Raw genomic sequence first — 144,179 nt, forward strand, 5'->3', positions numbered from 1 at the left:
AAACTACTAAATACTATAGATATATGACTAATTTTGATCACGTAACTAGTGGTACTTTATTGCTAGACATTTATCTCCCAACCAAATTTATGACTAAACTATTTTAATCATTGATTTAATCATTTATTTGGTCATTTATTGCTGGTAAACAATAGTTTATTTAGTTGTTTATTGTTGTTATGTGGTGGTTTATTTGGCCATTGGTTGTTGATAACTAGTAGTTTATTAAGTCATTTATTTAGTGGTTGATCATTATTAATTGGTTATTTATTTGGTAGTTTATTTGGTAATTTATTTAGTAGTCTATTTGGTAATTTATTTGGTAGTTTAGTTGCTAGTATATTTGGTAGCATATTTGGTAGTTTATTTACTAATTAATTTAATCATATTAGGGCAAGATGGAATCGAACCACCATCTTCCTATTTGTAAAGCAGGTGCTCTTCCACTGAGCTAGTGCCCTTTAAAGAATAGTGATATTAAATGCATAATATAAAGATGAAGATAAAAAAATTGTTGTCAAATTCATTATAGGTGAATTGTTCCCCTTATTATAATAAAGTTGTGGAACAAAAATAGAAAGAACTTTATTGTGTAAATAATGGAGAAAACTAAGTCTAAAAATTTTGGATAATAATTTACTATTGTTCCAAGTTTTTTGTTTTTATTTTAGAGGAATTGGTTTATGTGTAGCTTCATCCAACATATAACATAAATATACTTTACACTAGGAGAGAAAATATATTTATGACTATATAACTATTTATACCATTTATCACTATTAATTTATTTACAATACATTTTTATACTAGTGCACCTAGGAGATAAACAAATCACCAGAAATGTTAATTCCAACAAATCAAACTTGTTACAAACAACCTAGTAAATATCATGATTTAGTTTATTATTTAATTAGCCTATATTTCTTATTTAAAAGTTTGAAAAAAATATAATCTCGATATACTTCATACCTGACAATTATGCCCAACCAATTTCTTTGCCCTTCGAGAAAATAGATTGTACATAATAAGTCCATTGGAACCTAATATGATAATTCAAGAAGGTATTAGCTTGTGTACAAAATGAGATGATAGCTAATAAATTCATTTCAAGGAAAGAATTCTAAATTTCTATATAAAGAAAAATTTACAAGAAACTCTACTTGTGATGAAGATCAACATTCAATTCATGTAGGAGAATTTTTAAAAAAATAAAATTAGTGTATACACATCTATGATCATGTCACAACAAAAATGTCACTCGTGAATTTGCATGTAGACTAAGTGCAACATTGATAAATTAGAATGGTGTCCTAGTGACTAGGAGGGAGCCTCAAGCCTCCTTTAAGCTTCACTCTACATGGCATTAGTCACTAAAAAATGATATTAACCTAATTAGTAATCCATCTCTCATTGTTATTGAAAAAGATGGCATATTTTATCTAATAAGCAAGTTTCAAAGTATATTTTCAAATCTTTATCATGCAAGATCACTATCCTTCACTGTATAATTGGCTTTGAAGATAATGGAGAGTTTATGAATGCATTTGCTGAATTTATTTATACTGAGGAGAACTAAGTTTGTTCTATTCACCAATATGCTATTTTCCAACCATAATTCTCATCAAGTTTCTAAATTGCTACTTTCAAACACTCATTAATGCACATGATAAAATCTAACAAACTTTCCTTGTCCAAACCTTTGATGTCATAAGTTTTATCTCTTCTCCCAAGGCTCTTACTATAAGAGTTTACAAGGTTAGAGATAAAGAGTGCTTTGGTTATGTCACTAATTGTAGAGTCTGGGTCTTGTAGGAGGAGATGGCATTGTACATTGTTATCGTAGGATCTAGAGCCATTACTAAACCCAAGGTTTAACAAAATTCAAATGACAATAGTAACAACCATCTAAAGCAAACCAAAGAAAATGTTAAAGTAATCGAACCACTAAAAGATTACATTCATGTGAGAGCAAGAAAGCACCAAGCTAATGATAGTCATAGTCTTGTGGAATGAGTAAGAACTTTACTGGCCATTCCATCCTAAAGGATTTAGTTTAACCTTTTAATAATTAAATAAGACTCACAGATGAAGAACATCAAGCATTTGACTCTAGTTGTGAAGTAAATTCAGCCAAGGCACACATAACGTAGAAAATTACATGACAAATCAAGAGAGATGCAACATAAATATGTTGTTGATAGTGATGCATAATAAATACCTTGCAACTAACAAAATAATTGAGGCACCAAGATGAGTTATTGTATATAAAATGATCACTAACCCATATTCCAATCCTAACCCACTCACTTGTCTCTTGTACAAGTTCAAAAGAATCCTCTACCCACTGTTCATCAATAGGCTTACTAGCATCCAAGCATGCAGAAGCAACATCAAGCTATAAAAACCAAAGAAAAGTAACATTATTATTCATTCAATCCAAGCATAGTGGAAAAGATTAAGCAATAAAAGCTTCAATTGCAGCTAGTATAGAGTTGTCCCCTTAGAAAATATAGGAAAGAAAGCACACTTTTCAAGATGTTAGCAACTAAATTAATACTAAAAATTAATTGAACAAAAAAAAATGCATCTGAACCTCATATGTTGTATTTCAGAATATAGAATGAATTGTCACTAGAAATTGCAACAAGATCACTACCATCATCCCAGTAAATGTTTTGTACCAAATAATGTAAGAAGCATTGGTTAAAGAAAAGAAACTAAAGGTTAACCATGAATCTATCATTTTCTATATTAAAGTATCTTTCAGCTAATAAGACCCAAGTACAATACTCAATGTAGGATCATATGAGAGTGGAGACTCACTGTCATGCTAACATCAATACGCCAAATTAATGTCAATGATAAAAATGAAGCCTATCATATTATCGTATTTATGTATTCAGCCATGGTTTGGTGGTAGAGAGAAAAAATAATGTGACATTAGAAGGTCATTTAAATATTTTTTGTCCCTGAACCATGAGGAAAGAATAGAGTAGAGCTTACATATAGGAGCATAAACTATGGATTATTCAATCTAGCCAAAAAGGAGATGATTACCTTGCTACATTTTTGTCTTCATTAACATATTATTGTAGGGAGAAAGAATACAAACGATGTTTGATTTCGTGTAGTAGTGATGGATGTTGGTACTCCATAAGGCACTTGTGGGAAATCAATCAATGATTCTGATGATCAAAGGCCAAACCTTTCCTATTTTTATTTCCTAAATTATAGTCTTTCCTTGTATTAACTCTTGCTATGCCTTTTCTACTCTTTCATTCCATCAACTCTGTACTGCCTGGAATCATCTAGATTTAATCTAAAAATAATTAAACACACTCTTGTTCAATATTTCCATTGATAGCCAATTCAAATAAAACTTAACAATCTTCCTTAATGTCTACTAACTAAATTTTAGAATTATTATTAACTCAAAGTGGAGAAATTTGATGCTAAAGCATGCCACATTCATTATTTTTGCTAAAGCCATATTTATTTCAAGCATTTTGTCAAATAGTTCAAAGTGCCTTGTCTAAGCTTCACATGTCACCAATATTTTGTAAATCCTTTCTACCAAAGAAATTACAACTACATCTTAATGATTCCATCATCCTAAATGCTTTGATAGAAATCCAAAGTTTTCATTTTGGCATAGGTAACGATGAGAATCTAATTGTGCATTATTGAACTCATTCTCTCTCCATATAATGCTATAATAGGTTGAGTAACAAATGGTATGTTTCATTCTTGTGAAGATTTAACATATCAATTTTGTGTCTATCCTACAATCACTACATAACTCTTCAGTTATAGTTCAAAGAGTATCCATCCCCTGTTTAAATACTACAATTCTTGGTGCAAGCTAGGGAAAATGCTATCAACGGTGTGGAATTGAGTGTTACACCTACCAATTACATTTACCTAAAAGTTTTTAAAACCTTATCAAAAGTTCCAACCTAGATATATCCTACAATCATGGAATCCCATGAGATCACATTCATTCTTAGTATTTCTTTTATTTTTGTGAGTATGCAAGATTCATATGGATATTTGGACATTTCTTGCATCCACGTATAGAGTAAATATCCATGAAATTCCTTTTTTTATTAGTTCTCTTCTAATATATACTTCTATGGGAGAGAGGTGCTGGAACAAACCCAAGGAAAATTTGCAACTTTTGTCAAGTCCAACAGGTTTCCATAGTCCTATCCTATTAAAGGGATTTTAAGCATATTAAACTCCCCATTTTTTTCATTATCTTCTAGGATTCCAGAGCTTGAGTAGATCATGGATAGGAGAACATTTTGGAATGCAAAGTCTACCCTTATTTTATAAAGAAAATTCTACAATATTTATATGTGAATGTGAATTCTAAACCTGCTTCTCATTTTTGCACTACGTATAAAATGATCACTTTCAAGTTGATCATGTGGAAATTAAAAGAACATGCATTTTATAGTGGGATTTTCTAGAAACCATGTATACTAACTTATTATCATTCAATAAGACTTCATGTAAACCCTTTAAAATATTGTTACAAATGCAAACCAAACATTTTTTCTAACTTCATCTGAATACTTCAAAAACTTTGAGGCAAATGGAAACTAAAATTATGACTCCATATTCTTGCCAAATAGACAATTTAATTAACTGTATAATCAAATTGACAAATTTAATAAAGTTGTGCAATATAATTGATTTCCATCCACTTGAAAATTTCAAAATAATTGTGAATTTTCAATTGTCAAACTATAGTTGCACTCTTATTTAAAATATCAGTACCAATATGTTCAAACCTTGTGGAAGGTCCCTCAGAACCCATTGTGGAATTTTGCAAAATGTTTTGTGAGTTTATGAAGTTAGTTGCTATCATAGAAATAAATATGTTGAAGGGTGTCCTAACATGATATACCTATAACATTGCATTGGACCATTGAAATCATCTAACCATATAATTGGCTTCATATAAATAGTTAAACTGAATTAACAAAAAGTACAGTCAATTCAATGTATCTTGCAATTCTTCCATGACAATGAACTTGGTTGCCAACCACATGCAACTATGACCACAAATAGATAAGTTTGACTTGATACAATTTGACACTTCAAAATGATTATAAATGTTTGCAACCCAGACTAATTAACATAGAAAATGAACTATTTGACTTGAGACGACAAGGAAACCTCAGATACAACTTAAGAAAAATAGCACAACTTTTAAGAAATCAACTTGATGAGACATGTATTTTAATGGGTGAATTTTTTTTAAAAAATCTAGTTGAAGAATGAAGATAACTTACTCAAAAACTAATTACTTAATTTCTTCAGTTCTAGTGTTTTATTATTATGCCTTTGACCTTTTCCACACATTACATTTTTAAGTTCCACAAAAGAATGAATTCAAAGATAAACTTTCAATAGAAAATTGGAGCATAAATTGTAAACTAATAAAAGAAACAATATTCCCTATTTCTTCAGATATTTTGTCATTGTTTAATATGTCTGTATTTTCTTGACCCAATCCTTAGTGAAGAAATCCCCTTGATACTTTAGTTTTCCAAGTTATCCCAAGTTTTAGTAATTCTACTACAGTTGATGTTAAATAACTAGCACTTGCATCCAAAGAAGATGCAAGAGATATGCCAATAGCCACTCATGGTGAAGTCTCATTTTCTTTTATCATACCATAGCCATTATGTCTTGAGGTCAACATATTGTTTGTTACTATTTTCATCTTGAAATCAATGCAACCTTTATATAATGTTAGTCATGAGATTTGACCATTGCATATTAATGTTATTCTATCACTATGCATTATAGTTGATGCTTAATTCATGACATATTTTTACAATGTTTGCATCATTTAATAGCTATCTCGATGATCTAACCTTATCATACATTAAGTATGACCATACATTATCAACTATGTTCCCATTTATTAAACAATACCTTGATAAAATTAATTTATTTCTCACTTTTTCTCTTATTTTCATGATGAGTTGGAGTGACACTATACAACTCTTCATTACATTCCTCTTGAACTTTCATTAAATTTAATAAACTTGTAATTATATATATATATTTTTTTGTTTTCTTTTATTTTTTCAAATTTTAGATTTATTGTTATTTATCATTATCCTATTTCATGATGGGGGGCATTATAGACTTTTTCATGGACCTTGAAATACTTCTCATATGATATTTTAGCTTAAGGAATGTTTCTTGGAGGTGTTACATTACCACATTAGAAATGGAGAACCTTCACATAGTGTCATGAGATATTGATTTGTGGCTAACATGTTGTCCAAGAGAAGCATAGATACCCTTTTGTTTGTCACTTTTAGGAACTCATCATGGACACTGACTTGACTGTGTTTTGGCTCTATTTTGTACCATGTACTCATATTTGGCTTTCATTTGTACCTATATCTAGTGCCCTCCTTGAGATTTGATTTTCTATTTATGCAAACTAGGAGGAATTCACATTCAAATCTCTGCTCTAGCATCAAAATGTGCTTAGTTTTATTAAATTGAGATGAAATAATTCTTATGATACATTATACAATTTTATAATTCCAAAACAACCATTCAAATACTATGTTTTGGGGGTTCAACATGTTGAAATTATAGGAGTAACTAAGAGGGGAGGGGTGAATTAGTTAACACAAAAAAAAATTCATAGATCCCTTAGATGTCTTAAAACTTAATTACTACTGTCACTCGATAGCTACACAAAAAAATATGTTGAAACTCGGTAGATTAACTTGTTACTGATCTTTAAGCATTCACAATTATTAACATGCATGCAAAAGTAAATAACATGAACACAAGAGACACTAGATTTAACGTGGAAACCCAATATGGGAAAAACCACCAAGTAACTAGCTACCAATTTTCACTCTTCTAAAGTGGGCCTTGTTAGGAGCCAACCCTATTAAAGGTTACAAAACACACTGTTAGGTGTGACCTTGTTAGAGGATTTAATCACCCTACTAGGAGTGGCCTTGCTAGAGGACTTTAGAACAATTCAATAGAATTGTCCACCTTGTTAGAGGATTTAACAAATGGTTGTTAAACCAAATCTATTAAGAGATTTAGGAATTACTGCTATAATGGTGAGAAAGTAACAATAACTGACCTGAATGAGATGCAACTAAACTTTGCTTATACAGATCTCTGCTTTGCTTCAATAGATCCTTACTGATTGAATACAACTATGTTTCTCCTCAAGGATATTTGATCCTTCTTCAAAATTTTCTTACACTTCCTCTTCACACAATCAACTCATTTGCATGCTCGTTCATTACAATTAGAATCCACAACTTGACCTTTTATTTATACATTACGAATTGTCAAGTCAGCTCATTTACAAGTTACATTTACCAATAAACCATGCATTAGTTGGCTACAAACATTTCATTATACAAATAAACTTTATTTCCCAAAATAATGAAATCCTTCATTGGCCGACCCTGCTTGGTAAATACTGCACCAAAAATGATTTCTAGTGCTAACCAAGGGAAGCTCGGTAAATACCTCAAACTCTGCAAAATCCTTTGGAGACTGAGTGAACTCGGTAAGAACTAACTTTCCTTTGTTGACCTTGCTAGCTTGGTAGAAACTGATTTCTGCTACAGAAGCCTTCAGCACCCAAGTGAGCTCAGTAGAAATTGTAATCCACTTTTCTAACCTTCTGAGCTTAGTAGACTCTATCATTTGCCTTGTTGACCAATTGAGCTTGATAGACTCTGTCTGATGACTGATATGACATTTGTGTAACATCAAAGACAACACACAATTGAACAATTGTATCCAACATTCTCCCTCTTTGGCATTAATGGCTACACAACATGTCATAGCATAATGAAATTGAAAAGAATTCTTTTTCTGACAGAATGCTTCTCCCTCCTACATTTCATTCCACAATCTCCTTAAATACAGTTTTCTCCCTTTGTGAAGGAATTACATAGCTTCTATACAAACATCAAACTCTTCATAAACATATTCAAATTTCATAAAGATATCATAGAGTATACTCTCCCTCTTTGACAACACATGCCAAAGACAACATCAACCAAATGAATAGCAATGTACCTTATGTACTAATTCATATGCAATATTTCCATGATTATTCTGCATTAACTAAAAAGATCTTCAACTTGATATATGTTGATGCATCAATACAACTTCATTTTAGTGAGCTTCAAATAGGGGAATGACCCCTAATTTACCTCTTAGATACAAAAATGCATCCTTAGGTAAAGGATTTGTGAATATGTCAGCAATTTGTTCCTTTGTATGGACATTCCAATATGATCTCTTTATCCTACACTAATTCTCTAACAAAGTGGTACTTTATTGCAATGTTCTTGGTTTTTGAATGCATCACTGGATTTTTGGATATGTTGATTGCACTTGTATTGTCACAAAACGTAACAATAGGTTCTTTGATTTCTTCCTTCGTACCTTCCAATAATTGTTTGAACCAAACAATATTAGAGCAGTTTACTACTGTTGCAACATACTCTACTTTTTTTGTGGATTGGGATGTACAATTTTGCTTTTTACTTGTCCAAGAAAGAAAGCTCCTCCACTTGTACTCTTTCTGTCATCAACGTTTCCTGCCCAATCTGCATTAGTAAACACTTTTAAATCCAAATTACCTCCAAATTTGTACCATAATCCATAATCTTCAGTGCCTTTTAAATATCTCATGATTCTTTTGATTGTCATCATGTGATTGTCTCTTGGTTTTGCTAAAAATCTTGCTACAATACCAACTACAAGGGCAATATCTGGTCTCGTATGCACTACATACTACAACTTTCCAATCATAGATCTATACAATGTCTGATCTACCTCCTTTGATTCATCATCCTTGGTAAGTTTCAATCTAGTACACATAGGATTCCCAACTAGTTTGCAATCTTCCATACCAAACTTTTTTAGTATCTCCTTGATGTATTTAGATTGAGTGATGTAGATGTCATTCTTACTCTACTGAATTTGAAGACCAACAAAGAATCTGATCTCACCAAACATTGACATTTCAAATTCTTTGTTCATTTGCTCTAAAAAATATTTGCAAAAATCATCATTTCTTGTGAACAAAGTATCATCCACAAATATTTGCCAAAATAATCTTATTATCTGGTCCTTCCATGATATACAAGCTATTGTTATCATTAGTTCTTTGAAAACCAATTTGAATAAGATAGTTATGCAGTATTTCATACCATGCTCTAAGGGCTTATTTTAGACCATACAATGCTTTGTGTAATTTGCAAACCATGTCCTTCTTGTTTGGATCAACAAAACCTTCAGACTACTCAATGTACACCTCCTCATCTAGTATACCATTGAGAAATGTTGACTTGATATCCATCTGATAAACCTTAAATCCTTTGTATGCAGCGTATGCAAGTAGGGTCTGGACACCTTCCAATCTTGCAATAGGAGCAAAAGTCTCTCCATAGTCTATTCCTTCTTCTTGAAAATGCATACCAATCTAGCCTTGTTCCTTGATACCTTACCATCTTCATTCATCTTATTTTTGAATAGCCACTTAGTTCCAATCACATTTTTGTCTAAGGCCTAGGTACAAGAGTCCATGTTTTGTTTTTTTCTATCTGCTCTATCTCTCCATTCATAGCCTCAATCCAACTTTCATTTTCTAATGCATCTTTGACACTTCTAGGTTCAAAATCAGCAAGTAAACAAGTACCTTTTAACTTACTTCTTGTCATAGTACCTTTAGATTTGTCTCCAATGATCTGATCTATTGCATGATGTCTCCTGACATACTTAGCTAATACAGGTTCCTTGCTTTTTGAATGCTTTGCATTTCCATCCTCTTGTATTTCAGGTTCTGATTGTTATGTCTACTGCTCACATCTTTCAGACTCGGTAGGCATTGGCTCGGTAGCATCAAAATGTGACTCAGTTTCCTTCAACTTGGTTTGACTTCCTACAAATCAGTTACTAAAGATTTGGGAGTAGAAGATTCCTGATTGATAGGTGTATCTAGCACTATATCAGGTTCAATGAAAACAAATCTCCTATAGTCTTCTAGTTCCCTTTTGCTTTCTTCTTCAATTCTTTCTGCAAACTCATCAACTTTCACATGTGCACTTTTTATAACTTTGTGAGTAGACAAATTCAAACATCTATATGCTTTACTCTTGCAAGAATATCCCAAAAATATTCCTTCATCACCCTTCACATCAAATTTACCTTTTCTAGATTCTTTCAAAATGTAAAATTTGCTTCCAAATACTTTTAGGTAACTTACATTGGGTTTATATAACTCATAGGGGGTTTTGAATGAGTCCTTTTTCAGCTGTACTCAGTTCAAGGTATGAACTGCAGTGCTGATAGTTTCCTTCTAGTATTTGATAGCAATGCTCTTTTCAATCATTAGGGTTCTTACACAGTCCATGATAGATCTATTCCTTCTTTCAGCTATTCCATTTTGCTCGAGAGTTCCAAGGGCTGACACTTGTCTTTTGATTCCCCTTTCAATGCAAAAGTTATTGAATTCATGGGAGATGAATTTACCACCTTTGTCTAATCTTAAACATTTCAGTCTTTTGCCTATTTCCTTATCAACTCTAGCCAAATACCATTTGAACTTCTCAAATGCTTATGATTTCTCTCTTAGGTACATGAAAATCATCATTCTTGAATAATCATCAACAAAAAGAATGAAGAACTTTTCACCAGTATAGCTTTCAATTCCAATAGGTCCACACAAATTAGTGTGCAAAATTTTTAAAACTTCTTTAGACTGATAGTTCTTACTTTTAAAGCTAGTCTTTCCCATCTTGCCAATTTGACAATTTTTGCATAGACCAACCTCAAGTTTCTTTATGTTAGGAATGCCTCTCACTTTTATGAATTTACTTATTTTCACCAAGTTATCAAAGTTTACATGACACAACCTCCTATAAAATAACCAACTTTCTTTAACTTGAGCAATAAAGCATGAACATTCACCAAGTTCAAGATAAAACAAGTTACCTTTTGTTTGAGTGCCTGATCCAATTAGCTTTCCTTTGTCATCCAGCAGTCTTCCTTTCCCATGCATGAATTCCACTTTGAATCCATTATTGAGTAGTTGTGCCACACTCAATAGATTATATTTTAGTCCTTCTACCCAATATGCATTATCACATACAAGCTCTTTGGTTAGTGAGATTCTTCCTCTTCCTTTTATGTAATAAGGTTCATTATTACCAAACCTCACACTACCACCATCATAGTCCTCAAAATGTTCAAACTTAGTTTTGTCACTAGTCATATGATGAGAGCAACCACTACCTATGATCCATGTATCATTTTTGCTCATATGAGAAATAAGTGCCATTTCCTCATCATTATCAGACTCATCTTTCATAGCAATGTAAACAATTTCATCTTCTTCTTCATCACCAGAATCATTAGAGTCATTTGCCATGAAACATGTTTTCTTACCGTTTTCCTTGAATGATTTGAAGTCTTTCTTGCCATTGCACTTGTGACCTTTCTTCTCATCCTTGTTCTACTTATTTGGGCACCTAGCAGCAATATGTCCAATTTCTTCACAAGAAAAATAGATTAGAGGAACCTTACCTTTGTATTTCCCTTTGCCTCTAGAATATTTCCTTGCTAATAGAGCTTCAACCACCTCAAGATCACTGTCAAAACTCTATTTTGATTCTTCTTCACTTTTTGACTGAGAATCCTTTATCTTCTTGCCTTTCTCCTTGAGTGAAAGTTTGGCTTCAAATGCTAATTCAATGTTCTTGGTAGCTGGAACATAATTGTCATAGTTATCTAGCTCAAATGCAGTCAATCTTCCAACTATGGCCTTTAGATTTATCTTATGATTTGCTTCACATCTTCTTTCTTGAATTGTAGAAACTCTAATTGCATAAATGGGAAGTAATGTTCTAAGAACTTTACTTATAACTATTTCATCCTTGATATCTCCTCCAGAAGCTTTGATTGCACTGACTTTTGCTTTGACTCTTTCAACATATTTTGTAATGTTTTCATCCTCTCTCATCCTCATCTGATCAAATTGTCCTCTTAGACTTTTTGCTTTGGCTCTTCTTACATTATCATCTCCTCCGTAGATATCTTTCAGCTTGTTCCACATTTCAAAGGCAATTTTTCAATCCTTGATATCATCAAATTCTTCATAGCTTAGGGCAAATGCAATGTCTATCATCATGGTGTTATGAGTCTTCTTCTCAGCAATGTCATTTGCAGATAATGTACCAGCAGGAGTTACATATGCTTCATCCAGATATTTCAATCTTGTATCTCCAATGGAAGCTAGATGGAGTCTCATGAGACCTTGCCATGCTAAAAAGTTATCCCTGTTAAGCCTTGGAATTTCCCTCTTGTAAGACATCCTGATCTTTAGCTTGGATCCTTGAAATCCTTCCTACAAGCACTAAAAGCTCTTATACCAATTATTGGAATTATAGATGGAGTAACTGAGAGGGGGGGGTGAATTAGTTTCCAAAAAAAATAATCCATAGGTCCCTTAGATGTCTAAAAACTTAATTATTGTTGTCACTCGGTAGCTACATAGAAAAAAATGTTGAAACTCGGTAGATTAACTTGTTATTAATCTTTAAGCATTCACAATTATTAACATGCATGCAAAAGTAAATAACATGAACACAAGAGACACCAGATTTAACGTGGAAACCCAATATGGGAAAAACCACCAAGTAACTAGCTACCAATTTTCACTCTTCTAAAGTGAGCCCTGTTAGGAGCCAACCCTATTAAATGTTACAAAACACACTATTAGGTGTGACCCTATTAGAGGATTTAATCACCTTTCTAGGAGTGGCCTTGCTAGAGGACTTTAGAAAAAATCAATAAAACTATCGACCTTGTTAGAGGATTTACAAAATGGCTGTTAAACCAACTATGTTAAGAGATTTAGGAATTACTACTACAATGGTTAGAAAGTAACAATAAGTGACCTGAATGAGATGCAACTGAACTTTGTTGATACAGATCTTTGCTCTACTTCAATAGATCCTTACTAATCAAATACAACTCTGCTTCTCCTCATGGATATTTGATCTCTTCACACAATCAACTCATTTGCATGCTTGTTCATTACAATTAGAATCCACAACTTGACCTTTTATTTATACATTACAAATTGTCAAGTCGACTCATTTACAAGTTACATTTACCAATAAACCATACATCAGTCGGTTGCAAAAATTTCATTATACAAATAAACTTTATTTCCAAAAAAAATGAAATCCTTCATTGGTCGACCCTGCTCGGTAAATACTGCACCAAAAATAATTTCCAGTGTTAACCAAGTGAAGCTTGGTAAAAACTGCAAACTCTACAAAATCCTTTGGAGACCGAGTGAACTCGGTAAGAACTAACTTTCCTTCATTGACCTTGCTAGCTCGGTAGAAACTAATTTCTACCACAGAAGCCTTCAACACCCAAGTGAGCACGATAGAAACTGTAATCCACTTTGCTAACTTTCTGAGCTCGGTAGACTCTATCTAATGACTGATATGACATTTGTGTAACATCAAAGACAACACACAATTGAACAATTGCATCCAACACAATAGTCATTCTCTTCAATTTCACATGGGAGACAAAACTTTTAGTTGTCAAAGTAGACAAGCTATCAATCGAGCATGCAATTATGGAAGACTTAAGAAGCACAAGGACTATGAATACTTTTAGTTGTCAAAGAAGAGAAGCACAAGGCCTGTGGATATTTTTTTGTTTTAAACAAAACATGGGAAAGAAGTATAAGTCTACAATATACTCTATGATGAAAAGCTCTAGTAGTTAGGATTTATTTACATTGTATGAAAATGAAGAAACAACACCACAAACAACTGTTGTTTCAATGAAATCAAATTTCTCTTGAGTAGTAAAGGTCTAGGAAACCTTTGCCTTCTAGAAGATGTTTGTCTATTGTAGGATATTGTAGCCTCCTTTGTAACCTGTAATCAAATGAAAAAGCACTTTATAAGGCTTGGGTTGTGTCCAAGCATGGAATCTCTAGGGTTTGTGTCTTAAGAAGTTCGCTCTATAAAGAAACTTGAAGAGAGAAAAATCAAACATAACAAGATAATAATAAATGAACCTTAAACCCCAATCAATCCTTTAACAAAATTCTCTAATTGAAAAACATTTGATCTTCTCCTTATTTTCCTCTTTTGAACTTAAGGATTAAATTTACAACATCTGCCACTTTAATATTTTAATAGTTCATCATGTGGAAAATGTCTAGAAATACTTAATTCATAAGTTGGCTCATTTTATGGCTTATGGTGAATAATCTAGTGCTAAGAATTTAGTTTATTACAAGAAAAGGGGTAAAATTTTATTAAGACAAGAAGAGATACATAAGGGAGAGCTCAATAAGGAGCTCTATCCCGATCAGCAAGGTCATCAAATTCACAAGATAATTCGAGGAGTGATTACCCCCTATCCATAACATTCAAAGAGTTCTACAAAAGAAAATAGTCTAATTAAAAATTGAAGCATGGCCAACTAACATCCTCAAGCGCCTGTGAAGTAAGCAAGTTCACAACCACTTGAGAGTCAGATGCACAGATAATCCTATGCCATCTTCTCAAACAACATTGTTCCACAACATGTAAGATGGTTGACGCCTCTTAGTATGAAAACTCTTATGCATTGAGTAAAGAAATTGGGCATCACAAGAACCATAATGAGTCACTCCCTCAATGCCAACCAAACCTAGGTTCCCCTAGGAAGACCCATCAGTGTTGACTTTAAGAACTCCAGGTGGAGAAACTAAGAATTTAACTTATGCTTTTTGCTCCTTTATTTAATTATTCACACCATTCTCTTATCAACTTAATGCTTTAGTATAAATAATGCTAGCCTTTGATTTTGGGAAGAATAAATGATAGGCTAGTATTATCATTTTTTTTTAATGTGCTACTTCAAAGAGGACATTACAAAACACTGAGAACTAGAACTCTTCCTTTTGCAAAATAAAATAATTGACATAAGAATCATGCAAGGAATTTATAATGTAACACACAAAAACTCATCCATTTAAAGAATCGTGCAAGGATTTATAATGTATCAAACAAAGCTCGTCCATTTAAAAATGGAAACCTCAAATTTGAAAATTTACTACAAATTTCTTCTCTAAAATCATCTATCTAATAGTTCATTCTCTTGAAGATTCTTATACCCCTTTCTTGAGTTCTTTCAGTTCATTTTAAATCCTCTTCAAAAACCTTGTGTCTAATTTTTCCCATCTCCTTCCAAATTACTTTTCATTCCACCTCTCCCCAAAATTCCATTCCTTCACTCGTAGGTGCACATTGAAATGGTGGAATTTTAAATTCAACTATTTAGTCAAGGTGTGCACATTGAAAGGGTGAAATTTTAAATTTAATTTAGAAAAGGTTTAAATATTTCCAACATTTGCAATTAAATCTTCGTTGCCATCTTCACATGGAAGAGAATTTTAGACATTAAATTGAACTCCAAATATTTCCAACTTTCTGATTCAATATCAATCTTGGATTTTGACTTTTCCACACTTAAGCAGATTTCAAAATATTGCAATTCATTCATTGGTTGCAAATTGGGCATAGATATGGATTTTCAATGCTTAAATAAAAATGATTATTTCCACTGTCTAATTAAATCACACCTTTGGTACACATTGGATAGATGAGAGGATTTTAAGACTTAATTGGATTTACCATTTTGCAATGTCTTTGCTAAATAATACACTTGAGTACTAATTTGTTTTTTCAGGTTATTTCTTAGCATTGAGTAGTCAATGTTGCTAGGTGCACTTCAAGCACAATGTTAGATCTTTTGATGTTTAGAGGGGTTCCTTGGGTACCATGAAATAGTTCCTATTGGTGCACTCAGTAAGAGGATTTTATGCCTTTTCAAAATTTTATGTGGCATTGTTGATCCATGCCTTAGGACATTTTGAGGGGTGTGAGGGATTTTAATATCTAAACGCCATTTCTTGAGGACTACAAATATCACTCATGAGCACATAATAGCATCACAGATGGACTTTAAGCACAAATTGAGATTCCAAGCGCTGGTGTTTGTGTGACAGATGGTTGCTACCTCCACCATCTTAACATCTTTGCCCTTTACCCAAACTCTTGTAGCCTTTGTCCCTAGTAATTAATGGCTCCTACTTCATAGATTAAAACCAAGTCTGAGTTCCCACATGCGAAGGAGTAAATCATCAGACCTTTGGGAAAGGTGGCACTATTGCTCGATCTTTCTTTCATAATTTTCATCTTCATCACTAAGATATTTGATTTTTCAAAGATCATAGGGATATTTTATTTTGCAAAGATCACCGCATATGGGATTCTCATTTATTGCTCAATAGCAATTGTAAAAACTACTAGTTTTTACTAACTGATAGGTTTTGTCTGAAATGCCCACTTGTAATAGCCTATTAGTTAACTAAACCCAAATGGGAAAAATGATAGACACATAGCATAATGAACTAACTAAACATTAGCTTTTAGATCTTTTTCATGAAATATTAAACAAATGATAGATAGAATTAGTACCTGGTAATCAGCTTTTTAAGCTAGAAGTTGCAAGACTTTACCAATTTCCAATAGAACTAGAAGTGTTAGATGTGCATCCAATTTAATAGCTTCAATTTCTTCTTGAATACAAGAAATAAACCTTGATATTTTATCCTGAGATGAAATACTTCCTCTAATAGAAAATGGGAATAGGTTGTGGTTCATAAGATGTGAAAGACTATGCAAACAATGCACTGAATAATATCTGGAAAGATTCTATGGAAACCAACATTTGATCCTTCACTTCTATCTTAGTTGTAAGAATGATGCATTTGGTATTGGTGTCTCACAAATCTCAATTAAATTCTCAACCATGGATAATAGTTTTGGATATCCTTAAACAAATGTCTCTTTGATGAAACTTGATGCTATGAAAGCGGATTTGATCTGACTTGCAAGAGACTTGACAAGTGCATCCCAAACTTGATTTGTCGACATAAGATCTCCTTCCTGTATGCAACAATAATTTAAATATTAATAGATTGACCAAAGAAAATATTTTGGAAGATGCAAAAACTCATAAGAACACCCAAAAGAATAAATCATGAAGCTTAATGTGTCAGAGATATTATATAGATTCTTAAGGTTTGTTTATTTTTTATGTGCAGAACAATGAAGAGATAATGTATCAACCTACAGGATATAGAAGCATCAATGCATGGGATTAATGTAAAAGAGATTAAAATATTTGGAAGTAAGAAGGAATATCTTCTCCCAATAGAAATGAATATTAATATTAAATTAGCACACATTAGGCAAAAAGATAACAAGAGTTGCAAAGAAGCTTAGTTCCTGCCTTGTGCAAAGAGGGATAGAGGGAGATAAGGTTGATAATGTAGCATATTAAAAAACACATTAGTTTTAAAGTATATTATATTCTTGCCAGACAATTGTAGCAGTAATTACTCAAGTAGAATGGTCCAACGCAAATTTTGATTAGACCATCTAACATTTTGTATTGTTATGATCAAACACAACCAAGTAATGCTAAGTAGAAGAGGTAAAAGAATTTAACTATACCTTCTAGATAGTTTATAGCTGGCCTAGCTAGTCCCAATTACCTCACTGGTGTCAGAACACTCAATGAATAGATTGAGTTATTTTGAGTAAATTAAGTTACACTGCATGTTGTCTCTATGGCACCTAATCAACATCCATATTAATTGTTAATATACAAACATTAAGGGCATAAATAATATGACAACGATCAAGTGGAAAAATACTCTTATTGCCCCGTCAAAATTTACAATTTTATAGCAAGAGTAATAACCTCATGTATTTGTAAGAATATTATAACCTCATACATGTAAGAGTTTTATGACAAAAACCAAACATAGCAGCATGTGGTTGCATACATTTCTATCGTGCAAGCACAACATTTGCAGAACTGAATAGCTTGAAATACTTACAATGTAAATAGATAGATAAAAAATGATGATACCAAGAAGTTGAATGAATCAGTAGTTCCCAAAGATAAATAATTGCAATTCTTTTAGAAAAGAATATTTACTCCATCACTTCCGATTCCACTCTTGGGTTGACATATCTTGAATTACCAACTATTTTACTCCAAAGAGCTTGAATGTGGCCTTGTATGAAACAAAAGTTGTTATCATCAATGGTGGAGGAGCCACTGCTTTAGATAGTAAGGGAGATGTTGCCTCAAATGTTACAAGAGTTGTTGATTCTATCTCATCCTTCCCTACGAAAAGAAAAAAACATGAAATTATTTGAGCCCATATTGCCCTTGAATTGAGTAATCCCTATTTTACACCTAGGAATGCTACATGTGGCTAAGTAAAGTTGTTATCAAATCTGGTTTGGTACAAATTTGATGCACCATCCTGATTTTGTAATTTATATAGAAATCTTACCATTTTAAATCTAGATTTATGCATTATTTTGGCCCGTCCTTCTAAACAAATCAAATTTTCTGAACTTGGTAACTATGCTAGATAGTCTTCATTGCTCAAGTAGTATTTCAGCATTAGCCAAGCATAAATTAAATAGTTTCAAAGAAATTATGCACTGCACTAAGTCTAGAATAGTAATGGGCAATCCAAAACCTAAAGAATTTTTTTTTAAAATTCTTCATAAGACATTGTCAAATAATGAGATACTATCCTCTACATTGTATGTGTATTTGAGAACAATCTAGATCTCTATATACAACTTTCTCCTTAAAAGTTTTCTTCTTCCCAAAGCTTCCCCTTAGAATATTCTTGAACTTGAAGGAGAATAAAGCATTGAGTCGCTTTAGGGATAACATTGCACTACAATCCTGAAAGGATGAAATCACTTACAAGAACAAGGAATGATAATCACTTAGTACTAGACTCAAAAAGAGAGAACCACAAACAATAAATTGTGGAAAGAAGAGGCATAGCATAGGATTTCCAAAAGGAGAGCAATACTTGGAAATGCTTAGTACTAAGCCACTGCAACTAATATGAGAGCACAGCTTAGTGTTCACTTGCAAAAATGAGAGTAATGGTGTTGAACAGATGAAATAAGTGCATTGCTAGGCAGTAAACCATAGAAAGAATAGCACAACTTAATACTGTGATAGTGAAAGGAAAGCATCCATTGGTAGTAGACTGTTGAAGAAGAGCACTTAAACTAGGCCTATTGATTGATTACCTACTATAGGGAATGATTATCTATTAGATAAACAAATGAAAAATATAGCCAATTAATAAATGTTGGCTACTACAAAGTGTGTCTTGTAACAATTCATAAGTACAGGCAAGGCATGGGTGAACTCCAATATTCATTGTTGCAATTGCCCTTGTGTCATATCTTTATAGATGTGAAGGTTTAATAGTTGATGAGATTCAAATGACATACCTTCTCATTAGATTTCTTTTTCTAAATTAAAGAACATTCTTAATCACATTTTAAAATCCATCATCAGAATGAATTCTTTTTATATAAAAATTGTTAGATTAATTCATTATGAATCCATATGATGCCAAATGCCGAATGAAATTTTGAAAAATTAATAAATAAACATCATTCCAAACCAAAATAAATATGTACAAATACAAATCAATAACAAAATACAAAACCAAATGTGTATAGAAAGCTCAAACTTGAATCTGCATAGAAAGCTCAGATAGAAAATAACAACAATAAAAAGAAACCCAATATTCCCTTAAAACATTCAAAAAGAAAATTTACAACATAGTGACATCCAAACAATAATTTATGCGCACAAAATTTCAAATTTACCTGCAACTGGTGCAAATTGGTTCACATGATCCACAAATTCTGGCACATCTAAATTATATTGTTCTGTTTTCACCTCTCTTTCCTCCAACCACCACTATTACAGCCCATGTGACAATCTAAATTTCTTTTTCCCACCACCATTTATGAATAGATTTCCAAAAGGAAAAAGATGGTGAGGCTCGAGATTTTTCCTGAGTGACCTCGTAATCCAATTCACGGTCAAGGTGTGTGTAGAGCTACTCAACCTAGCCCTAAAATAATGCAAATGATTACTTGACACACACTCAAATGAGAGAAAAATAGGGAGATTGAACAACTAGTTATTTAAGAAAATTGATTCTTCTTTCGCCATTATCCACAAAACTTTGAGCACCACTGCGGCGCTGAGCAAATGGCCGGTCAAATAGATGTTCTACACACCACAACTCTTTACCATTTCTCTAGTGATGTGCAAAGCCTCCTCGACACGAGAGACCTTCTAAATCTATTGCAAAATCAAATTTAGATCATCTCTAAGATCTAAAATTTTACTGGCTACTGATAGTATTGTCCCTCTCAAGGTTGACTGTAGAGGGACAATTCACTAGGTGGAAGAGTCAAAATTCCTTGAGAGAAGATAATGAAATGTACAAAAAAATTGTCCCAAAAATGGAGCCATCAAAGGGGTTGTAAAGTAGGTTGTAGAGCCTGTAATGGAATGATGTGTGCCAAGAAGAGGCTATGGAGCTATGGTGTTTGAGTGCTTGTTGTCTGTAAATTTTTTGGATGTAGCTTCTTGGAGTAGAAAATAGTAGAAACTTCAGGCAAGCACGAGTAAATGGAAATCAACAAATTAGCAAATCACTTAAAACTGAAACTTGCAAATTCTTAAGATGCAATAAAAAGAAGATTTTGCATACCTCTGGCCATCCTCCAAAATCACTTTAACCCATATACCCTACCAATTTTGTACAAAACAAATTATTTGTAAGTGCTTTCCATGGGATCTCCCTTTTGTAACCATTGTATAATGATCAACAAGCAGAGATAGACAAGCATCATAGTTGCATATGAAGCAAACGATGCCCTAGTCTACTTTTGATGATCTTGTAGTAAGGGGTGGCCCAAGACCTTGGTATATGGAAGTAGTCTGTAAAAACTCAAAACCTAAGGCCTGTGCCTCTTCTCTTGCATTGGAAACTATAAAAGCAATAATCTAGCCCTCTTGCAGGTAACTCTCAATCATCTTCACTATTTTAGAAGAATAGATTATTAGAAATGAGCATATAATAGGGGAGATAATGCTTTTAGATTTGTTGTAGAATGGGAGTTTAATAACTAGTTAAGGAAAACCCTAGGCAATAGTTTCCTGCATAGCAATAACTAATAATATTTTCTCCAACTAAAGAAAGGTGCAATAAGGTGATGCTATCTTTAAAACTAGTGAATGATTCTTCAAACATTGTATTTTAAAGTAGAAATTCTTCTCAATGACACAATATAGATCATGTGCCTCGAGGCAAAATACTAATAAAAAAATAGATGACACAATTAGTAATTATGAGAGCAATTAAAACTATGCCTAACAAAAACCAATTCCAATTATGGATCGATGGATAGGGACGGTTGTGCAGCATAGCTTTTGCGGTTGCCAGATGAATTTGTTTTAAAAACATTGAAGCCTTTTTAGAAAAATCCACTCTTTGTATCTTGAAATCATAACTTTCGTGCGATTGTATCTTTTCGAGGCATTTTGTCAAACAGTTACCCTACATTATGTTTGTTGCTACATTTTCCATACATGTCTATTTAGACACTCGTAACTATAAGATCTGACAAAAACACATAAATGAAAATCTAAACTCTACTTCAAAACTTGTATTTAAGCACACGAAGGAATGATGCTAACTAGTTTGTATTATTAATGTAGTAATTATCTACCTCTAACATCTTGAAATGTTATCCTTTTGAAATAAGAGGCTTCAACTTCTAAGAAGAAGAGCTCTCAACGTGGCTATCAAACTCTAGAAGCACATAATCTCCACTGAAAGTTCGGTTTGCACAGAGTGTCGCGATCAGATTCTCCTGCGTCATAATTACTTGTGCTAGTTTTGTAGACTTGTGGTTTTACAGCATCCGTTTCCTATCAATAAGCTCCATAATTTCTACAAAGTACTGCCCTAACAACTTTAGTAAGTGGCATCGTCACATATTTCACTTTTGCAAGCTGATAGGTGATCTTAGAAAATGAGTTGGAGTTCACTTCATAATGAAAATATCGTTGCTACAGGTTGCATCTATTGGAAGAAACATTCTACCTCACCTGGCAATAAGATTTTGCAATGAAAGGGGTTGAGGGGTCTCTTCTAAAAATGTCAGTCCTTCGGGGCATTTCAATTTCAGGGGCGTATTGAGTTGGGTTTAAGCAATAGGTAATGGGGAAGGGGATATTTAAAGCATAGTGTGCAGAAGTACACATCCCCGCCATGAATCTAGGCACGACATTTCTCCACAGAGAGTTAATTTCTTGTTTCTTTTTGACAATAATTCTAAATCCACCAAAATATTTACCGACATAAGAACCATTGAACCCGATGTCAGATATTGAGTTCCGATGGGTAGCGCTTGACTAATTATAATTGATATAATGTTTTAATTCACTGATAAGATATGGGGGCATACCTAAACCCTATTTTATATGTATTATTACTAGCAGTTGCATGCTTTTGTACATGCAATGAGTGCGCTGATAAGAGATGAAATTTAAAAGAAAAATGTAGAATGAATATTAAATAACATATAAATATAAATTTAAAAAAAATAAAAATACAAAAATTTAAAAGTTGAAGATTAAAACATAGATATAAAATTTACAATATTTAAAAAATTTGAATATTTCTTAAGAAATGTGTTCAATAATTTTAATATTTTACAATTAAATTCAATGTATCAAATATGAAAAAAAATCATTTTAAAAAATCCATCAAAAAATTTATTACGAAAAATTAATAAGAGAAATACAAAAAAAATAATATGTCTAATAAATATTCTATTGACTAAGTAAATTATAGAAACTAAAAATAATATTTAAAGAAAAAATTAAACTAATATAAAAAAATAAATTTAAATCATTTAAAAATTAAAATCAAAATTTAACTACAACATGAGCTAATGTGGAGATGACAACTAATAAATAGAAAAAGAAAAACAATAGTTAAAAGTGGAGATAACAACTAATAAATATCAAAACAAAAGTTAAAAGTTGGTCGATAAATAATTAACGGAAAGGATTTTCAAATTTTTCGGCCAAACTCTTGCAAATTTTTTGTCAAAAATTCAATTTTCGGGAACAAAGTTCCCACAAATAGCCTATCGGCTAAAATATGTGCTAATATATGATAATATATGTCATGTTATCTTGCATGTTAGTTACAAAATTATTATATATTAATATTTCTTATATAGTATTAATATATTAATATATTAAAGTGCAATGCTTGCCATAAGAGAGCCTTAGTTGTATAATTCATTTTATATATAAAGAGAGAAAAATTATAGGTAATTTTTGTATTTATTATATATATAAATATTTATAAATAATTTTTATTTTATCTAATATTAAAAATTACTAATTTATTTTATAATTATTGTTTAAATATAATTGAAAATATTTTATATTTTAATTATATTTTTTAATAATACAATTATCTTATTTAAATTTATTTATACTTTCACTTGATACTAGACCTAGATTTAATTATAGTTAAATTATGATAAATATCTTATTATAATTGTTACAATATAAGTTATTATTTTCACTTAGTGAACCTTTGAGCCTGCACTTAAAACAAGACTTATATTTTTTTTTATATACTTTTTAAGTTGATGTAGAAATATCTCAACTTATCTATGTTAAGCTATAAGATTCAACTTTTCATTTTTTAATTAAATATATTTTTCTACATAATTCAAATATATTTTTCACAATTTTAAAAATAAAGAGTACAAACTTATTTCTTAACATTGATAAATAAGAGATATTTTTACATAAGTTAAAAAGTATTTTGTCAAAAATAAATTACAAGCATTGCTTAAATATACATACTCAAAATTGCACTAAGTGAAAAGAATCAATCATATCATAACAATTATAATTAAATAAGATATATATATATATATATATATATATATATATATATATATATATATATATATATATATATATATATATATATATATATATATATATATATATATATATTGAATAAAAGAGGGGATATAATTTATTGAAGCAAGAAGAAAAATAGAGTACATGCATCAAACAATCTTGTCAAGGTTTACTAACTGGTCTAACTACTAGGGAAAACCCAAAGATAATTGGTCACTATCCACTAACATCTTAAAATTTAAAAATACTTTTAAACACTAACCCCTTCTAATAAGACTAAGGGGCATACAAAGCTATTTTATGCTTTAAAAAAAGAAAAAAAAGTAGCATGTATAATAATGGTTATTTTAGTTGTGAGATGAGAAACCAACTCAAAATAGTAAACAATGACAGATTTTTTATGGTAACTATTCTTTGTGATTCCATTTATAAATGTTGTTTACTCACCAGAAAGCTAGATTTCTAGCATGACACAAGTGTACATGGATTTCTCATGCAAATTCTAATCCTATGATATTATCAAATGTTAGTAGTTATTTTTGTTTGAGTGACTAATTATTTAGTCATTTATTTGGTTATTTTTATTTTTCTAGCATTGTAATTTTACCTAATGACTAAATTGGTCATTTATTTAGTCATTAGGTACTTGTGAATTATAAAATAATAGTAGAATTTGGTTAGTTTTGGTCACGTGACTAAAACTTCTAGTCACATAACTAAATTTTTTAATCGCGTAGTCATTTATTTGTCAAAATTCTAGTAGTGGATGGGCATATGAAAAAGAACTGGGTTAATCTTATTAACCCTCCACTAATATATGAGAAAAAAGATTAGAAAGCTAGGAAGATTGTAAATGGGAAGCTCCACCAATATGATGGATGAAACTAAACTTCGACAGAGCGTCAAGAGGTAATCTAGGGAAAGCAAGAATATGATGTATAATTAGGTCAAAAATATGAGAGTGGATTATCAAAAGATCCAAACCTCTGGGTATTGCCAGAAATAACATAGCAAAATTAGAAGCCCTTTGGAAAGGACTACAATTAAGTTAAAAAATAAGATAACAAGATTAATTATAGAAGGAGACTCCCAAATTATTATTAATGCTATCAGAAAATGTCAAACTTCAAACTGGGTGACGAACTCTAAACTCAAAGATGTTCTCAGATTAATAGATCTATTTGAAAAAATCAGATTTCAACATATATATCAAGAAGACAATACAAAGGTAGATAAGTTAGCAAATAGAGGAGTTGAAGGTGAGGATTTTATCCTCCAAGCAACATTATAAGATCTGAACTTTTTACCAAGGGACTTTATTCCTCTTTTCTTTTTATCAGTAATTTTATCTCTCACAATAAAATATTTATTAGTGCTTTTAATTAGTTAATGAATTATCATTACAAGGAACTCCCTTGCTTCAAAGTACTTGATCATTTATTAGTGACATGGTAATTATGAGTTGCTAAGCTTGTGAGCTCATTAAGTCATCATTATTTGTTGGGTGGCATGCTTCAACCTCTCCCTTCATTTTCGTTTCTAGATCCTTCTATAGCTCTGGTGTCTATTTATATGGGTTTGTTCGACTCTATAGAAGTGTGTGTTGTATCTTGTTTTTAGCCTCCCTTTTGAGTCTCAATGGAGTCATCTATTTCATTATTTCACTCATTGGAGGTTAGAACCATGGCCTTTAGAGGGTTTGTTAAGCCCAAATGATGGAATGGGATTCTCAACCCAATTGTCGATCTATTGAGGTTTGTGATTAGTTGGGCCATAGGTGAGAAGGCTTTCAACTATGATTTCACATGGCACACCAATAGCTTTGTAATTGGTTCCTTCATAAGGTGTCTTGCTAGGGAAAACATAGGTAGTGGGGAGATTATTCAGCTCTGTTAGGATGTTTTCAACTTCACTTGGTTAGAAATCTTGGAGAATGTAGTGCTTAGTATTGATTAGAAGCTCAAAATCTTGCTTCCAAAAGTTTATATGGCTCATCCTTCGGGTAGTCTCAAGTTTGCCATTGTGGCTAGGAGACCTTCTCTGTATATTTGGGATAACGTCCAACTTTTCTCAACTTGACCAAAAATGGAGGCTAGCATTTTTTTCCTGCTTCACTGGAGGGGAATTATAGAAGACTAGGGAAAGGAATGGTTAGTCCATTTCCTTCAGGTGTTTGAGGCCTACACTTAGCCTAGAGTGTCTTTTAATGATCTTGACAAGCTGGAATTCATGTTGCCTAATATGATAAAATCTAGAAAAGAGAAACTGGCATATGTGTTTCCTCCAGGACCTAAGGCAGATGATGTGGACAAAGCAACATACATCATTATGGTTTTCTAGAAGATAGTGGAGGAGGTTTAGCCCTTCCTTCTGTTAGTGGTTTCCTGTTTTGAGGTCTGTGATCAGTTATTTTATTTCTGCTTTAGGTTTTTTATCTATTATAATCTATGATGTTTTTGGTAGCCTTTTGGGCATCTTGTTGGTCCTTCCTTTTTGACCTTGTCTATTCTGTATATAGCAATTTTTTTCTCTTTCATACAAATGCCTATGTACATATATTATCATACATAAAACATCTTACGGTTTTGGTTTCGTTCGCCTCTTTGTTCACATGAGCTTTTAGATTCTTGAAATGGTACTATTTGCAATCTAGATCTCTTCGGTTATCTATTATTTTTTCATCTCTATTTTCCATATTTTATGTTCTGGAAATAATAATAAAAATTTAGTTTGTAGTAATTATATTGCTAAATGGAACTCGTCTCTAACTAAATTGCTTCCACTAAAGGAATAATGGCATTCATAACAACAAAGATTTCAAGTAAAGTTGGTTTGCTAGATTGGGTTTCCATTTAGTCTTTTGAATCCTCTATTTTAGATTAGGTCTTGTATTCAATACTCTCATTAGTCTAATTGTTTATTTTATTTCTTCTTTAAAGGTATGGTAGGATCCATTCTCATTTATAAATTTTAGCTCCAAATTCTTCTACTATCAATTTTATGACTTTCGGTATAGAGGGGTGGTTGTTTTCAACAATTTATCTTTGAGTGCTTTGTCACTAAAAATAGGTTAGGTCATTTTCCCATGATTTTCAACATTTGATCTTCATCTTGCACCCTTGGTCTGATAGGCATGAGATTTTACATTATTAGTAGGTTACTAGATCATAATTAAGTATAGTTACAAGTTGCATTAAGATTTTAAGCGGAATCAAAATATAGACCAATATTTTTTATAATAAGTAGTATTTCAAATTATATCAAACTCAAAGCAGAACAAGATCAAACACACATTACAATAAGGCCTCTTTAAGGAAAATTGAATTCAAAACAAATATAGATTATCGATTAATCAAATAGAAGAGCTTAATTTAATTTCAAACGCCAATTAGGCCTTTTAAATCCCATCTATTAAAAGATCTGTCAAAGTGTTTCTCATCCTTGACAGGAAACTTTTATATTAGTATTTAGCAGAAAGCTAGTTTTTTAGCTTACCTCTATCCTTTTTCTACATTTGTTGTAATCTAGTTAATTTTAATATCTACTAGGAGAATATTAATCTTGAAGTTATATAGTTTCCAAATTTTAACATAAGTTGCACTAACTTCCAAAATAAGAATGTAGTGGATGTGAATGTAGATTTTCAACAATATGAACTTGATTGAAAAACTTAGATTATCTAAAAGATGAGCGGACGATTTGGTCTTCCATCTAAGATCTTATAAACAATAAGGAAAAATGGCTTCCTAGAAACAAATGTATCAAGTTCTAAAGCATAAATATAGATAAAGTAGTTAAAAGTGAAGTAATATTCTAAAAGAACTAGGAAATGCCCCTTTTATATTTGTATTCTGTATAGGATTAAGGTCTCGGGCAAGACTAGAGGTTTTCTTTTTTGTTATTTCCTACCAATGCCTGTTTGAATGGAGGTATTGTAATTGTTCCTATTTATTAATATAATCTAAAGGCTTCGATCGTTTACCAATAAAAAATACAAAAAAATTCTATATCTTCCAATTAAACAAATAAACATATATGTATTATTGTATTATATTGTTTAAACTTCATTTGAATAATATTATATATAAGCTATACAAGTATTATATATTGCATTAAAAATTAAATTTTACTAAATAATATACATTTATCTTATCAAGTATATAAATTAAAAATATATTAAAAAAAGTCTTAGCATATTGCTTTGATCTTATACTACTTTTAAAATAAATACTTTTATATATAAATTAAAATATTAAAATATAAATATATTTAAATATTTTATAAAACTTTAATTGATTTAAAATCATACATCTTTGTATTGATAGAATTACGTACTACATTTATTTAAATATATTATATTACTAGTATAGATATCATAAATAAATATATCTAAAGAAATGTTACAGATGCCCATTATAAAATAAATAATATTTAATATACCACACGTAAAATATATTGTTTTACTGGGTTAAGTTTTTAATTTTAATTTTTGAAAAATAGATCATTTATATTTTGCATGGTGTTTATTGAATTATTCTTAAAAGTATATTCTATTTATAATAAATATTAAAATTTTCACTTATAGATTGTTGGCTGTTGAAATTGCACCAGGTTTACACTACAATTTTACAACCAACATGCCCTAGCTAAAACCTTATGAACTAGTCACATTTAATGATAAGGAGACAACAAAATCAGGGTGAACCAACTAACAATTTTTCTTACAAACTTTCTACACTTCAAACCCTACTAGACCTAGGGGGGACTCCTTGCTTTCATGAATTTTTCATACACTCACCTTTCTCTTGGAATCAATTAAGCAAGAAACAGATTTGGGCTAGGAATCTTTAGATCTTCCTTTTACATGTGGAGGATGGAGCTAGAAATAATTGACAATAAGTTAAACATGAAAGGGAAATGGTCATTTTGATAAAAGATTTCAACAAGAACCATGAACCAAACAAGAAGAAGAATATAGATCCTGCAGCTATGATTAGTGCTATATCCACGAGGGCATGGAGTCATGAGAAACCAAGTCATTGTACATGCACTTACAAAATAACTTCAGATCTATGAGATGAAGCCTTGAAATGCATCACAATAGTCAACCTAATTCAACCAACTTATCAAACCCCTATGTAATACCAAAAAATCCCCAATTTTCATCAAGTAGATTAATAAACCAATTAGATTGAAGTGTGAATGATAAATGTGTATCTCATTACAAAAAAATGGAAGAAAGAAACTTTGCTTCATTTCATTCCCAAAACTCAAGTGGTTTAAACATTGGAGAGAACCAAATCAGAATGTATTTTCAATGAAAATATAACTATTCCTTATTTTAGTGATAAAAAGACTCAAAGATTCAAAACCGACAAAGATACAACAATAGATCTAACATATTATGCTCAACAAGAAACTATACATATGTTGTTCACATACAGGAACATGTTGAAGAATGAAATAAACACAACTTGTGAAACTTGCTCAACAAGCTAGAACCAACCCAAAAGATTAAGAGAAAAGAAGAAGAAACAATAGGATGAAAATCTCGGATCTAATTTGTGGCTGCCAATTGTTCACTTGAATCTTCATTCATTGTTGAAGAAAACCCTTTCTCATCTCCCCCAACTAAAAAATGGATCCAATCTCATCATTTGGTTCTAAAAACTTGAGAATATATCTTCAAAATGATAAGAAAACCCTTCTGGAGAAGAGATCTAACTACTGCTAAAAAATAAGCTAAAATTCCCACCAAAATATTAGAAAATAAAAATAATGATGCTGGAATGATCCTCTCCAAATTTGGCCAATACCCAGATGACGGATTTGCAAAATGATGTCTCTAATTGCCATTGATGAGTCACAAAAGGCCAAGAAGAAAATAGTTGAAAAAACATTTGATTGGAAAAACTTGGGAACAATTTTTGTTTTTTTGATCAGTAAGAGGCTGAAACCAAGATTAATTATTATTGTGTGTTGTAATTTATTATTATTGTTATTATTAAGCTCAAGTAGACTTGAACCCAAGACCTCCTAGATAGGAGGCTCACAATTTACCGTTGCGCTATAGGCTATTGCCTATCGGAATAAATTTTTACTATTAAGACCTAAACTTGTTTTACTAGCAAAAGTAAAATGCTCGTTCCAAGAGCTTTTCAATAGTATGATATATTTGCCCACTAGCTGAAACAGAAACCCCTCTCTAAAAGATGGGTGAAAAAATTGTAGACCTCTTCTCATCTTGAAATTTTAATATATTTTAAAGTTGAAAACTTTATAATAAGAGCACGTTTTATTAAAAATAAAGACTCAAACTCAATGCGAGCCCCACTCATTTTAATCTTCTCTCACCTCTTGAAAAGGGAGCACTCAAATTCTTATGCGGATGTACTTCAAATTAATATTTTGAAATGACCTTTTTTCCCTCCATAATTTGCATTGGTCAAACCTGGTTGAATGAGTATGTGACACATGACACATTGCTATCGGTCCATTGATCCCTATCACTGCTTCATCAACACACCCTCTAGGACCCTGCCACATCATTTCCACATAGCACCTCATGATTCGCCTGAAGATCCAAGTCAACTAGCCACCTCACCGCAAGCCACTCAAGTGTCCCTTCCACGTGTTGCAATGTTGTGTTTTCAGGTGACATAATGTTAGACTCTCAAAAATACAAGATTTTGAGACCCAACACCTCAGGCCTCGTTTGGTTGGGGAAGATAAATTTGTGCCATAACCAGGTTATCTTATAACCAGGTTTTCAAAAACCTGGTTTTGTGGTTTGGAAAGCCAATGGTCCGTTTGGTTGACACGGAAGATGAATATACCGTGGACCCCACAATATTATTAAAAAAACTGTCATAAAATTCAAAACTTGGCTTTAATTTCGAATTCCACCTTTTTGTTGGAAGAAACTTCTTCCAATTTTTGACCAAAATTTGAAGATGAAATTGAAAACCAGGTTATAATTTTAACCAACCAAACACCAAAGTTTTTTTGCAAAACCTGGTTTTACCCTTGATAACCCGATTTTGGCCCTCATCTTCCAGCAACCAAACGAGGCCTCATTGTTGTCATCATCTTCTAACCTCATCTACCATGCGTTGCTCATGGATTTCCTAGTTTTGCCACCTCATCTTAGACTAGGGACCACCATGCTACTTGTCAACCCCCTAACATTTTCATGACACCACCTCTTGCAATGACATGTGATTCATCCATGTGGCACTTTCATTTTATCTTTGTCTATTGTGACCCCTCATACATGTGGCATCATATCATGTTTTCACATTCTCTTTGGCTAACATCATCACATTCTTGTAAATTCATGATTGTGTGATATCTGACATGGGCCCATCTCTGTATGTCATGATGTGTGCTATGTGTCAAATTCTAGTTCGTTGGCTAACATCATCACATTCTTGTAAATTCATGATTGTGTGATATCTGACATGGGCCCATCTCTGTATGTCATGATGTGTGCTATGTGTCAAATTCTAGTTCGTTGTTGGATCATCCACATCATTTCATTGACTATCAAAATTTGTGTCGTTACACTTCTAACAACTATGAGCCCCACCTCAACCTGTAGACCTCGTGTTTCAAAACGAGACACCTTATAGACATTTCGTTGTGTTACACTTGCAGATAAAACGTTATAAATTGTGTACTGCATAAGCAATGTGGGATTAAACAAATAGAAGCGAAAATAGCTTCAAGAGGTGTCTCCACCAAAACTCCATTGGGCACTATGTTTGAAAGTAATTGTTATTTCCCATCTCAACTCCTAATGACTATAGATTTTACCTAGTATATCAACTGTCATGACCATATCTAACCTCCATGAAAACTTGCCCAACATTCCTCGCTTAACAATTTGTTCATGGTGATGCTTTCCTCGGACAAATACACCAGGATGGGAAAAAATGATTCATATTAGCAAATAGGATTCATCCATCTTCAAGTTTTTTTTTTATATCATCTCCACATGTAAGAAGTCAACACAATCATCTTGGCAAAAGGATAAAAAGGTGTCTTGTAAATTTGCTCGGGCTTCTTAACATATATAGTGGAGAATAGTTGCAACATTCCATTTGTCTCTTATGTTGTTTGTGTGAGTAGATGGATGAGAAAATTTAACGCAAGAATCTCCTAATTTTGGCGTAGTTATGAGAAATTTGACTTCAAATTATTAGGCTTGCGTATTTTTCAAAATGGTACCCTGCAATCATAGATGGAAACCGAGTGATCGATGCTATTTGGCATTTTCACTCCATATGTTAGTAGAGACCACTGTTGAAAACACCCTCTCTTTGTGCGTTGAAAATTGCAACCACAGTATCATCCATTTCCTAATTGTGTGGAATAAATCAAAAATTCTAGAAATTCTCCTACTATGGAGCACACCTCATTTGCCATTTCTATTTCACTTCAGTGCCAAGTGCTCAGTCAAATTGGAACTCTATTATTTGAGAGACGATTATTATAATGAATCTGACTTTGAAATGAGTGTTGCCTTTGTCTTAGATGGTGTTTCCTGTCATATTCATATTTATACATACCCAAAATAATGATTCTTAACTTGCACATGCATCTATGTATTGTGGTAGATCAATGTGTAGGCTCGTGTTATCTCTTGCTTGGCTACAGTTTGAAATGTGCTTTAATCAACACAAAATTCACCCCCAGCTGATTTGCTTATACAAGTGTGAGATTCCGCGTTGAACTAGTTGGGATCTCCCTGGTCTTATAGTGAAGGATGGCTAAGACAAACCATTTGTTTTCTGATGCCTTTGTGTGCAATCTGGGAAACAAATTCAACAATCAATTGTTTTCAATGAACCGATCCTTTGTGTTTGCTAAGAATAACATGTTCAATCTGCAAACTATTTGACAAACAATCATCCCAACACATCATTAACATAAAACTTTAGAAGCTCATATAAAAAGAATTTACTGCTCCTTATGTTTGGTTGAATACTATATTATACCCCATGGGTCATCCACATAATGTAGAGTCATCAAGACTTTATACATTTGATTTGATCAAAATCTTGTCGCCTTTCATCATTGAAATGAGAGATCATATATATTATAATATCAACTATATGGTTCAGTTAAAAACTTTTAAGAATCATATAGGGAAATCATAAAGCCTTGTTTCATAACATTGCACCCCTTCCATATAATGCAAAGGTTCATCTTGTAAATTTATAATTATCACCCAAAAGGGAAGTTTTTATGCACAATTGACTAGTCAACAAGATTTAGATGAGGTGTGTCGGGCTCCAAAGCAAGGTTGACTATTTTTTTTTTCATTTTCATGCAACTGATCTTAGAAAAATGCTTCAAATAACCTCCATATAATAATTAAATGCAATTTAGATAATTGATTGATCGTTGAAAACTCATTTTCACCTTCTTTGAGAAGTGTCCATTTTGTGTTGAGAGGCCTCAAAACTGACCTTAAAAACTAACAAAAACACCTGATTTAACCCCAACAATCAACACACTCATTCTCTAGTCCAATTTTTTTTTTTTAACTTATGAATTCTCACCCCATGATGATATTTAGGTCAAAAGATATTGACCACTGAAGTTGCTCTTTTAAAACTGTCCTACATCCAAACATGTTAGAAATAAATATTTGCATTTAGATTTGACTTTAAAGACTAGTCAAATGGTCATCTGGCAAGATAAAATTTGGGGCATAGGTTATCTTTGACATAGAGAGTATGAGTTTACAGTTTGAACTCATGATGATAGTCTAGGTGTAATTGGAAAGCATGCAAATACGACTTCCAAAAACTTGCAGAACTGGGTACATTGATAAAACATAGCTTTTCGCATATGGAATGGACTTAGGAAAGTGTGCAAACAAATTGGTGAAAATTTGCAAATTGACATGTGCTTGGAGTATTTTTAGTGTAGAATACAATGGTGTGATTGGTTTAGGCTTCTATCATAGACTCAAAGTTATAACATTCCGAACAGGGCTGCCAATAATTTTGCATACTTGATCAACATTGAAACTTTACAAGTTGCATTTGGAGTCACATTTGAAAACTAATCAAACGAATTCATCAAGAGCTTAAATTCGAAACATAATAAGTATTTGCCCTCTAGAATGCAGTGGAGAAGGAATTTTTACATTTTGGTCTACTGGACCAAAGTTATTTGAGGTCAAACATGGCTTCCTGGATTAATGTACAAAGTGCAACAATATAACAAAAATTAACAACCAACTTTGTGAAACTCAAAACCCTATCAAAATATGTAGAAATGACTTGAAATTTGAAACATATGTTCTCTAATATGCATACTAGACAATCCCAAAGTGATGGGTCATGAAACTCTACCAAGTGCACGATATTCAAATGCAAACTAGCCCTCTAAACATTGTTTGACTCTTGGGCAAAAAAAATAGTTTTGACGAGTGCCCAAATGACACCGCACGAAAGATGCATGTCTATACTGAGTGCAATGCATGAAACACCTGAAACACATCATAGGCCTCAAAAGGACAACCAAATACATATGCATAAAAATATTTATAAGGGGTATTTTTGCAAAAATTTTCAAATATGGCACTCAAAAATCCTTTTGTATATTCGAGTCCCAAAATAGATGATTGTCAAATTTAATCTAAAATGATGGATTTTAATATTAAAACATTTACACCATGACACTCCACCCCCTTTATGCCATTATAGAATCTCTACATTATTTATAACTTTAATTTTAACATTAAAATTATAATATAATATTTCATAATTTTTTTTAATAAATAATAAATTAAAGCATAAATGATTATTTGTTGAGATTAATTTTTATAATTGTATTTTAAGCTCTTGAGATATTTTTATAATTATTTATAAAAACACATTAATCCTACATTAAAAAATAAATCTAATATGAATTTAATATAATATATAAACTTGCACATAAAATTCATTTTACAGTATCTTCATTTTTTTTTCCGTTTTGAAATGCAAAGTAGGATTTTAGAGGTTGCAACACTTCAAAAAAAAAAAACAAAAAAGATACGCCTTCACCATAATAATAGTAATTATTATTTTTAAATATATATAAATTCCTTAAGCTCCCTCCATAGAACCACAAGCTTAATGATAAAATAAATATATATATCTATCCGTGCGTGTTGGCGGGCGCTTCCCAACGTTATAAACCACAAGCTGCCGAAGGATCACGTTCGAAATTTTAATCAAAGTCCGAGATCAATTCCTGGGCCAGACTATGGCGCTTGCTGCAACAATGACTACCATTCCTACTTGTTTGAAAGTCAAGTGTTCTGTTCCCTCAAAATTACGAATTCCTCGTCTCATACCGACGTATTGGCCTTGGGAAACGGTAACTTCATCTTCTCCATTTTCTACTTACTGAATGGGATAAGGAATTGCAATTCAGATAAGGAACAAGATTACCCTTTCTTTTACCTGCTCAGTTTTTATAATACTCGCATTGTACAGCCCGAGCGAAATTAATTTTAACGGAAGCAACCCAAGGAATGCGGTTACTGGCCCTGAAACAATTTAATTAGGATTAAGAAACTTAAATTCGTTGTGATAGTTTGACATTTTAAGCATTAAGCAATAATTTTTTGTAATATATAAGAAATATCTGACATTATGTGCCTGCCGAATTCTTTACGGGGAGACGAGGTTTAAAAAATGACTTGGAGAATTTTATGTTTGAAAGAGTAATTTTTCTCAAATTAGTTCTAATTTTTTGTTTGATAAGGGTATCTGGGAACAATCTTGCCCAGAACAAGCCTTATGCGACGGTGCTCTTATTGTGATGTGCGGATTCGAACTTGAGTAATGCTCTTTATAAATGCACCACTTACGATTTTACTACAATCCTTCGGATCATTAGAAGCCCAATCAATTCATTTCCGAGACCTGAAAATTCAATGGCTAGACATTATTTATGGCTAGCAAAAAAAATAATGATTACAAGAAAAAATCAGACATCCGTAGGGTAAATTAAGAGCTGGTATGTGAGGGTTAAATATTTGGCTTGGTTTATTAAACTTTCTTGCTCTGTTGTTTAGTTTTTAACATTGCCGGTAAGGTGCCGTTTGCTTTTGTTGTACAGTCTCCACAATTTTCAAATTGTTTATTGCAAATGGTGGTTAAGTGAACCAGGGATGTCAAGTAGTTGCTGATAAGTGGGCAATTTTAAACGTTCATAGTAGCATATGACATATTTGAAGGAGTTGCAGAACTGAAATGTAAATTGCAAATCCCAAACCCCTCAGTCCTTGTCACTAAGCCCAAACAGATTGATTATTAGTGAAGCCGATTGCAATAGATTGTCTTCTCTGGAACAAAAGCAATTCTAATTTTTATTTGATAGAAATTGTAAAGAGAGGAATATATGGAGAAATTCGATGTTCTAAATTTTATAATATTTTTGAAATAATTGCAGAATGGAACTGTAAAGAGTCTAAGAGTATTTAATATTAAAATAAATCTTTATATGTAGAGGTGGATAATTGGATGGTAGAAATACTATGATGTTTTTTTTGGACTTGGTTGCATAGTTTCAAGTCGATTTTATCAATCCATATTTCATAAGTAGTGATGAACAAAAATCCATTTCTTATGAGGATAAACAGTCCACTTAGCACTCATTATATGTAAGTGATGCTCAGAAGAGAAAAGCACTACTTCTGAGAGTGTCATCTATCCTAGTACTGATTTTGACAAAGTGAAGCACTACAACTTCTCAGTATGTTATCCATCTAAATACTTCTTTGGCTCAAGCATGCTTAAACACATGGTTCCTCCAACAACAGGCCCACTTAACTTGATACGCCATATGTGGAACTGTGATAACCACCCTGATTTCAACCTGATTTCTTTTTAAAATTTGTTTTCCAATGAAGTAGTTTGCTAATTGTTTGCTTCAGATTGCATGTGATTACAATTCAACATATAATAAGATATACTCAAAGAACCACTAAATAGAAAGGAGGGGGGGAATTGATGCCAACACCACCCAACACTATCATAACATAAAATAATAGAGAAGATTGCAACAAGACAAAAAATAGACTTCATAGAACATTGCCAAACATTATAAATCAGATCTGCATTCAACAACAAATGAAATCAGACTTGTGTTACAAAACCAGACCTGAAATTGTCTTCAAAAACATGAAAGGGCCACTCAGAATTGTTACCCTTGCCCAACCAACAAGCGCCAAGACAAAGGTGCTTAGTTGGATCAATTGTCAACCTTCCAAACTCAATAAATCTGCTCCTGTACTGTTAAATAATTTCACATACAATTGCTAATGCATTGATGCTTTCGAATCACTAAAGATGCAGCTTTCAGGCCTACTATGAAAACCCCAAGTTAGGAAAAGATGTACAGTCTCCTAGAAAGGTTGATTTTGTCTAGAAAACTCTTCATCAAATGATGGAAATAACCACACAATTTGCAACGCCCAGCTATGAGGAGAGCTCAGGAACAATACCTAAAATGATTGCTCTAAAGTGTAGTATCCCCCTACTCGTAACAAGATTTTTTAATTTAACATTATTCAAATTGATCGTCATTACAGATAAATAAATAAATGAATTCCATTATTTGTCAAATAAATTAAATATATTGAATATTGATTATTAATATCTAAATAATAAATGAACTGGGTTAATTGATGAATAAACAAAACAAATACATTGCTCAATTACTATCAGTATATATTAATAAGTAACCAATAATAATAAAAAGACAATATCTCTAATAATCCGGGCTAAACATTTGACAAAATTAATAATAAAAACTGTGGCAACTTAATTTAGAGTTTAATTCACTGAAGAACGATAAACTAACAATAATTGGGCTTTCTGCCTGCGCAACCTCCAAACGCCATCCTATGAAATGCCACAACTCCACCATCCTGTCTCAAGGTCTAGGAATGACATGTATAAAACTGGGAACAATGGGGGAACATGGATATGTAGAAGAGAATCAATAAAGGATATAATATCAATTGCGACTGTGTAGGCGGCATACATAACCGGTATCAGCAGAAGACTACTCCATAGTAGTGTGGAGGAATTATCTTACACTAAATTATTATTTAATATATTCTGAGAGTATGTTGATCCCATCTGATTGAAGAAAATAATATTTACTGTATCTACTGCAAGGCATACCCAGCCAATAATGTCAGAAGCAGTTTATTGATATAGTATAGAGCAGGGATAATGGAGTAATGGTTCTCACTGCAGAATAATATAATTACTTCCCAGAGTTGAAGAGATTCTAGTTGGCAGTAGGTCTGTAAGTATATATTACAGTTCGAACCATTACATAACAGCACCAGCAGATAGGAATTCCGTATAATCAGTAACTGGCATGATTCATAATACACTCTGTGCTAATAATATCTGAACACTATCTTCAATAAATCTATATGTTCCAACTAGTTATTATTTCTTAGCTAAGAAAGGACAAGCCAGAATGCAACGAGGTAGAGGCCTGTGTAAATCCAGCCAACATGACATTTCCAAGATATGATAAGATCAGTGCACCCGAGCGCCTGGAGAACATGTCCAAGAAAGGCTTAAGGGCTTGGATCTATAAAGCCTTAAGGGAAGCTATTGAGTTTGTTGTCCAAGCAATCTGTTGCACTTCACTGTCCTTCTAGTTTAGCGTAATAATCAGAAGGGTAAACTTTCCTAACTCTATATAGTCAATTTGCTAATACACTTTTAATTGTTCTCTATATGGTACAAATCAAGTATTATTTAAATACTGTGGAAACATAGATTGATTCATAATTAGATAAACTTACTTGGGGACATTAAAAAATGGTATTAGAGCTACGATCTCGCTATCCTGTAGGGTGAAAGGTGAATTGATCAATATGTCTATTCAAAGGAAATGAATATATAAATGAGATTTGGAAGAACATTTAAATTCGAAACGATCATCGTCATTCACCAAAATAGAGCATTGAATTGATTATCAAATATGACAATTATACATTCAAACAAATCATCTCATGAGGATCGATCAGACATTCGTCTTTCAATTATCATTTTAGTGTCTCATTGAAAATCACAAATTGCTCCAACCTAAACATTATAAAATCCATCCATTGACCTACATTTTGTCATTATATATCAATCAATCATCATATATTAAATGGGAATCAATCCTATTTGCATTTAACACATCAAGTTGAATCACTTGTAGCATTTAATACACGTAATTCTTCAACTCTTCTTCAAACTTGGAGATGGAACAAAGTGGTAAGGATTCATTGAGATCTAACAACTCAAGTGAAAATCACAATTGCTTAAAAATAGGCAATTTTGGGAGGGTAGGATTGTAATATCCCCCTACTTCTAACAAGATTTTTTTAATTTAATCATAAATATTAATTAAATTGATCATTATAATGGATAAATAAATAAATAAACAAGTTTCATTATTTGACAAATAAAATAAATATATTGAATTTTTTTTGATCGATAATGATAGATATTATATAGATATCAAAAAAATGATTACAATAGTTGATTGCCACTAAGGTAAGATCAAGTATGAAGCCAAACCCTCACACAACCTAGACACCCCCTAGACACCTATACTATGACAAAGTATTACAACGGGATCACTTGCCAAACAGGCCAAAAAGTGATCAGAATAACAACGAAAAACCACCCACAATGCCAATCGCTTGACATTTTGTAGCTTCATCATGAGAGAAATTGGGAATTGCTCCACCCAGAGAGGATTCGGGCATACCGCTCTGCACAACAAATCTACCTAGAATCCTTACACGATCCACCTGTAACAATACATCAACCCATGTCATGGCTACATTCTCCTCCACAGAAGGAACATCTCGAGCCTTGCTTGACCCACGACCTTGCTTGATTATCAAATATGACAATTATACATTCAAACAAATCACCCCATGAGGATCGATCGTACATTCGTCTTTCAATTATCATTTTAACGATTCATTGAAAATCACAAATTGCTCTAACCTAATCATTATAAAATCCATCCATCGACCTACATTTTGTCATTATATATCAATCAATCATCATATATTAAATGGGAATCAATCCTATTTGCATTTAACACATCAAGTTGAATCACTTGTAGCATTCAATACACATAATGAATTTATCTTCAACTCTTTTTCAAACTTGGAGATGGAACAAAGTGGTAAGGATTCATTGAGATCTAACAACTAAAGTGAAAATCATAATTGCTTGAGGACAAGCAATTTTGGGAAGGTAGGATTGTAATATCCCCCTACTTGTAACAAGATTTTTTTAATTTAATCATAAATATTATTTAAATTGATCATTATAATGGATAAATAAATAAATAAACGAGTTTCATTATTTGACAAGTAAAATAAATATATTGATTTTTTTTTTGATCGATAATGATAGATATTATATAGATATCAAAAAAATGATTACAATAGTTGAATGCCAATAAGGTAAGACCAAGCATGAAGCCACACCCTCACACCAACTAGACACCTATACTGTGACAAAGTATTACAATGGGATCACTTGCCAAATAGGCCAAAAAGTGATCAGAATAACAACAACCAAAAACCAATCAGTATCGAAACCAAAACCACCCACAATGCAAATCACTTGACACTTTGTATCTTCATCACGAGAGAAATTGGGAATTGCTCCACCTAGAGAGGATTCAGGCATACCACTTAGTGCAACAAATCTATCCAGAGTCCTTACATGATGTGCTTGTAATGATACATCAACCCATGTCATGACTACATTCTCCTTCATAGAAGGAACATCTCAAGCCTTGCTCAACCCATGACCTTGCTTGGTTGGAATTTGATGATGCACTAGTGGGCAACTAGAATCATCAAAAGGGACATTCGATTTATATGCAACCACCTTCCTCTTCCTGGGACTCTGTTCAATTGCAAGGGCACGAGCCTACGTGCATGATTGAAGGAAAAGGGTGGCAACCGACATGTGCACTTTTGGAGGAGCAGGTGATGATCATACCAAGAGAGGTTGGAGCTCACCCAAACCTCGACCAATCAAACGCCAAGTACAAGGGCCCATATGCACACCCACCCCATGCTCAACCCGCTTCATTATGCCTTAGTACCGACCCCCCATTTGGGTGCCAAATAATCCCTTGCCACCAGACAAACCTCCATTTTGAACTCTGCCACCATCAACACCAATGCCACAAGCAAAAGAAATATCCAAATTCAATTGAGGCCTCCAATCGTGGTTCAAATACTCCTCGAAAATGAGCTTAATTGCCTTCCAAAACATGTCCTCATTTATTTTGAACACATTGTGCAGTCTTTTTTAGTGTGATGGCCCCTTCAAAGGCTGAGATTTGGCTTGTGGTTTTGATAGAAAAAATTGCCTCCATTGATTTCACTGAAAACTCCGCTTACAATTTCACTTCGAAAACAGAGATTGTTGGATAGAAACGGTAGGCTGAAGGGTTTTCAAAGGCTCATGGAAACCTTTAGAAGGATCGAGCTCCAAAGCTCAAGTCATCATGACTTAGCTTTTCGCACAAATCTTCGTACAACCAAGCTTTTCCCTTTGCCACCCAAGCTATGACAACCTAGCATTCTGCTTCCATTTCAATAAGGAGAGAATCCCAAAACCAAAAAACAAGGATCAAGGATGACTGCTCTCACTTGATCATTATTACCTTGCGTGTTGAACCTTGACACACGTTATCATTGCTGAACTCTATGTTCTCTTATTACCCCCAATTATTCATTGATCAATCACATGTCCAATTTGCGTGGAGGGATATCATTGAATACCTCTGTGATTTCAAAATTATCTTGTAAAGAACCTGCCACCTCGAAATTAGAAAGTTTGTTTGCTAAAGTATTGGCCTCTCTTGGTACATGAGAGATTCTGAACTCGTCAACTTCATTTAGCAAGGTTCTGATTTGTTTGATGTACTTGTCTAGGTACAATCTGAGAGTCTCCCTCAAGGTTTAGTTTCCAAATGCCAAGCTTGATTCCTAGTGTAATTGTGTCAACTGCAACAAGACACTCAGCTTGTTTTTTCGTGCCATCCATCACCTTTCTTGCACTGAATGCCAAAATGCTTTCATCCTCTGATCTGGCCACACCAACCACACCTGAGGGGTCTGAGTTTCCTTTCGAAGCCCCATCAAAATTGATTTTAGTCCAACTTGGATCTGGCAGGCTCCACTCCACACGATTTTGTTTAGACAGAGAATCAACTCTTGAAGGCCCATGAACGAACCACAAATATATTGAATATTGATTATTAATATCTAAGTAATAAATGAACTGTGTTAATTGATGAATAAACAAAACAAATACATTTCTCAATTACTGTCATATTATATTAATAAGTAATTAACGATACTAAAAAGAGAGGATATCTCTAATAATCCATAGCTAAACATTCGATAAAATGAATAATAAAAACAAATGTGACAGGGCAAACGTATTGTGGATTAATATCCACGATGGCAACTTAACTTAAAGTTTGATTCATGAAGGAATGATAAGCTAACAATTATCAGGCTTTCTGCCTGCACGACCTCCAAATGCCTTCCTTTGAAATACGACAACTCCACCATCGTGTCTCAAGGACTAGGAACAACATGTATACGACTGGGAATGATGGGGGAACATGGATATATAGAAGAGAATCAATAAAAGATATAATATCGACAACAACTGTATAGATGGCATAAATAGCCAGTATCTGCAGAAGACTACTCCATAGTAGCGCGGAGGGATAATCATACGCTAAATTACTCTTTAATACATTCTGAGATTATATTGATCCCATCTGATCAAAGAAAATAATATTTACTGCAAGGCATAACCAACCAATAATGTCAGAAGCAGTTTATTGATATAGTATTGAGCAGGGATAACGTTACCACAGGGAGTAACGGTTCTCATTGCAGAGTAATATAATTACTTCCCAGAGATGAAGAGATTTTAGTAGGTAGTATCTGGTCTGTAAGTATACATTACAATTAGAACCAATACATAACAACACCATCAGATAACTCAGTATAATCAGTAACAGGTATGATTTATAATATACTCTGTGATAATAATATCTGACTCTATCCTTAATTAAATTCATATGCTCCAACTGGTTATCATTTCTTAGCTAAGAAATGACAAGCCAGAATGGAATGAGAAAGAGGCCTGTGTAAATCCAGCCAACAGGGCATTGCCAAGATAGGATAGGATCAACATCCCTGAGCGCCTTGAGGATGCATCCAAGAAAGGCTTAAGGGCTTAGATCTATAAAGACTTGAGGGAAGCTGTTGAGTTTGGTGTCCAAGCAACCTGTTGCATTTTACTGTCCTTTAGTTTAGCGTAATACCCAGAAGGACAAACTTCCCTAACTTTATATAGTCAATTTGCTAATCCACTTATAAGTGTTCTCTTTATGGTATGAATTGAGTTTATTTAAACACTATGGAAACATAGATTTATTCATAATTAGATAAACTTACATAATTAGATAAACTTACTTGGGGACATTAAAATTGAGGAGATATGAGTAGATCTTGGATTAGAAAAAGCACTTTTAGAACTCAGTAAAATAACATGAGCACTCAGAAAATGAAACTATACTCACCAAAACTCAATCCAATCTCCAAAAAGCCACACTCCGCATCAAACTTAACAAACCCACATCAAAATACTGAAAATAAGTTGATCCTATAAAGCCATGAGGGAAGCTGTTGAGTTTGGTGTCCAAGTAACCTGTTGCTTTTCACTGTCCTTCTAGTCTAGCGTAATACTCAGAAGGGCAAACTTCCCTAACTTTATATAATCAATTTGTGAATACACTTATAATTGTTCTCTTTATGGCACGAATTGAGTTTATTTAAATACTATGGAAACATGGATTTATTTATAATTAGATAAACTTACTTGGGGACATTAAGATTGAGGAGATATGAGTAGATCTTGGATTAGAAAAAGCACTTTGAGAACTCAGTAAAATAACATCAGCACTCAGAAAATGAAACGATACTCACCAAAACTCAATCCAATCTCCAGAAAGCCACACTCCAGATCAAACTCAACAAATCTGCATCAAAATACTGAAAATAACTTGATCCTATTCAACCCTACAATGACCCAACAAGCTAAAATCACTGTTAAATTTGGAAACTTCAACACCAACCAACTAGGGTGGGTGTCTCACCATCGAAACTAGTTATCTAGTAGAGTTTTTATGTCCTCCAATTCACAAAGATGAACTCTGGAAGCATCTCAACAACATAACTGAGTAAATCTTGGATTAGAGAAATTACTTTTAGAACAAAGTAAAATAACTCCAGCACTCAATAAATGAAATCAAACTCACCAAAACTCAATCCAATCTCCAAAATACCACTCTCCACATCAAAATCAACAAACCCACATCAAAATAATGAAAAAAACCTTGTCATGTTGTTGACATGAGAAACATACAAAGAAACAAAAGAGTGCGCTCATTGCTAAAGCGTAACAGAAGATTGTGAATAACACAAAGGGTGTCCCAAATATAAATAGAAACATTTAATTCCAAATCATGGGTCTATAACAGTGCAATCGGCATGACAAATGAGACTTGAAATGCACACCATGTTTTTGTCTTGTTTATGTGAGTTTTATGCCACTGCAACATGCAAAGCAATACTTAGTATTCAGAATGAAACGCATAATTTCCAATTCTCTTCTGAATAAGGATGCTCATATGCTAAATAATATATATGAATTTTGTGATCAAATGAGACAACCTCAAGGCTCCTTATTCTGGACTTTCACTCTGTTATAATGATTTGGTACGCTAGTTATTACAAAGGGACTTATGCTATTTAATCAATGGATATCTTAGTTGCCAATTTGAGATACAAATCTAATTCGGGCATGCGAATTGGATCCGTGGATTCATGATTTTTTTTTCCTATTATGATTCGTTTGTGTGTGTGTGTATAAACAAGAGAAATATACAATGAGAGAGAAATAGATAGCAAATTTGAGGTGAAATGTATTTGGATGTAGTTGAATAAAAGGATTGTTTTAGGGTTAAAAGTCAAAAAATATATTTAAAAAGTTATTAAAAAAGTTGGACCCACTTAAAATCTTGGCCTCCATATCGATCCTTGAGGATTCACGTGGATTCACATTGGATCCTCTAAGATTCGTGGCAGATTCATATTGATTCGGGCAGGATCCTTGTTTTTTTATAGTGGATTTGTCTGGATTAGCAGGCCTGCAAATCAGGATAAATCCACTATGTAAAGCAAGGATCCTGCCCGAATCAACATGAATCTGAGCACGAATCCGAATCCGTTTCAGATCCGGACCTGAATCTAGCCTTGTGGGCATGAATCCGGTAACTAGGATGGATATCAGCTACTTCAAGCACTTCCAACCAAACAAAATGCTGCAATGTCCCCCCTCAGAAATAGAATTTAATAATATATAATTAAATGATAATAATAAGTTGAATGATTTTATAAAAAAATAAGAATCCTAAAATACTCAAATAATAAATATATATAAGATGGTGTTATTAAGGACTAATAAAATCTAATCATTGTTATGAAGAGGATCAGTTAGCAAGAGTTGTGTCCCATCTATCATGAAGGGTTGCAATCCTTTCTAATAGAAAGATATATGAAGACATTCTCCACTATTCAATTTATCATGGAATAGGAAAGAAAAATAATTATTTATATTTGATATTCATAATGCATATTAATAGTGCCTATAAAAAGACGATTCATCTTATTAAATGGCTGGGAAGTATCATATAACAAAATAGTGATATGCTGTAATTTACCTATAAATCAATGATGAATTGGAAAATATTATGTCTGCATTTTGTGAGGATCAGAAATCCTTATTTATCTTGACATATATTAGATATATATCTATTAATAAGATTATATATGTTCAAGATATATAAATTAAACATTAATAATTGTATATAGAAATCATATTTCAATCCTATTACCATTTGATTAATAGAAGGGAAATTTGTGATGTTGCTGTTAGAAACTAAAGTCCACGAAGATTACTGGGGGGGGGGGGGGTGAATCACTTATGTACTTAAAACAACTCTCAATATCTTTAATCAATTCTGAAACATATAAACAATAGATGCAACAACTATGGAAAGATAACCATGCACAATAACACCAAATATGTTAACTAGAAAAATCCTTGATTAGAGGAAAACTCTATTGGGGATGCTACCCACAAAATGATGTACTAATATTATAGTTCCTTGTTAGAGGATAGACCCTATTAGGAGTCAATGAAATGCAATCAGTACATATGAGTCCCTATTAGGAGACTTTGAGTACCTGTTAGGAGATTCAACCTTGTTAGGAGTTGTGCCAACCTTGTTAGGAGTTGAAAGGAGGACAACTGAACCCATTGTCCAAATAGCCTTAGTATTATTCTTTCCAAATAATACAATGTGAAACAACAATTGTCCAACTAGAAACTTGTCTAGCCAAGTACAGTTCCTTGTAAGCTCACCGTGCCTCAACTGCACCAAACTCTGCTTTGATCTTCACAAATTTGCATTCCAAGCTCCCAAAATACATATTACAAAGATATGACCTCTGTTACATTACATCCAAGGAAAACATCTTTCCTCTAGTCCTAAAACAAGTTATTGAGTTGATCTTGAGGCTTTCCCAATTTACAATAATAATATAGGACCATCTTTATATATTACAATACATATTACATTACACTTTCCCATTTAACCAAGATTACAAACTATTGGCTCATAGTCTTCATAACTTTTGACTCAATGATCTTTAGATTATGCCCTCTTAACCAAGGCATTTCTAACATGTCTTCAACCTTTGTCTCAGTCTGCTTAAGCCAATTCCATCCCTGTGAGGAGTTAGAATCAAAACGACAGTACCCACTTTCCAAAAATTCTGTTTGAATGCTGCTTTCACCAAAATCTTCATAACTTTGTCCAATCTTCATATTTCCATACTTGCTCTTATGTAGCATCAAGACATACTGTAGAACATATCGTCAAGCAGGCATTAGATGACCTTTAATCCACAAACCATGCCAAACACTTCTTCCTGTGTAACTTTGTTAGTCTTCATAGAAGAACCAATATGTTGACATTTGTTGATGCGAGTTTTGTATCACTTACATAACATATTAGGATTTGAATATTCGATATACGATATCAAACATGCAACTCCTCTCTTGAAAAGTTATTACTCATGGGATATGAGAATAACTCCAATGTTCCTTACTCTTGTGGATACTCACTCAGTTTTATCGATGTGATTTGCTGGTAATCACGTAGGTGGCCTTATGCTATTCATTCAAGGATGACTTGGACTTTGGTGGAATGAAGGTGATGGCGGCTCGGTTTGTGAAATGTGCGGAGGTAGATAATGTTGATGGTGGTGATGATGGAAGATGTGTCTGCCAATGGTGATGTTGATGGGAAAGCGATGGTCATGGAAGGTGAATGGATGTGTTCTAATACTCAACCTACTCCTCTAACTTCTTTCCCTAAACTTCGACTACCCAGCTACTCACTATTCTACACCTGCTACTCACTATTCTATTCCTACTCCTATGAATGGAAGGTTAGCAAATGGACGGGGATCGAACCTAATGAGAGCTGACCAACGGCCTCACTTCCATAGGTGCAATGATTCAAAGGAACAATAAACTAGCTTACCATGCAAAGCTTCCCAACAAGGCGCTAGGATGCTAGTGGCCTAGTATTGACCCCTATCAAACATTTACCAATGCTACCATACAACTATCCACCTACTTTACTTTCACTTAAACAACTTGAACAACTTGAAATGAAATCTAACTAAGTGGAAGTAGAAAACATGCAATAACACCTAATGTTCTTAATCAACATGCAAATCACGACAATGAAGAAGAGAGCAATTTTGGTATTATCTTCGCAACAATTTCTCCAACACTTTACAAATGAGAGCAAATGGCCTTTTATAGGGGCCAAAAATACAATGGATGGTGGAGATCAAAACAAAATCAACGATCCAGATTGGATCCTAAAAACCCTAATTAGGGCTGCCACCCCATCGGCCAATGAGAAGCTACCACCTCATCAATGGACCAATGAAAAATGTGCAAAAAGTAGCAACCAATGAGAAGGCACCAAAATGGTGGCCAATCAGAAATAGACACTTGTCCTATTGTAGAAGAAAGGGAAATTGCCACTTGGGCTTACATCAAATGATCTTCTAATATAACTCTTCCCTTTTCTTTCATCTTCTTAGCTAAGGCAATGAACTTAGCTAGCCTTTCGTTAACTTCTTCCATAGGAGGACAAGGCGTGTGCTTCGTCTTGAGTTCCGCTGACTTCGCCACATTGCTTGCTACTTGTAGTATCCTTTCATGATCATTCTCATATTCTTTTGCAAATCAAATAAAAGCATTGAGAGAGGAAAGGATGCCCAAATGCTTCTTCTTGATAGCAACCTTTCCTAACTCATCCAACTTCAATCCAAAATCTGTCTCATTGACATCCTCTTCTCTAATATCCTCAAAATCAAGCGCCACCCCAACATTGCTCATCATGGTTGAAATAGAAGTGTTGACGCTTGGGCTGTGATGTGCAACTGCCTTTTGTATATCCTTTTATTGTACCACCATTGGTATCGGTTATTTGCCTCATTTTCAAGAAGGGTGTTTTGGGCATCATATCCTCTTTGTCTTTCTCAGTGTTTGCCCGCTTGGGATTCTTACTTGCACTGCCATCCTCCATGCTCGTCGCCCTATTACGGGATGTTAGAGTGGTGGACCAGAAGGCAAGAAGAACCAAGAGGAGTAATCCTTACACTAGAGTGAAAGATGGATGTTAGCTTAAGGACCTTGCAACTCTAAATGATGTGAAATTACCTCTACCTATAGTCAACAAGGATTGTCCTTCCTTTAGTCTGTCCTTCATCCGTATCATGTCCACTGTACCGATATTGGTGTCGGTTATTCTCTTCATTTTCGAGAAGAAAGAAGTTTTGGGCATCATATCCTCTTTGTCTTTCTTAGTGTTCGCCCGCTTGGGATTCTTACTTGCACTACCATCCTCCATGCTCGTTGCCCTATTACGGGATGGTAGAGTGGTGTACCAAAAGGCAAGAAGAACCAAGCGGAGCAATCCTTAGACTAGAACTAAAGATGAATGTCAGCTTAAGCACCCCTTGCAACTCTAGATGATGAAAATTCACCTTAACCAATAATCTTACAGCGACTTTTCAGAACCTAGGATATGACTTTAAGAATTTCAAATCCCTTGCAAATCAGAAATTTATCATGCAACTCACCTCCAAATAAAATTACCCAACCTAAGGCAAAAATCGCAGCCTCTTGCAAAAATCAGAATTTTATCTTCCACAAAATTCGGCTCCCACAAATTTCGCCAAGCAAGAAGAGTGCAGATCTGCTCTTGCAAAATCACCAACACCTTGAGAAGGAGAAGTGAGAAGTGAGGAAGAAATGGGAGAGAGGCCTCCTCTTATACCCAACTTTCTTCTTGGACCTTGGGAGAAAGAAAAACAAATAATTAATGCAAAATTATGGCCCACAATTACATACTTAACCAAAATTAATTTTGCCATGATGAAAATTAACTTTTAAAATTGCCAATTAGTTCTAAATTGCAAAAAGAAATTAAATGGTGCTTTGGAGATGTTAAATATTTTCATTTAATGAGGATTTAGTAATTAATACGTCATTAAAATTAGATTTTGGTTAACCAAAAGCCATTTTTCAATATTAAATTACCAATTTCATTAAAGGCAAAAAGTTTTCAAAGCAATTTTAATCTATTAAAGCCAATTTTTTTGCAATTTTTACCCAAATTGATTTTGCTATGCCAATAATTTTTTTTGACAAAAATAAAATAAAATTTCTTCTAGAGCCAAAAAATTGATTTTGCAATTTTATTTCACCATCACAAAAATTAATTTTCTTCACCAAAAAATAATTAAGATTTTCTAAAAGACCAAATTTAACAAAAATTTCATTTTTTGAAAATTATCCAAATTTATACAATTATATCCAAGTTTTCAAAAAAAAATGTCTAAGTACAAAATTTACAATTTTATCACGCCAAGTTGGAATTAACTTTGAAATTTGTTTGGCCTAAGGATAGAATTGGTGGCTTTGGAAAATCAAGTTGAAACTAGGTGAAAATAAATCTAACCTTTCTTCCACTGGCCTGAAAGTGCCAAGGCGTGAAATTTTCAAATTTGAAACCTTTGGACCGAAAAATGCTAAGGCAATCGAAAAAAAAGGGGGTCCCCAAAATTTTGGGGCGATGGTGTGAAAACCTCACAACAACATTAATGACAAATACTGTGATGAATGCAATGCATAAGCTCTAAATCATGTCTCTAGTAATGCTAATATACTCGCCCATAGGAATATCATCAACATTCATGCTAACAATCTCCCCCTTTGGTATTGATGGCAACATAGATGAAAAATATCTAAGTTCCATGAATATCAAATATACTTTTTCCTCATCTGCCTTTGCTCCCCCTTTCATGTTGCTCATGAATGTCATTATACATCTCAGTCTTAGACAGTAATACCTCAAATAACTTATTCTCTGTCATACTCTTATCAAGTAGCCAACTTGCATAAGGAAGGTGTTAATCTCCCCCATACATTCACATCTTTCTTAAATCCTCTTCATTAATCAATAATCTCTCTTCCAGATACACATCTCTACCCAAATGATGTATCAAGTATAATGTTTTTCATGTACTCATCTCTACCCCATTGACATCAATGACAAAGGTATCATTATGTCAAGCTTTAGTTTCCAAAGACATTATTGAAATCAGTTCAAGCTCTAGTCTCCAAAGACACTATTGAATACCAATACCAAGAGTCCTCAATGACTTAGCTCAGACACATATACTCCATCATAGGAGAAGCATCAAGCATACAGTCGAGATAAAGAAATAGTGCTTTGCTGTCAGCGGGACTGATGCAATTTCTGCATCAATTACTCAAAAGTAGGTTGGGGCATAACCCCAAGCATACCTCTCAAATACTCAACTTGTCCTTAGCCAAAGGTATCTGCTTCATTGTGCTAACATATTCTAATCTGATCTCTTTTCCTGCAACTCTCTCAAAAAGTGCTACTTAATAGATGTATGCTTTGTCTTTGAATGTAATACTAGATTCTTTCACATACTCACAGTACTTGTGTTATTACAATGTATGATAATAGGCTTAGTGAACTCTATCCCAATGTCTTTCAACATTTGCTTGATCCAAATAATCTGATTACAATTGTTTGTTGTTGCTACATATTTTGGTTCTGCTGTACTCTGTGAAATGCAATCCTATTTATTGCTCTACTAAGAAACTAATCTTCCTTCCAAGAAGAATGCTCCACTACTTGTGCTCTTTTTGTCATCTACACTTCCTGCCCAATTAACATCAGCGTATGCACATAAAGTGAAATCATGTGATTTGTCATACCATAATCCATAATCAGGTGTGCCTTTCAAATATCTGAAAATTCTTTTTACTGCTTCTCTCCAAAAGATATGTGATACATTGTTTTCTACCATTATTGCTCTTGCTGCTTCAGTCATCGATCTATTTTTTCTTTCTGCTATCCCATTATGCTCAAGTATCTTAAAGGCTGAAAGCTGTCTCTTTATACCATTATCTTCACAAAATTTGTTAAACTCATTTGAAATAAATTCTCCTCTATCAGACCTTAAGCATTTAATCTTGAAAGTAGATTCATTCTCAACTCTACTCTTAAATATCTTGAATTTCTCAAAAACTTCAGATTTTTCACTAAGAAATGCAACCCACATCATTTTAGTGAAATCATCAACAAGAATCATAAAGTACCTTTCACCATAGAATGTTTTAGTCTTTGTAGGACCACTCAAATCTGTGTGTACAATCTTTAGTTTCACTGTAGTAGTAAACTTTTTGCTCGGAAAAGAACTCTATACACATCATGTTAGTAGGTTTCACAATCTTAGGCACATCTCTAACTGCAAATGTAGTTCTAACCTTCACAATGTTATCAAAGTTGATATGATAAAATCTTTTATGCCATAACCAACTATCATCCACCTTAGCAACTAAATATGTCATTCCAATAGGATTCAACTAAAATACATTACCTCTTGTTCTTGTACCTATACCAATCAATGTACCATTCTTCTCTTTGATAATACAAGTCTTCTCTGTGAATTGTAATCGATATCCCTTATCAACAAGCTGTTTAACACTCAAAAGATTATGTTTCAAACCATCCACAAAGTAAATATTGTCAGTGTTAGTCTTTCCATTAGTGCAATAGATTCTTTTTCTTTCATGTGACATGTTGCATTATTTCCAACTCTAACTATTCTACCATCATAACTATTGAATTCAACAAATTTGTTCATGTCTATAATCCAATCAGACTTTTTCTTTTCAACTTGTGATACTAATGCTCTTTCTTCTTTTCCAGGGCTTTTTTTTTATAGCAACAAATCCAATTTCATCATCATCCTTATTGTCACTATCTTTCAAGAAGTCTACCATTTTAAAATCAAACTCATCATCCTCATTAACATAGAAGCAATCCTTAGGTACTCTTGATTTATGGGGCTTTTTAGGCTCAAACTTCTTTTCTCTTTTAGGACATTTGGAAGAATAATGACCAAATTCTTTACATGTCCAACAAATAAGAATTTTCTTACCTTTAGGTTCTCTCTTCATAAGCAAGACAAGTCCTTTAATCTTCTTGTCTTCTTCATCTTTTGTTCAGTTGCTACTATTATAGTCTCCACTTGTACTTGCACTTCTTGTCAACATAGGTTTGTCTCTCTATACGCCGAAAGAAGTCTCCAGTCTAGGAAATTCTCAACTTTGTTTCATCCACATTTCATATGTCTATAATCTCATAAGAAGAGTCTCTCTTGTAAAGTTAGGTGTGCAAGGAATAACATATTCAATCATCTGCGTTGTTTGTTTATAAGCAGGTGTAAAGGTCTTCAATATTTTTTATATAACTTCATCTTCTGACTTTTCTCCTCCACAATTCTTTATTCACAATCTTTGATATTCTAGCAAAATATACTCTTACAGTTTCATCTTCCAACATCTTAGCATCTTGAAATAGACACATGACTCCATAGTCTAGCCTTCTTAGCACGTTTATCACCTCAAATGTACTTTGTAAAGCATTCCAAATCTCATTAGCAAGATTAATTTACCTCTCCATATTCAGTTTCAGGAAGAGCTGATAACAATGCTTCTGTAGCAAGCATATTTTGCATGAATAGATCTTTTTGTGCTTCCTCACATCCTTCAAGCTTGTCTTCTTCAATCACAGTTTTAGGCTTTGTAGTAACCAACCAAAATTCTGGACCCATGCATAGCAGGTGTCTCTTCATCTTTTCTTTCCAACTGTTATAGTTAATTCCATCAAACTTTTGACTATCTTTCCTGAAATATGCCATAGATCTCCTTAAGCCGTTAAGCTTCTCCTTCAAGGACATGATGCTCTGATACCAATTGTTAGAAAGCAAAGTCGACTAAGATAACTAAGAGGGCAAGGGGGTTAATCAGTTATGCACTTAAAACAACTCTCAATATCTTTATTAATTCTGAAACATATAAATAGTAGATGCAACAAACATAGAAGGATAGCCATGCACAATAACATCAAATATGTTAATTAGGGAAACTGTTACATCCCAATTTTTGACCTGACTTAAAATATAGTTGTTGAAGTTCACATGAAGTCAGTTGACAGTTTAATTTGTTATAATCTTGCGAAATGGTAAGATGGTTAGTCATTATAATTTCAAGTGAGTTGATCATTTATCACAAATTCATGGAATTGAGAAGATGGTTAACCGTTATGATTATTTACGATTAAATAATTTATTATGATAATATAATTTAATTATAGAGAATTTCCTCGCAGGAAACATGTTGAAGGGGTGGAAGCATTGTCAGAAAGGAATTAGGTAGAGGAGCATCACCATCATTGGGTAGATGGGTTGATAATTTAGCGACTTGAAACATGATACATCTGTGGGACCCGCCTGAGCTATTTAAATAAATAATTTGAGAAACAGAAAATAATTGGGTTAAAATATAAAGTATATCTCAAAGGATTTTTGATCTTTCATCATATTATTTTAATAAATATTTATATACGTGCATATAAATATAAAAATGGTTTGGCACCATTATAATCTAATAATTTAATAAAGTGATGTTTACATGTACATATAAGATTATAATAATATTCAAAATATAATAACATTTGAATTATAATATTCGAATTATAATCTTCCAACTCTATTCTTTCCACTTTAATATTCTTGCTTTTAATTGATAAACACTTGGCATGATAAATTGGCAATAATCAAATTATAATCTTTCCAAAACTTTCTTCCAACCTTTTTAAATTTCCTTTCTTTTGTAATCGATTTAAAACACTTGGTGTTTTGAATGGGCAAATAATCTTTTAAGTTATGGAAGCCAAGAAGTCACGGCTAGACCTTATAAAATGGAAGTTGTGAGAAGAGTCGGACGCCTTCTTTTTACATTTCCGGATTCTCTCTGTTGTTGTTTTCAATTCTCCTAATATGCACGAGAATATTCTCTAGCATGCGCATAATTAACTAAAGCAACATATGCAAGTGTCTATAAAACAACTAATATATATGTTCTAACATCCTTGGCTAGCTTGACCCAACTTTCACTCACATCCCTGACTCCCCAACGAATAAAAGTTACTCAAACTCATTCGTTAGACTTGGAGATTTGAGAATTGCCACTGAACTAAGACTACTAGGGACAACTACTTAATTGACAAGCAAAAAGAGGTGGTCCCCATTTGCAATGGGGCGATGGTGTCAAAACCTCACAACACGTCTAGTCTAATGGTGAAGTAACTGTGAAAGAAGAGCAAAAGAGCAATTTTAGGTACATGTGTCCTCCTTCCATGCTCTTATCAATTATTGTGAAACAACAATACTCAATTCTTTGCACGCAAAAGTTGGGATGTTAGCGCTCTTGCACTTTGCAAATGCTGTAACGATAAATTTCACCCAATGAAGATCATTGAGTGCAGCAAGATTCCAAACAGAGCATTAAATGACTATGAATAATATTTTCACTGCATAGAATGTGGCTTTTTCTGTGCTAAATGTGAAGGAGGAAGGTATAATGTGGACAGTTCCAGAATATTTCTGTTGAATGCAACTTTCATAGTTATTGTGTGGGCACTTAAATATTGGATGTAAAGGTATTCCCTCGGCCATGTATCTTCATCATAGGTGTTGATAGAATGGCAATGAGTAATGCCATATAGAAATCAACGATCACACAGATCAGTAGTGATGTAATTGTGTCTCAAAGGGTGTAGATTAACAATGCTACCAAAGAGTATGAACTAGGAAAGGCCGTGATTAACAAGGTTAAGGATGGTGCTAAAGGAACATAACCCCTCCCATTTGAAGGGGGGTGCTATATATGTGCTAAATGAGTGTCTCCAAGAGACAGGAGAGGAGGAGGATGACAACAGGTGTTATTCAATAGATTAAAATCAACTAGATATTAACAAACTCTACAAATCATGATCAACAAAAAGACAAATTCAACAAGGCATTGAAACGAAGAGTAAATTAACATTGAATCACAATGGGAAGATATATCCTTCAGCAAATCGAACCCCCAATACCAGGAACAAAATACAAAAATCAGATTAAGTCTAGGTTGTTTATGTTGTTCTATTGTTGGTGATACATAAACAATGATTGGCTGATTTTTATGAATTTAATGTTGCAATAGTTTGTCACAAAGGAGTGGGAAAGAGACTGCAGTCAAGAGAGAATTGCAAAGGGCACCTTGCTGTAGTGATAGTTAAGAGAGGACAACTATGAGGGTACCCTATTGCACTGCAAGAAGGTGGACTGCTAAGGGACCCCTATTGCAAGTACTTTTCGAATGCCGTCAAAGGATTATTGGTGAATCATAGTTAAGCCCAAACATATAAGAATGGAGGACCACATGGAGAGAGAACCATTGTTTAGGGCACCCTACTATGCCTCCTTACTGCACATCTTCTATAATTGGAATTCACACACAATTGAAGTACTGCATGATAATGAAGATAATCTCTCTTTTTCTAGCCTTTGATTATTTATGAATAATGTTTGCATTATAATCTCATCTTTAACATTATATATATGTTGGCACTGTGTTAATGTGGTGGATGCAATATTTAAGATATGGATTACATAATGAGAGATTATTTATTTTGGAAACTCAACCATAATCTGTTGCAATTGTGATTTAGGGCAACTTCTAGGTCAAATTAGGTAGGGGCATTACATAACTTCATCTTATTCAACTCACCCAAGAAGCCAAAATCACTATTAAATCTGGAAACTTGAACACCAACCAACTAGGGTAGGGTCTCACCCAAAACCAACTATTTGGTAGAGGGTTTTTGTCCTCCAACTAGCAAAGATGAACTTTGGAAGCACTCCAACAACATAACCATAAGTCGGGAAATAATGGCCTAATATTTGAAATCCAACCTATTCAAATGCACATCCATGAACAAAGCCTGCTGATGAAGACAAATGACGAGGAAAAAATCTTTGAATATGGAAAAAGGCATAGCAAGTTTTGAAGAGAGAAAATTTCTAGAGAGAGAAGAAGAAGCTTTAAGATTCCAAGAGTTCAAAAATTTATTCCAAGTCTGGAATGGGATGTAAAAATGAATTCTATTTTAATTCCTTGCATGATTCTTATGTCAATCATTTTATTTTGTAGGGAGGGGTTCCAAATCCAATCGTTCAAGGAAGACATTCAATTCCTAGAATTCTAGTTTTAGCGTTGAAGCTGTCTACATCTCAAGCGATTCAGTTCAAGGTTCAACTATCAAAGTTCAAATGCAGACATATAGAAGGAAGAATGTAACATCTTGAATATTCTCCAAAAGTCCAAGACCATAATCAAGCAATTCGGTGTAAAGAAATTCCAAAGTGACTAAATCTCAATTAAGGAGTTTAATCCATTTTTAGAAGATGAATTCTTGAGAAGGTTCATGGAAGGAGGAAAATGATCAAAAGGAAATAATTTCAAAAGAAGTAATTAAAGTTGAAACTAGGTTACAAAATGTCTTAGTCAAAAAATATTGTCCAACACCGCATGTTGACATAGCACCCAGTCATTTCTATTAGCTAATCAAAGATGTCCAAGTCAGCATTTACCACATTTAAGGAAGGAAATCAAGAATAGGCTATTTTGGGAAGACAAAACATTTTATGTGTAGTGAGCATTTATTTTGCTCCACTCTTCCACTGAATGAGTTAGCATAATGGTCATTTATTACTTCACCAAGGAAGTGGTTTTCTCTTGATTGGTCTGTGTGAACCCATGCATTAACTGTAGATTTTCTGTCTTTTTCCTAACCCTGATTAGGGCTGAGGTGGCACAATCTAGGCCATCAATTTTGATTCAATCTTGGCCACTCATTGCAATTGGAGACCTATATAAAGGCCTCACTTCTCATGTGTAAAGGAAGAAATTTTGAGATTGTTGCTATGGGCTATTGAGATAATAAAGTTCTCATTGAAGTTAGCTGATTTCTTGATGTATCTTGGTGCTTGCATGTTCTCATTGTTCCCTCATTTAGTTTAGAATTTTCTTTCAAGTACTTTGATGAATGTGATTGATGATATCATTGTGGTGAAGTCACTTTCCTCATACCTTTTGTTCTTAAGTAACTCTTAAGTGCAGTGTAAGGTTGGTTCTGAGCTCTTATGTGGGTACTTTACTTTCCATCTTTCATGTATATTGTTCATTATGATTCTATTCATAGGGATATGGAAATACTTTGCACAACCCTTGAAGATTGCACCAACTTTGAGTAGTTGTGGAATTTGGTAAAACAAAATTTGCTAAACTTTATTGGAGTAATGTCCATCTTTCAAATTCTTAGGGGTAGAGTAGAATTCCTCAACCCTCCTCTCTTTACTTTTTTTGTATTCATGAAATAACCAAAAAGTACTCTTATTGCAATGTCATTTGAAAGTTCCCATCACCAGTATTGTTTAAAGTCAACTCAAGGAACATAACATAAGGCCTCTTGTGATGCCAGAAGAGAGCAAAAGTTGGTAAGACAACGGGTATCCAAACCTAAGAAAAAATCATGGAGATGGCAATTAAGATCACTGTATTTAGGATTGACACCATTGATGCAAGCAAACATGTTTCATTCTTAGAGTCAATCTGGGGAAAATTGGGTAACTTTGCAGATGAAGTTATGTTGCTGGAATTTGTAGAGACCTTATAGAAGGAAGAACTAGAATGGTACACTAAGAATTATCCTCGACACTCTACCACATAAAATACAATTAAAGAAGAATTTGCAACAAACTTTGTGTAATGTCCCCTTTCTCAGTATGATATTTCATAGTTAATAATTAACTAAAATGTTAATAAATGATCACAATATAAATTATTATAATAACGATAGTATATATAATAAAATATATTAAATAAATGAACCAATAAAATAATATATTAATAACAAGAACTATTAATAAATAGTAAATATTATAAATAAACATCAAATTCCTATTCAAGCCTTTGTGTCCAAAGATACTTAACGTCCACACCAGATAACAATAAGAAGTCTATAACAATTCTAAAAAATCTGTGATTAGTATTGATTGATCATGTTAGTCAATCAACTATAATTAAGATTATAGGTGGAATGATTAATAATAAAAGTGATCTGCAGTATGATGGGAAACTAAATCAAACTAATCTGGGTTTAGAAGTCTATTTGAAATGGTGTGGAGAATTCAATGATGAGACACGTCTCTTATGTATTGTGATTCATCATGCAAGATATAAAGAGGCAATCCTAACACGGAACAGGGGGAAGGGCATTAAAAAATTGTGACTCATGTTGAATAAGAATGGCAGATTGGAAGTATAGAAATCACTACAATGAAAATACAGAGCAGAGAGTTATCATGTTCTTGGAGACAACAAATTGAGTATTACAGATCATATTACAATAAGATAGAGAAATTAAAATACTCTTAAAATCTTATCATGGCTCACATAAGAATGTCAGACATGCATATAAGCAATGATTGTTACCCAGAAATAATATGCAGCATCTCATTCATCATTTGATATACATTGATATTAATAGAGGACGCTCGGATGAGATATGACATATTATAATCTCAGATGAGAAGTGATATTTAGAACAGACAAAACCATTCCCAATCGACACACAGGGATTTCTTGTCATATATTCATTGCAGAAGGGAAATATATCTCTACTATGACTGCCGCAGTTGGAAGGTATCGCAGGAGCTGAGATATAATCACAGGCTAAGGAAACCACAGCCAATCAATAAACTATATCACATAGGGAGGTGAATACATAAATCAAGGAAAGTATTTGGATAGACAGAGGAATCACAATCAACCATATACGTGAACGAAAAATAAACCACCAAAGAGGATGGAATTAGATTGTCGACCTTGCCATGCAGATATAGATTGAGTCAAGACCAATATATATAAGAAATTGAGCATCATTGTAGGAACGTTATCAACATCAAGAAATTAGCATTCTGGATAAGACAGCGAATGATTGAAGAGGGGAATGGCATGTAGGAAGAAGACAAGTCAGATTAAAATAAATATAATGATCATTGGTATCCAGATAGAAGGATTCAATATGGATGCGACTGGAATGAGTGAGTAATGCCAGCAGTGAGCAGATAAGATGGTTTGATTGCGTTCATGGTTACTAGATAGGAAGGAGTTTATTCTTACTTCATACAAGAAAAGGTGAATCTATAATAAAATCGACCATCTGGATTATCAATAGAGAAAATTCATAGGCATACCAGTCAGTAATAAAAAGTCTGAAGGAAGCAACACATAGTTATAACAGATATATAAAGTCTGATGTACATTTATGGACAGAAAGATAACAGAAGAGAACTGATATTTACAGACCGTTAGATTTCCCATTGCACAGACATCAAGTACAGTTACAGAATCTACTCGGGAGAACCAAACCAGTGTAATACAAAATATCAAGGACAGAGAAGTATCTATCCAATTCAGAAGTCATTTATTGTCAGTGTGAGATAGAGGTTGAGTCATCACCAATTACTTCAAAAATCCTTTTGTATCCAAATCCAATTCAGAATTGTGCTCTTTAAAACAATTACTTTCACAGTGATAAGTTGATGATATACAATTTCACATCATAGTAAGGGACAAGATATAATTAAGCCCAAACAAGGCTCACAAGTATTATTATAAGCGATATTGGAAGTACGTGACCTATTCACAAGATATACCATGATTATTATCAGGTGCAATTTTTAGAAACTTTGCAATCCAACAAAAAGTTCAGATTAAACAATTCAGGGATCTTCAGAAGTCCTAAAGTATACAAGTGATTAAAGTCGTAATCAATAACAATAATTAAAGACTTTTGTATATTTCCCTTATAATCTAAAGTAATTAGACAACTATCCCTTTTTCCCAGCACAACTAGGAAAAATGAACATTACAGTGTTATGAGAGCATGATCCTGCCATCCTGGAGGGTTGAAGTTGTTATACAAAAAAAAGTTTCATGATGGAGAGAAAAAAAGGATAACTGAAACATAAAGTGTTCGAACTTTGTACAATTACATTTGAAGTACATAAATTGGATTGAGAGACAAGTCATCAGTCCAAGTCAGAAAAGAACATACGTACACAGAAAGCAAACTGATGAACTCAAGTAAACCTTACCCTGACCAGTTCAAAAATTAGCAAACAGATTACTTAAAGGATTGATATCAAAATATATTATGTATCAAACCTAGCATGAATGAAGACATTTTATCTCAAAGCTAGTAGGAGAGACATTCTTAGACCCAATTAAGTGACCAAGATTTATCATCTATTGTGAATCAAGCAAGGTATAGACAATAGTAGATATTAGATCAGATCAGGACTTGGTTATGAGTAACTAAGTCAAGGACTCCTCATTTGCATCAAATTGGAAATAAAGATTAAAGCAAGGACATTCTAAATTGAATCTTATAATCCCTAGTATGGAATTAAGGCAGGGAGCTAACCTCGCTGAAGGACTCCACAAGATATTCTATATTTGAATATTTGTAAGTGAGGCAGGGAATCGAGTATTCTGTAAAGGACGGTATATATTGTTAAGGAAAAACATATGCATATGTAAGCATGGATACACCCAAAGTGGGTATCCATAAGGCCTAGGATGAGGAAAAACTCCCTTCTAAGAAGGATGGATATATCAAGATTGATTATCCATAAGATCTTAATGGGAGGAAGTAATGTGAGAAGACAATGCTTAGTGGAGAGCTGTTCTATCAATTAGAGCCCCAGGAAGCACTCCCCCAGGAGCTAAGCATTTGATCACAACCTCTTGTTAAGAAAGGGCTTAAATGGGGAACACAGATCTTATATTTTATAGATTTACAAGATTGAATAATATTTTTCTAATATTTTATCATACATGTTTTCTTGTTGGAGTACTAACATATAATGCAGGTCTATCTATCTAGGAGCTAGTCTCCTCCAATTTGGGTTGTAGGGACAACAATCTAAACTTTGATCGTATGGTTTAGAATATCATGAAGAAATATTTTTTTGAAACATCTCCTTGACCTTGACTTACTTCAAATTGTAGGAAGGAATCTACCAAAACTTCTAACATGTGTATGCTCCGTGTCTGCATCGTGTCTTCATGCATTAATGTATATACTTCATGTCTACATCGTATCTTCATGCACTAATGTATATATATTTTGTGCATGCTTTGTATTTTCATACTTCCTAGTATATGTTTCTTAGTGAGTGCCAAGATCATGGATATTCTTAGTGAGTGTCAGAGTCTCACAACATTTATAGTGAGTGCCAAGGATGTTCTTAGTGAACAATGCCATTCTTGGAAAGAGATGTTCCTATTGAGCGTCACCACTCGAGGCAGAGGGCATTCTTATAGAGTGTTGCCATTATTGGCAGAAAGCATTTAAGGAGATTCCATATCTCAGAGGCTTATTTATAAGGGTTGAGCAACACCTATCAGAGGAGAAGAAAGTACTACAATATATCAAGATAAGTTCTAATTTTTCAATTAATTTTAGTGTTTTAAGTGAAGTTTGGTGATTTTCTAAATTGATAAATTGATATATGGACATTCTAACCTTAAAATTGTTGTTTGAGGATCATTAGATGAACAAGCCACCACTCCATTCAAGGTTTGAATTGCTTGAGCACAAGCAATTTTGGGAAGGACGGACTATAATGCCCCATTTCTTAGTACGATATTTAATAGTAACTAATTAATTATTAATAATGAACTAAAATGTTAATAAATGATTACAATATAAATTATTATAACAAGGATAGAATATATAATATAATATAATATATTAAATAAATGGACCAATAAAATAATATATTAATAACAAGAACTACTAATAAATAGTAAATATTATAAATAAACATCAAATTCCTATTCAAGCCTTTGTGTCCAAATATACTTAACGTCAACACCAGATAACAATAAGAAGTCTATAATAATTCTAAAAATCTATGATTAGTATTGATTGATCATATTAGTCAATCAACTATAATTAAGATTATAGGTGGAATGATTAATAATAAAAGTGATCTGTAGTATGATGGGAAACTAATACAAACTAATCTGGATTTAGAAGTCTATTTGAAATGGTGCAGAGAATTCAATGATGAGACATGTCTCTTGTGTATTGTGACTTATCATTCAAGATATAAAGAGGCACTCCTAACATGGAATAGGGGGAAGGGCATTAAAAAATTGTCTCTCATGTTGAATAAGAATGGCAGATTGGAAGTATAGAATCACTTCAATGAAAATACAAAGCTGAGAGTTATTATGTTCTTGGAGATGACAAATTGAGTATTATAGATCATATTACAATAAGATAGAGAAATTAAAATACTCTTAAAATATTATCATGATTCACATAAGAATGTCAGACATGCATGTAAGCAATTACTGTTACCCAGAAATAATAAAGTAGCATCTCATTCATCATTTGATATACATTGATATTAATAGAGGATGCTTGGATGAGAAATGGCATATTAGAATCTCAGATGGGAAGTGATATTTAGAATCGATAAAACCATTCCCAATTGGCACACAAGGATTTCTTGTCATATATTCATTGCAGAAGGGAAATATGTCTCTACTATGATCACCGCAGTTGGAAGGTATCGCAGGAGCTGAGATATAATCATAGGCTAAGGAAACTGCAGCCAATCAATAAACTATATCACATAGGGAGGTGAATACGTAAATCAAGGAAAGTATTTGGAAAAATAAACCACCAAAAAAGGATGGGATTGGATTGTTGACCTTGCCATGCAGATATAGATTGAGTCAAGACCAATAAATTTAAGAAATTGGGCATCATCATAGGAACATTATCAACAACAAGAAATTAGCATTCTGGATAAGACAGCGAACGATTGAAGAGGGGAACGGCATGTAGGAAGAAGACAAGTCAGATCAAAAGAAATATAATAATCATTGGTATCCTGATAGAAGGATTCAATATGGATGTGACTGGAATGAGTGAGCAGATAAGATGGTTTGATTGCATTCATGGTCACTAAATAGGAAGGAATTTATTCTTACTTCATACGAGAAAAGGAGAATCTATAATAAAATTGACCATCTGGATTATCAATAGAGAAAATTCATAGGCATACCAGTCAGTAATAAAAAGTCTGAAGGAAGCAACACATAGTTATAACAGATATATAAAGTCAGATGTACATTTGTGGACAGAAAGATAACTTAAGAGAACTGATATATACAGATCGTTAGATTTTACATTGCACAGACATCAAGTACAGTTACAGAATCTACTTGGGAGAACCAAACCAGTGTAATACACATATCAAGGACAGAGAAGTATGTTTTCCAATTCAGAAGTCATTTACTATCAATGTGAGATAGAGGTTGGGTCATCACCGATTACTTCAAAAATCCTTTTGTATCCAAATCATTCATAATTATACTCTTTAAAAGAATTACTTTCACAGTGACAAGTTGATGATATACAATTTCACATCATAGTAAGAGACAAGATATAATTAAGCCCAAACAAGGCTCACAAGTATTATTATAGGCGATATTGGAAGTACATGACCTATTCATAAGATTAACTATAATCACGTGCAATTCTTAGAAACTTTGCAATCCAACAAAAAGTATAGATTAAATAATTCAGGGATTTTCAGAAGTCCTAAAGTCCCCATCAATAACAATAATTAAAGATTTTTGTACATTTCCCTCACAATCTAAAGTAATTAGATAACTTTTCCTATTGCCCAGCACAACTAGGAAAGGGGACTTTACACTTTGGTATTTGAGAAGTCCCAATAGAAAGTGTGACAAAAATGAGGAATGTGACACATGTGATAACAAATATATAAAAAGCCTTGATGATTAAAAAAAATGTTTGGAGTATGCAAAAAAAGTCCAAGGGATCATTGACTAAGAAATACAAAGATCGAATGGTTTATATCTGAATAAAACAAAGATATAAGAGCAAGACTACATGGCAGAGAATATGAGAAGTATGTTGACCTGATCTCCATGGCCTATTGGATCGAAGTCTAGGCATGGAGCAAGATGAAGAAAGATAGAAATGTTGAAATAGTAGAGGATTTACAAGTATAGAGGTTGGTTGTACATAGAAAATTTGGGCCACTAAGCCTAAGCAACTAGAAAGGATATGATGTACTTACTATAACTAGCAAGGACACATTCAGATTAATGTGACAATGATAAAGCAAAGAAAACCCTAGCAATAGTTAGAACAATTCAACAAAATTCAATGTATTGTGCCATATGTTGAGAATGGGATTTACACTTTATTGAAGACTACCCAAGGGATAAGCTTCCAGTAAAAAATGGGGGAACCCAAGGTTACCAAACAGACTAGTGTTGTCATAATCACAACCATAGTACAAATAAAGGCAACAACTTCATCCATTAGATCTTGTCCTGCGGGGATAACCAAAATGCTTGTATTATGCAAAATAACAAATAAGGCTGTCTAAATGATACAATTTTTTTATAGTAGATGAGATCACAATAGCCCATATCACTATTTGTGTTGACTCGACAATGAAGAAATTGATAATTTCCATCATGAGACTGAGTTTGTGGCTAAAGTCATTTCTTCAAAGAGGAGGAAATCACAGTAGATATTCACTAAGAAGTGATTTATTTTGCAGGAGCCTACTCTGTGTATGAGCAAATTGGAATGAGTTTTCAGTTGACGTTTAAGTATCTTGATCATATTTATTTAGAGGGAGTAGAACATGTCAAGAAGGATTCTCCAATGATTAGATGGATACTTGAATACTATTCATTCAGAGTACATTATTACTCAAGATCTGAAAACTGATATTTTCTCTAAGCCTTCTGCCAAAGTGAAGTTTCCACCTATTATGAAGAAAATTATGAAGAGACCAGTTGGGTATCCAATATACATTATTGACATCGGAGACTTTGAGATTGGGGTTGCAAGACACTTGGAACTAAGTTTAGCCATTCAAGTTTGAGACATCTAGTGTGGGATGTTAGAATGATATCATTGGTAAAATCCTAAACAAGGTGACATATATTCACTCATCAAGAAAATACAAGTGCTGTTAAAAGAGAATCTATACTTTATCACAGGTCCTAGATTTCATTGATAAAGGAAGATGTAATATTGTAAATGAAGCAGCATATAATTATAAATTGATGGCCTCTATGCAATGGCATGAATAAACAAGAAGGAAGTAAAATGAAAAGTAAAATGCCAGTTCATTGGGGGAAAACAATGACAATGGTAGTGCTAAGTTCAAGGATATTGCAATATCCATTATTATGTACTATTGAACAATTTAAGATTAAAAAGGATATTGCAATATCTATTATTACATACTATTCAACACTGAAAGATTAAAATGGGATGAGTGGGAATTTGACGTTGTGAGGGGGAGAGGGGGGAATAATAATAACCATTGTTTCATTTCTACGTGAACCATCTTTAGAGGGGAGATGTTAGAGAAGGGACATCATTAGAGTTTCAAATTTGAATCATGCTTTGATTTGATGCATGTGGACCTTCTTGATGTGCGTATAAGTATTTATTATTTTTGAGTATTATAATTACTTTCTTATTGCAGTCTCTTGCTTATATGAATAATAAGAGTTATTTGCCTTGATGTGCTCTTGTTCCATTCCTTGCTCTATAGGAATATTCTTCTAGGAAAAGAAGAATGATGCATTAGGAATGTTGTTGAGTGATAAAATACAAGACTATGAAATAAAGACAAGACAAGGGGCTCTTCCATTGAGAGGGAGCAAACTGCGATGGAATTTTGTTCTAAGATCAAGATTGGTCGCTCAGATGATCTTCTGACAGTAGTTCAAGAGTGAGTAACTAGAGGAACTACTTCTGTTGACATTGGAGGATCTTGGACATTTTGTTTTAGAGGGAGTCTAACAAGCGACCTTGGACCTAAAAGTCACCACGTTGAGATTTGCCTAACAAGGAAGAAGTTCGAGGTGAAATTTCTTGTAATACATTTTTCTTTGTGAGAGAAGTTTGAGGTGAAAGCTTTTGTTCCACCCTCTTAGAGCAGCTATGATGGATCCACCCTCAAACATGGTTCATGGTGGATATTATTTGAGTTACTATTTTGCATATGTGGATTATGTCATGAAAGGTGACAACCTGTCATTTATGTATTTGAGAGGTTGCTATTGTAAGGTGATGATCTTAACAATGGTTTGACCTGTTATCATGATGGACTACATTAAGTTGCTGTCTTGGACTGTGCCAGAAATCATGATAACAAACGTATCATGATAGACTACATTAAGTTACCGTTCCGGAATGTGTCGGAGTTCATGATACTTGTCATGATGGACTACATTAAGTTGCCGTCCTTGAGATCACAACTGTTATCTGATAGACTACATTTAATTGCTGTCCAAGAGTGTGTTGGAGATTAGATAATACATATCCTTTCTAGGATACTATATTCAATTGTTGTCCTAGAATGAGTTAGAGATCATGATTGTTATTGGATAGACTACATTTAGTTGTTGTCCCAGAATGAGCCGAAGATCAAACAACACATCCTTCTAGGATATAACATATTCTCTTGGTGGGCGTTATGAACTTGATGCCAGTACACACACCAAAAAAATATAAGTATGATGAATATCATATGATTGATATTCCTTGTTGAATCATACTTTAGATGATATTGAAAGATAACATCTAATTTGATAGATGTATGTTGAAATCCTTAAATGTGTCATTCCAAGGTTATCATATTGAGATGATATCTATCTATATGCTTGAGAGAATAAAGTTTTCTATAACAATACTCCCTAACTAAGAGGGAGTGTTAATATTGTAGCTTTAGAGGGATGGAATTGATCTAGATTTAATCCCCTATGGTTATTGGTTAAATATTACTGCATTTGATTAATAATAAATTAGACACACACACACACACACACGTATATAGATATTGTTCTTAACCTAGATACATATTAATTTACAATAACCAATGTTGATTAACATAGAGACATGTCTCTTCTGCTCCTATATATATGCATTTGGATCTGCAATTGGAACACACATACCAAATAGGCAGTGCTTAGTACATTTGCAACGATCCTCAAACCTTAACAAGGCGACTATTGAATTTTTCAAGCATGGCTTCGACATTGAACTCAAATGCAGCTATAACCTGCATTCCCTGCCCTGGAGTGCGCACCTTTATATTTCATATTTGTTATGATAAATGAATGCAATAATTGTTGTTATTTATGATTTTTAGAACTATCATATATATAGGGGTTGGCTATATAATTTGTATGCCAACCAGTAGTAAATCTCTTTGTAAATGTTATGGATGAGAAAATTTAGGACTATATATATATTATGTCATCTATGAAAATGAAGTTCATTTTGTTTCCTTGTCCATTGAAAAAATGTATGTCATGTCACTTTTTATGTCTTACTGCTTTTTTACATCTGTCATGATAAAGATGTCATACGAACCAATATCTCCTATATTTGTCATGCTAAAACGGATATGTAGTGTCAGTTGATTGTTAGTAGTTGAGGTGGTTGTCAACATTTCTTGTTAGTAGTAAAAGGCTTTGTTCATTTTGCAGGTTAAGATTGCCAATATGACTGTATCGCCAATGGGATTTGGTACATGGGCATGGGGCAACCAACTGTTATGGGGATATCAGGAGTCAATGGATGATGAACTGCAGGCTATATTTAATTTGGCTGTTGAGAATGGCATTAATCTTTTCGATACAGCTGATTCCTATGGAACGGGTAAATTGAATGGCCGCAGTGAACAGCTACTTGGTAGATTTATCCAGGAATTACCAGGTGCTTCCTTCTTACAAATTCAGAAATCGGTGCATGATGACGGTTAATGTTCTCTGTGAATATTTTTCTTTTTCTTTTTTCTGTTCTTTTGACATCTTAGTTAATGTGTTATACATGTGGCATCTTGACAAACAAACAAATTTGAATGGCTTCTTCTGTGAAACACGTTTCAGTTAAATACTAATTCTAATCTAACTTTATAGTTTGCCAGTACGATACCTCATTGAGTTATATTGCTTTCATTCCTTCATATTGCTTGAAACACTTCATTATGAAGATTTTATAATAAATATAGAGTTGAATTCATTGATCACATATTGGCTAGATTTGTAAGTTACAGTGAGAAATGGATTGGATAAATGATACATTCTTTGTTTGTTTGGGGATTGATTTTGAAATGATTCTCTTACTCTAAATCTATAGTATGTATTTTCTTTGTACCTCCAGAAAACTTTTGTGAAACAATTTAGCCTAGAACCAGTTTATAACTTCTTAATTTTCTTTGTTTCTTCATTTATGCATAAATTAATATCTGAAAATATGCCTAATTTCCATATGCATTTTTATGAAAACAGGGCATGCCAACTTGCAAATTATGGTGCTTTGGTCAGAATTCTATCGATAGGTCTGAAAAAGCCTATTATGTCTTTAAAAATGTTCCTATTACCTCTTATAAACTAAAAAATGTTTTTGAAATGGCTTGGGTTGTCAATAATAACCTTGAGCAGGAGGGCTTGTGCTTGAAAGTTCAGATGCAAGTTTAGCATGTCCCTACCAAGAATTTTTTACATATAGGTTTTAATCATTTTTTGCTCAAAAGCATTTCATCAAACCGTTTTTGGAATGTGTCGGAGTTCATGATACTTGTCAATCCTTCCCTACAGGAAACCCATCCTTTCCTTTAAATCCATGACTTGATGAAGCAACCATTTGATGGATCTGAAATTATCCAACAAAATGTTTCTGGCATTATTTAGCACATCCATATTCTCCTTCTTGTTGTAGTCACTAAGGATAATCATTGATGGTGTTGGTGTTTTGAAACAATATGGTTTCAAATTACCTCGATGAGAACAAGATACATCTAGGGGCAGTTACTTCCCATTTTCAACATACCCTTTTAGACACCGGGCCAAATATAAGGCTAGACCCTTCTTTTACTTCAGGCTCTGCAAAATCTAGACGGGTGTACCTCAGATTCATTTATATGGTACAGGTGCTAAAAGATACACTTGAATCTTGACAAAGCAGACAAAACCCTTAATCTTCTAACACTTATGCATAGATTTTAGACATGGAATAGCTAATAACATGACCTAAGAAATTGATAAGCTAAGTGAGAGCATCCTTTCAGTTCTTCAACATTAAAGGGAAAAACATTTGATTAGTGATATTGATTTCAGCAAAAACCCCAAATATGTAGCAGTAAGAGCAAACTGATCTTGTAGCTGATCAGTGCCTTATCGATTGGGCAATTCCATGAATCAAACACATACATCTGTGATATCAATGACATATTTCATACACCAAGATATCAGATCTATCTTATTACTTTGTGAATCAAACATTGATGTTCATAAAGACGTCATTCTTATGAAGTATCCTTCTCAAATAACCTGCAACCCTGTCAAGATAAATAAGCATTTACTTGGCCTTTGTTCCAACAACAAAATATATCATACATCCCATGAAATCTGATTTTGTTTTCATCATCGTTTTGTAACAACCTGAAATATTAATGATGAAAAAACTTATGTTGCCAAAATATCTGAAATGCAGATAAAACCTCCATTTAACTGACTTAGATGTGAAAAAACTCGCCCATAACCGCATTCATGCTGCCTTTTATGTTCATTCAGTCCATCATTTCACTGGAAATCAGATCTGAACTACCTCAACTGAATGAAACTGGAAAATAGGTACCTAGGAGAAAACCTTGCATGACCTGTGCGAAAACAAACTCCGGAAACGGAAAGTTCATTTTCTCCCGATTCCGGCGATATATAATACTTATATATTCGCTTATCGAGTACTTCCAGAATCTTGGTTTGAAAAATCAGCTACTGCTATGACTCTGAAATTGCACTTGGGCAAATATTTAACTTTTTTAAAAGTTAAAACTATAGCTTTAAATCACATTTATTTAAAATTTGAGCTTGCACGTTCAAAAGAGGAGAACAAATAAAATAATTTTAAAACCTGCTGATCTTCCCCTTATCTTGCCAATCCATTGGCGCCACTTGTATGCCACGTGGCGAAACAAGATTGGTTCTCTGACTGCTGGCGGGTCCCACGATTCTCGCTGTTTTTCCATTTTCCGAGAGGTCACCATGTCACTATCGACGAGATCCTCCCGTTTTCCAGTGGGGACATGGCAACCACTGGAATCCATCTTTTTTAGCGAATCTTTGGTCAAAATTTTACTCTTCGTTCCTTTGGCCAGCTGGGACCCACGCACACTAGCTTTGCCTTTGAAAAGGCTCGTGTCCTTTCAAACACTTACAGTGTTTGTGCTCCTGTATTTAAACACATCAAAACCGCACAACACGGGCAATGTGGGATAATGCTCTGTACCCATTCTTCTTTGCCAACAAAATTGCCTGGCAGACAAATTCAAGATAATAACTAGGCCACTTCAGCTCCTCAAGACAAAGCTTTGCTCCCCTAGTATCACGAATATTAAAGCACTCCTCCAATAAAGATGATGTCTTTTTTTGAAGAAACTCATTTGCTGGTTTTCAAGCTAATACGGATCTTTCAAACTAGATTAGAAACAATACATGCACATTGCCTTTTCTCTTTCTGCCATCCTCCAATTGACATATTCTTTTTGAATATCATCACTCTATTGTATATCATATTGGAAAAACTTCTGTATTTTGAAGATAGTGGTTTGAAACTTGGTTTGAAACTTTCAATGGAGTAGAATACATGTAGAGTATTTGGGCTTGCATCTAATTATGCTTGATCGTTGCTATCTTTTGACTAGCTACTCATGATGCATCTCTTTTCAACAAGTTGCTCGTGCTATTACCGGTGAAGCTCTTCACTTTCCTTATGTGCCCTTTACTCTGTTCTTCTTAAAGAAATTTGAAGTCGTCTCAACATTTTCCTATTATGCTTCACCAAGCGTGGAATTTTATTCTTATAAGAATTTCTAATATTGCACGATGGTGGCCATGAAAATGTGGCCAACTGTGACTGGAAGCAAGAGAATCCCCCTTGCAATCCATCGTCAACTCTATGCTGGATTCGTCCTTCTCCTGCGGATAACAAAAAGGATCCTAATCGGCTAAGACCTTTTTTGATTGCCACCAACTTCAGGAATCGACACTCTCGAAGTTGTTCAGGAATCGACACTCTCGAAGTTGCCTTTTTTTGTCTCCTCTCAGTCACTCTAGTTGAAGATTGTGCCTTACCCAGGCGTTGCTTTTCCTTTTGCTGCTGCCTGCCACCGTTATGTCTCAATGCATATGAGAGCTTTGTTTTAAATGTGGTTCTTTGGCGTTTCTTGCTCTCGAAAAAGAGGAGTACAAACAACTTGCAATTGGCTTATTTCCCCTTCTTAATTGCTCCTCCACTGGCTGCCGCTTCATCTCAACATGGCTAGGATCCACTCCAAACTGCGGCTCCTTCCATCTGTATACTGTGGATGTTCTTCACCTTTGCCGGGGCTTGAAGCCCTTCACGCCTCTTGTGGAAAGTGTTAAGGTATTGAACCACCAGAAAAAATTGAGGAAAGCTTTCCCTGAAGTGTAATAATAATCATAACTATAATGATATGTTTCTTCTCATTTGTAATTGCTCATATAGACAAGTCAATCTCGATCTACCCGAGAAATGATTGAGACTTTACATGCCACAGACATCATAGGCCGCCAATACGTTTCCAACCTTGGACTTGAAGGAGTACAGAGGATAATAGTTTACAGAGGCGACCCCATCTAATAGAGATTTCTTGGTGCCATTAGATATATAGGGCAGGATATAATTATAGACATAATTGCTGGTATATGCATTTCTCAGAAGGGTGCTAACCAATCTACTCTCCTATTTATCCATCGAAGGAGGGGCTTTTTCAAATGCAGTTAATAATTTCTAAAAATCAACTCCCCACTTAAAATTTGTAATTTACATCTCTTTTATGTGCAATTATAGTAACAATGATGAACTAGAGCCCCCTTTTTGCTATGGGCATTACACATATATCCAATTTTGCTTTGCAATGATATGTGCATATGCCAAGACGTCAACATGAAAAGCATTGTTATAATATCCTTTTGAAACACCTTCATTCCCTGACATCTCATCAGTCTGAAGTAATTAGTCGGGCCCAGAAAGTGGGTCCGGCTAAAAATTTTTTCGTTTTCAAACAATTGAACTGCAAAACTGATTTGTTGAACATTTGTCAACGACTAGAATTAATCTCGAGCACTAATTGATCATTAAAACTCATTTCACATCTTATTTGCAAACTGTGATTTTCTACTAACAAGGCCTGTCGGTTGGCTTTAAAAATTGACCAAAACATCTGACTGGGCTTTGAAATCAACAATATTGATGCTTTGTTCCGCATTCTTACACCATCTCGAATCTTGTCTCATGACGAATTCATAGTCAAAAGATATTGACCGTCGAAGTTGCCCTCTCAGAACTACCTGCAAGAAAAAATGTTAGAAAATAATAAATCGCGTTCCGTTTTGGCTTCAAAAATTGGGTAAACTGACATTTGGGGGCACAAAAGCTGGGGAATGGGTTCACTATCATGAGGAAAATATAAATCTGGGATTCGGGCTGATGACGAATAATAGGACGCATTTGGCGAATGGTCAAAGTGAGCTACTTAGATTTGCAGAGCTAGGAACAATAGCAGAAAAGTGTTTTCTGCAAACGGAATGGACTTGGGAAACTGTGCATACGGATTCGTCAAGATTTGAAAATTGGCACACTTAAAGTATTTTTAGAGTAGAACGCCATGGTACAGTCCATTTGATCTCACCTATCACGGATTCAGAGATATGACATCACGAATAGGGGTACCGACAACTCTGCACTTCTTGACACTAGTAAAACATCATAAATTGCTTTTGGAATCGCATTCGAAAACTGATCAAACGGATTCGTCATAAGCTCAAAATTGAAACATAGCAAGTCTCTGACCTCTGGAATTTAATGCAAAAGGAATTTTCTCATTTCAGTCAACTGGGCCAAAGTTATAACGAGTCAAACAGGGCCTCCTAGAATTCTGAACAATTTGTATCAGCACGGCAACAATAAATGACCAACTTTGAGGGATTCAAAACCTAGTTAAAACATGTTGAAACGACTCAAAATCTTAAACATAGGTTTTCTGGTATGGATACTAAATATTCCCAAAGCGGCGAGTCATGAAACATTACTGGGTGCAAGATATTCAATTGCAAACAAGGCCTTCTTTTGCTGTTTGACACTTGGGCAAAAATGTAGATTTGGACATTGCTCAAAATAGAACTTCACAGAATGGCTTGGAATGGCAATTTATCTTCACGGGGCGAGTGGATATACTGAATGCAAGGTGTTAGAAACATTAAACACCTCTTAGGCTTCAAATGGACAGCTGGGTAAACTTGCACTTATCGGGCTTGATTTTTTAATGGTACTCAAAATCAGGGCTTCAATTTTGAGTCCCAACAGATGGGTCAATAAGTTCCTAGAGATCAACTTTACTTGGCCCAACTTCACCAACCATAAGATCAAATTTCTCTCTGGCTATGTTGACCCACACCAAATTCATACTCATATTCTTCTAGACCATTCTCCTACCCTTGGAAGGAGCAGAGGAAACTTCAGCAAGAGTCTTAACTTGAGTAGCCTGGGTGGCGTTAATTTCCTGGTCAGCCTCCTTGACAGCAGTCATCCCCATACTGGTCTTTAATAAGATTCAGAGGGGAATTTGAGCCCTTGCTAACTCCATCGTCACCTTCCGCAACTTTTTTTCCCCTTAAGGGCTTTATGCTTTTGCTAGTTCCCTCCTCTTTAGTATTTGCTTCCATATCATCACCCTCCTCGTCATAATCATCATACGGAATAACAAATTTGGCTTGTTTCTTGGTCATGGGGGTTCTGAGATTTTTCATAGTTGGGCTATCCTTCTTTTGTAACCCCGTCCCATACTTTTTTTTGCTATAACCCACCTCCTCAACATTAGTCTCCATGTCTTCATCCTCTTCGAGGTAATCATCATTGAAGCCCACGGCCTTCTTTCGCTGCTCTTGCCTGGGGATTTATCCCATATTTTTGAGTGGTAGTCTCATTTGCAATGGTCATTGGATTTAATTTCTCATTTAGAAAATCACCTTGTTTCATTGGATTGATATTTGTGGCTCGTGTATTTATTCCATTGTCGCCCTTGAGTTTTCTTTGGTGCAGATCTGAGCTTTTGGGTACTTGATGATAGAAGTAACAAATCTTTGGTCTGCATGGAGACTTTCACCAGTGATTTCCTTTTTTTTTGGATCAGTGCTCGACTGGTCCAGGGTATCCCTTGGTCTTATATATTAAGGCAATGAGCACAGATGATTAGGTTGTGGATGTGCGTATTTGCATTGCCATGTGAAGCACCTCATGTGTGGAATAGGACCAATGACATACTTGGATGGATTGGGCTCATATATTTGGCAGTTTTCTAAAAACAGCAAAGGAGTATTAATCAATCACAACATCCCTAACGTCATGTTCAACAGTATTGATTTTGAGATGCAAAATGAAGAGGCTGTGGTTGTTAGGTTGGCGGCTTTAATCAGAATACAATCATTTATTCTATTGTTGGACTGATGGCTTTGTGCTATGTATATGAGGCAGCTTCACTAATTAAAGCCTAGCATTTTCATTTGATACAAATTCTTTTGTACTCATTCTTCATGTATTTTTGGTGCAAAAAATAAATAAAAATAAAATCAGAAAATCAACTTGGTATCAGAGCCAGGTTATGTTCTGGGGAAATCAACAATTTGATTTTCCAGAAAATCAGGACGTGTCATTATCTAATTTTATCCTATGTTAGGGTTTTGGTCAAGGTCTCATCATTATGATTATAACAAGGATTTACTGCTGTAAATTTGCTATAATCAATCATTGTTTACTAGCATCTCTAATGAAATATTAATTTTCCAACCAAATCACTTGCTTCTCTCTTGTGTGAAAGGGTGCTTTGATTGCAAGTGATCCTTGGAGTATTATAGGAATTCAATCATCAACCCACCATGGTATCACGGTGGAAAGCTGAGTTATGACTCCATCTTCACAAACTGCTTGGTTCAAGACAGCAACAGTGCACAAACCAAAGTATTTACAAAAAGGAAAAGAAATGGATTCCACAAACTATCTAATCACACACAGACCTAGTAAACAATGTCTAACAACTCTTGAACGAAGTACAGTACGAAATTCAATCCGTCCAATGCCCTCAAGAAGCCAAAAACCCGAACTGTGATAAAATTACACAGAAATATGCTTGCTCATCTAACCAAATTCCTTCACAATGCAATCCAACCCTTGTTACAGGTCGAGGGAGGCCTTATGTAGCTCCATTACGCCTGCTCCAACTGTTTTGAGGTGGTTACACAACCATCTGATGGAAGTTGCACTTTTTGCTATAAAAGTTGTCATGACAACTTTTGCAATTTTGCAAAATTGTCAAGCTACTTTACAATTTTGTCTTAGGTAGACCAAACTTGGTCCAGACCCCCTAAAACTTTACCAAGTGCTTAGATATGTCATTTATGTTTTGAAAACATCCTTCCACCCCTTAGTTGACTAATCTAGCCCTCTAGATGCACAATTGCCATCCTTAGCAACAATGACAACAATTTGAACATCACCTAGCAAATTTAGACAACTAGGTAGTAATGAAGACCCAATTAGGCCTCCTAATGGCTAAGCCCTGCTCTAGGACTCTCTATCCCTCTTTGTTTCACTAGTGGCTTGGCTAAGGCCACTACAAGCCAAAACTTAATTAGGAACCCTAGGTTGTTAGATAGCCTTACCTAGGTGCTTGTGCACCATAATTAGATGATCTTTGAGTGTATGAAAGATGAAGAAAAGACCAAGGACAGGGAACAAGAGATTAAAAGGGAGAATGGAAAAGAAGAAAGAGTACAAGGGCATCAGCAAGAGAAGTATGTTGTATGCAAGGTAAAGGATATGCAATCTGTTGTGTTGACGATGATGACGAGGCTTTGAATGAAATTCTTTAAATAAAGGAAAACATGTAGAGGCTCTTAAATGAAAGGGAGATAAGAAGTACATATAAGGAAAAGAAGAAAGGAGAGAAAAAGAAGATGGAAAAGTTTAAGATAGACACATACAATAGGATGGGGGAGAAAAGAAAGGGAGATAAGAAGGACATATAAGAAAAACAAGAAAGGAGAGAAAAAGCTGATTGAAAAGTTTAAGGTAGACACATACAATAGGATGTGGGAGAGTGCTAGGCAGCCAAAGAGCACAGCAAAAAGTGAGTGTAATGTTCTTGACTTGCTTCGCTCTTGTGTATATCAATTTTATCGTCAATGAGTAGGCGTGTGCTAGCAATCCCAAGGTCTGTTTGGTAGCAAGGATGTCCGCACAATAGGTGGCTGTACGGTGGGTGGGTGACTGGGGGGCTTCAAATATCATACGGTATTTGGTGGCAATGAAGAATGGACCGTATAGTATTTTGGATGGGTTCGTATGGTGCAAAAAGATGAAGTATGGTTGGGAGGGGAAGACTGTATGGTGCAGGGGGTAGGGTCGTATGGTTGAGTACAAAGGCCATATGGTGCAAGAGGCAATTGTACGGAATGCAACAAGGTGGTTATGTGGTGGGCAATGGGGAAAGATGTGCGGTGCAGACAAGGATTATGGGTAGCATACGATGAGCAGAATATGAAGGAATATGTACAAATGGATGTAGAGATTTTTGATAGCCTTCAGCATGCCAAATAAGATACACAATAACGATTGGATACGCACAAAACATCAATTTGGAACCAAGTCTATATTATACTTGCAAATAATGATGGCGCTCCGATTTGCCAGAACTGAGCCAAGCAATACAGACGGAATAGGGTGAGGGTTGAATCCCACCGAAATCGGAAAGCCAAGTAGGGAAGGTCTTCCACTTTCGAAATGGTGAACAATATAGAACTCCACTAGGAAATCACAGTATGAAGAGAATAATCCAAAATGCCTATCTACAACTACCTACATGCCGTGCTTAAATACCCTTAGGAGGAACTCTCGAGGTTTTACAAAGACAACCGACAACAACACCTATGGAAACACTTAAAATAAAAATGGGTCCGAGATATACTAAATCATTTTGCCCATAAACAAAGCTTTGATTATTTATTTATTTTATGACAAGAACATCAGTCCTCTCGTCCCAAAATTTGCTTGTCCTCAAGCAAATGCAATGCCAGATGCTAAAGAATGTATTCACCTTCCCTAGTTGCGTCATTCAACAACAAGTGTTTCCAGCGTACCAAGTATTCCCTTAGGGTGCGGTTCCTCAAAGTCTTCTCCTGTACATCACTGATCTCGATCGGTTCTAACACGAGGTTCTCTTCTTCATTGAGTGGCGGAAGATCTGTGGTTACTACAATGTTCTGTTCCACAGCTTTCTTTAAGCAAGAGACGTGAAAGACGTTATGGATGTGGTTCCCTTCTGAAAGTTTGAGTTCATAGGCAACTTCACTTGTATGACGGGTTACACGATAAGGATTCAATTTTTCTTTCCCTTTTGCCTTCAATGAGGATTACCTATACGGTTGGAGTTTGAAATAGACTAAGTCTCCCAATTCAAAACTTCTCTCGATTCGATGTCTATCGGCATAGATTTTTTCTTGATTCTGCACCCTTTGTAAGTTCTCCTTTGAGAGTGTCAAGATGTCTTGCTCTTCCTGAAGCCAATCCCTTGCCCTTGGTGCACGGATGTCACCCAATACCATGTCAATCAATGAAAAGGGTTCATACATGTATAGTGCTTTGAAGGGTGCCATCCCAATAGACATGTGATAAGTTGTATTGTAATAGTATTCTCCCAGATGCATCAATTTGACCCATGCCTGTTGTTGTGCCGAAACATAGTTCCGGAGGTAGCCTTCTAGGCACTTGTTCACAATCTTCGTTTTCTATTTGAGGGTGGTAGCTAGTACTTGGTGACAATTCTTTTCCTGCCAATCGAAATAATTCTGTCTAGAAAATACTGAGAAACCGACCATCGCTGTCACTAACAATGTTCCGGGGTAACCTGTGTAGATGAAAAACTTCTTTAAAAAACAAGTCAGTAATTATTGTGGGTTTTCACACTATCGCCCCAAAATTTTGGGGAACCCCTTTTTTCGGTTACCTTGGCAAATTTTTCGGAGTTGTCCAAAGTTTTTCAATTTGAAATTTTTACACCTTGGACGCCTTCTGGCCAAGGGTGGATTTGATGTGATTGGTTTTTTCATCCAGTGTTACCTTGATTTTCCAGAGCATGTAATTTTATCCTTGGGCCAAACAAATTTCAAAAACAACAGTTTTCGATGGTTAGAACATGAGAACAATATTCAGCAGGATAAATTTGCAAATTTTTGGAATTAGATGGATTTTTGAAAATTTGAAATAATTGTATAAACTTGAACATTTTCAGAATGAATTTTAGATTTAATTGTTTTGGAAAATCTTGAATTTTTTGGTGAAAAGGGAAATTTTTTGATAGCGAAATTGAACTTGGAAAATCGATTTTGATTGGTAGAGAGATTATTTATTTTGGTTAAAAAATTGAAAATGTATTGCAAAATCAAAATTGAATTAAATTGCAAAATAGCATTAATTTGGTTGAAATATTGCCTAGTAGATTTTAAAAAATGTTAAAGGAAATTGGTAAATTGAAATTGAAAATCGATTTTAGCTTGCTAAATTCAATCTTCTGCAGTCAATTTTGGATTGGGGTTTTATTGTTTGCATGGCAGGGCCTGGGATTTCTTCTCCGTTGGTGAGAACAGATGGTTCTTCTCCAACTATGCATGCAATGCGATTTGAATCGTTTTATTCAGGGGAGAGCTCCAAGCTGAAAAAAGTTAATGGTTGTTTTCCACGTAGCCATGATCGCCTTGTTTTGGTTATTCCTCCAACAGCTGTAATGGAGGACATTGATTATTGGACCAAGCATGCTTTGATATGCAAATTTCTTGGAATCTGGATTTCCCTATCCGCTCTTGAGGCATGGATCCGCCGCTCTTGGCAAGTGGAAGGCGATATGGAGATTATGTTGGCAGGGAATAGTTATTTTTTTGTTGTATTCTCTTGCATGTCTGATCGTGATCGTGTTTTTGAAGGAGGCCCTTATTTCTACAACCATGTGGAGTTATTTGTCAAACCTTGGCATTCGGGTTTTAATTTTGCTAAGGATCTCCCTTCAACAGTGCCAATTTGGATTCGCTTGCCTCGTCTTCCCTTGGAATTTTGGCGTGAAGACATCCTTCGACAAATTGCTGCTTTGTTGGGGAAGCCGGTTGCGATCGCACATCAATCCCTCGATAAAAAGGTTATTTCTTATGCTAGAATTTGTGTTGAAATTAATTTGAATAACCCATTACCATATTCTTTGGAAATTTGTCTGGGGGATTCTTCTTGGGTGCAGCAGTTAGATTATGAATCCCTCCCTTTCCGTTGCTGGATTTGTCATGAGTATGGTCATTTACAGCGTCAGTGCCCCCGTAACTCGAGTTTCAAAGGAGTGGATGGTTCTACAACTGGCAATGCTGGTGGTTTGGCAGATACTACAGGGAAAGGACAATCTCAAATGGTAAATACTACCAAGGGGATGAATCCGCAAGATGCTACAGGTAAGGGTAAGGCTCAAATGCAGGATAAGGATGGATTTACCCCTGTTCGCCCTCGAGCTAAGGGACGTGGTCAAAAGAGGCCTTTGAAAGAAAGATTATCTGATTTAGGTTTTAACCGCTTTGAGGTGCTGGATAGTATGGTTCTAGAGGAGGGTATTCCTCCTCCTATCTCTTTTGATCCAGTTTGCCCAGATGAGAGATCTGTTCCTAATGATGCTTGTGGGGCATCTCAAGTTGTAGTATATCAGAACTGTGAGGTTCCTGTAGCTCCTGTGACAGAGGCTCCGGTGACTCCTGCAGTGTTGGAAGATAATGATGTTGTTTTGGCTGACTTGGTTAAGGATGTGCTACCATCAAGTAAGGGCAAGGGATCTCCTCTCCCCTTGGGGTTGCTGCCTCGACCCTTTAAGCGGGCTTCTTCTACTCCCCCTCTAAGGATTGGGCGCAAAACAAACCAAGAGAAGATTAAACTCACAGGAGATATATTGATTGAGTCTGGTTCAGTGAAACCTTTGGATTCTCATTTTCCCAATTCTACCCAATGATGATTATTCTCTCATGGAATGTAAGGGGGTTGAATAACATCCCTAGACAAAAGGCTATTCATAACTTGGTGGTTGATCATAGTCCTGATGTTTTTTGTATCCAAGAGACTAAGCTCTCTGTGGAGTCTATGGTCCAACATGCCTCTAGTATTTGGTCTCGTGGTCAATGCCAGTGTGTTGGGGCAATAGGCAGTGTTGGTGGTTTAGCTATATTTTGGGATCCTCAAAAAATTTCTCCTCTTGGCTAGATGTCTTCTCGCTCAGCTCTCTCTATGGTAGCTTCTGCTCTAGACTCAGGAGAGGTAATCATGGTTACTAATGTGTATGCACCTGTTGATCTTGTGGGAAAGGAGGAACTTTGGGAACATATTCAATATGTTAGAAATTGTCATCCTTATCATCCTTGGGTGTTAGTAGGGGACTTCAATTCAGTTTTAAGTCTGGAGGAGAAGCATGGTGGTTTGGCTAGATTGGGGCCTTCTTCTGCTCTTCTTCGGCAACACATATCTCTTTTGCATCTCTCTGATGTTAAGCCTTCTAATGGTCTCTATACCTAGAATAATCGCAGGACTGGTGTTGCTGCTATCTTGAACGTCTGGATAGATTTCTTGTTTCTTGCTTCTGGGTTAGTGGCACCCTTACTATCTCTTTAGAAATCCTTGATTGGAGGGGTTCAGATCATTGGCCAATCAAATTTTCCGCTATAGGGGCTTATGTTCCGAAGCATCCTCCTTTTAAGTTCCAGTTGATGTGGCTTCGTGACTCCTCTCTTCATGATTTTGTTTTTTGTTGGTGGAAAGATGGTGCTCCTGCATATGGTACTGCAATGTTCTCATTTTCTAAAAGGCTTCAATATGTTAAAAGGCAACTCAAGATATGGAATAGGGAATGCTTTGGGAACCTTCACTTTATGAAGAGGCTTGCTCAAGAAGATCTTGATGTCATCACAAGGGAGATTAGAGATCGAGGTTTCTCAGAGGATCTTGGCAAGGCTGAATCCCTTGCTTCTAGAGCTCTAGAAGAATGGGAACTTCGAGAGAAAATTTTTTGGAAGCAAAAGGCTAGAGTTGATTGGCTCTAGGAAGGTGATCGAAACACTGCCTTTTTCCATAAAACAGTGCAATCTCGCCGGAATCAGAGCACTATCTCTTCTTTGGTTAATTCTCAAGGTATCCAATTGAATTCCTTGCCACCTTTGTTCCAGGAGGCTATTTCGTACTTCTCTACCCTCTTCTTTGAGGACTCTCCTCCTGCTGATAATGAAGAAAATATTATTTTGTCCTGTATTCCTTCCCTTATCACTCAGGAAATGAATGATTATCTCATGCGTCCTATCTCTTTGGAAGAGCTGGAGGAGGTGGTCTTTGGCATGCCTAAGGGGAAGGCTCCTGGTCCTGATGGCTTTCCAGTTGAATTCTTTCAGGAATTTTGGGACATCATTAATCATGATTTGTTGGAGGTGGTTAAAGAATCCTATGCTAGCAAGCAGATGCTTCGAGCTTTGAACTCTACTTTCTTGACTCTTATTCCTAAGAGAGAGGGTGCTAATCAATTGGAGTTTTTTAGACCAATTGCCTTATGTAATGTGGTTTACAAAGTTATTACTAAGTTGATTGCTGAGAGACTGAAAAGGTGGCTTCCCATTATTATCTCAGAAGAACAAGGTGGTTTTGTTGCTGGCAGACAAATTTTGGATGGGGTGGTGAGGCTATTCACTCTATGGCTACTTCAAGGGAGAGAGCCATGTTTGTTAAGGTGGATATGGCTAAGGCCTACGATAGAGTTAAATGGAGCTTCCTAAGGAGTATTCTTCTTTCTTTTGGATTTAGCTCTGACTGGGTGAGTTGGATTATGAGTTGTGTTACTTCTGCCTCTTTTTCTGTTCTTATTAATGGTCAACCTTCTCAACTATTTGGTGCTTCTAGAGGCCTCCGCCAGGGTGACCCTCTCTCCCCATATCTATTCATCATCATGGCTGAAGGCTTGGGCAGATTCATTAAGCATCAGGGGTCCCAGAATTCTATTCAAGGTTGGCAGTGGGGTAATGGCTTACCTTCTCTTTCCCATCTTCAATTTGTTGATGATTCTGCTCTTGCCGGTCTTGCTAGGATCAAGGAAGTTGAAGCCTTTCGACATGCTTTGGACGTTTATTTGGCAGCTTCAGGCCAGAAAGTTAATGAGCACAAATCTTTCATTTACTTTTTTAACACTCCTGATTCTATTCAGCACAGGATTGTTGGTATCCTACGGTTTCAGATAGGTTCACTTCCTTTGACTTATCTTGGCATTCCTATTGCTGTTTCCAGGAAGCCACGTCTCTTCTGGCAAAATTTGATTACCAAGCTTCAGGATAAGGTAAATCATTGGACTCATAGATGGCTTTCTACTGCTGCCCGGGTTACTCTTCTTCAAGCTGTTATCCAAGCTCTTCCTACTTATAGAAGCATGGTTCACGCTGCACCTATTTACTTTCTCAAGGAGTTTGATGCTCTTTCTCGACAATTCCTTTGGAGTGGTAATTTGCGTAGTACTAAATGGAGCTTGGTTAATTGGGCAACTGTTTGTAGGCCTAAAAAGGAGGGTGGTCTTGGTCTTCGATCTGCTCTATTGAGTAGTCAAGCTTTGGCTGCTAAACTTTATTGGCGATGGTGCTCTGGACAACATCAACTTTGGGCTTGTATTATCACTCATAAATATTTTCATTGTGCTGATCTTTGCTCTGTTTCTGCACTTCCTCTTGAAGGTCGTGGCTCAATGGTTTGGCATACTTTGAAGACAGGTGCGATGTTGGTGAAGAGGGGTTTGTTCTGGATATGTAAAGGAGGTTCTCAGGCTTTGTTTTGGTCTGATGCTTGGGATGGATTGCCTTCCATTTTATCCATATACCCTCATCTTCAGCCTCTTTGTGACTCTTTTTTTGCCGCTGGATGGGATAAAGTGGCTCATTACAAGACTCCTTATCAATTGGGATCTGTTGTTGGTTACAGATGGAAGCATTCTTCTGATTGGCCGCCTGGAGGTACAGACATGGATCGTCAGGAGCTTTCTCAAATTCTGGCCTCTAGAGAGTGTTCTTCTTTGCTTGGTCCAGATGTTTTGGCTTGGGGCGGTACCTTGTCTGGTAAATATCATGTCTCTGCTGGGTATCAGGAGATAACTAGACAATTATTTGGGGATGCTGAGGTCCCTTGGTGGAAGCAAGTTTGGAATAAAGTTTCTTGGTCCAAGTGCAATTTTTTCATGTGGCTAGTGGCTCACAACCGTTGTCTTACCTAGGATAATCTTTGTAAACGTGGATTTCAGGGCCCCTCTTATTGTGTTTTGTGTGGTAATGGAGAGGAGTCTGTCTCCCATCTGTTCTTCCATTGCTCCTATTCTACTCAGATATGGCACCTTTGGTGGAGCACTTGGGGTTGCTCTTGTTGGCATGCTTCCTCTTTGCCTGAGTTCTGGGCTCGCTTGGGTAGTGCTCCCTCCAAGTCTTCTTCTCTCCATGCTGCTTGGATTGCTGGCCCATCTTTCATGCTTTGGCATATCTGGTTGGAGAGGAATCGTCGCATATTCCAAGATGTTCGGCTTGGTGTTTTGCATCTTTGGTGGAAAATATCACATTCTCTTCAGGAAACTATTCTTGTGAAGTGTGAGCTTGATGGGAGTATGGATCCGGTTGATCTTGCTATTTGTAATCGCCTCAATTTTCATCTGCAGGATGGGGTTGCAGCTCATAGGTTTCCTTCTATGTCCACGCAGCTTCACCATCAGAGGAAGGGTCGGGTTAACCGGGATGGGCACTGGACTCCTCCTCCCTGTGGAGTTTTGAAAATTAACACTGATGGTTCTTCCCGTGGGAATCTTGGTCCGGCTGGTATTGGCGGAGTGGCTTGTTGTAGTTCTGGGGATGTTAAATTTTTCTTCTCAGTTCATAAGGGTGATTATACTAACAATCTCATGGAAGCTCAGGCTATTTTATATGCTGTGGAACAGTGTTGCTTGCGGGGATGGAGTAAGATTATTTGTGAGTCTGATTCCCAGGTGGTGGTGAACATGCTTTCTTCGCAAGAGCTTGAGGATGTTAGTTGGCAGCTAGCCACTGTTGTTAAGCAAATTCTTTTCTTCTCTTCCTCTTTTCAGTTCATTAGGTTCATGTATATTCCTCGTGAATGGAATAGAACTGCTGATTGTTTAGCCAAATGGGCTTCTAGTCATGATCCGGGTTGGAATATTAGGGATAGGGGGCAACTGTCCTTTGAGATGGTGCAAGAATTTGATGATCTTGTTGCTCAGGATCGAGCTCCTTGTTGAGCTCTCCTTGTTGTATTCCTTTCTGTCTTAATAAATTTTTACCCCTCTTTTTGCAAATCTTAATGATATTTTAATTGCCAAAATGTTATTAAATGAAAATTTTGACATCTCCTAGGCTTACCTTGTTTTTATTTTGCAATTTTTGATCAAAATTGGCAATTAAATGGGCTAATTTCACTATGGGCTAAGTAATTTTAACATGGCATTTAAATCTGGGCCATTAATAAAGGAGCTAATTTAATTTTGCTTTCCTCTAGGCAAGTCGGCCCACTTGGAGAGGCAAGAAAATTTTATATAAGAGGGGCTTCCCCCCTCTTATTTTCTCATTCCTTCTTCCTCCTCCTTCGGTGATCGATTTTCTTCTAAAGACAATTTCTAGCTTGAGCGATTTCTTCTTGGAGCAGATTTTATCCTTTTTTGGCGGCATTTTTTGTAATGTCCCCATCTTTTTAGCAACTAAGTGGAGTTCTTAGCGTTCACGTTCTCCAAAGGCTAAGTGGAGCATAAGAGGAAATCAAGTCATTAAATAAATTAAAAATTAAAAGGTGACTTTATATTTAATTAATTTAATTAATTATTGTATTACAAGGGAGAAGTTTCTAGAGTGTATTAATTATTGGAAAGGGGGAAGCCTCTAGTAAGTTAATTTTCTAGAAGCACAATTAATTATTGTATTGCAAGGGAGGATTTTTTAGAGAGTGCATTAATTATTGGAAGGGGAAGTTTCTAGTACTTGCAATTAATTAATATTTGATTTCCTTCTAGAAGGGTGTAGGGAAAGTATAAATAGAGGTGGGAGCTTCATTGTTTAGCATCGGATGATGGTGAATTGCATTTGATAGGAACTTGGATGTACAGTTCTATTCTTGGCATTAGAGGATGTTCATCCTCTCTTTTGACATTCTAGACGTCATTCCCTTGGGGTTTGGCCTTTGGAATTCATTGTTATGTACTTGATTTTATCATTTTGAGAACTAATATTATTTCAGCAGCGGTTCAATCTTCAATTTGCATAAATTCCTTCTTGTTCATGTTATGTGGATTGAAATCTATGCAAAGACATTAAAATTGCTTTCAGTAGTTGGTTCAGTTTCTTGGGCATTTCCAGGGTGCCCATTACAGTGGTATCAAAGCTCATCACAAGGGCCCATTACAGTGGTATCACAGTTTGTTCTTGGCATTAGAGGACGTTCATATCCAAATCAAAATGTGATGTTCAGATGGTTACTGGGTATATTAGAGGAGGGGCAACATATGCAACAGGAGCAGAATAGGCGAATGGATATGATGCAATAGGAGTAGCATAGGCGAATGGATATGATGCAACAAGAGCAGAATAGGCAAATGGATATAATGTTGTAGCTTATGGCTAGACAAATGGGCATCAATATTGAAGATTTGTATATGAGATCTCATGGTGATGCTCCAATGCAGAAGGTAGTTGATTCCTCAGGTGGGATCGAGAGCCACCCAGCTATGATGTTGGTGATGTGGGTGTTTCAACGGAGTCCATAGATGTGGGTTTATGCTCTAGTATTATTGACTCGCAATTTAGTGTTGAGTCATGTGTGCAGAGTCAGGAGTCCACATATGAGGTTTTTTCAGGGGATGGCGATGCAACAATAGTGGGATTAGAAAAATGCAAGGAGACTGTCATATCAATAGCCACTTCTGTGTCAGTTGAACCATCCAATGAAGAGTTTAGTAGTATGCATTCAGTGGTTGATGTATGTTCTAATGATGGCGCACATGTTGATTATGAGTTTTCATCAACCATAGACTCGGTTCAGTTTTAATTATTGGAAGGGGGAAGCTTCTAGTACTTGCAATTAATTAATATTTGATTTCCTTCTAGAAGGGTGTAGGGAAAGTATAAATAGAGGTGGGAGCTTCATTGTTTAGCATCGGATGATGGTGAATTGCATTTGATAGGAACTTGGATGTACAATTCTGTTCTTGGCATTAGAGGATGTTCATCCTCTCGTGTGACATTCCAGACGTCATTCCCTTGGGGTTTGGCCTTTGGAATTCATTGTTATGTACTTGATTTTATCATTTTGAGAACTAATATTATTTCAGCAGCGGTTCAATCTTCAACTTGCATAAATTCCTTCTTGTTCATATTATGTGGATTGAAATCTATGCAAAGACATTAAAATCACTTTCAGCAGTTGGTTCAGTTTTTTGGGCATTTCCAGGGTGCTCATTACAGTGGTATTAGAGCTTACTTGCAAAGTGTTTCATTAAGTTATAACCGATAGGTGCCCACCACATTTTCTTTGCCTTGCTTGGGCGAATTTCTGCCCTGGGGTGATTTTTGGAGCAATTCTGATTTTTTCCAGCTAGGGTGATTTTGTTAAGGCAGATTTTTCCATTTTCTTGGGTGCTCATTAAGTTATTAGAGCTTACTTGCAAAGTGTTTCATTAAGTGTTTCATTAGTTGTAAGGGCAGATTTTTCCATTTCCAGGGTTCTCATTACAGTGATATTAGAGCTTACTTGCAAAGTGTTTCATTAAGTTATAACCGGTAGGTGCCCACCACATTTTCTTTGCCTTGCTTGGGCGAATTTCTGCCCTGGGGTGATTTTTGGAGCAATTCTGATTTTTTCCAGCTAGGGTGATTTTGTTAAGGCAGATTTTTCCATTTTCTTGGCAGTGAATTTCAGAATTGGGTGATTTTATTTGGTGAAGAGGCTATATGATTTGAGGTCTGATTTCTTTTTGGCAAATGTGGGAAATTTCAAGGAAGTCAAAATTCTGATTTTTGCTAGGGCATCATTATTTGCAAGGAGGGTTGAAATTTTCGAAATCTGATCCAAATTTGAAGATGATTCGGTTATTGGTAAAGGCAGATTTAAGGCAAAATTCTATTCATTTTTAGAGGTGAAGATTGGTTTAAAGGCGGATTCTATTCCTTGTTCTTGCTTGGTTCGTTTCTCGTATTTTCTTCTTGCACTCATCATTCACCACTTCATCATTCCATTGCTAGGCTGAAGTTGGGAGATATAAGTGTAGATTTCATGATAGGACACTTGGAGAGGCAGAAATAAATTAGACCACCCTAGGATTGAAGTTGGGAGATATAAGTGTAGTCCATCCTAAGGTAACGAAGAGGTAGAAATTATTAAGATAATATCTTATACTTTCTATAATAGTCAACTACTTGTCTGTAGTCTGTCTTCAGTCCAGATAGGAATGTTTCCTATCCTGTCTCAAGTTTTGTTTCTAATTCCGTCTTCAGTCTACGTTGTTTCTTTTAGAAACAACGAACTTGTAATTCTTTATAAGGAACACATTTGTTCCTTTGATAATGAATCATCCGAAAATCCGTTAATTTGCCAACTCTTCTTGAATCTTGTAACATGGTATCAGAGCTATTACTTAAATTTTTTCGAAAAAATTTATAATTTCTTCGTGAAATTATTTGTTTAAATTTTTTCAAAATTATTTCTGTTGAATTTCTCTAAAACCCGCTTAGGGTTTTCGGCCTAGAGAAATTCCCGAACTTGGGTCTGCCTATGTTTGTTCAGCACACTCTAGCCCCATTCGTCCATGCACATCGATCCTTGAAGAAAAATCTGCCATTTTTTATCAAGAAATTTGAAGTTTTTTCAAGCTTTTTTCAGCTAGGGCCTTTTTTTTCGAAACCCTAATTTTTAGGGTCGAAAAAATATTTTGTTTGCAAATTCTTGGTGGGTTTTTCGAGAGCTCAACTGGGTTGTTGTCCGTTTGTTTTTGTGCCTCGATTTTCGAGCCAGCGGATCCAGAAAATGACAACAGATTCCTTCGAGGTTTTCCGAGCTCTCTTCTGGGTCATTCTCTGATTCTTCTAGGTCTTTCGTATTTTTGCCTCGAAGAACGTGCCTTTACAGATTTTCACAGTTTTTCATTGAAAAATGTGCCATGGCATCTTTGACAAATATTCTGCTCGAGCATAATTCCAAATTCAATGGTCACAATTATGGAACCTGGAAGCAGCGCATCATCGCAATCTTCGAATATTGAAACACCGATCAACTTGTTCTGGGTGTTAAGCAGCGTCCGACTTCTCCGGGTCCTGATCAAGGCGAAGCTGCATTTTTTGCCTTTTAAATTTGTTCCTGTTTTTTTGGGTTTGTTGATTTTCTCCTCAAAAATCATTTCAAGTTGTCTGTAATACGCAAGGTTGCGTGAGATTCTGGGTTTGTTGATTTTCTCCTCAAAAATCATTTCAAGTTGTCTATAATACGCAAGGTTGCGTGAGATTCTGGGTTTTACCATTTTTTCACAAAAATTAAGTTTTGTAATTGCAACTTATTTTGAGTCATAGCACTCTTCTGGCAAAGCTTGGTTTCAGCATTTTGTAGATCCAGGGAGGGTCTCAGTTATCACAAAATGTTCCGTCATCCGTACGTTGACCATTAAGGGAGGGTATTAAGATAATATCTTATATTTTCTATAATAGTCAACTACTTGTTTGTAGTCCGTCTTCAGTCCAGATAGGAATGTTTCCTATCCTGTCTCAAGTTTTGTTTCTAATTCCGTCTTCAGTCTACGTTGTTTCTTTTAGAAACAAGGTCCTTGTAATTCTTTATAAGGAACACATTTGTTCCTCTGATAATGAATCATCCGAAAATTCGTTAATCTGCCAACTCTTCTTGAATCTTGTAACAGAAATAAGTGGTAGTCCCACCTCTAGGTTGAAGTTTGGAGATTGATAAGTGTAGAGATAGGACTTGGAGAGGTAGAAATAAGCTAGATTTCATCAATAGAAAGAAGGTTGGAGATTGATAAGTGTAGTGCATATCATTTAGAATGAAGGGGCAGAAATAAGTGTTTAGGATGGTAAATGTTAGTGCACGCAAGAACCCAAAGGGAACAAATACCAAAAAAGACAAGGAAGACATGATGCCTAAAACCACCTTCTTCTCGAAAGTGAGGCGAATAAGTGACACCAATATCGATACAGTGAACATGATATAGTTGAAAGACAGATTGAAGGAACGACAATCCCCCATGGCAAAAAAGATCCACAAGAGCAAAATTGTACATGTGGCTGCTTTTCCTCCTACCTTGCCTTGTCCAGAATTGGTAATGAAGTGTGCATCTTGGTTTGATATTGTTACCAAGTCCATCATTTTTGATGAAGGGAAGAAAGTGTTAGCCAACATCGGCGGACAAGTGGTCGAAGAAGCATTTAATATTCTCTAGTATAAAAGCATGACAGTGGTAATGATGGATTGGGTGACTAAGTTATTTCAGGATAATCAGGAGGCTTACTTCATTCACCAAATGGTGGTGCCTAATTGTAATTGGGTGGACATCTAATATTTGTTGTTATGGTTATGGAAACCCTAATTAGGGCTTATGTGGATTAATTTGTGTCATTGATTCTTATTAAATCTTAGCCACTCATTGTAATTAAGCCCTCATATAAGGCTTGTTCACTTCATTTGTAACAAAGAGTATTGTTGCTATTATACTACCAAATTTTCTCTATTATTCATTGTTGTGTCTTACATGGTGAATAATTTTGATCTATTTGAAAGTATTGCATATAAATCTACATTCCTCACTTAGAATAGATTTGATTTCAAGTTCTTAAGTAGAATTTGCTTTGAGTAATTTAGTTGGATAAGTGTAATTGTGAATGCATCCTTTCTTTACTTGATCCTAGACCAAGCCACTAGTTACTTATTGATTGTAAGTTTGCCTTGCATGGTCTAATGGCGTTTATATGCATGTAACTTCAATTCATACTTGATCTTTGATTTGCATCTATAGATGGGATTAAAGAAATGGTGTGGAGTTTGAAAATCACTTGAACATACCTTAAAATCTTGCACTAGGGGGGTGAAGTTGATACAAGACTACATCTAGTAGACTCCAAGTGTAATGAATCTTTCTTGTATCCTTAGGTAGGAGTAGAAGTAGTTGAATTTGCAAGTTTAAATTTATGTTGCACTCGTAAGCTGGAAACCAAAACTATATTTCTATTGCACGTTGTGAAGCCATATCAATCAAGTTGACAAGATTTAGAGAATAACGTAAGCCCTCTCGTGATAACAACAAATTATATCATTTCAATTGAGGTGAGTATCCACATTAAGAAGGAACCTTGAAGTCACCTTATGATCTTTCATTGCAGTTTCAGCATAAGTGTCTTTATTCAAGAGAGGATTCGATATTTGATGTTTTATCATGAAACTTTGAGTGTTCTATCCTGCATGTTGTAGTGGAATAAAACTCATATCAACACGTACTAGAAGTCTAGAGCTATTCTATAGATATGATCATTTTTTCTTCCATCTATATTTTATGTTAAAGTTATTGGTTTAAATTTGGTTTAGCTATCTTATATAAATAAATAAACCTTCTATAGTGTTGGGACCTATATTCTTGATGACTTCATTTGATTTTGGATGCCACAATTATGGATTGATCAAATGTTAGCCATGTCTCTCAAAGCAATCATGAATATTATTAACATTGCCATATAAAATATAAGATTTTCCTATCATCAAAATCATGTTTGTCTTGACTTCATATGCTATGATTGTTGCTTCCATTCTTCAACTAACTGCTTTCTAATGGCACTTTATTATTCAGGATCCAGTGGATAACACATTAAATGTCTAGAAAGCCAGATGTTTATGATAGAGTATGGTGCTTCCTATTGGATCAATTGAGGACTACTTCCAAAGCACAGCAGAATGATTTTATTAGCACCTTCTGTCATACTGTTCCCTACATCTCAACCTTATTCCAAATAAAGGTATCATTGCAGATACCAGATATAGAAAAAAGTCATTTTTCCTTACAGACAATACCACACATGCTTCGAAGCCAAACCATGTAGATACTGTGGATGATCTTTTGGGGTAGATACTTAAGACCAGTTTAGTTGTATAAATCAAGCAATACATGCTTAAAGAGGTTGTAAAATATAGGAATGCATTGAATACACCATGCATCTTCTGATTGACTGATGGTGGTCGCAAAGCCACACTAGTTGGGATTCTCCCAACCAGCACAAATGCTTCTGCTAGGGCAGAATTGGTTTATTTATGTCTGCTTAAATTTTGTTTTCATTTCTGGGAAATGTAGCAGTTTTATAGCTCTTTATTGATCATCCCACATGGTTATTGTTTGTTGATAACTTGATAGACTTCAATATATTTCAGTATGTCTTGAAAGTTGAAATAGATGGTCTTTTCTCTTCCAGGGCCTAATAGATTGAGGAGTAACATCAATATAGCAACAAAATTTGCAGCATATCCCTGGCGCTTGACATCTTGGCAGTTTGTACAAGCTTGCAAGTATATCTTCTGGATGTTGTATATTTCATATTTAACATCGTGCTCTGCAGCTTTCTGCAATATAGTGTTTAAGGATCTAATTTCTCCTCCTAAGATTGTATGCTTTATAACTTCAGTCATGTAATACTCATTTAGACACAATAGTGAATCCTCTGCAGATCTTCTTTAGGAAGGTTACAAATTGAACAACTTGCAATAGGCCAATTGCACTGGAGCACTGCAAATTATGCTCCTTTACAGGAAAGGGCCCTGTGGAATGGGCTAACAGAAATGTACGAGAAGGTGAAAATTTTCACTGCTTTCCATTCCTTAGAGTTCATGTTAGTTGCAGTGTTTACTGCAAAGGCTTCCTTAATATTATGAGAAGGCCTACTTTTCATAGTGGGACAATGTGATATATGACTGGTGTTTCTAAAATATGTTATGTAAATTGATTGATAAGCTCTTTATAATTGGGGATTAGTTTAGTTTTAGAATCAAGTGATGTCTTCTCAAATTGACTGAAAACTAGCAGGGTTTAGTGCGGGCTGTTGGAGTAAGCAACTATGGGCCACGGCAGCTGATTAAAATTTATGAATATCTTAAATCCAGAGGGGTTCCATTAAGCTCTGCACAGGTGTGGTGTGCTTTGAGGGAACCTTTCTTAAACATCAAGTAATAATGTTCTACTGTCCAATAAGCATTTTGATTTGGCTTCAAGTATTTTCTCTTTGCCAAGCTTTGATAACTGCAGGTGCAATTTTCCTTATTGAGTATGGATAAAGATCAAATGGAACTGAAGAGCTTATGCGATTCTCTTGGGATACGAGTTATATCATACAGTCCTCTTGGGTTGGGTATGCTTACAGGAAAGTATTCAACTTCGAGACTTCCACAAGGACCCCGGTAAATAGGGCTTTGAAGTCTTCATAGCTTCCTTACCATTTTAAATGCAACCAACTTTTTTATTTAAGTTTGAAATTTGTATCAATTGCCATATTCATGATTTGGGAACAATGCAACTTCTAGGGATTCAGGAATGAATTCCAGGTATTGCAAGAAATGTTATTGATTATCTTACTGATTCTGTTTGTAACCACGCTAAATCTCTACAAATAAGATATCCCACCTTTGTTGATGCTACAGCCGTATACTCTTTGGCCAAATTTTGCCCAGACTGGAACCTTTGCTAATGTCCTTACAAACTATTGCGAACAAGAGACAAAAAACAGTTTCACAGGTATTAATTTCCATAAAAATACTTTTTGCAGTCCTCTTCATGGTTATTGTCTCCATATTAGTTAGCTACTGATAATATTCTCTTAATATTCTAAATTTGAAGATCTACACTTATTGGTCATGACACAGACAGTTTTATTTCTCTACGCATTGTGTTCTCATATGAAAATTGTTGTGCATTAAAGAAGTTTCTTGTGTTGGGAACTACCATCCTTCAATTGATAGTATCATAGAATTCAGCTGATACTGCATTTCTTAGCTAGTTAAATTTGGATGTTAAAAAATTTCTAGCCCTATATATTAAATGAATTTCTTTCCTTAGGGTGCGCTTGTATTTTAGAGCACTGAAAATGGCATGCTAATAATCAAAACCTGTAATGGCTAGAAGCTTCCCTTTTCATAGGAACCAAAAATGCTCTCATTTTGAGGTTTTTAGTGACTGTCATGTTAGATGTCAATTTGTCAATTCTGAAATATATATTTACTAGTTCATCCTACCTTTGATGGCATTGACTTCTTGGTTGCACATGTTCAGAGGAATGAATGTGACTGTATTATCTGATCACTGTATTCTAGGTTGCAATAAATTGGTGTATCTGTAAAGGAACAATTCCTATTCCCGGAGTAAAGTCACTGAAGCAAGCACAAGAAAATATGGGCGCACTTGGTTGGCGTCTTACTTCAGAAGAAGTTTTTGAATTGGAAAGTGCAGCACGTGAGTCTCCCGGTAAAATGGTCCAAAATATTTTCCAGACAAGATGACGCAATGAGATACTCTTGTTCATGTGATTTGTAGAACTTTTGGGGAAAATCATATAGCAGTTTCTTACAAATTGCTTATAATAGACCATGAACGTAGTGGTTCTACACTTGTTCTTGCTTTCTTACAACTTATTGATCAGCACTGTAAGTTTTTCTATATGCCATGCTTTTCTGTTAACATGTTTTGGGCCATTTTCTTTGTCAAGCAAGGGTTGATTACAGTTGAAATCAAGTTTTTGTTGTTTCATGATTAGTCCTTGCTTTGTGGGCAACATGTGCATTTATAAGCCACACAGATGTGCAACCTAAGCAGCAAATGTTGATTGATAAAAATATTTTCTTTGTACAGGAGGGTTGTAATTTTTACTTGAAGAATAGAAAAACATATTCCTACCTTCTTATGGTTAGAAGATTTGGAGTCATATCTTCGTCATTGAAAATAAAGGTAAATTGAATTAAGTTTTCACAGGTTCATCACTGTCATTGCTATGCATCTAAGGTACATTAACATAGAAACATGTTGACTAGTTCTAATTTGAATCTCCTTTTAAAAAAAATCGAAGTATAATCTACCTGAAGAAGTTAACCAATGATGCCTGTAATGTTTACAGGAAATTATTTGACTAATGCACCTGTACTGGAGTTACTGCGAGTTTTGTGCGGTTCTTGAAATTTGTCGTCATATAGTACCATAAGAAGATCAATACCATTGAAACATCAATTCAGCATTATGTAAGAAACTGTATGAACATTGGAAAGTTGAAAATTGCTATATATATGAATTAACAAACTTGAAAGTTGCCCTTATTTTTTAATCTAGGTCTTGCTCATGTCAAGTATTCTGTCACATTTAAAGAAGACTACTAAGATACCGAGACCAATTCAATGATAAACATGGTTCCACACAGTTTTATTCATAAATATGTCATCAAATCTGAACCTTTGGCTGTATATATTTATTTATTTGTACTGTGTACTCTTGATTAGAGAACTAGAATGTTTCATTAATGTACTAAAAAATTAGTTAAAAATGAAAGTAAAGAAGACTCGGTTGCTTTTTCTATCATTGATCTTTGGGATGAGAGTTTCTCAAAATCAAAATCTAAAATGTCTCTGTTAATAAGATTTATGCCGTACAATATAGTTGCAATTTCAATAAAATACTGAGCGTGAAAACACTACACAGAAGATCTAATTAGGTGTGGATGAACTGTGAAAGGATAAATGATGCAAGTGCAACATTCAGCAATTTATGTGGGCTGTATTACCTTCTGCTTTTATATAGATATATGTACATTTTCTTCCATTTCCTTGAAAAACAAGTAGATTTAGATATCTATAGGATCCACTTAAGTAGGTGATAACTGTTTCCTGTTTCCTATTTTGTTATCAACCTCAAACAATTTTCATGGAGTATGATATGATATGATATGATAGATTTTAATGACATCCATGAGGCTAAAGTAGCCTATGGGACCTACATGATCACCTCCCCAAGGCAGGAGCGGATTAAGGACTTGATGATCTGCCTTCCAACTAGGCTCAGTTTAGTGGATTAAGGACTTGATCTCAAGCCCTGATGGAGTGCGGGGAAAAGGTTCAAATTACCGACTCAACCAGTACTTTACTGAATTTGTATTCACTGCCTCTGAAAAGTGATCCTTATAGATGCCTTTTTTAATGATTTGTTGGATGCATCATGTTTCTATGTTATACATTAGCAGTTGTATCCATTAACCTAGGTAATTCAAGAGAAAAGAACTTAATTATATATAATTATATTCATGTTTATGTTCTCTTGCAAACTTTAGGGATGCAACAGTAACTTATAAAATGGAATCACTTGCCTTTGTTTGTTTTGTACACGTAGATTAGGCCTAATGTGTTAGTCTACAGATTAGTTGCAACAGCTCCTTAACTACAATAATATTGTCTCCTATATTTTCTAGCAAAGATATCTTAAATACATCTACTAATTATTTTTAGAGAGATATCAACTTTGAAACTATTTAATCATTAAAGAATTATCTTATTTATATTAAAATATTTTATTTACTATATAGATAAACATTGCAATGAATAAATAATTGAATATCTCAAATTAACAAATCATACAACCATCATTCTTTAAAGGCACCCATCTATTAAAAAACTCTACTTTAACAAACTCCAAATGGTCTTGGAAATAAAATATTTCCCCTACTTCGCAATTAAAATACAATGTTGTAATTAAATTTATAGCAAAACATTATTACATATGCAAGCTTTAGTATACATAGAAACTTTAATATTTTGTAAATATGTAACTTTAATATTTTATCTAATAGAGAAGGGACTATTCATCAAAAGATACAAGACTTAAAACTATTGAGCATTAAAAGTTTCAGAGTTTTGATTTAAAAAGCATATAGGTCTATATAGTTCTGGCTATGAGCAACAAAGGAATCGGAGAAGAAGATTGGAGATGCCACTGGATCACTTGTTCAGATGTTGCTAACAAGAATATTTTGAGAAACATGTTCTGCAGAATGGGTGCCACAAACCAAGGCAGGCGTAAAGGGTCGGATTCGGGAAATAAAGGATTTCAAATTCTTCTTCTAAGAAGTGCTTAACATTTATCCGACACAAGAGGAAATGGGAATGATAGGCGAGAAGTTCAAATTCTTAGAAATAGGAGACAACCAGATTCTTGGTTCCTCGAGAGGAAACCCAAAAAAGCGCTGATAATGTTTTCATGCAAAGTAAATTGTAGCATAAAATAATATATTTACTAAATATAAATGATTATTCGATACTTCTAAGATGACTGCAATTTTTTTATTTTTTCAATTGCTCACAATTGACTTTAGGTGTAATTGTTATTATATATAAGATTAATGTGTATATTAATAGTGTAAATAAATTAGAAATCGAAACATTCCATTGAAACAAGTAAAAACATTTTGTTTTGAAAGATAACATTAAAAATATTACGATTAAATGACATTTTTGTTCATAAAATGGAACTTAAATCACATTATGTTTGTATATCAAGTTAGAATCTTAAATTTCTAACTTAACATCAAAGATCATAGATACATCAATTTCAATTTTTCACACCAACAATTTCATTTTTTAGTTCTTGGAATTGATTTACTATTCAAGAATCTAGTGCATTTCATTTGTTGCATCAATTTAAAAGTATTTTAAGGTTGTACAATATCAATTTCAACTACAATGACATCTATTTAATATGATGATAGTTATATTTTGCCAATTTATTTGAATTATATTGAATTGATTGAAATGCCTTGGCTACAGTCAAAGATGTATCAAGTTTTTCATATAATATAACAAGTTCAGAATAATGCTTAGTATCATCAATAATTTTGATTTATAGGTACAATATAAGATAATACATTTCAAAGGATAATAAACAACAAGATGGTTAGAAGTTTCACGATAAAATTCATAAACAAGTTTATGACTATTAATTTTAGGAAACAAGCACCCTTATAACCTTAACCTTACAAAAAATGTAGCTTTATAAAAAAATATCTAATATTGTTCTTAAGATAAGATAAGATAATTTTATTAATGTCCAACAAAAGACCACAATTTGGGTCTATGGGATTGGAAGCCTACACCAAGAAGAAAGTAGACAAACAGAGTACCAAACGGTGTCCAAAAAAGAACAAGTACAACAAAAGAAGAAGAAAGTAGGAGATATCATGGAAAAGATTAGGTATCTGTCCTCACAGGAAAAAAACAATTGATGAAGCTAAGTGCTTCTAGAAGAGTGTCGTTGGTGAAGAGATCCTCTTAACAATTTTCAAAATAAGTGGTTCTAGATTTTGGTTAAACATTGTGAACAAAAGATTGGATCATTATCTATCAATCACCAAGATTGGCTAAATTCTCTTATTTTGATTTTGAGGCTTCTAACTTTTATCAATGGATTTATCATACCTATTAATGAGATTAGTTATTTTTTTCAATATTCATTAATTTTTCTAGAGGATTTTTTTTTACATCATTTAAAAAATGTTTGTGTATGCTACATAATTATATATAGGTTGGAAAAACAAGTTAATGATTACAAAGCACAATAAACAAGTTAATGATTACAAAGTACAATAGATTCAACTAAATGTACTTAATTAAATCAATTGCAAATCATTTGAAAACTAGCATATATATATATATATATATATATATATATATATATATATATATATATATATATATATATATATATATATGTGTGTGTGTGTGTGTGTGTGTGTGTGCGCGCACGCGGGGGTGTGTTAGTAGTTGTGTCACCCCAACATTGAAGAAGACAAACATTAATTATTATTAATTTACATGTTGAATTATGTATATCTTATTAAGTATTGAAATTAATTTTGAAAAAAACTTCACCATATATTGTAGTGGTGAAGTGAACCATGTGTTGTTCCCAACAAGGTTCAAACCCTCACTAGGCTATTATCATGTGGGTTGGGTTTAGGGATGACTCATTTAATTTGTTTCGGGCTTGAGGTTTAATTTAATTCCACTTTGAGGTTTAATTTCATTTAGTATCATTACTGGAAATTGATTGTATTGATTGAATGGTGTCAAATTTCTATAAGATGGGAGATGAACTTGGTATCTAGTCTTTTATTTTGTTTAGGATTGGTGTTCAATATGGTTTTCTATTAGGGAAAATAATTTGTTGGGTTTTACCTAATAATAAGCTTGGTTTAATGTATTCTTATGGTTAGAGGTTAATTTAGTTCAATGCTCAAATATGTTTAGAGTCAATTTATCCTATGCAAAAGATGTAATTTGGTTTTGTATTAGAGTTAGCTTAATTTTTTTTAGTTTAGCACTATGTTTATTATTTAGTTTACTATTATAGTTTAATTTAATTTTGTTTACAATTTGGGTTCAATATAGTTTAGGTTAGGGTTATGTTTGTCGATTAGTTATGTTTCCATAAAGGATTCATTTTAATGTACTATTAGGGTGAGGATTCAATCATGTTCATATTAGGGTTAGGGTTCAATTTCATTTTAAATAAAGGAGGGGTGAAAATTTATTCAAGCTGAAAGAGAAACAAGAACAACTAGAGAAAGGGCATCAGACAACCCTGTCAAGATCAACCAAGTGATCAAGTTGATGGGACAAACCCATAGGAAGTTGAGTCTTATCAACAGTGTTCCAATTACACATATGGTTAGAAGCTCACTTCGCCAAACAATCAACAACACTATTCCATTTCCTGGGAATATGAGTGAAAGTAACAGACTCCAAAGAAGTACACAAATTATGAATCCAGTCTGCAATCAAAGCTAACTTCCAACTAACAACTTTAGAATGTTGTTGATTCAATAGACGTATCACCACTTGTGAGTCAGATTCATAGATAAGCCTTCTCCAACCAAGGTCACGAGCATTCTTCATAGCATACAAAATAGCTATGGCCTCCATCAGGTTGTTAGTGTGATGACCTTTATAAATAGAAAACACAAACTAGTTATCCCCCTTACTATCTCTACCATCACCACCAATGCCAGTAGGGCCTGGATTTCCCTTGGAAGACCCAATTTCATTTAGTGTTGGAGTCAAAGTTAATTGTTTTTATATAGTGTTTACTTATTTAATTATGTTTAGTTAGAGTTTGGGTTCAATATAGTTTAGTTTAGGGTTATGTTTAATGATTAGTTATGTTTACAGAAAGGATTCATTCTAGTGTACTATTAGGGTGAGGATTCAATCATGTTTAGTATTAGGGTTAGGGTTCAATTTCATTTAGCGTTGGAGTTAATGTTAAATTTGTTGTTATAGTGTTCAATTAGGTTTATTGGTCTTATTAGATTTCCACAATCCATTTAAAATGTACATTTTTGTTTTTGGATTTGATTGTGTATTTTGTTTTACCATCAACATTTCAGATCACACTCTATGATCCATCATTAGGATAAGAGAATGCATAATGGAATAGTAAAATATACATTCTTTCATTCTCTCATCTTGATAATAGATCATGATGTGTGATCCAAAACGTTGATGCTAAAAAAACATACACAATCAAATCCAGAAACAAAAAATTACATAGGTTTATTAAATTAAATTAAATTTTGGTTAGGATTGTTGTTTTTATGGTTCCATATGGTTCAACATTAATTCCATTTTTTTTGTATTTGGGTTTGGTGTAGCATAACAATTTTCATTCGATTTATTTTGTGGTTGTGCTCTAGTTTGGTTTAGGACTAGGGTTAGGGTTCAATATAGTTTTGGTTTTTGTCATCTTTAATGTTTAATTAAGGTTTGAGACAAGATTAGTTATTGTGTACTTGTAGGGAGGGGATTCAATTCGATTTAATGTTAGAATTAGTATTCAATTTGGTTTAGTGTGATGGTATATGAGGGTTAAGGTTAAATATTAGGTAGAATAAATTTTCATTTTGTATTGGAGACAAGGTTCCATTTGGTTGATGAGATGGGTTCAATTTAGTTTAGTGTTATGGTTTAACTTAATTTGGTTTGCTTAGGGTTTATGTTCAATATAGTTTAGTTTAGGGTTTTACGCAATTTTAGCTAAGTCTAGAGTGAGGATTCATTTTAGTGCTTAAAAGTGAATTGGATTTTAGCTTAAGATTAAATTTGGCTCAATTTGATTCAATGTGAGGGTTAGGGTTAATCTTTGTTAAAGTATAATATTCATTCCCTACCATAAGGCTTGGGGTTAATCTTTGGTTAAATGTGAGGGTTAGGGTTAAATCTTTGATTAATATTAGGATTACATGCAAGCTTTGAATATACCTACCATACAAGTAATTGTATCCTCTCACAATCTCTTGACCCCCATTTGTTGTTGGGATAAGGTGACTCAGCCTTACCACGATTTATTGCTTTATTTGTGCTTTCTTGGAAAGTTGCTAAATGAAGCTAGATTCTTCCACAAGAAATGACTTGGAGTAGAAAAAAAAAAAGCTTCTATTTTTTGGTGATTTATTCTCTTATGTTTTGTTTTATGCAAGGGTTGTGCATAAAGAAGTTTCTAAAATTATTTGTAGATGCGTTGAATGTAGACGCTTTAGAAACTGTTTCCTCTTGTATGAAAACTCTATAAGTGCAAAGCATTGTTGTAGAGAATTGAGAGAGAGATGAGAAGTTATTTACATAGGGTTATGCTACCGGATTTTCTCTAGAATGGAGCAAGATGTAAATCTCCATGTGAAGGCTGAAAATGTATTGTAACTTGTTGTTGAATAATACATTAGCTTGATGGTTTGGAGGGTGAGGTTTTTTACCTAGAAAGGTTTTCCCCACATATATCTGTGTTCTCTATTCTATCTCATTCTTCTATTTTTATGATTGTAGAATAATAATTTGTATGTCATAATGCTGCTGAAATTTATTTAGATTGGTAAATTGCAATCACTTTCCTTTAAGGTTTTAATTGTGGGAAATCAACTATGTCTATTTCCGCTTTTATGGCATAGTAGTATGCACTTGTATTTTCTTATTAGAAGTTGTACAAGGAACTATTGTATACAGGATGTGCATATTGATCTCAAATGACTTTCTGGGGTGGTCTCATTTCCCTTCATTTACCCTCTATCTGTATCTGTATCTCATATCTCTCACTCTCTCCCCTTCTCTCACATGTCCCCCCTTAATTCCCCCCCCCCCCCATTCCTTCATTAACATTTCTATCTACTTTGAGTACCAATTAACTTCCTTGTTGAGCTCTATCTCATCTCTCTTCCCTTCCCCCTTTCCTCTCTTTGTATTATCTCCCCCAACTTCCCCTTCTTTATTTTCCCGACCCCCTCTCACCATATTTCCCCCTGATTACTATCTATCTTCACCTCTACCCTTGTAACTCTTGTGTGCATATCTCTCCTCCTTATTACTCTTTTCTCTCTTCCTTCCTCCCTTTATTGCTTCCCCTAATTATCCTTTATAATTGTACTCCCTCCTCTCACCATCTTTTCCACCATACTCTCTCTCTCTCTCTCTCTCTCTCTCACACACACACACACACACACACACACACACACATCTATTTTCCCTTCGCTATTCTCTTTCACCACCTCCCCTCTCTCTCTCACTCTCTCACACACTTCTATATTCCCTTTGCTATCCTCTTTCACCACCTCCTCTCTTTTTCACACACACACACACACACACACACACACACACACACACAGAGAGAGAGAGAGAGAGAGAGAGAGAGAGAGAGAGAGAGAGAGAGAGATCATTCTTTGACTATCTCCCCTGTCTCCTGTTACCATCTCTTACTCCTTATTTACCCTTAAACTCTACCCCATCTCTCTTACTCCCCCCACCTCTCTCTTGACCTCATCTCTCCAAATAATATTAAATAAAAATAAAAATTTAAAAATATTCTTCATTATTAAATGCACGTTCCTCTTATATTACCTTTTATTTATATGCACATAATTTGTATTTCTTTTCAAATTTTCAAAGAGATGAGAAGTTTCAATTTCAAAATGCACCAACCTACCCATTAAATTTTTCACATAGTTAAAATCATAGATAGGACTCCTCCTCCCTGTGGAGTTCTGAAAATTAACACTGATGGTTCTTCTCGTGGGAATCCTGGTCCAGCTGGTATTGGCGAAGTGGCTCGTTGTAGTTCTGGGAATGTTAAATTTTTCTTCTCAATTCATAAGGGTGATTATACTAACAATCTCATGGAAGCTCAGGCTATTTTATATGCCGTGGAACAGTGTTGCTTGTGGGGATGGAGTAAGATTATTTGTGAGTCTGATTCCCAGGTGGTGGTGAACATGCTTTCTTCGCAAGAGCTTGAGGATGTTAGTTGGCAGCTGACCACTGTTGTTAAGCAGATTCTTTTCTTCTCTTCCTCTTTTCAGTTCATTAGGTTCAAGTATATTCTGCGAGAATGGAATAGACCTGCTGATTGTTTAGCCAAATGGGCTTCTAGTCATGATCCGGGTTGGAATATTAGGGATAGGGGGCAACTGTCCTTTGAGATGGTGCAAGAATTTGATGATCTTGTTGCTTAGGATCGAGCTCCTTGTTGTATTCCTTTCTATCTTAATAAAATTTTACCCCTCTTTTTGCCATATATAGTTAAATTTTAATGAAAAAATGAAAAAGAGAGTGACTATGATAAAAACTTATTTGTTTTCATAGCTCTTGAAAAATTCCATGTGCATTTTATTTTCTTTATTTTTCTCCATATTAATCAAGATGGTGTGATTTTTTTTTTCACGCAAAATGAGATGTTTGAATTTTGACTACCTTAAAAACTAATTCTTTTTGTGAGCCCTTAGGCAGGTTTGTCCAAACATGACATGATGATAGATGAGATTTTATTAGTACTTGCTAGTAGGCTAAGTACTATTGTGATACTTCTCAGATTTTATGCTTTAATTAGTGATTAATTTTTTTTGGTTTCTATGACTTAAAAATTAATTGATTTAAAATTTTTTTATGGAACAAATGTGTTTCATAACATAGATGCATGATTGTTAACATTACAATTTAAAATTATTTTTCTAAGATTTGATTGGTTGAATTTGGGCGAGTGGATTGTAAAACAAAGAAATTTTAAGAGTTAGTTTTTATTAAGGTGAATATGATTCATTAATGTTTAATATTTTTTTAATGTAAATAATTTGATTTAAATTTTTTACATTTTAATATTGTATTTTTTTATAATATAATATTTGTCATTCAATTTAAAATACTAAAAGATATCTTTGTAGAACATATATATTAATAATTATATTTATAAATAAACTTTAAATTATAATTATAATTAATATTATTATAGAAAACTATAATTATCTAATATTTTTATTAATTAAAATATTTTATAAACTATAGTAAATTTATTAAAATAAAACTATGTTTATATAAAAGCTAAAGACAAGTACTAAGCCACGATGTGACACTTATTATATGCTTTGAACGGAAGAGTTATTCTATTTTATCTCAAGATTTTGAATTATAGTTCTTTTTTTATCATGTTTGTATTAAAATAAAATTAAAATACTTCACTCCGTTCTTAATTTAAAGTGGTTGAGTTTTTACTTATCTAAGTTGAACTTCTTTCTTTAGATGGTGAATTCATCCAAAAATAATACTCATTAATTAATAACCTTAATGTAGAATTTGATGAAAAAAAGTAAAATTAGTACTTCAAATCTTTTATTTGTTCAAGATCTTTTATTATTCATATCATCTCTTATTTTGACATATATATTTTTGATTCTAAAGGAAAACTAATTTAACAAGTTCAGTTGGTGAAAATAAATTTTTATAAGCATAGAAGAGTTGAGTCTACATCTAAATTGATAAAAATTATATTAAAATAATGTTAATATAAATATTTTAAAATATTTGAAATACCTATACATAGATACATGTTTAGATAAATAAGATAAATGTATTTGATATATTTATATTCATATATGTTTTGATATGTTGATACACAATTTAAAAAAAATGTATTTCAAATATCTATATTATAGATTGCAAGGACAAAATTAAATGAACTAATATAAATGAATACAAAGTTATTATAATCCATTTAATTTAATTTAATAATATATTAAATTAACCAAACTTAATTTGTTTACTCGTAAAGATGAAAACAAAATATTTATTCGCGCTTCCCTCTTGACTATATAAAAATATAATACTACAATGATGATATCTAAAATAAAGAAAATTATTAAACTTTAAATTATCATTAAAAATAAATAAATTTATTTATGAAAATCTATTTAACAATTAAATATAATTTTATTTCTAATTTATCTAAAAAAATCCCATTTAACACTAAAACTAGACAATTCAATTTTAATAAATTATCATATTCTTAGCAATCCATAGTTGTTGTCTTCTAGTGGTTTCTTTCTTTCTTCCACATGAAGGCAAAGAAAACAATTTGCAATTATGAATTAAAATAAAAGTTGAAATTTTATACCTCCATTTATACTTATCACATATAATCTAAGGTTTACACAAACAAAATAGATTTTAAGAATATTCTAAAAGTTAATTGAATTAAAACAATAAATTATCATATTCTTAGCAATCTTTAGTGTAAATTCATAGCTGTTGTCTTGTAGTGGTTTCTTTCTTTCTTCCACATGGATACAACGAAAATAATATTCTATATGGCTTGTGATGTTCATATCACTACTTTTTAAAAGCACTATGGACAATAATTTATTGGCCTTTTCCATTATTTGTACATATAATAAAATGTATATCTACCCCTCTAAGTTGTGTTTCTATCACATCCTCAAAGACATGTATATATAACATATGGGGTCTTATTTTTCCACATTATTCATGAAGATCAAGACATCATAAACATCATTATACTTCACCTCAATGGAAAAAGAACAAGGTATTAGCTAGCATTTAAATTGAGTAATAGTGATGGAAGTTAAAAACAAAACTATATGTCACTAGCAAGTTTATTGTTCCCATTACAATGGATTAATCTTTGAAAATTGTTGCTTTCTTGATCAATGAGTTTCTATCTTGGGTTGTATTATTTCAATAAAAAATATGTGGACAATTAGTTTTGTGCTTTTCAAAATATTTAAAAATAAAATAATGTGGAAGAAGTATAGTTGGCAATGTTTGTAAGGTAAAATTGATCTTTTTATTTTAATAATTAATAATTAATAATTAATAATCATTGATCATTTAAACATTTGTTTTGATGTATAAAATACTCACTTGGATTGTGCAAATATTCTCATATATGGACTTTATGATAATAACCAAAGGCAAGAATACTTTCAATACATGGAACGATTATGATATCCGTGACTACTCATCTATAATAAATTTTTATAATAATTTTACAATAATAATTTTTCTAATAATTTTTTAATTTTGTGATGGGATATTAATGTCTAATTTATCAAGATTGATAAAGAAAATTTAAGTTTTCTTGATTGAGTGTTGTGAGTGGGGTTTGGGTGGGAAATTATATATTTTTATTATAAAAAGATATTGATGTTCTAATTCTTTTTGATAAACTATTTTAGAAAATATATATTTAAGAGAAAAATGTTCTAGATTTGAATAGATTAAAGTTTTATCATAAAGTTGAATATGTAAAGATTTTTTTTTTCTTTTTTCATTAAGAAAAATTTAAGTCACAAAGAAGTTGGATATTACTAAATCATATTAAATAATATTTATCATTATCTTTTTATACTACGTTTGTTGTCAAGATTTATTGTCATACGGTCTTTGTTGATATCATTTCTAGAAGTGAAAAGTAATGGTTTTCAATATCTTTAAAAAGATTGTATTACATTAAGGAGAGACTCTAAACACTTGTCACTTGAAAATAATAATATATTTTAAATGTTTATTTATTAACAAGAGGACATGGTTGTGTAAATCTTGACATTGATATACAATAATTTGATTTTTTTTTAAATTATTGAGAAAAGTTTAGCCTTGAAGAATCTAAGTCTAAATGTTAAAATATAAAATGCTCCTTTTCCTTAACAAGAGGACGTGGTTATGTAAATAGTTTGAAATTTTTTTAAAATTATTGAAAAATTTTTAGCTTTGAAGAATCTAAGTCTAAATGTTAAAATATAAAATACTCCTTTTCCTTAATAATTAAACAAAGATCCATTCATCTCATTCAAGTCAATCATCAAAATCTATAACTTATTAATATATAAAATAACATGTAATAATGATGATATATACAATAATAGTAAAGGTTTTGTAAAAAAAAAAAGTGAAATCAATAGTTACTGTATGTATACTAATTTTTGTCACTAATTTAGAAATAATTAATATCTATTATAATAATCAATACAAAGTTGTAATTGTTTCTTTGATAAGTAATGAGCTAAAGCCTAGATTTTTTTTGATCAGTAAAATTTAGTCATTTGATGTATATATATATATATATATATATATATAAAGAGGAAAATAAACATAGTGATACCTCCATTCAAATGGGCACTCGTAGGAAAGAACAGAGAAGAAAATCTCCAGTCTTGCCTGAGACTTTCATCCTATACACTTTTACAAATTTAAAGGAGGCATACCCCAGTTTACATGAAAGCCTTTATCCTTTAGTAGATTTGATCAAATATTAACTTTTTGAGAATGTGTCTGCTTCTTTGCAACAATAGCAGAGCAACAAAGAATAGGTCGCACTTCAAGGGAAGTGATGATGAATGGGATCAAAAGACCTCAAGGCCTTCATAATGAGTGAAATAATATTAGCTATCTTCTTCTTTCCTATTGTCAATAACTCCAAACTCATTTAAGCATGTTAGCAATGTTAGAAATCCAAAAGATTCCATCTTACTAGTTTACATGTTTTGCATTTTAGTTTTATTTGTTTATTATTATTAATAAGCTTATCATGTATGATCCTTTTTCTATGTTTGTTGATATATATCGCTAATATTAAGATATATTTCTTTAAATTTATCAGAAAGTAATCTTCTAGCACGAGAGCTTTAAATTGCCAATTGTTAATAGGATGATGCTAAAAGTTAATTTTGTCTATGTATATTTTTGAAATGCCGAGGTAATATTACTAGTTTTAAAATTGAATATTCTAGTGGCAGATCTAAAGCAATCGATCAAAGTTGGCAAGGAAAGGAAAACAAAGCTAACCTGATACTATAGAAAAGATAAACCATGGTGAACTGCAGTACGAAGCAATGAAATAGAAAAACTTCAAGAAAACTAGTTAAAGAGTAAGCGAACCATACAATAACTGAAGCAATCAAAATACAAAGAGAAAGGTTGAAACTAACATGAAAGTAACATCATTGCAATGCTACTGAAACTAAAGAGGGGATACCGCAAAAAGATGCAAGAGTCAAATTTAGGAAAGTATAACTATTAATATTCATAATATTTATAGTATTTGACAAAGGTTCTACCATGACAAGGAGCCAATAAAGAAAACCGAAAGCTGCATAGATTTAGTGACCGTATACAGCAGAGCCTGCCTTCCAAAATAGGGATAGACAAAATATCAGAAGGAAAAGGAAGAAAAATACAAACAAAAAAGAAGAAGCCAAAAATCCACTAAAAACTCCACCCTAGGTGAGAACCCTAGTCAAATTCCCCATCTAATTTCTAGGTTACCATGATGATTTTGACAACTTCCTCTAGATCTTTAGCCCTAGAACCACATGGAAAGATGAATGTTTTCTTCTCCTTGCTAAATTTGTACAAATTAGGCAAGATGAAGTCCAAATTATTAAGATCATCAAAAAATACCCTCAGCTGGAAATAGGCATCAGATGTCCGAAGATATTTGAGGAGCCAATTCTTGTTGGGGTCATCCTTGATTCCTCTCCAACGAAGTAGGAAATTTATGTTGGCTTCCATCTTGGGCCACTTCTGGAAGAAAGGGATGTTATCCCAAATGACTAAAGAGGGGTGCCTAGGCACGATAGCTAAAACCAAACTCTCGGGTGGATGGGGCATGTAGACTTTAGGCAGTGGAACCCTCAATTTTTCATTGATGCCGAGGACCACATGTTCAAAACCCTCTAGCCATATTAGGTTGAAGATATTATGGAAAATCTATATGATCACCTCTTTCCCAACCTTGGCCCTCACTAAACATCTGATAAAGGAACCTAAGACATTAATATTGGTTCTCTAAGTGTTACAGTAGTAGAAGAACCCTTCACCTAGCACTCTACTTATGGCCACCCTTGACATGTTGTCTACTAGATTCAAAATCCTATTCCATCTCTCATGCTTGACATTACCCCTAAAAGCCATCATGGAAACCTCTAGAGCGTGATACAGACAGATGGCCGAATTCATATTAAACCTAAACAACTCACACCCTAGCAAATTTTTGACAAGAGTGATAGAAAATGACCTAGAGCCAAGTACTAAATACTCTTTTTGAGATACATGAAAATTCTTGAAAGGGAGGAGGAGAAACATCATCTACCAATTATGAACAAATGTGATCAAAGCTAGGTGAAAGTAACAAAATTACAATAATCAACCAACTTTTATTCTTTAAAGTGCCACTAGTATAGAAGTTGTGATAAAATTAGATAAGTTCTAATTTTATCCATAAATATAGGAAAAAATACCCGTATGATTTAAAGGTGGGTGGGGGTGGGAATAGGTATTCCTTTAATCTATGATGCTTCCATGTGAGTAGGATCAATTGTTACTAGGAGAAAATCCTCTTCATGCGCTCTTCTATTAGCTAATTGGTCCACTTCAGAGTTTCCTTCTCTGTAAATGTGTTTGATCCATACTTCTTTGAACTTATCCATAATGTTAAGAACATTCTCAAGTTTAGTATTTATGATCTAGTTGGGGGTTTTTCATTTTCTTAGCATGTTTTAAATGATTTGAGAATCCCCTTCAATAATGATTCTTCTGATTTTTAATCTTAGACTTTGTAATAACCCTTCTTGAAGAGCTTCTAGTTCCACTATATTGTTAGTTTCTATTCCAAAGGGCTTGCCTCTTTTGATGATCCAATCTCTAGAGTCTGAGCAGATTATACACCCAATACCCGCCTTACTTGGATTTTATCTTGAGTTTCCATCAAAATCTAGTTTCAGCCATCCTTTTGGTGGTGGTTCCCATCTAGATTCATTTCTTGTGTTTTGAATTTTTCTTGTTGTATGTTAATGGCGGGTTAATTAAGTGTTGCCAATTCTTCTTCATTTCTGATTATTATTATTATTATTTGATAAGCAAGAGGATGAATTTGGGTGATAGTCCTTTAGTATTTCCTAATATCACTCCATAAACATTGGATAAAAAGAATTTAAATCCAAATACGAAGAGTAAATTCCTTCAAACTCTTCAATGTGAGTAGCCCCTCTTTTAGAATACCTTGAAAAGACACAGACACCATCAACCAAAAATGCAACTCTAAACTACTCTTTATGGGTTAGGGAATCTTATAAAAACCAAATTTAAGTCCTTGAAATATTATAGAGTTTGAAGGCATTTTTAAAATGAAAGCTAATATCATTCAAACATAATTAAATATGATCCATCCAAATAGTTAGAATGTTAAACTAAATACATGATTCATTAGAGAGAATGATCCAAGACAAAAAATTATAAATGACTCACAACAATCATTCTAGGCTATTGCCTTTCCAAATATCCAAACACTAAAAAATAAAGGTACAAGAAACATTCTATTTAGCAACAAGAGGAAATAGAGATGGAAAATCATATTAATCATTTGGCATATGTGATAGAGATTGTGGCTCCTCCACCTCCTCCACCTCCTCTTCTTTTGATGGTGGGAATTAAAAACACTCCATGCTTACCTTGATTTTGTTTTCCCATGCTCCAATACCCTCCTTAGCCACATATTGTTCCAACCATTTTCTTACTCTTGTTCTCTTGACATGTAGAAAACAAAGGAGAAAATAAACATTTCTATGAATGTTTGGAAACCATTCAATCACCTTGGATAGATCACAAGAGGACAAGATTGGGTAGAGTAGAACTAGCTTCCTTCCATGTTGGGAGATATCAAAGTGAAAAGGTTTGCAAATCACGAGATCTTCTCTCAAGTTAGCTAGCACTTTCTCTAAATTGCCTAAGTATTTTGGCTTAAACAAGCAGCTGGCCATCTTGTTCATACTTCCCTTATCAACATTGATTATAATCAACATGGCTATGAATATAGCCAATATATCACTAAGGACTTGATAGTAGTCATTATTCATTATAAATTCCTTTCCCAATATTCTAAAAATAGCTTGAACAACTAAACAATGCGTGTTGAGGAGGAATTCTCTGAGATGAATACCAAAGATAGGTTCATCAAAGGCTACTTGAGGGGGGGGCCTGTTAACTTGATGATGGTATTCATCTTGAAACCTACTAGTATATGGCTCATCCTTTTAAGTACTTGAAAAGGCTCTTTCGATTCGTACTGACTCTTTACTCACCTAATGATTGTTGGTATTATCAAAAGGCAAGAAGTTGAAAAAATGCTTAATGTCATCACTCCTCCATTACATTATTTATTTATTTATTTATTTGGAGAGGGGGGGGGGGGGGGGGGGGGGGGGGACAAAATGAGGAGAAAAATCTTAAAAAGAGTTAAATAATCCTTATGCTTGAATTTAGTCATTCTTTCTTATTTTTGGGAACATAAAAAGAGTGTATACCAGATAAACTGATAATAAGAACTAGTATTATGATTAAATCTTTTAATCAATTTTTCTAGTTAAGATATCTATTGAATGCTAGGCCATTTGAAGTTATGATTTTGAAATAAATTCTACCTACTAATATTGAAATATTAGTATTCATGTCAACCCAAAATATAAATTAAAGGAACAATTAAAATCATCTAATTTACCCCTATTGCTTTCATTCAAAAGAACAAGAGGGATTAAAAGGAGAAAAATGCTAGCTTAAGATAAATTAGGAATAATCCAGAAATGTAAGTTTCAACACTAGATGAGTTTGTACAAATTTGTACAATGCAAGACATCAGGTAGGTTGTAGTAAAATAGGGTATTTTATTGATTTAGAAGATGTAAGTACATCATTATTGGCTATCGCCCACTTGAAAGAGATTATTATAGGAATTCAAATGGTCATAAAAAAATTTCAAACTTTTTTGAGCCATTAGGGAAGTTTTTGCACTATTTTGCAAAAAGTTACTAAACTTGCTTGATAACTTTTAAAGCAATTTTTGCAAATTACAAGTAAAACTAATGAAACTTAGTCTAAATGACCCAAATAGGTCCCAAACATGGTAAAAAATGAAAAAAATAAAAATACTAAGATTCTAGTCCCTTTGATCCTCTTTGACCATAGTTGACCAAGGGCTTATAATTGTGCCAATCTTGGAACTAGGTCTTACAGTTTGGTTTAAATGCCTAATTTATAGATCTAACCTATTCTAGGTATTCCTAGGACTTTGGTTAGTCACCATTTATTGTGGGTGCTCCTACACCAAAACCTATATATCATCTTGGAACTGTATTTTCCATTTTTGCTACTCCTAGATGAGGTAGTCCTTTTCCCATTTGAATGAGATGTTTCTAGATTAAAGTATATATTAAAGAATAGTTTTATCATCGAGGGGAATGTTTTTAGAATCTAAATATTTTCATTTCCATCTCAACCTGTTATCCTCAAAGGTAACATAATCTCTTACCTTTGATCCCCAGTTTGATTCCAAGTAAGATTTAGTAAGAAGAAGGGTTAGATAACTATCAAGAGCCTTGTATCTACTCCTAAAGTTATTCCAAGATACAACTTCCTTAGCATCCCCTAGATTACAAGATAGTTTTTCTTGAATAATAGATTTACATGTCAATATGAAGTTCTAGAATCTCAATCCTTTAGGAGGATTGGTCTCCCTAAAGAAATTGATTGGATCAGGGGACAATTGGTATTTATGATTGAGGATTATAACCCATTTGAGGTTGAGAAATATAATTATCTTCCATATTAACCTAGATCCTAAGGACATTCCTTGAAATTTAATGTTCTTGATGCTTTCTCCCTTAGACTTCTCGATCTACAAACTTGGTCCAAAGAGAGAAGGGAAAACTTTTTTTTTTCTTCTACATAACCTTACTAGAAGAAAGATCTAAGATAACCATTGACGTCATTTAGATTTTAACTTGAAAGGTCTATGCATGAGAGTTGATAGATAGTTTGGGCTAACAAGACTAAAGAACCATGGGTTTCCTACATGTTGAGGATAATCATTTTCCTTTTCAACCAACCATTTCTAGTTTCTACTTTTCTACTGCTGGATCATAGAGCTTTGATATATTTTGACCTAAATTAAGGGGAAAGCCTAAACTTTTATAGGGTAGGGACCTTGCTAAAATTCAAAATAGTGTAGATTTGTTCCTTCATACAAGAAATAGTATTGAAGAAGAAGATAGCCAATTTATCTTTGTTGATCTCTTGACATGACACCTCGATATATTTGTCTAGAATGTTTTTCAAGGCTAAGGCTTCTCTAGTTGAGATTTATCCAAATAAAATAGTATCATAATTTTTTTTTGATGTGTTGAGGGATCCTGTCCACTTGTTATGGGGATGCCTTTGATTTTCGCTTTAGTTCTAGATTGTGAGATTGAGCTTTCTAACACATTTGCCATTAGAGTAAAGAGAGAGGGTGAGATTGAGTGCCCCTATCTTAGTCCATGAGAGATGCTAAAAAATTCTACCAAGGTACTATTAACTAGAACACACATTTTTGGAGTGGAAATACATTTAAAGATTAATTCTATGCTTTATTTGGAGAAACCATATGCTTCTAGATATTTGTATAAAAAATGCCTATCTACCCTATCACATGCTTTTTTAATGTCCATCTTAATGAGAATACTAGGGGATTATTTTAATTCTAGACTAAATGAATTTCTTCCTGGGCTATGATAAAACCATAGTATATAAATCTTCCTAGGATAAACCTTGTTTGTTCCTAGCTCATGAGACTAGATAAAATCTTTTTTAGTCTACAAGCCATAATTCTAGTAAAAAACTTATAAACAGTATTGCATAGAGCTATGGACTTAAAGTCATTAAAAATATTCACATTATCCTTCTTAGGGATTAATGCAATAAAGGTATTATTAACTTCTCAAAGTAGTTTACCTGAGTTCCTTACTCCTTCCATGGATTTTGTAATTTTATCACCAATGAAATCCCAACATTTCTGAAAGAAAAAAGATGGGAAACCATCTGGTTATAGTGAATTTTCTAGATGCATTTGTTTAAGAACTAATTCCACCTTTGATTTAGTTAAAATCTATACTAAAATCTTGTTTTGATCCTTGGAGACTAGTTTTAGGATGTTTGAAAGAACACTTTGCTAGAAAAATGAATTAGAGCTAATTCCATTATTGTAGATTCCTTCAAAATAAGAGATTTCTTCAAGGTTAATCTCCTCTAGAGAGTTCTTTGTGCTACCATCCATTCCTTTAATGAAAGTGATTTGGTTGATCAATCTTCTTTTTAAAGAAGTATTGTGAAAAAGATTTGTGTTGTTGTCCCTTGCCTCTAACCACAACTCCCTTGATTTTTGCCTCCAAAAAATCTCTTCTTTGGAGAGGACCTCTTCATACTATTGCATTAGATTTTTTTCTTCTAGGAACAAAAATTCTCCCATTCTCTTTTCCAAAACTTCCTTATTAAGAGATTCCAATTTATCTTCCAAAGAAAGCTTGTCGTCAAAGATGTTACCAAAGAACTATGAATTCTACTTCTTTAATTTGCATTTGAGAACATTCAAATTTCTCACTTCTTGGAATAATTTAGATCACAAGACTTTAGTTTCCTCCCAATATTTCTTTATTAATTTAATATAGTTCTCATTTTTGAGTCACATTTTCTCAAAATTGAAAGGATAATTGCTAGGGTGCTTATTTTCCAAAATTTTCAACTTGAGAAGTTAGTGGTCCGATCCTGATATTGGTTTTACTTCAAAGTGAAATTCTATAGGGACAGATGAAAAATCTCCATGAATTAAAAACCTATATAGTCTTTTTGCAATATTGCTAAATTTTTTTCTTCTCTTGTTCCATATGAAAGTGTTATTTGAGCAAGCCAAATCCATTGATCCTAGCCCACTGAAACGATTAAAGAACCCTTTTGATGCAACAAAAAGGGAGTTCTTGCCCCCCACTTTTCCAAGGAGAAAAATATTGCATTAAAATTCCCTGTCGGAATGGTTAGAACTTCCTTTTCTAATCTTAACCTTTCTTCCAACTCTTCCCATAGCCTAGAATTATCCCAATTATTGATTGGGCCATAAACATTAAAAATATTATAATGACAATAATATCTAATACCTTTCACTAACCCACTCATCCAGTTAGTATGCACTTATATGGATTAAATAAAGACATCTGTAGGATCCTATACCAAAGGAAATCCTCCTAAAGTCCCTTTTGGTAGGGAGTCTCTTACCTCTTGCCAGCCTAATGATCTCCTAAATTTACCCATTTCTTCACTATTGCATTTTATTTCTTGAAGAATAATAATATTAACCTTGGTATTAGTAATGTGAAATTTTAATAGCCACTTCTTCTTAGGGGCATTAAGGCCCCTAACATTCCAAGATATGATATTCATGGTGTAGAGGGAAGGACCTTCCTCTTCACTACATTAAGAATATCTATGAGTTTAACTTGACTTTTAGCTATCCCATATTTTTGTCATAATTATTACAATAATTTCCATCCTCACTTTCTCAACATTTTTGAACAATCTAGAGCCCCTTTACTTGGAAGGATGACCCTTAAACCTATAGAGCCTGATACATCCTTATCTATCTCTTCTAAACCATCCTTTTCATTGATGGGTGTTTTTTCCTTTTCTTTATTGACCGCTTCCTAAATCTTAGAAATTAAGATAGATTCTTGCAACTCCAACTCCTCATCATTGAAAATATCATCAATAAATCGATTCATTAAATCATCTATTAATATATTGTTCAAGGCTTCTATTTTAATTAAATTTTTGCTTCCTTATATTCTAGAGTTTCAATTTGGCCTTCATTTATATGAGCCACACTGTTGGATAATTCTATACTTTTCATTTCAAAACCTGGCCAGTAACACCTATTTCCTTGATGGGTGTGATATGTGAAAGGCATGCTTCCACATCTTTATTAGAAATAGAAATAAAAAAATTGAGATGGGGAGGATATTCCCTAATTTTCCCTTCATCTACCTTATCCTTTAGGTGGATTGAGAATCGCCCACCCCTATCATTTAGGACAATTTGAATATTACCAGGGATCTCTTGATTTACATCATCGCAAGGCCAATAAATAGCTTGATCTAGATCTACTCTTAAGAGAACCTCAACAAGTCTTGGTTTGACGGAGATAGTTTTTCCATTAACATTTATATTTAGGGGTTTTGAAATCAATTGTATTTACATCCATTTTAACTATAATTATTAGGCTTGACAAAACAAAATCCAATTCTACCATTCCTAAATAGTTACCTAATTTGGAATTGATTATTCTAATCATATCATTTTCTAAAAATTCAAATGGAAGATCTAGAAGTGAGATAGCTTTCTCTACTTTAAATCTTGCCATTTTTCGGGATCAAACATGGGGATCCATTCTATAAATTATAAAGGATAACCATTTAAAACTAAGGGTTTTCCATAGAGAAGCTCATTTCTTAGATCTAAATTATCACAAGATAAATAGATAAATTTATTTTTAATGATTTTTAGATTTACACACTTACCTAGGAGTCTCTTTATCGAGTTAGCTACAAAACATAGCTCTATCTGAGGTCTTCTCCATTAGGCAAAAAGTCCCTGATCATGAAATCTCCTTTGAACATATCCCACCGCATGTTTAGATAGATGAATTTATTCTTGACCCCTCTTCTTTCTTTCCTAGATATTCTTTACAAATTTTGGAGGTCCCTGAGTTAGGGAACCATTTCTTTTGTTTGATTGAGAAGGTGAATTAAAGATATTTTCAAAGTCTACACCATCTTTATTTTGGAGAGGCCCGAAGGAATTTAATTTTTTTCTTGACTACCTTCTATCCTTATTTTTTTAAAACTTTATTGAGGGAAAGTGTTTTTTTCCCTTTGTAGGGCTTTATTATATACTTCTTTAACCCATAAGAATATACCATAGTCCATCCTTTATCGGATTCCTCGCCATCTGAAAGAAAAAGTATCGATAATTTTAATGGTGGGTTTGGGCGACAATTTAACCAATTTGGAGGAGTATGAGTAGAGCCCATTGTTCATTTAATATTTTTATTTTTAATTTTAATTAAATTACATCTTCAAAATATCTAACATTATTTATTATTTATTTATTATTATTTATTGAGATTAATTATTATAAGTGAGGACTGTAGACACCTAAATCTGATTACACCGCTTTGGTAATCCTATTTAGCTATCTCTAAAGGCATCATTAATTAAATTCCTATTTAATTAATCCTTTGCCATCCCCTAGCTAATTAATTTAATTAATCATCTATAGTCCTAATTGATAAATCAAATAACCCATTATTTATCAATTAATCCTATTCTCCTATCTAATTCCAAATTCCAAATTTATTAAAATCACTTTAATAAATAAAAACCCTCAAATCTAATACCCCCTAAACTATCCTAAATCCTCCATTTAGCCTAATCCACCCCATCCACCCATACTAACCTAGCTTAGCCACTAACTCACCCACCCTCATGAATGCCATCCACTTGCACATCTCTAACATCCTTAACCTAATCCTAAACCAAGCCTAATACCCCTAACCTTGTCACATCCCTTAAGTAAGCTTAAGACTTTCCTAAGCCAAACCAAAGTCTCCTCCCTCAAAATATCCCAACCATAAAACTTTATCCCAACCAAAAAGCCTTCAATGCTCTTACATGCTCTTAAAAGCTCTTACAAGCCATTATGAGGGCCATTTAAGGCCTTGAGCCTCCTTTGTTGACTCATCCTTACCCTTTCCTCCACCTAATGACCCTATGACATGTGTCACTCCCTGATTGGTGCTAAACAAGCACAATCCATGTGCTCTCCTCTCATTCAATCTAAACCTTCCATAAGCTTTCATCTCTCCTTGCATCTTAACCCTCCATCCCTCAAGCCCTTAGCCTATAAATTAGATCCCCTCCCAAGCCATTTTATCACAACCCCTTTTAGTAAAGTTATCATGCTAGTTTGAGAAACAAAGCCATCAATCATACCCTCATAATGCCAAATTGAGAGCTCACAAGGCTACCAATTTGCTATTATCCATCTCCACCATTGAAGTAACTTTGAAGCTTGAGCATACATCCCAAATCCACATAATAGACATATCTCCAAATCAAGTGATCGTCGTCATTGAGAGAGCCCATCCATGGCTCATATTCTCATTTGAGGACTTCACTTTGTCTCTCTTATATGTTATGGTATTTTAATGTGTAAATGCTTTTGTTTTCATTAAATTAGTATTTCTGGCATATTAGATTAGTGTACACATTTTGGCATGCCCGGTGGGACCCCGCAAGGGTCATTTTAATCTCCATTTTGTTAGTTTCACATACTTTTTCATGTTTTTACTAACCATGGGAAACTAACATTTTGTGCTTTAAATTTTGTGTCTTTGTCTTGTGGTTTTTGCTTGCAGGGTACTATTGACCGTTGCAGAAATGCACATACAACCCTATAAGCGGTTTTGACCCAGTCAAACCTAAGAAAAAACTTTTTTTTGCATCCCCGCAGACACAAGAATGCGAACCCGCCACTGCGGGAATGATTCATACTACGACGAGATCGTGAACCCATAGCCTTGGGAACGTAGAAAGACCAGCGAGAATGCCAGAAAACCAGGCCAACTAAATTGCACATGCTGTTAAAACTAACCAACGAACCTGCCCACAAATATTCCAGTGGGAACGCACCTCATCAGAGCAAGATCGTCATTCTCGCTTGCAGGAACGCTGTGTTCTTCTTATCTTGGAATTCTAAATTGTAATAAAAACTTATGTCAGCGGGATCGTCATTCCCACCTGCAAAAACGTTGTAAAGCCATAAAGCTGTGGGATCGCTCTGTCAAAAAGAGCTCTCAGGTTTTTGGCTTGCATTTTTATTTTCTTCTTTTTGCAATTTTTCCTATCATTCCCACAATTCTAAGTCAGGACGAGATTGTCATTCCCACGAACAAACTCTAGTGGGATCGCGAACCCGCTTGCGAGAATGCGTAACCTCGTGAGAATGCTAGTTCTCGCATTTTCTCTGCGGGAACGCTCTTTGTTTTTCCTAGTCGGGTCTTAGTCATTGTCACTTGCAAATGAGGAAAATGAACTTGTATGTTTAACAAACCCCACAAATCAAACACTTCATTTTGGACCTTAAAAAGAACAACAAACAAACTTCCAATTTTGCATGCAATCTGGGCACACTTCAGTTTTTGGGGCATAAAAAGAATCTACATTTTAGAAAATTTTTAAGTTACAAAAACAAATAAAAACACTTTTGAGTAAGTTTTTTGTTGGACTCAACCTCTTTAATCACCCATCATTCTAACCATTGGTTGCAATATCAGTGCCATATATGGGGATGGGTTTACCTAAGAGGGTGTTAAGTGCTCCACAAAAATCAAACTCCACTCACTTGAGTTTTTATTAGTTTTTCTAATATAGAAAATTTCTTGAATGCACATTAGCCTCGCTAACACTTCATTTGGGCATAAAAATTGAACAAAACTTGACATGGAGGGCCTCCAAACACGCAATTGAAATTGAGCTTTACACACATCTTTGTTTTGGGCTTAAAACAAAATCACACTCAATCTTGAATGCCTTAAAGAAAATTAATTGATACTTGACGTGGAGGGCCTTTGGGCGCGCGGGTTTACTTTTTTTGTTGACCCTAACTCTCCTTGTGTATTCATTGTTCGGTCACTTCTCTTTGTTGGCGCATTTCAAATTGAAATTGAACATTTGCATCTTAATTACGTGTGTTTTCAAAAAGTCTAGATCAAAAAATTTAAGCATCAGTTGGGAAAGAACTCTATCTTTTAGCCCAAGATCATCCAAGTCTTCTCTTCCCTTGTCGTCTTTCGAGGCCATCTTGGGTGCATAAGGTTAGGATCCAAAATCTTGTTTTATAATTTCAGGAGGCCTGTTTGGGGATTTCATCACCTCTTGGGATGACCTCAACTCCAGCGTTCCAGCGGAGTATAAAGATTGGGAGGTGAATCCAAAGACACCTCTCTTGGAACCAAGATTTTGTCACTCAGGCTAAGCCTCAAGGAACTTTATACCCTTGAGAAGTGAAAGAGGAGAAGTGGGTTACTACTTCTCTCGGCTGTGTGACTTCTTTTTGGTTTCATCTATGGATTTGGGCCTCACGTACCTTGGGTATATCGAGGACTCCCTAGCTAAACCAACTGTCAACCTTGTAGACAACCATCTAGGATGTTAATGTGTTCGAAGTGACTAATTGAAACATTTGTGAAACATACACACTCCTTGGCCCAAGTATCACATTCTGGGAATCAAAACTTCTATCTGGTTGTTCTTATCTATTGCTTGATCTTTTACTTGTTGAATGAATGTTTTCAAAACTTGGTCAATCCTAACATAGGGAATACTTAGCATAGTCACTGCCTCCAAAGAACCCCACAATTTTGATCTTAATCCTTGAAAATATCTCATGTCAAGCCATCCCAAGACTAAGTTTAAGAAGGCTAAGCTTCCTCAAATACCAGCCTATAAGGAAATCGAAGCAGAACATAAGAAGCATACCCTTAACCCAAAGATTGCCAAATTGGATCAAATTGAGAAAGATGGAGCTGAAGTAGCATTGCAGACTGAATGAGACTACAAAATCCAAAACCTAACCCTTCGACATGGTGTTAATACAAGCCTTATCAATAACTCTATTGTTACTCAGTTTGATTAGGAACTTCCTTTTTCTACACACACTTACACACTTATAGGTTTAGTCTCTCATCTAGTAATTGCACTATCCCATTCAGGCATTTGAAGTTAGACCATCTCCTCTCATCTTAGGTTTTTGAAGAAGAATCCTCCACCTGCATTGTTACAATCTCAGTGTTATTTCCTCACTCACTTAGAAACATTTTTGCATCACATCTCTCATCATCTTGAGTATCCTAAAAACACAAGCACTTTATTAGGAATAGGTTGATTTTGGTGTCCCACATCACCTTGAGCCAAAGGTTAGGGTCACACCTTTTGCATCAATATCATATTTCCAACATTCACATCTTTGGAGAAACACAAGCACCATATCATTTTGATACCCTTAGTATCATCCCTTGCTACGTTCACATCTTTAGGAGAAGCATCCTTTCATGCCACCCACCACACATTTTGGTAGGCACACACGAAAAAAGATATGGATCCTAGTCATAGTGGTAACACATCTCGAGCTCAGCTGTACTCTATGGTATCCATGACACCATCAAACCCACCACCACAAATCCTAGAAGAACCAGGATCATCCATAGATATTGAGGCTTTCATGAACCAGCCTGGTCATGCTACTATCATAAATGCCATCATAGATCGCAACAAGGAAACCATCATGGAAAATTTCTTACGAGACAATGTTGGTGTCTTTGAGTTTGGATGTCCACCACCTATCAACATAAGAGATTCTACTCACTCATTGTTTGGATGGCAACCACCTCAGGTAGAACCAGTAGACCCAAATATCCCCTTGAACCAGGTGCCAGTTCCCATTCCACAGAACACTCATCCCACTCTCACTCAACCATTAGTGCATACTACATCTCAACCAACCTCAAGTATACCATTTGCATCTGTTTCCACCACCCATTTTTTTGCTCCACTGAATCCTCCATTTGCATCTAGCAGCACTACCTTTTCGTTTCCACCCCATATTGCATCTAGTCCATTTGCTACTCAAATACCACCATTAGGGTCCAATACCTCATCCTCCATCCCATAAAACATCAGTATCAACCCCTTTGTAACTAGCCAAAGCTCTTTAGCCGCTTTTCCTTTGGGACCTTGGAATTTTGCTGCAACAAAGGCACCTATCATTAGTCTTCCCCCTAGCACTACAGTCGCATCCACACCTCCGACACTATCATCCACTGCTTCACATAGCTATTCACTCCCACCCCTCACCAACTATTTCTCCATGCCACCTTTAGGAAATAGCCCAAATCCACCACCACTATAGTTCTCTACAGTAAACAGTTTGCCACAAATTAACTACCTTGCACCTACTCCAAATCAGTCCTACTTCCAAGCAGGCACGCAACCCACATATATTGGGCATGGTATATATTCCCAGAGCATAACACACGCATCATCTACATTAGTACCATCCTAGCCACAATCTTCACATCAACAGTATGCCCAAGCACCCATATAGAACCACCTCATAGGGCAGCAACCTCATAGTTATCTCCCACACCTACCTCAACACATGCAACAGTATGCACAACCCACATCCCAACAAACCATAGCATCCACTCCATCGACTATGCAATTCATTTTTCCATAGAAGCCATATGGTCATCAAAATTCTCCATATCACGCATTAGGTTCTGGCATGTATCCTACACTGGGGGCACCTAGATCGGGGGCGCCCGTTCTTCCACCTATAAAATCTAAATGGGAAGAGATGAAAGATGCTCTCAAAGCCCTTAAGGATGGGACAGACACCAAGACTTTCAATTTTGAAAATGATTGCCCATACCCCTTTGATAAGACTATCATGTTGACTCCATTTCCTAAACATTTCGAGATCCCCAAGTTTGAAAAATTTAGGGGGAAAAGTGATCCAGTCACACATGTTAAGGAATTCTATATGTATTCTCAGGAGGTAGCTTATAGTGATGTGTTCCTCATGCAGATCTTTCCCAAAAGCCTAGCAGGACCAGCCTTGGAATGATTCTGTTGTATCCCTCAAGGTACTATTAAAACTTTTGCAGAACTTTCTGAGGCCTTTGTTGCTCAGTATACCCATCTCGTTGAAACTAAATTATTTGTAGTGGACCTCATCCACACTAAGCAGAAGGGAGGGGAAAGTTTTACAGAGTACCTGCAACACTGGCAGATCCTCACAACAAGGATCTCTTGCACCATCCCTGAGTTCCATCTTGTCAAGATGTTCATAAACAATGCACACGCTAGCCTCACTCATCATATGGTTATGAACTATTTGCAAACATACAAAGACATCAAAGAGAAAGGAATGAGCCTTGAGAAAGGCCTCATTGAGGATGGTGTCATCAAATTGTACAAAGAAAACACCTAGGACCATGGGTCGAGCAATGAAAAAACCTAATATTGGAACAAAAACAAGAATACAGTGACAGATGGTGCCACTGCACTCGACAAGTCCATATTGTTGGGGTAGCTACCAATGTTCCCACCACATTTTGCCAACAACAAACTTATGAACAGCAACCCCATGTGTATCACCAACCACCCGTGCAAACTCATCAACGAATACCTATTCCTCATAATCAAACCAATGCTATCACACTAGTGGCAGGTAGTAAACCCTGTGTTCAGAGGCAACCACAAACATACACCCCGTCGGGAGAACCTCTTGATACAATCTTTGAAAAATTGGCCAAGGACAACCTTGTTCGGTATCCACAAACACAACCCTTGGAACCTAATTAGTCTAGAGCATCCTGGTACAAAGATAATGAATATTGCAAATTTCATCATGTCAAAAGGCACACTACCCTTAAATGCATGTAGCTTAAGGATTATGTATAGGACCTCATTGACCAAAAAGAGATCATAGTGGGGGCACAACCCTCACCTAATGCAGGATTAATGATGTATCAAAATGCTTTTCCTCCTCATAACACGAACCTAGGAAAGGCACCTGCAAACCCTCCTGGCAACAAACCTAACAATGCTCTGGGTAAAAAAGGTGACAACCGAGACATGTCTCAAAATTATACCTCGACATACTTAGACTATGGTAGCTTAATTGGTTGCATATCCCGAGTTGAACCATCTATCAATGTCATCAATATCAAAGGCCCAAAAACTCAGTGTGCAGTCGCTACCAATTAGACACAACTCAATATAGCTGGTCCACCTGTATCCACACAAATCAGACCACCATCAGTATGACCATCTCCATCTCGAGCATCTCCATCAAAATCACCTTCACTAGGGCCATAGTATAACATGTTGGAACACCTTGGAAACACGCCAGCCCAGATCTCTGTCCTAGATCTCTTATGGACAAGCCCACTATATCAAGAGATCCTTGACAACACTCTACGTGAGTCGTGCATCCCCTTCGGCATTAACGCCACTAAGTTTCACAACTCGATTGGCCATCTTTCAGCCTCTTGTGCCCTATCCTTCAAAAATACTGATATCCCAATAGTTGAACCCGATCACATCCTCCCACTTCACATTGCTGTTATGGTTTCTGACTTTGCAGTTAAACGTGTCATGATAGATAATGGATCAGCTCTAAACCTATGTACTCTAAATTTCATCAAGAAGGTAGGATATACTGAAGCAGATATCATCAATGAGGTGGTCACCATCAAGGCATATGACAATTTGGAGCGTACAACTGAAGGAACCATCTTGCTCCCCATCAGAGTTGGCTCAGCCACTCAAGAAACACTTTGTCATATAGTTGATCTTAATCTTCCATATAACATCCTCCTCGGTCGCCCATGGATTCATGCCATGAAGGCCGTTCCATCCACATATCATCAGTGCATCAAATTTCTGCATAATGGCACTAAGATAACCATCCACGCAGATCCTAAACCCTTTGCTTATTGCAATGTGGTTGAAGCTTCATACACCAATCACTGTCTTGGGATTGAAATTGGCACCACCATGGCCAGCTCCTTTGGCACCTGCCATGATCTAGACACCATTTTAGCCTCCACTCTCTCCTTAGTTAAGATCAACTACCAAGGTTGTGGCGATTATAGTCTCATGAATTCTTTTGCTATTGGTGATCTACCACTTGACCCACATACTCAAGGATGCCCAATACATCAAGGGCCTATACTAAAAACCACCTCTTGACTTCACCAGTTGGGCCCTACCACATTTGTTACCAAAGGTATCCTTGATGGAGCAGAAAATACACCAGACATTAACACATGGCTATACAAGGAGCCACCTCCTAAGAGTGAAGCACTTCTTGATCACTTTAAACAAAAATATCCCTAGTCACATCACTTGGCCACAGAACAATATGATTATCAAGGAGGTGGTTTAGGCTGCCAGGAATCAGGTATGAGATAGCCTATAGAAGCACATCAAGGGCAGAGAACCAAAGGCTTAGGCTATGGATTCCCTGCAATTGGGGGCATTACAATGGAAGGCCACGCCTTTATGAACATCCAAAAAACTCTCATTGAGGTTGAAGACATCCCTGAGGAAGTTGAAAAGAAAACTTACGACGATATTTTCCTTGACGAAATAATCCTTGGAGCCTCTGTGCTCTGCTAGTTATCCTTTAATCTCATAGACCTCCCCCTCGCTCACCCTGAACTCATAGATTGTGACCAACCAAGTGTCATCCATGTTGATGAGTTCTCTACCAAGCACATGCTCCTTAAATTCATGGGGGCAGAAATGCCACATAAATGGCTGCCTCCACCATCGACATATGTCTACAAGCTGGATCGTGTAGGTTACTTCAGGGAGGAGGAAATCTCTAGTTGCAAAAATGAAATCCCAAAAGAAACAAAAAAGAAAATAAATAAAAGAAAAACATCCCATGGTGAAAACTCCTCTGGAGTGCCATTGGGTGACTCAAAAAATGAAACAAAAATAAAGGGCGTATCCAATGGTGAAAACCTCTCAGAGGCACTTGAGGATGGAGATTTCATCCTTCCCCCATAGGAGCATCGACCTCCTATATCTTCAATTTTGATAGAAGAAACTCAGCCTATAGATATCAGTTTGACAGAGATACCACATATCACATACATTGTAGCCTCTTTACCACCTGAACAAGTAGAGCTTCTTCTTGAAGTCCTCTATGAAAATATAGGCCGCTTTGTAGGTCATGAACTCTTATCACTAATGGATGGTTTCTCTGGATATAATCAAATTCATATAGCAGAAGAAGATCAGCATAAGACGACATTTACTACACCTTAGGGCACATTCTACTACAATATGATGCCCTTTGGGTTAAAGAATGTCAGGGCAACCTACCAGCGCATGATGACGTTCATCTTCCATGACCTAGTTCATAAGATACTTGAGGATTATGTAGATGATATTCTAGTCAAATCTCTCAATGCTCTGGATCACTTGTCTCACCTTGAGGAAGTGTTTAACCAACTGGAAGAATATCGTCTCATGCTAAATCCAAAGAAGTGTCTTCGGTGTTACTTTAGGAAAGCTCCTCGGCTTCATTGTGTCATAGCGCGGTATTGAGATTGACCCTAAGAAGGTCAAAGCCATCATGGATATGGCTCCCGCTAAAACACTCAGGCACCTTCGTTCTTTGCAAGGAAAACTCCAATCAGGCTGGCAATTCATTTCTCAGCTTGCTAATAAGTGTCAACCTTTCACTCACTTGCTTAAGAAAGATCAAAATTTCAAATGGGACCTAGCTTGCCAGTGCAATTTTGAGCTCATCAAGCAATACTTAGCTAATCCACATATTTTAGTTCCTCTAGTTGCAAGGTGCCCACTCATATTGTACATCACAACTACTCCTACAACATTAGGTTCTCTACTAGCACAACTTGACGATGTAGGGAAGGAATGAGCTATTTATTACATCAGTCGAACATTAGTGGGATATGAGCTCAACTACACACCAATGGAGAAGGCACGCTTAGCAGTAGTGTTTGCCACCTAGAAGCTATGTCACTACATGTTGAGTCATATTGTACAACTGATCTTAAAGATTGATCCATTGAAATATATGCTCTCTCGTACAGGACTCACCGAATGCCTGGCAAAATGGGTTATGCTTCTCAGTGAGTTTGACATTCAGTATGTTGACAGAAAGGCCATCAAAGGCTACGCTATTGCAGATCACTTGGCTGATGCATCCTTAGTTGCAGATCACCCACTCATCATGGAATTTCCAGATGAATACCTATGTTTGATAGAAAAACAATCACTCTGGAAGCTATATTTTGATGGCTCCTATACATCTCATGGTTCTGGTGTAGGCATACTTTTGGTTACACCTCAAGGCGATTATATTCCTAAATCTTTCAAGCTACAATTTTGGTGTACTAATAACATTGCAGAATATGAGGCCCTTGTTGCAAGATTAAAAATTTCCATTGAATGAAATATCACAGAGCTTCAAGTCTATGGTGATTCTCAGCTTATCATCAAACAAGCTTTGGATGAATATCAAACCAAGGATGACAAGTTACTACCTTACAAAGATTTGGTTGATCAACTAAAGGAGCATTTCACTTAGATCTAGTTCATACAGATACCTCGACTCTAGAATAAAGCAGCTGATGCTATGGCTACTATTGCTTCTCTCTTAGAAATACCACATGAAGCTATGCAGTATGAATTCTTGGTTGAGCAACTACATGAATCCACATATGAGAATGATGAATCAACACGGGTCTGTATCTTGGTTGGTCCCTAATCTCCATGGTACCATGAAATTCATGCTTACCTACTAAATGGTATCATATCTCCTCACCTCACATGAACCCAACGCCAAAACCTTATTTGCAAAGGTTCCCATTACACTATCATTGCCCAAACCCTATATCATCATGGTTATCATGATACTCTCTCTCGATATTTAGATCAAAATGAGGCTGCGATGGCTCTCAAAGAGGTACACATTGGACTTTGTGGTGCTCACACGAGTGGGATGGTGCTAGCAAAGCAGATCCTTCGGGCTAGATATTTTTGGCCTACTCTAGAATAGGATGCATGTGAATTTGTGAAATGATGTTTACCTTGTCAACAACATGCTAATTTAATCTGGGCTCCAGCACAGGACTTGCAACCCATTGCACCACCATGGCCTTTTGCCTACTGGGGATTTGATCTTGTTGGTCTTATTGAGCCACTTTCTTCAGAGAGGCACAAGTGGATAATCACTGCCACTAATTATTTCACTACGTGGGTCGAAGAAGTTCCCCTTGTTACTGCCATAGGAGTTCAGGTGTCCAAGTTTATATTGTATCATATCATATGTCACTTTGGCATCCTAGCTACCATATTTACAGACCATAGAGGTAATTTTGAAAACCTAAATATGGAATAATTGTGCACTTCCCTCCGCATCCACCACTGCTTCTCGAGCCGATATTTCCCACAAGGTAATGGTCAAGCTAAGGAAACTAATAAAACCCTCCTCAAAATCCTCAAGAAAGTTGTCAATGACTTCGAACGTGATTGGCATTTGCAAATTAATCCTGCCCTATGGGCATACCGCACTTCATTCCGTACAACCACTGGCACAACTCCATACTCCTTGGTCTATGGTGCTGAAGCAGTCCTGCCTATTGAGGTTGAACTCTCATCACTCTGCATTTCTCTCCGAGGATAGATATCTGATGAGGAATATAGAGTGGCTTGACTTACTCAAATGGATCTACTTGATGAGAAAAGACAACAGGCCTACGACTATCTCATGGTCTATCAAAGTCGCCTCAAGCACAATTTCAATAGGAAAGTCCATCTGTATAGTTTTCAGAAAGGTGACATGGTCCTATAAGAGAATATGAAGGTTCAGGCTGACTGAAAAAAGAAAGGCAAGTTTGAGCCCACCTGGCTTGGACCTTATGTGGTCACAACATCTTTTGGCTCAGGAGCCTATCAGTTATCTACCCTTGAAGGTGAAGTCCTAAATGATCTTACTAACATGATCCACCTTAAGAAATTCTATGCCTAAAGAAAAAAATTTGAAAATTAAGGAAAGAAAGGAGGCATGAAATAAAAATAAAGCGTCCAATGGTGAAAACTTGGCAATTCAAGTGCCTTGGATAGGTCCCTGGTGAAAACCTAGCAAATAGGTGCCAGGTGTACTACAAATCTTCCATTATCTATCACCAACACACACCCCTTTATCACCCCTCCATATATATATATATATATATATATCACTCCTTTCCCTCTTGCTTTTTCCATGGTGTTCCTTATCATTATTCACCATGCTTTGCAACATCATCCTCTAGCACTTTGCACTATGTAACATCCTATCTTATTTATAGCATCCCGTGTACCATACTTGAGATATCCTACCATTGTACTCTACTAGATCTACCCTATTCTATGCTTTTTACCCTTACCATATGTAGCATATATGATCCATATCACGTGTGTCTCATACCCCCTGCACTAACCCTTGTCTCCCATATACCATACCTATGTGAATACGACAGTATCCAGACCCTTGTACATAGATCTCGCTTTACATAAACCCACCTCAACACAACCATGTATTATAACAACGCTATCACCTCATCCTGAGCTTTCCCCCGTCATGCCTATACCTACTACTAAGTTTTTCTATCTAGTCTCGAGTTCCCATGTCCTTAACTAGTCTCACTTGTATATACTGTCCAGGTCTTGTTGCAACCCATTAGTAGCTCGTCAGTTGATCTCTTTGGCAAAAGGTTTCTTTTTCACTTTGCAGAGTCTTTTGTTGTTTCTCTTTTTAGTTGATTGTTTCCACATACCTTTTGTTGTTTCTTCCTCAAGATCGCCATGATCATTTCATATCATGGTGTGTTTTGAATAGAGCAACTAAGGAGGTTAGTTTCGATCACAATCTTTTGCTATTTGAGAGTTAGTTTGATATTATCCTTGCATATTTCCAACATGTTTTCATCTTTTGATAAAACATGATGCACTGGGGTAATCATGTTTTCTTATGGATCATCCAGCATCATTCCAACACTGATCTCTCCGAGACTCATGTGTGATGCTGGGGCAATCCTTGCGTGCCTGTTTGAGTCAGTCCTATGGAATTCTGGGGAAAAGGCCTTGATGTTCTTAGTAACCTTAGTAGATCCCTAATAATCCTCTATCAAATAAAGTTTTTACACTACATAGTGGTACTTCCTCATGAAGTACCCCATGCTCAAGCTTCTTCCTCCTTGTCATAACCCCTCTACCTTGAACTATCACTTTTTTCCACCCTCAAAATCATTCGATTCAAAGCATTGAACATAAATTCTTATCTTATTCTCATCATTATGTGATCCCTATCATAAGTTACTATCCTAGCTCTCAAATCTCTACTATCCTCCTGACTGCGAGTTTGTTGGTCACTCTTTTTCCAACATTATTCTCCTTAGAGTCAATATCTTCTATGATCACTTTTCATATCATAGAATGCTATCATAAGTCAAAAACATTGGTTATCTTATTCCACCACCATTTTTTGTCTTGCATCTCCTAAAAATCTCGTATGATGTAGCTTGTATCCTTTATCATATCATGGAATATCATCGCATTCAATTTTTTATGATTTTCTCGCTTGCTCATCATAAAATATATCTTTTAGTTTGTGTTCTTTTTAGCATATCATAAGTTTACTATTCTCCCTTTTAGTTCATCTTAAACATAAGTCATTTATCATTAGATTATAGTTCATTTTAGCATTATCATTCATCATTTAGATTCTGATTCATTTTATCATTCATCATTAGATTGTGATTCATTTTAGCATTGTTGTCATTTATCATTAGGATAGGTTTTATTTTAGCATTGTAGTTCATCATTAAGTTATACCTCATTTTCTTTTATTTTGTAAATCATTTGTTTTAATCTTTTTTCCATCTTTAGTTATGCATACCCTAAGTGTCATAGCATTATATTCATTTTTCCATATCATAAATTTGTTGTTTATCCTTTAGTTGGCGATTCATTCTTTTTATCACTTATTTTATAGTTTGTACTTATCATCATACAACATCATATCAAATACTCTCCAAAGTAATCAATTTTTTGGGATCACATCACATCTATCATAGAACAACATCACATCATCAAAATCATATTAGAAACCTATCATACTACATGACATCTATCATACAGGAAATCTCATCATCATCATCACATTTACAATATCATAAAGAAAGTCATGTCATCAAGGATCACATCAACTCTGTGATATCATAGATTAAAAACACATCATATCTACACTATCATAGCTAAATCACATCAAAATCATATTATACCATGTATACAATGTCATCAAAAATCACATCCTGCATCACAAACTGTCAGCACAATTCTAAAATCATAGCACATGTTGCATCCTGCAAATCATCAACAAAACCATCAAAACATCACTATCCATCACTATACATGACATCACCAATCACAAATATCACCAGAATCATCATATCTATATATCAATGAAAGAATGAAAGAATAACAGTCCATCAGTGTACAAATGTCCATATCATACAAACGGGTCTGAGCCCACACACAATGTGTCTCAAAAAAGATGATATATACATAATACTCAGTATCTCAAAAAGATGCCTGGTCATTGATGGTCAACCCATCATCCCTACATCATCAGTCTCCTCTTGTGCCCCTCTCCTAGCCCCTGGTGTTGGTGGTGGTGGCCCCATCAGTCCTCCCCTTGTCCTAGAGCTCTCTGCCTCCTCTCCCATCCCACGTCACTGGCTCGACACTACTCTCTGACTATGCGCTGTACGTTGGTACCCACCTGCACTCTTTCCCCTAGTGATCCATCCACTCTCCCCTCTTCCTTGCATCCCTATATGGGTACCTACTGTGCCTGACTGAGTCAGTCACCTGTAATGCTCAATCTGTGATGTTGGCACTGCAGCATGGTACCTCCCCCGGTAAAACCCAACCCTCTCCCTCAACTCCTCCATCTCTATCCACAGTCTTTGCAACTCCTCCAAACCCCCTCCCACTGCCACCTGTGCCCATAAGGTTTTCACCTCCACCACTAATCTATCTCACTCCTATTGGAGGGCATCTAGTCTAGCCTACACCCCCTACCGCTCTGCCGTCATAGCATCCAAATCCCCTCCATCTAGCCCACCTCTGTCAATAGCCTCCCCACCTCCAGCCCTACCCTATTTGCCTACCCCTGGGCCGTATCTCACTCCTATCTAAATTGATCTCGCTCTACTCAGAGCAACTGGCTCATCACTATGTGTGCCTACTCTAGCGAGGCATATCAACTTGCCAACCCGTTGTCTCCTCCCTCGATCGATGATCCTCCTGCCTCTCCCCCTACTGCCCTTTTTCGCCCTTGTGCCTCCTCTCCTCCTCTCTCTAGATGGGCTCCCCTCTCCTCAGCTCTCCTCTCTGACTTAGCTCTCCTCTCCTCCCCCACCACCCTCCTCCTTTGACAGGCAGGCTCCTCCTCTTATGCCATCGCTGCTGCACACTGTCGCAACCCCCTCACCACATATTGCCCCTGTCGGGTTACTCGAGCTAGCTCCCCTACCACTGCCACTGCCCTCATACCTTGTACTCTCCCCACTAGTCTCAACCTCACAAAAGTATCTTGATACGCCTGTGTGGAGCCTGTAACTGCTGCCCCATCGAACCAATCCCACTGTTGTGGCTCCAGCTCTCGCCATGCCCTCAATAGCCCATCCCTCCACAAGGATGGCTCATACATTGACACCGACTCATGGGTAACCTGCTGATACCAGTACGGATCTCCCACTGCAACTTGCTACCACCCAAATTTTTGCAGTACCCTATCTAGCCTGTACTGCTCTACAATGTGCTCCCATTTCCCAAACACGAAGCATGGAGAGATGGTGCAGGGGAGCTGCTCTCCCTCCTCTGCCTGCGGTCCCAGGCCTATGTATGGCCTCCATACCACTGCCACTATCTCATCAATACACACTCTCCAGTAGTCCACTGAATCTGTATGATGATATGTCAATTACTCAACCTAGCTATATGCCACTGGCTCCTCTGGCTACCTATCTCTACGTCCCAATGGCCTGAGCACTGCAATTTGCTCCCATGCCCACACCTATAGTAGTGTCAGGAATCCAATGCTCCTCCACTGTCGACCATCGCCCTAGTACACTATCTGATGAAGGTCCCAATATAACTCAGCTAACATCAGAGAACTCCATGCAGCTGGGCATCCTGCATCAACTATCTGCATCGCCACTAGAATCAACACTAGCATCACACCTGTACCACCTATATCTAGGGCAATATACCCTGAAACTAGCCTCAAAACATAGAAGTAGATTTGCCTCTCTATCGTCACATGATCCAAATGCTCGTCAAATGCAAATTGTCCTCGTCGGATCTTGTACTCCACTGTCAGTCCCATCAATCTCTGCACTGCCTCCTCTGTTGTCATCTCTCTAGTCACCATGACTACATCCCTCGCACTGGCAGTCTGAATATCCATTATACATCCTCCAATATCACTGTCATCTCCCTTGTCGGTAGGTGAAATGTTGCTATCTCACTGTGCCATCTCTCGCACAGCACTGTAACCATCATCATATAAGTATGAGTATGGGGCAACCTTGCCAGGTGGACTAACTCGATCGCCTCGACCCGTACCCAGTCAGCCAACATCAGCATCTCTCCTGCGTGCAACACTGCTGCTCGTTGCTCCCATGACACTAATGCATCCAATGACCACTGCACATAACCAAAACCAATCCAACTGTTAGTTTTCTATCTCCTTGTTTATCCTCCCACCCTCCCTTCCCTCAACCCCAGCTTTTTCTGACTTTATTTTGCCAAAACCACATTCTTGCAGAAACAACATTCCTGTGAAGCCTATTTTCCCACATTCCCACGACACTATATTCCAGCGAGATTGCGATGTTGACTTTTCTCTAAAACCCTTGACCTTATCCCTCAATCCTACTAGCGCATTCCCACGATCTCTCTAGCTGGTGATCTTGCCGACCCTTGATCCCACGGGAAAGCATTCCTACACTATCCCCTCTTAACCCCTTTCCTGTTGTCCAATGACCTTAACCCGCAGGATGCATTCCTGCTACCTGAATCGTGTTCTTCATAGCGGGGATGCATTCTAGCATGACATGTCATCCCGGGATCGCTTTCCTGCAAATGACTATTTAGAACCCTATATCCTCCCATCCTGATGCCATTTTTTATGAGATCACGATCCCGCTGATCTCGCTAGACCCGTGCTTGTAGGATCACATTTTTTTTTCGCAAGAATGCTATAAAAAATGTATAAACCAAAATCACGAAGTAGTTTTAGACCCTACCGATCGATCGAGCATCCCTCATACTCGTACTCGTCGCACTATGTCCGTTCGATGCTATGGTAGCCCAATACCCACCATCGTAATCTTCGCTGCAAAGCTCTTAATCAGCAATATCTCCTTCTCAATCTAACTGCAAATGACCCCTTCTAGCCCCCTCTTCGCCCCTTCTAGCCCACCTCGGTGCCCCTACCCCTCTTGCTCATCCGACCCTTCCAACACATATTCTCATCTCAAAAAACCACCACCACACCCCTTTGTACACTTGTAACAAATCTTGATTAGCTATTTCGCTACATCCTTTTGCTTGATGTCCTGTCCCCAAGGTGTTCTCCCTCAGCTTAGGTACTCTCCAATGGATCCTTGTAGGATATAGCTTTCCTCCTGTCTAATCTTGGTTCATTAGTACCTCATCCTACCCATCTCATTGGCAAATGGTTCTCTTTTAAATTTTTGCTTTATTTTTGATTTGGCTTCTTCCCTTTTGGGTCTTCATGTATCTTTTCCACACACTCTTTTTGTTCCCTCCTCAAGGTTGCCACGATCTTCCATATCATGGTATGTTGCGACTGGGGCACTTTGAGTGTACGATTTTGTTCAAGTCTTTCATTTATTTTTTTTCTACTTATGGGTGACCCCATATCGGTTCCACACTACTTCCTCTAGGATTCACGTGTGCTACTGGGGCAATCCTTGCGTGTTGTTTTGCATCCGTTCATACATCCTCTGGACGATTGGTGACACGGCCTTGATGTTCTTGGTAACCTTGGAAATTAACCAACAATCCTATAGCAAATCTTATGCTCAACTACGTGGTAGTACTTCCTTTCATCTCCATTCTCCCCCATCAAAACCACTTTATCTTCCCATCATCCATCCCCTCCTCCGAGTTTCCTTTTATGGCACTCCACTCCTTCATCCTCCCCCCAATCCTGGAAAGGCTTAATCTTGCTTCCTCTTGTGCCTCTGATTCTCCTTTATCATTCTCCCATAGTGAGAGTTTGAGCTAATTCAGCCCCTTCTCTTTGCCAATCTTATGCATCTCCTTGCTTATCCCAGATTCTTATATTTTTCAAGAAGCCATCGAGCCTCGTCTTCTCTCTCTGCTGCCTTCTTGAGGGGGCATCTCTAAGTCTAGTCTCTCCTCTTCTTATCCGAGACTAGGGCAACCTTGTTGCTAAAACATCTTCCTTGTGTCGTCTCCGTTCAAACTTCTTTGAAATAGTGTTGTCTCAACACTATGTCAAAGAGGGGCAAAATGTAGACACCTAAATTTGATTACACCGTTTTGGTAATCCTATTTAGCTATCTCTAAATACATCATTAATTAAATTCTTATTTAATTAATCCTTTGCCATCCCCTAGCTAATTAATTTAATTAATCATCTATAGTCTTAATTGATAAATCAAATAACCCATTATTTATCAATTAATCCTATTCTCCTATCTAATTACAAATCTCAAATTTATTAAAATCACTTTAATAAATAAAAACCCTCAAATCTAATAGCCCCTAAACTATCCTAAATCCTCCATTTAGCCTAATCCACCCCATCCACCCATACTAACCTAGCTTAGCCTAACTCACCCACCCTCATGAATGCCATGCACTTGCACATCTCTAACATCCTTAATCTAATCCTAAACCAAGCCTAATCCCCTCCAACCTTGTCACATTCCCTAAGTAAGCTTAAGACTTTCCTAAGCCAAACCAAAGTCTCCTCCCTCAAAATATCCCAACCATAAAACTTTATCCCAACCACAAAGCCTTCAATGCTTTTACATGCTCTTAAAAGATCTTACAAGCCATTATGAGGGCCATTTAAGGCCTTGAGCCTCCTTTGTTGACTCATCCTTGCCCTTTCCTCCACCTAATGACCCTGTGACATGTGTCACTCTCTGATTGGTGCTAAACAAGCACAATCCATGTTCTCTCCTCTCATTCAATCTAAACCTTCCATAAGCTTTCATCTCTCCTTGCATCTTAAACCTCCATCCCTCAAGCCCTTGGCCTATAAATTAGATCCCCTCCCAAGCCGTTTTATCACAACCCCTTTTAGTAAAGTTATTATGCTAGTTTGAGAAACAAAGCCATCAATCATATCCTCATAATGCCAAATTGAGAGCTCACAAGGCTACCAATTTTCTATTATCTATCTCCACCATTGAAGTAACTTTGAAGCTTGAGCATACATCCCAAATCCACATAATAGACATATCTCCAAATCAAGTGATCATCCTCATTGAGATAGCCCATCCATGGCTCATATTCTCATTTGAGGACTTCACTTTGTCTCTCTTATATGTTGTGGTAAATTAATGTGTAAATGCTTTTGTTTTCATTAAATTAGTATTTCTAGCATATTAGATTAGTGTACACAAGGACTACCCATATAAGAGGCTTCAACTAGAAAGGGAGAAAACATGGAAGGTTTTAATGAGTGACAGGTAGATAATTTTTTTATGAGAATAATGGTGAACAAAGCTCAAGGGACATGAGAGAAATATTTTCATTTGAAAGAGGAAAAGATCAATTTGACATGGGTTTAAATTTCAAAGAGATAGAGAGTAAGTTTTGGTGCCTGAAACCCTAAACAAGGATGAAGATCAGATTCAAAAGGTAAGTAATTACATCAAGCATGCCTAGGTCACTTCTATATTAATAGAGGACATATAATAGAGTGGACCAATTTTATTTTTTAAGGAGAAAGATTTTGTGATAAAATGGACTAGAATATGCCCTTCTTTTAGAAAAATCAAAAAATGGTGATCACTGGAGTAAGGAATGAATCTATAAAACCCTTCCCAATGGTTTCTATCTTTTCATTTATCCCACTAATCTTGAAAATGAATGTGTCATGAATATTGAACCTTTTTTTTTAGATTATAAAGGGTTGTATATCATGAATTCAACCCCACCTGATAATTAGATCCCATGAAGAAAAAAGATAAAATAAATCCTGATTTTGATCAAGCTTTATAATTTACCATAGAAATATTGGGACCATGAGACCTTAATAATGATTGGAGATAAACTTGGTACCATTGTCAAATTTGAGGAGGTTCTTGATAGAAGATCCTACACTATATATCGATAAATCCTTAGAAGGTATCATTGAACTCAAATCTAGTAAATGCTTGTAGAAATTAACCATCATTGTGGATAAATGTGATGAGAGTCAAAATAATGAAATGGATATTCAAGGAAAAATTGGAAAGGATGGAAATCATGAAGGTCTAAAAAGTGAATTTTTAACCAATGAGGTTATTAGGTTTAAAAAAGGAAATAGGGCTAAAAAGGAACTAGAGTATAGAATATGGGAGGATCTAATGGAAGATAGGGACTCTAATAATGCTGTGTAAAACCCACAAGATTGGAATAATGGTTAAAGGACGTGATTGACCATAATTTTGAGCAAGGAAGTGGTAGCCTCTCTTAGGAATTTGATAGACCAAAGAATCTATAGGATGAAGCTCTCAAAATTGTAGAAAACAAGAATGGTTTAAAAGAAAGAAAGGGGATGCAAATGCAAAGAGGAATAAAACAAAAAAAGCTTTGAGGAAAATGATAATGAAAAAAATATGTCTGTAATAAAAAAGAAGACAAATGGAGATAAAGTTATAATGCAAGTGTTATGGAGGAGAGAATCCCAGAGAAGGAAATCATAAAGGCTTTATATGGGATAGAATCTTTGTGAGAACCACATAAGGAGAACATGTTTAATGAAACAATTGCTAAACTTGGAATGGTACATGACTGAAAATATTCTTCTTTTATGACTAGAAGAAGGGCACAACATTTTTTTTGAAAATAAAGAGTAGAAGCCTAAGGGGATGAGTCCCTTTAAAAATATTTTTATATCACCATGAAAAACTTAGAAAGAGCCTTTAATGGTGTGAAGGAAACTTGGGGTAGAAAAAATGTTTTAGATTATGGATATGGCTCATTAGAGGAGGTCGTTGGGGAGGAGAAATAGAATTGTATGAAAATCCAAGCATTCTTGATTTGAGAATGCTTCAAAAAAATTTTCCCTATCAAAATAAACCCAAAATTGGACAGAATAAGAAGAGAGGGGCTAGAAATAAAATACGAAGGTTGAGATGGATGAGAATACAATAGATCAAAGTAAACTCTTGAGATTAGGAAAAGGCTACAAGTTTTCTTTGTTAGAGTGATTGGATATTTCCTAATTAACTTTAGTTTTCTTAAGATAAACTTTTTTTTTTTTTTTTTTTTGAAATAAGAGGGGTAAAAATTTATTCAATCAAAACCAAGATACAAAGCAAAAGGCCAAAGGCACAAAACAACATTACAAACTCTTGTCCTCTAGTAACATCTGATCAATGATCTCACAATACTCAGAAGGTAACTCATCCCTACCATTAATAACCAATCTACCCACATTCTCTGAAGCCCACTTAGCCAGACAATCCGCCACTCTGTTCCATTCATGAGGAATTGCTTAAGATAAAATTTAGGCACATAATAATTAATTCTTTTATTAATTATTATGATGCAACCTAGGTTAGACGTTTTTAGGGTTTTGATCTCATTTATAAGGATTATCTCTCTTTGTAATTAAATTTGATTTACTTTTGATTATGATAATTTCTCTTTTTGCTCATCAAGAATGTCTCATCTATGGGTATGGGAATTCTAGCCTCCATAGCTTTTACTTCTCTCTTTCAGTGACAAGTGTTTGCATGCAGGTAATTCTTAGGAGTTGTGTGGTTGATCTTTCATCAAATTCAACATAGTTTCAAAGCTCCATATTTTTATGCCCCTATTATGTTCTTGAGATATTTTGCATTGGTTTTTAGATCTATGGCTTTTATAGGATTTTGTATTGGATTTGGGATGGACCTATTTTTTAGAGCACTATGAGCCCAAACAAACATCACTGTTGAGCTTAGACCACTAAGAAATCCCATTTCCATATAAAATACTTCTAGTTTGCACACTGTTAAAATCTAAGGCAAATTTTTTTTTGCACCTAGGATTTTTTGCTTGACACAAAAATTGAGGCAATGATTTTTAAAGTTTTAAATCAAATTTATTTTGGTTGAAATAATTTGTGCTTTTTTTGGATTGTATGCATTGTTTTGGAGGCACATGTGAGTTTTGTTTCAAAGCATTTATACCAAGGGCGTAGGCCCCTTACTATCCTTTTAAGAGAGAGTGCAGGCTTGTCATGAGCATATCTTGGTCTACATGCCAATCCTTCTTCTCTAAGTAGACCCTTCTCTACATTGTTTTTTCTTGTGAGAAGCATTGCTCCTTTTTTAGTTGAGAATAATTCACAAGGGCCTCTGAGCCTCTTATAAGAAAATTTCCTGCCTCCCTAATGCTACATGGTGTTCTCTATTCATGTGGCCACTCCACTTATTGTGCATTGTTTTGATTGGCAGTTTCACCGTTTTCTAGGTGGCCTCTAATGGCTTATTGACATTTTTTTGGAGGCTAATTTTTTTCGCCACCTGTAGTGTTCAAATTATTGAGGGTCCATCTTGGGTTGTGAAGATGGTGGAGTTTATCTACAGAGATTGTGAATAGTTCACCTTGTCTCACTCCTTTGGATGAAATGAAGGAAATTGAGTGCCATTCATCAGGAAGTCCTTCATGCTAATCAATAAGTGGGCATAGTCATTTCTAAACTCTACAAGCTACAATTAACATGTGGTGTTTTCAGAGACCACACAAAAATGCATTCTAGTTGATTGGAGAGCATTTTTTGTTGGTTTATCCAATCATGGGTTGCTTTTTCTTCTTTAGAACCCACATCTCTTTGGAATGCTCTATAATCACAGGCTACTGATTCAAACTCCAATCTGAGTTGGATCTCATGCAAAGTATTGGCTCCTCCATACTTCCCTTGTGTGCAAATGTATATTTCAACCACCCTTGGTGGTCTTCCTCATGTTGGTTTTGGCACATTTAACCCCCACCTCAGGATCTGATCTCCATGACCCTCTCCACATTAGCAATAACTCATTCTAAAGGATAAGTCATTTTTTTTGAAACTCATGCATTGTTTGGAGGTCACAATCTATTTTGGTGGCTTTTCCATAATTCTTTATTCCTTATCAACATGCCTTGTTTCTAGACAAGTGCACCCAATTGGTGGGTGTTTCTGATGGTTTTAGCTAGAGATTGCATGTTTTATTCCTTTTCTATGGGAAAATTTGATCAAAGGCCTTTCTTATTTTTTGGCTTCTCTAACATCAGCACAATCTCTTTCACTTGTACATGACATTTTTTTGGAGTTTTGTTAGTTTTAATGTCTAGTTTGTGGATCTAGACCACTAGATTTGGCACCTTGATTTATGGTGGGCATCCCTATCTTTAGTAGATGAACTCATGTGTGGGATCTACATAGAATGTTTGGCACCCTTGTTTGACTTTCTAACTGTCCATATTAGCACTTCCCAATGGTTTTGCAATGCATTCCCATATTGGTGGTCTTTCATCCATGTGGCTATATTTGTGCGGTGGATTCCTATATACATGTGATGCCTCTTTTTTGGTCCATGCACAATGCTTGATTAATTAGGTAGTACACCACTTTGCTAAGTTATTATTTGGAAATTTTACTAGCACTCATTTTTGATTGTTCCATCCCAATGGTTCTTTTCCTTATTTGGAAACTATTTTCCATAACATGCCTTCTTATTTTGGCCACTAGATATTTTTCTCCAACATTGACTCTTTTATGGCTAGGTTTTCTGGAGCTATAATATTTTTTTAGCATGTCAATTATTTTTGGTGATCGGATATTTTTTTCAGTAGGGGTAAATTTTAGGCTTTTTTTCATCAACAACTATTTGACCATCAAATTTTTTCTCGCCAGTTACTGACATCAACACTGCATCAACATGTCCTATCACCTCTTCATGCTTTGTTTGGATCTACCTTCACATTTTTGCTCATTTATTGGGCATACAAACTCTATTTTTTGCAAACAAAATATTGTCAAAAAGCTAGTTCCAAGCTCATCACAATGGTATAGGTGATTTTCAATTTTGATGCATTCTTGATAGCATTTTCTTCTATCAAAGTTAGGGGTATAATTTTACACTCTGGGAGACATATCTTGAGCATCCAATATCCAATTTGGGAATTCTTTATATCATTAAAAAGGTCTTTCTGAGATCTTTTTGATGATGTTGGGTGTCTTTCTAGATTATTCTCTAGGAACATTCTATTTTATCTTTTGCATTTTTCGTTGTAGTAGATATCTTGGTTGTTTTAGGTCTAGTGACCAAATTCATTGCTTCAGATGATTCATCATGGGTTGTACTATCTATTGTATCATCCTTATGTCTCTTCTAGTATGTTTAGGCATCATTCTATGCATTCTTACAAAAATACTAACGTGAAGTGCCATATTCCATCTGTATTTTTCATTTGAGTAGTTTTGCCTTGTTTTGCCTTCTAATTTGAGCAGTGTCATCTGAGGACACTCACATAGATTATTGTATTCTTGGGATTCATTATATCTTGTGCCTTATTGTACATGCACTACTTTGATTAAAGTGCCATAGTGAGTTGATGTTTTGCCTTTTTTGCCATCTTCCTTTGTCTAGTGAGTTTTCCTTTTGTGACATTAGCCACATGACATGTTTGAGATTGATCACCTCAGTACACACATATGTATTCTTTTGTGCATCTTGATCATGGTTCCTTGACATGTAGTTCTTTTGACCCACTTTTCTAGTTTCTTATCACCTCACCCTTGTCTGCATTAGGGGGTTCTTCTATTATTTCTCATGCTTCCTTGGTTCGATGGAGTGAGATATGTATTCAATATTTGTTCCTATGTACTAGGTGGATGTAGTGGTTGGGTACCTATGCATTTCAATGAGATGTATCATTTACCATATAAACACTCTTCTTTTCATTCCTAATTTAGTTGTATCCTTCCATATTCAATTGATCATCTCTTCAGGCTTTGGTGTTTTATGCCATCTATATCTTTGAGTTTAGTTGTTTGTCTTTGTGTTCCTCTTAATTCGATGTAGATTATAGTCTTGTCTACCAAGCAAGGTTATATTTTAGTGGAGGTTCTTTAGATCAAGAATTACTTTTCAACAAAGCTTTGGAGATTCTACATGCTTCAATGGTGTTCTTCATGATCATTTTTTGGTTCCATCTTCTAGGATATTCCCTAGTTTGGAGGCTTCTTAAGTCCTCCTCTAGTTTCTTTCAATATTTTTTCCATTTTTTTTAGTAGGGTTTTTCCCATGTGTTTTTCTCTATTTCTCTTTTTTATAGAGATTTTCTTGTGCTTGGGTACCTCATCAGGCCTTATTTTTCAGGACCCAAATTTTCTTTCTGTAGTAATTTCTAGATTTTTAGCTACTCCCTAAGTTTATCTTAAGGGGAGGTGTTAGAGGAATTACATATTTCCTAATTAACTCTAGTTTTCTTAAGCTAAATTTTAGGCATCTAATTATTAATTCTTTTATTAATTATTATGGTGTAACTTAGGTTAGACCTTTTTAAGGTTTTGATCTCCTTTATAAGGATAATCTCTCTTTTTAATTAAATTTGATTGACTTTTGATTATAGTAATTTCTCTTTTTTCTCATCAAGAATGTCTCATCTATGGATCTAGGAATTCTAGCCTCCATAGATTTTGCTTCTCTCTTTCTGTAATAGTTGTTTACATGCAAGTGATTCTTGGCAGCTGTGGGGTTGATCTTTCATAAACTTCAAGATTCTCTATAGCCATGAAGGTCCTTTTGTGGAATGTTAGGGGCTATAATACCCTTGACAAAATGATGAGTGCATGACCCAAGAAAAAATGAACATAATGGGAAATGAGACTTTTATTATTAGAAATGATATGTTATTACATTCATTATAGTAAAAAAAAATCAACTACATGCCCTATGGGCCTTCAATATTATCAATTTCTAGAGAAAAAATCCTTTTCATAGTACCTTCTCCCAAACCCCACAAAAATGCCCTTACATCACTAGAAATGACCTTAAGCAACCCAAATTATGTGTAGGGTTAGGAATAAATTTTAGATTATGCCATTTGGAAGAAACTGCCAAAATATAAGGTTGTAGAAATTACATTAGAAGTTAGTGCAAAATTAGAAGATTCTAGAAATGGTAGTCCAACTTCTGGGAGGCATAACTTTCGATCTAGGGCTCTGATTGAAAACCTACATTTTTGAAAAGATCTTTGAGTTCTCCATATGATTGTGGACCAAAATTTAGTTTCCCCCATTTTTTGGGCGCACATGAAGCTATATAGTGCCTCAAATATGACTTTGAAGCATTCTTAGGAGTCTCCAAGAAACTTAACACTACAATAACTTTCAAATTGTGAAACCTTTTGACCTAATTCTTTTCACGAAGTGCTTGAAATTATAATTGTAACCATCCCTCCAACTTACACACTCTAACTCATAACTATGGATCTATTACAAAACAAACCATATTTTACACTATTACGTATCATGATGTGCTAAAAAATACAAACCCAAAAAAGTAAGAATGTGAATATGAGACTTGTAATATCTATTTGGCCAAAATAGGTATCCATAAATACAAAAATATAAAACAAAAACAAAAACTAAGCATATTTTTTGGGTGATACAAGATTGCCCTTACACCATTGGATAGGTAAATTGAAAAGTGACCCCATCACTTTACAACTAATTGAGGAAAATAAAAATGGGAAACATACACCTTGAATAAATAGGTCAAATATTCCATTGGTCATCCCTTCCACTTCACTAGGTACTCCTCATACTGCGTGTTTTTAGTACTTCTTTCTACACTACTATCTAGGAATTCTTCAATTGCCTCCTTCTCAGAAGTAGGAATAGGGCATCACTCTAGTATCAGATCCTCTTCTACACCATATTCATGATATTCTATTAAGTCTAAAATATTAAAAATAGGAGAAATATGGATTCCATCTAGCAACTCTACC

The 144,179-nt window shown here is 34.9% G+C and overlaps 1 protein-coding gene and 1 pseudogene across 1 annotated transcript; one reads left to right on the forward strand and one right to left on the reverse strand.

The window, feature by feature from the left end:
• Positions 1–18,163: 18,163 nt before the first annotated feature.
• LOC149554844 (GDSL esterase/lipase At4g10955-like) lies at positions 18,164–32,409 on the reverse strand (annotated as a pseudogene).
• A 2,745-nt stretch (positions 32,410–35,154) lies between these two features.
• PLR1 (NAD(P)-linked oxidoreductase superfamily protein) lies at positions 35,155–95,475 on the forward strand. Its single transcript, XM_089828857.1, has 10 exons — positions 35,155–35,361; positions 68,352–68,580; positions 92,481–92,574; positions 92,733–92,856; positions 93,089–93,190; positions 93,308–93,459; positions 93,700–93,793; positions 94,369–94,698; positions 94,904–94,999; positions 95,166–95,475. Exons 1-8 carry the CDS (start codon positions 35,248–35,250, stop codon positions 94,552–94,554), a joined length of 1,095 nt encoding a protein of 364 aa, XP_089684983.1. The 5' UTR covers positions 35,155–35,247; the 3' UTR covers positions 94,555–94,698; positions 94,904–94,999; positions 95,166–95,475.
• Positions 95,476–144,179: the final 48,704 nt, after the last annotated feature.

Source organism: Cupressus sempervirens, chromosome 5, assembly GCF_028749045.1.
Source record: "Cupressus sempervirens isolate cs-2001-9-10 chromosome 5, ASM2874904v1, whole genome shotgun sequence".
NCBI lineage: Eukaryota > Viridiplantae > Streptophyta > Pinopsida > Cupressales > Cupressaceae > Cupressus > Cupressus sempervirens.

Excerpts from the sequence above, each read along its gene's own strand:
- PLR1 (XM_089828857.1), top strand. The coding sequence starts at position 35,248 with ATGGCGCTTGCTGCAACAATGACTACCATTCCTACTTGTTTGAAAGTC. Across the intron at positions 93,460-93,699 it reads AGACTTCCACAAGGACCCCG|CCGTATACTCTTTGGCCAAA; the intron begins GTAAATAGGGCT and ends TTGATGCTACAG. Across the intron at positions 93,794-94,368 it reads GACAAAAAACAGTTTCACAG|GTTGCAATAAATTGGTGTAT; the intron begins GTATTAATTTCC and ends ACTGTATTCTAG.